General features: G+C 41.7%; 4 protein-coding genes and 2 pseudogenes across 8 annotated transcripts; 3 read left to right on the top strand and 3 right to left on the bottom strand.

Moving 5' to 3' along the window:
• Positions 1 to 29,125: 29,125 nt before the first annotated feature.
• Positions 29,126 to 35,759, bottom strand: SMIM43 (small integral membrane protein 43). 2 transcript variants are annotated; one of them, XM_051819821.2, is made up of 3 exons: positions 35,366 to 35,759; positions 34,204 to 34,327; positions 29,126 to 31,200 (listed from the first exon to the last, which is right to left on the bottom strand). In XM_051819821.2, the coding sequence occupies exon 1, from the start codon at positions 35,635 to 35,637 to the stop codon at positions 35,446 to 35,448; it is 192 nt and encodes a 63-aa protein (XP_051675781.1). In that variant the 5' UTR covers positions 35,638 to 35,759; the 3' UTR covers positions 29,126 to 31,200; positions 34,204 to 34,327; positions 35,366 to 35,445. The 2 variants fall into 2 exon arrangements, with proteins under 2 accessions (XP_051675781.1, XP_051675782.1); XM_051819822.2 differs by lacking the exon at positions 34,204 to 34,327.
• Positions 35,760 to 53,765: 18,006 nt separating this feature from the next.
• LOC127483349 (small nucleolar RNA SNORA40) lies at positions 53,766 to 53,855 on the top strand (annotated as a pseudogene).
• An 11,042-nt stretch (positions 53,856 to 64,897) lies between these two features.
• Positions 64,898 to 80,024, top strand: EXOSC9 (exosome component 9). Of its 2 annotated transcripts, XM_002717231.5 has the most exons (12): positions 64,898 to 65,078; positions 65,402 to 65,496; positions 66,121 to 66,240; positions 66,378 to 66,480; positions 67,976 to 68,113; positions 71,199 to 71,281; positions 73,317 to 73,449; positions 74,473 to 74,561; positions 75,164 to 75,310; positions 76,710 to 76,894; positions 79,303 to 79,381; positions 79,714 to 80,024. In XM_002717231.5, the coding sequence occupies exons 1-12, from the start codon at positions 65,013 to 65,015 to the stop codon at positions 79,796 to 79,798; spliced, it is 1,323 nt and encodes a 440-aa protein (XP_002717277.2). In that variant the 5' UTR covers positions 64,898 to 65,012; the 3' UTR covers positions 79,799 to 80,024. The 2 variants fall into 2 exon arrangements, with proteins under 2 accessions (XP_002717277.2, XP_069903765.1); XM_070047664.1 differs by lacking the exon at positions 65,402 to 65,496 and having other exon boundaries at positions 64,913 to 65,078.
• A 523-nt stretch (positions 80,025 to 80,547) lies between these two features.
• Positions 80,548 to 86,230, bottom strand: CCNA2 (cyclin A2). The gene is given in 8 exon segments (NM_001257364.1): positions 80,548 to 80,596; positions 80,927 to 81,060; positions 81,479 to 81,592; positions 81,998 to 82,205; positions 83,267 to 83,490; positions 83,671 to 83,783; positions 85,006 to 85,249; positions 86,042 to 86,230. Coding segments are annotated over 8 exon segments (1,275 nt in total).
• Positions 86,231 to 87,323: 1,093 nt separating this feature from the next.
• Positions 87,324 to 135,616, bottom strand: BBS7 (Bardet-Biedl syndrome 7). Of its 3 annotated transcripts, XM_008267915.4 has the most exons (20): positions 135,408 to 135,616; positions 133,547 to 133,612; positions 124,414 to 124,476; positions 121,479 to 121,654; positions 118,310 to 118,496; positions 117,282 to 117,354; positions 116,818 to 116,934; positions 113,783 to 113,913; positions 109,784 to 109,868; positions 107,679 to 107,781; positions 105,179 to 105,371; positions 103,553 to 103,627; positions 102,498 to 102,563; positions 97,557 to 97,696; positions 96,340 to 96,504; positions 90,643 to 90,752; positions 90,438 to 90,541; positions 90,201 to 90,324; positions 88,409 to 88,554; positions 87,324 to 87,997 (listed from the first exon to the last, which is right to left on the bottom strand). In XM_008267915.4, the coding sequence occupies exons 1-19, from the start codon at positions 135,441 to 135,443 to the stop codon at positions 88,421 to 88,423; spliced, it is 2,148 nt and encodes a 715-aa protein (XP_008266137.2). In that variant the 5' UTR covers positions 135,444 to 135,616; the 3' UTR covers positions 87,324 to 87,997; positions 88,409 to 88,420. The 3 variants fall into 3 exon arrangements, with proteins under 3 accessions (XP_008266137.2, XP_051675775.1, XP_008266138.2); XM_051819815.2 differs by having other exon boundaries at positions 87,324 to 88,554; XM_008267916.4 differs by lacking the exon at positions 102,498 to 102,563 and having other exon boundaries at positions 87,324 to 88,554.
• Positions 114,460 to 116,086, top strand: LOC100356386 (HIG1 domain family member 1A, mitochondrial pseudogene; annotated as a pseudogene).
• Positions 135,617 to 144,179: the final 8,563 nt, after the last annotated feature.

Genomic DNA, 144,179 nt, shown 5'->3' with positions numbered 1-144,179 from the left:
TCTGGCTGTTCCTGCTCCCTCCCTTTTTCTGGATCCTTTCCATTTGCCCTTTTTTTGTTTTGTTTTAAGATGTATTTATTAATTGAAAGGTAGAGACAGAGACAGGAGAGATTTGCTATCCACTTGCTTGGGACTCCTCAGATATTCGCAACAGATGTGGCTGGGCAAGGCCAAAGCCAGGAGCCTGGAATTCTATCCAGGTCTCCCACGTGGGTGGCAGAGACTCAAGTACTTGAACCATTGTCTGCTACCTTGTCAGGCTGTAATATGAGGAGGAAGCTGGATTGGAAATGCAGAGTGGCTGGGACTGACACCAGCCCTGCTCTATGGGATGCAGGTGTCCCAAGTGGCAGTTCAACCTGCTGTACCACAATGCACGACCCCAAACTCTTATTTTATTTTAAAGGCAGAAAGAGAGAGAGAGAAACAGAGATCTTCTGCCTGCTGATTCACTCCCCAAATGCCCACAACAGCAAGGGCTGAACCAGGCTGAAGCCAAGAGTTGGGAATTCAACCCGTGTCTCCCAAGCAGGTGACAGGGATCCAGGTAATTCAGCCATCATCTGCTGCCTCCCAGGATGTGCCCCAATAGGAAGCGAGATCAGAAGCACGGGACCTGGAACATGAACCAGATATTTCAATACGGAATGTAGGCATCCCAGCTGGTGACACCTGCTGCACCACAATGCCTGCCCCATTTCCTCCCTCTCTCTCTCTCTCTCTCTCTCTCTCTATCTCCCCCCCCTTTTTCCTTCCTACACTTATCCTTAGGTGATCTCACTCATACCACACTCACTTGCTAAGTGATCTCATTCATTCCCAGGGCTTCAGATGCCATCTACATATTAATGACTTCATAATGCATAATTCTGATCACAAGCTTAATCTGTGTACAATGGAGATCCTATTAACCCACTCCTCCCATTGTTTTCTGCATCTGAATGAATGGTAACTCCAACTTCCCAGCTTCTCAGGCCAAAACCTTGGAGCCATCCTGCCTGTCCTTGGCTGTATCTCTTCCTCTCACATCCTGTAACGGCAAATCTGGTTGCCTCTGACTCAAAATACAGACTCCAGAATTAAACTCTCCAAGCAAGCCTTGGCACATTATGCAATTCTCAGAGGTTCCACTAACATCAAGTATTTGTGAACGGTGCCTATGGAAGCTCTGGGTCTGTGACTCGCAACACCTCCACTGCCACCACCCTGGTCTACCCATTATCATCTCCTGCCCACATGTACAATAGCCTTGTAACTGGTATCTCTGCTTTCACCTTGTCCATTTGGTCTATCCTCAGCATGATGCTGCAAGGATTCTGTTAAAACACAAGGCATAGCCTTAGCACTTCTCAAAACCTTCCAGTGGTTTCTCAATTCGTGTAGAGTAAATGCAAAACCTGTACCACTTTGTCCAAAAGCATACATGATATTGTTGCTTATCACCACGCTGATCTCATCTCCAACTAATACTCTTGTCTTTTTCTTGCTCTGCTCTTGGCATTCTGAACACTTGCCTACTCACGGAGCACGCCAGGATCATCCCTATACAGGGCAACTGCACTTTCTGCTCCCCCAGCCTAGACCCATTTTCCTCCAGATTGCTCTCTTCCGTTTGATCTTTACTCAGACGTGGTCTTGCAAGTGAGGCCTGCCCTGACAACTCTATCTGAAACTTTCCCCCTCCCATCCGTACTTCCCATGCCCTTCACTGCTGTATGATATGTATGTACTCCCCATGCTCTTCACTGCTGTATGCTGTATGTAGCTAAAGTGATGTGAGGGTGGCTCAGCAGCCCACTGGGTCCAGGAAACTCCACAACCAATGACTTTACACAGTGGCTGTGTTCCCAACAGGTACAACGCCTGTGTTTGGGAATCAAGGAGTGAAACAGAAGGGTCCCTGTTTACTGTCACTCCAAATGAGCCAAATGGAGGATTTGTGGATGTGCCCTCAGCCCTGGGATCAAGAAACCGCTCAGGGGCCAGCGCTGTGGCGTAGAGGGCAAAGCCGCCACTTGCAGTGCCACATCCCATATGGGCGTTGGTTCCAGACCCAGCTGCTCCACTTCCCATCCAGCTCCCTGCTATGACCTGGGAAAGCAGCGGAAGATGGTCCAAGTCCTTGGGCCCCTGCACCCACATGGGAGACCGGAAGAAGCTCCTGGCTCCTGGCTTTGGATCGACGCAGCTCCGGCCATTGCAGCTAATTGGTGAGTGAATCAGTGGAGAATCTCTCTCTCTGCCTCTCCTTCACTCTCTGTGTAACTCTGACTTTCAAATAAAATAAATAAATCTTTAAAAAAAGAAAGAATCGCTCACACATTCTTTTACGAGAGGTTCAGCTTCACAAGTGCCCTGGGCAGAGGAGGATCCTGTGCTCACAGTCACTCTGGTAGGACCTCTGGAAAATTCTTTTCAATCCCAACACTCCCACCTGGTGGCCGCAGGAGCGCATATGATGAGCAGAGAGTTTAGATCAGGTTGCTAGCACATTGCCCACATTAAGGCTGCAGAGTCCTCTGGTCACAGCAGTTGATGTGCTGTGAATGTAAAGGTGTGAGAAGAAAGGGAGGTGTGGGGAGATGGCACAGGTCTGAGAGCACCCCTCCTGGGGCTGTGGTCAGGATCGAAGGGTGCTAAGGGCGCCTGCGCACAGGGCCTGCCACAGGTTAAATGCCCAGCACGAGCAGACACTTCTCACCACTGCTCATGGATGAAGCCACGTGGAAGGCAGAGCAGTAGAACAATCTAGACATCCAAACCTCCGCTTTTGAATGGAACTGTGATTTTTTGAGGGCAAATCCGAGAGGTGAGGGAAATATTAAAGGCGGACTCCCACTGCCGGCACGGTGCTTCAGTGGAGACTGGGAATTTGATGCCAGTGTGGAAGAGAAGCTCACATCTGCGGTCTGAGCTCACATCTTGTTAAACATCATACAGTCTCCATGGGAGCAAGGACCCAGTAACGATGGTACATGCAGAATGGTTTCTGTTACAATTCAGACTCTCAATGTGGAAGAGAATGGGTGACGATAATGAAGATGGAAAACCCTTCAAAACCAATCCGTTTCCCCTTAATTTTTTTTTTTTTTGACAGGCAGAGTGGACAGTGAGAGAGAGAGAGAGAGACAGAGAGAAAGGTCTTCCTTTTTCCGTTGGTTCACCCTCCAATGGCCGCCACGGCTGGCGCGCTGCGGCCGGCGCACCGCGCTGATCCGAAGGCAGGAGCCAGGTACTTATTCTGGTCTCCCATGGGGTGCAGGGCCCAAGGACTTGGGCCATCCTCCACTGCACTCCCTGGCCACAGCAGAGAGCTGGCCTGGAAGAGGGGCAACCGGGACAGAATCCGGCGCCCCGACTGGGACTAGAACCCGGTGTGCTGGAGCCGCAAGGCGGAGGATTAGCCTAGTGAGCCACGGCGCCGGCCCCCTTAATCTTCATCACAGAACGTACGCTGTCGAGGGAAGGTATGCAGTGACTCTGGGCAAGTGTTCACCTGAGCCCTGCTTTGCTGCACATCAGCAGCCTCGCTGGGCAGACACCTCACAAACACAATGGTGTGGCCCCTTCAGACCCCACTGAACATCAGACAGCCCGTGCCACAAATGTCTAGAGCTCAACCCTGCCTCTTCCTTCTCCCTGCCTACTCTGATTCTCATCATCAGTGTGTCCATTTATTTTTGGCTCTTGATTGTGTTTTAGATGGGTCCAAAAGGCTGCTGATACTAATAAAATCCCATTACTACTATTAAAGCTAATGGTCCACCTGAGCATGCAGAATGTGGTTGGGACACTCGAGAAAGTCTCTTGGTGCATTTTGGAGTTGGGCAGGAGGCTGAAGGAACCCACGGCACAGGTGTTTTCATCTTTCCTTCCAGGAGAAAACTGCAATTTTGGGAAATAAAGGAGAATATCAGAAGCAACCAGGTGGCTTTCTTCATGGGCGGGGATGAATTTGGGTTTCTGGAACACTGAACTCTTGCAGAGGAAAACTGTGTTTTGCATGTGCTAGAAAGAGTATGTTTGGCTTTAAAAAGCACAGCTGAAATTTGCAGGGAAGGAAAAATGCCCAGATACAACTATTCACACACCAAGAATACCAGGTATCACATAAGAACAATAGCATGGGAACAGACTAGCAAGTCTTGGCAGGCATCAAGGAAGTAGACCTGGAAAAATACCATGACTTCAGATGTCGATGTCAAAATTAACACATTTTGTAAATCAAGTGAATTTAAACTTTTATAAAAAAAAAGGTTTTTATTTAGTATTTATTTGATAGGCAGAGGGAGAGAGAGAGAGACAAAGGGAGATAGAGATAGATGATTGACTAATAAATAGATATAGATGGATGATAGATAGATAGAAAGATGAGCTTCCGTCTACCAATTCACTCCCCAATTGCCTACAACAGCCAGAGCTAGGCCAAGGCTGAAGTTGAGAGCCAGGAATTCAATCCAGCTCTTCCACATGCATGGCAGGGACCCAAGTACTTGAGTCATCACTGCTCACTGTTGCCTCCCTTCCTGCATTAGCAGGAGGCTGGAGTCAGGAGGTAGAGGCAGGTGCCCAACCCAGTCACACCAAAGTAAGATACAGGCATCTTAACCACAAGGCCAACACCTGCCCTGGAATTTTGATGTTTTTAAAAGGAGATGGATGTTATATTAGCTAAAAGAAGGTACTATCAGATGAGACAAAGAGTTAAGAATGTAGTGTTGGAAGAATCTACATTATCTTTTCGAAACACTAGCGAACAGCTAGTAGTATATGTCACATATGGTAGCATATACATTTTACAACCATTATTATTTACATTTTTCAGACAGGGAAAGTAAGGTGCAGAGAGGCAAGGGAAATAGGATTTAAATGCAACAGTCTGGCTCCAGTGTCAACATTTTAAAGCATTGTCTCGCTCTCAAAGTAGGCAATAAAGGGAAGAGAATTTCATAAGCTTAGCGAGTGGAATCATCCTGAGGTCATTTCAATTGGAAATAAAATGAGAACAGAAAAGTGAGATTCTTACAAGACAGGCATCTGGTACGGCAGCACAGTCTAATTCAGGGGAGTAGCTGATGCAGACAAAGCGTGGTAGTGACTGGCGATTCTAGTCATCAGCAAAGCTGTGAAGCAAGCAGCCTCCATTCCACCGCTTGGATCCTGAGAAGCCAAGGCTGGCAGAGGCAGTTCCTGGCCAAAGCTGCAAGTTATCTGGAAGAATCATGGAGAAGAGCCTGGAAACCACACAGTTAGGGGCAGGCCAAAAGCAGGCAGGGAGGACAGGAATGGGAAGAGTCTAAAAATGATAAAAGAATAAGTTTAAGGTCAATCCACGACAAAATGCAATGTATGAAAATGTTTGTGAGCATTGAGAAAGGAAGTCATCTGAAAATCAGTAAGTCCCATGTCCCATATTTTGCAGAAATAGAATCTTCTAGGTGTGAGTCCCTGGTTCTGCTTCCTTCAACTCCAGTCTCCCCCAGGCTGGGTTCTTTGCCCATCAGGTTAGAAAGCGCAGCAGCCATCTGAGCACGCCAGGTAGTGAAGGCAGTGGGAATCTGGGATCTGTCCTGGGGCCACAGACCAGACATCCAGGGAGCCTGGAGTAAAATTCTGGCTCACAGCTCATTTCCACAGAAAGGCTTGGACTGCATGACTGGGTTTCTGACTCTGTTTCTTTGCCTAGCTCTCCAGCCCCACTTTGTTCTGGAGGTTTACCCAGAGCTCTAGTTCCCTGACCCATTGTAAACAGACTGATTACTCGGGTGCACTATGTTGCCCATTATATGGACACCTCACATCACACCTCACTACATGTGCCTGCCTAACGTGTATGCTAGTCCAATCAACTCCCATCTTTTTGAACCCTGCGTATGGCAGAGCTGGACTACAGTCAAACTTGCGCTTCCTGTGCCCCATCCTCAGGGGGATGCAATTCTTCTTCCTCCCTCGTAGGCATCACTGTCTTCCTGCATCCTAAATCACGTCTCTTGAGTTATTCAAGGAAATGCCACGCCCCAGCATGCACACAGCAGAATATGTGTGCATCACGACTCGTTAACGATGAGACGGGGAGGTGTGATCTGCATGACAGGAGAGTTAGGCGACTTTGCAGCTGACTGAAAGCTTAACTCAAAGCATCTGCAATAATCTCAGGCTGACCGGAGGGAGGTCTTAGCATCCTGTGAGGTTATACTTGACCCTACCTTGAACAACAGTTCCACCAAGGCCCAGATAAAGACACAAAAGGCAAAAACTCTAGCCAAGTTTCAGATAATGTCAACCTAGGAGAGTTACATATTGAATCAAGAGGTTCTAACACCTCCTGACTTGTCCATTATGCTTCAATAAAACTTAAGAAATAAAGAATTTAAATCTCTTTACAAACTGGAAAACTCAGCTTCCTTGAAAAGCAAATAGTCAACGAACAAAAACGAAAATGCCTTGACTATGAGAAATCAAGGAAAAGTGAAAACTCAAGGTGTACTTCGAGCACCTTGTAAGGAAATAAGGAAACCCTGAAAATGCAGAAGAAGGGGCCTGTCTACCCCAAAGAACTCCACCTGCTCTGCATTACCCTGGCCCCACAGATAATACACATGGCCTGAGTTACTGCAGTGAATCCTAACCCATTCCCTGGATTCCACTCGTGTCTCCTTAAGTCTCCTCTCAACACAGCAGAGCATCTTTTTTAAAATAGAAGGCCGATCACAACCTTCCTCTGCTTGAAACCCTCCAGTGAATGTCTCCACATTTCTTTTTTTTTAAAGATTTATTTATTTTATTTGAAAGTCAGAGTTACACAGAGAGAGAAGGAGAAACAGACAGAGAGGTCTTCCATACACTGGTTCTCTCCCCAGTTGGCCTCAATGGCCAGAGCTGCGCCGATCCGAAGCCAGGAGATTCCTCTGGGTCTCCCACGTGGGTGCAGGAGCCCAAGGACTTGGGCCACCTTCCACTGCTTTCCCAGGCCACAATAGAGAGCTGGATCAGAAGTGGAGGGTCTTGAACCGGCGTCCATATGGGATGCTGGCGCTTCAGGCCATGGCATTAACCCGCTGCGCCACAGGGCCGGTCCCCTCTGCATTTCATACACAAGGAAAACCGTAACACCACAGTCCACCCAGCCTCTGCAATCTGCCCTCTCCTTAAGCCTCCCAGCCCAGTCCCCCTGGCTCACCCCGCTCACCTAATCACGGTGGCTGCAGCATCTGGCCTGCTCCTGTCTTACTCTCTGTTTTCTATTCCCTCTCCTAAACAGTGCCAACCCCCCTCACCTCCACTAAGTTTTTCCCCAAATCTCATCTTGTTGAGGCCCATGCTGACCATCACAAAGCTCTCTTCCCCTTTCTGCCTTAAAAAAGTTCCTACTCGGGGCTGGTGCTGTGGCGTAGAAGGTAAAGCCTCCACCTGCAGCGCCAGCATCCCATATGGGCACCAGGTTGCAGCTGCTCCACTGCCAGTATAGCTCCCTGCTAATGCTCTTTGGAAAGCAGAGGAAGATGGCCCAAGTCCTTGGACTCCTGCACCCACATGGGAGACCCAGATGAAGTTCCTGGCTCCTGGCTTTGGCCTGACCTAGCCCCTATCGTCTCAGGGAGTGAACCAGCAGATGGAAGATCTCTGTCTCTCTCTCTGTCTCTGTATCTCTGCTTTTCAAATAAATAAATAAATCTTTTTTAAAAATCTCTTACTCTTCTCTGCTTTCTCTTCTCTGTATAGCTCTGTTTCCTTCTAACATGCACAATAATTCAAAAAACTTTTCCTGTGTCCCTGCTCTAGACTGTAAGTGCCATGGTGGCAGGAATGTTTGTCTATTTTGCTCACCAATGTACACCGTAACCCAGAACAGTGATGGACACACTCCAGGGACTCAGTGAATATTTGCTAAATAAATTAATGGATTTAACCATTAATTAGCAATTAATTAATTTAAAGGAAGGCCTTTTAGGTAGTTTCCATTCCTTTGCCAGTGATGCAGTAAACATAGATACCCTTCTCCATGTCTCTGTATGTGCATGTGTGTGTGTGTGTGCGTGTGTGTCTGTGTTGTGTGTATGTTTCTTATGAGCAATAGGAAAGTGTGGAGGAATTGGTTCTGTGCAATTTAAGTGTAAAGAGACACTAGCAAATCGCCCTCCAATGAGTCTATTCAGAGTCACACTCCCTCCCCCAGCGGGAGGAGAGGACTTGTTTACCCACACCCACACCAACAACATCAGTTTCTAAGTGGACTGTTATCACACTGAAGGGCTTCCAGAGGAGAGTGAACAGCATGTGGAATCTGGCATCCCCTGAGAAAAATGTTCCTATGTTTAACCCAGGAAAGAGAACATTTGAAGAGCTCTCATGTGAAAGAATTCAAATTCTTCCTCGTTATCCCTAGTGCTGGCAAAGCCCTACAGGCCCATGCCTATCTCCAGGGAAAGCTTTGTTTGTTTTTAATTTGAAAAGCATAGATACAGAGAGAGAGGAGAGACAGAGAGATAGCCCATCTGCTGCTTCACTCCCCCAAATGGGCACATCGGCCAGGGTTAGACCAGACTGAAGCCAGGAGCCAGGAGCTTCTGCTGAGTCTCTCACGTGGGTGCAGGAGCCCAAGAACTTGGGCCATCTTCCACTGTTCTCCCAGGTGTATTAGCAGGGAGCAGGATCAGAAGTGGAGCAGCTGAGACTCAAACTTGTGCCCTTATGGAATGCCAGCACTGCAGAGGGGAACCTTAACCTGCTATGCCACAGTGCTGGGTACACTTCCCCAACCCCCTCAGAGCAAGTTGAATCACACTTGGTTCTGAATCCCTGGCTTTCCTTATTCCTAAAGTGGTTGATGACTTAAATTACTATGTGATGACCAAAGGGCCAAATTACAACTGAATAATCTTACCTTTTTATGTCATGTTTGCAAAAGAACTGACTCCATCTCCATAAGGTAATTGTGGCAATGTCACAATTTCTCAGTTGTCATTTTTTGCCTTTGTTATTGGACTATAATATTAAGATGGCATGTACTAGACAAAAATTGCCTAGTAGCTAATTAACTCATCAAAAGATGTTCAATTTCATCAATAATAAACTACAAAAATTGCTTTTAATCTAGCACATTGGAAAAGATTTATATTAAAAACTCACAAAAGCTTTTTATGAAACTGAAAGAAAGTTAATACTGTTATGCACTGTTGGGTAGCTAATTACTATCATCTTTCTGTAACTCAATCTATCAATGATTAGAAAATACAAAATGTTCATATGCTTTAAGTCATGGTTTCTAGTCTAGGAATTTATCCTAGGAAAAATAATTAGGGACAATCACTTAGCTAATGAAGATTTTCAGTCGTTCATTTATACTAATGAAAACCCATCTGTGAAGGTCAATCATAGGAGTCAGATTGATTGAATTAAGGTATACATAGAGGACTGGTGGAGCATTGTTTTGCGATGTGTCTGTGAGGTGTCTCCAGAGAGATTAGTGTGTGAGCCTGAGGGCACTAAGTGGAGAAGATCCACTCTCTACGTGGGTAGGTACCATCCAGAAGCCTGGATAGAACAAAGATGGAGAAAAGAAAATCAGCCTCCTCTCCTAGAACTGGGATACACTCTCCTCTTCCTATCTTTGGACATCAGAACTCCAGACTCTCCAACCCTGGGACTCTAGGATTTACAGGAGTGCTTCCCCAATCCCTGTTGGGCTTCTCAGACCCTCAGCTTCAGACTGAGAGTGACATCATTGGCTGCCCTGGGTGTGAGGCCTCAAGGCTTGTACTGAGCCACACTGTAGGCATCCCAGGGTCTCCAGTTTGTACACAGCCTGTTATAAGGAGTCAGATGGTTAATAGGTAGTCAGGGTAGTCCCAGTGGAAATTTGGGGTGTAGAGTGCTTATTTTATCCTAAAGCTTGTCTTTAACAAGGTCAAAAGTGCCTGCCTGCCCACTTCATGAAAACTTCCAAATTTACCATGAGAATATCAAAGGAATGGTGATTCCATCCTCCTGAGTTCACAATTTATTATAAAAACAAGGTACCTATCCCACCCTTTTGGATGGTTTTTGTTTTATCTTGGGCATATTGGGGTTTTTTTCCCTCTCTTGGAAGCCCCCCTCCATGCTGCTTTGGCTGGAGGTCTTTTATTCTAATAAATCTTGCTTTTAAATCTCTCTGCTTGTCTGCTTGGAAATTCTTCTTCCATGTGAGACAAAAAATAGTGGTAATAATATTCTCTCCACTATCATTTCCCCATAACACTGTCATGAGACATCTCAGTATCCACTAATCACAAGAGCCAAATTTACTAATAAATCCCCACTCATCTGTCCATTTGTCTATCCATCTGTCTAATCATGTTGATCTGTTTCTCTGGTCAACCCTGACTAGCACGTTATCCAGGCAAGGCTTGTCATGTACATTACATGACTCAGCATAATGGAATACAGGCAGCCGTTAATTCTTTTTTAAAAAATATTTATTTATTTATTTGAAAGTCAGAGTTACACAGAGAGGGGAGAGGCACAGAGAGAGAGGTCTTCCATCCACTGGTTCACTCCCCAATTGACCGCAACAGCTGGAGCTGCACGCATCCAAAGCCAAGAGCCAGGAGTTTCCTCCTGGGCATCCCACATGGGTGCAAGGACCCAAGGATTTGGGCCATGTTGTACTGCTGAGTGCTGGATTGGAAGTGGAACAGCCGGGACTTGAACTAGCGCCCGTACGGGATGCTGGCACTGCAGACGGCAGCTTTACCCATTACACCACAGTGCCGGCCCCAGCATTAAATTCTTGAAGTGAATCCATGAGCTGAGAATGTTCCACTTGACCTTCCAGATCTGCACTTCACTGTCCTCCACCCTGCCTTGAGGCACAGAGATGGCACTAATGGGCTCCCTTATTCTCCGGCTTCTGGCTGGGCTTGGCCACGGGTAGGCGTTGGGAGGGCATGAACAGGTGGAACGAAAGTGGGCTCTGAGTGCTTCTTCCTTCTTTCTCCTCCCTGCTGAGTCACCATGGGTTGGCTGTGGGCCTCTTCCACCTCTACTCTCCAGAGCCTGGGGATCTCCCCTCAGACCTAGTGGTGGTTAGAGTCCCCACTCGCCACTGTGGCTGTTCCTGAAGTACCTCGCCAGTCTTGGTCAGCTTCCTGGACACTGCCCTCAGCCCTGGGTCACAGGCTTCAAAAAATCTTTTTACTTGAAAGACAGAGAGAAAGGGAGAATCTTCCAGTCACTGTTTCACTCCCCAAAATGCTCACAACAGCCAGGGCAGGGTCAGGCAGAAGCCAGGAGCCTGGAATTCCATCCAGGTCTCCTGTGTGCATGGCAGGGACCCAAGTACTTAAGCCATCACCTTCTGCCTCCCAAGGTACACATTTGCACAAAGCTAGATCAGAAACAGAGGAGGCAAGACTCGGACCAGGCACTCTGACATGGGTGTCCCAAGGGGAATCTCAACTGCTGTGCCAATGCTCAACCCCGGGTTTAACTTCTGCCATTCTTTACCAGAAGTTCAAATACAAAAGACTGAAGAAACAAATGAGAGAATACAACAATTTTGGTTCTGCATTTTCATCATCACCACTCCAAAACTGCATATCAAAATACACATTGGGTAAGGACACAAGTAAGTCAGTTGCATGCAGAATTTAAAATGAACAAAAATTTGCACCTTTCTATATGAGTTATTATTATACTTTGTTTTGACAGTGTTATTTAAAAAGAAAGCATATCAAGCTGAGAGTTGAAGAACAAAGAGTAATCCCCCACAAAACACTCTTATAATTGAACAGGCACATGTCCTGATGTGTAGGGATAATGCCAAGAACAACCACAGATTTAAATTCAGCAGGAAGAATTTCACTGACAGAAGAATTGCCAGCTATCTGAGCAATCACATAACTATTTCCTCTGATATATGTTAAAAATATAAAAATAAAATATATAGGATGGTCAAGTATAATATTTTAAAGATTTTTATTTATATACTTGAAAGTCAGAGTTATATACAGAGAGAAGGAGAGGCAGAGAGAGAGAGTTCTTCTATCCACTGGCTCACTCCCCAGTTGGACATAATGGCCAGAGGTGTGCCAATGCAAAGGCAGGAGCCAGGAGCTTCCTCCAGGTTCCTCATGTGAGTACAGGGGCCCACGGACTTGGGCCATCTTCCACTGCTTTCCTAGGCCATAGTAGAGAGCTAGATTAGAAGTGGAACAGCCAAGACTTGAACCAGCGCCAAATGGGATGCCGGCACTGCAAGCAGTGGTTTTACCTGCTACACCACAGCACCGGCCCCATGTGTAATTTTAAAACTTGAGATATTTTAAAATAATGGGAACAGCATTTGTCTCAGATCATGACAAGATTTAGGGGCCTGTGCTGTGGCCTAGAAGACTAAGCCATATGAGTGGTTGTTCTTGTCCTGGCTGCTCCACTTCCAATTTACCTCCCCGCTAATGTGCCTGGGAAAAGCAGCAGAAGATGGCCCAAATACTTGGGTCCCTGCACCCATGTGGGATACTCAGAAGAAAGAAGCTCCTGGCTCCTGGATCCTGGCTCCTGGTGCCTGGCTCCTGGCTTTGGCCTGGCCCAGCCCTAGCTATTGAGGCCATTTGGGAAGTGAACCAGCAGATAGAAGATCTGTCTCTCTGTTCTCTTTCTATCTCTGAATTTCAAGTAAATAAATAAATCCTTTAAAAAATACATGTTGTGGTACATGTTATCTTAAATGTCAATAAAAATTTTCTAACTATGTAATATCATATTCGGATGAGCTTGTGCATATTAATTTAGATGCTATCTAGAACAATTTCTTTTTTTAAAAAGTTTTATTTATTTATCTGAAAGTCAAAATTACAAAGAGAGAGGAAGATAGAGAAAGAGAGAGAGCTCTTCCATCCGCTGGTTCATTCCCTAAATGACTGTAATGGCCAGAGCTGGGCCATGCCGAAGCCCAGAGCCTAGGAGCTTCAACTAGGTCTCCCACATGGGTGCAGGGGCCCAGCCATGTGGGTCATCTTCCACTGCTTTCCCAGGCCCAATAGCAGGGAGTTGGATCAGAAGTGGAGCAGCCAGGACTCAAACCAGCGCCCATGTGGGATGCCGGTGCTGCAGATGGAGGCTCAACTCATTAAGCCACAATGCTGGTCCCTAGAACAATCTCTAAGCAGCAATGGGTTTTGTTTTCACAGGTCGTGGGGATTTCCTCTAGCTCCAAGACTGAAGTTTTCTCCCAAATTTGTTTTATAAAAGGTAGATCAAGGCCCATGAATGGGTCCTGAAATCAATTTAGTGGATTATGTGGGAAGGAGCAAGCAGTATTTTTTTGTGGCACAAAATAGATTAGAATTGAATTATAGTAAAACAGAAAATATCAGAATATATTTCCCATAAGTGTACCATGTAAAGAAATCTGTATTTCCTTTCTTTTTGGATATACAAACACATCTGTGTACTGGATCACAAGGCAAAACGCATTTCTACTATGAGTCTTGGTGAAAACCTTTCAAAATTGTCTCTTCCAGTCAGTGTTAGCTTCTGGCAGCAACTTACTGACTTCAGTCAAGGTTATAGTAAGACAATAAAAGCAGCTGATAGAAGTAAAGGTGAAGATCAAGGCAGAATGAATTTACAACCAAGTGTGTTCCAGTAGAGAACATTTAATGTTATTGTTCTACAAGGAATCTTCAAGTTGATAAAAAGCCATGACATTAACTGCCATGGCTAAAATGACATTAGTTATAATTTCTGAATCAGAGTGAAATGGTAGAGGAACAGCCGTATTGGACAACTAGTATCTTAACCTTTCCTGCTATTTCTCCAAGAGAGGCCTTCATTAAGTTCTTTTCAAGAAAAGTTTGATGTGATCACAAACAAAATGACTCAAATTAAACAGGAATGTGGGGGCAGGCATTTGGCCTAACAGTTAAGATGCCTGTGTCTCATATCAGAGTACTTGGGTTCCCATATCAGAATGTCTGGGTTCAATACCTGGCTCTGGTTCCTCACTTCTGCTTCTGCTATTACAGACCCTGGGAGAGAGCAGTCAGGGCTCAAGTATTTGGATTCCTGCCACACACACTGGAGATGTGGATTGTGTTTCCTGCTTCTGGCTTCGTCTCAGCCCAGATCTGGCCATTGTGGACATTTAGAGTGAACTGATAAATAGAAGATCTCTGTCTGTCTCTTTGTGACTCTCAAATAATAATAAAAGTAATAGGAATAAAAACCATCAAAGATAGGAGAGAGAAAAAGCGGAGGGAAGGAGGGAAAAAGGAAGGGAATATCATTATGTTCTTAGAATTATAACTACAAACCATATTGAATCTGTTAAAAACAAATTTAAAATGTTTAAAAAAAATTAAAGACACACTGGGGCCGACTCTATAGTGTAGCGGGTAAGACTGCAGCCTGCAGTGCCGGCATTCTATATGGGTGCTAGTTCTAGTCCCAGCGGCTCCACTTTCAATCCAGCTCTCTGCTATGGCCTGGGAAAGCAGCAGTGGATGACCCAAGTCCTTGGGCCCCTGCACCCACGAGGAAGACCCAAAAGAAGCTCCTGACTCCAGCCTTCAGATCGGCGCAGCTCCGGCCGTTGTGGCCATCTGGGGAGTGAACCAGCGGATGGAAGACCTCTCTCTCTCTTTCTCTCTCTCTCTCTGTGCCTCTTCCTCTCTGAAATTCTGCCTTTCAAGTAAGTAAATAGATCTTTTTAAAAAATTAAAGACCCATTGCTATGTGAAAATGGAGCACATAGAGTAGGTTCTCTAAAAATAAATACATGTCTCTAAAAAATTACCTGTTAATATGCGTATGAGGAAATACAAGAATATATTAAGGAGTAAAGACAATGAATTTTTTAAATATTTATTTGACAGGCAGAGAGAGAGAGATGGATAGACAGACAGAGAGAAATAGATCTTTCATCTGATGGTTCACTCCCCAAATGGCTGTAATGGCTGCAACTGGCCAGGCCAAATCCAGGAGCCTGGGCTCCATCCGAGTTTCCCACATGGCGGTCCAGGCACTTGATCCATCTTTAGATGCTTCCCCAGGCATATCAACAGGGAGCTGGATCAGAAGTAGAACAGCTGGGACTTGAACTGGTGTCCATATGAGATGTCAGCATCACAGGTGACAGCTTAACCAGCTGTGCCACAATGCCAGCCCCACGATGAATATTTATATCAAGTATGCATCGCTTTTATTTTCAGAAAAGTGAACTATTTGAAATATCTTTCAGAAAAGGAAGTGCAAAGTCTTAGACTGGGCTCTATCTCAAGAGTCACTGAGACCCAGTCAGGCAGGTGGCCAGGCAAGTTCTTCCCTTGAGCATTGCACCTGCACCAAGCTGGTAAGGCCTCATCCCACGAAACATCACAGAGGCGGGGATATTAAGTACAAAGACAATGCACAATGTGACTTTCCTAAATCTTAATAAATTTACTTTTCAATTAAACTTGCAGTAAAACATTTTTATTTAATTTTTAAGGATTTATTTATTTGAATGGTAGAGTTACAGAGACAGAGAGCAAAACAGGCAGAGAGAGAGAGATCTTCCATATGGTAGTTCATTCCCTAAACGGCCACATCAGCCATGGCTAGGCCATACTGAAGCCAGGAATTAGGAGCCAAGAGCCTCTTCTGGGTCTTCCACTGCTTTCCCAGGCACATTAGCAGGGAGCTGGATATGAAGTGGAGCAGCCAGGACTGGAACCAACACCCATATGGGATACGGTGTTGTAGGTGGTGGCTTTACCCACTATACCACAACATGGGTCCCCAAAACATTTTTAAAAGTCTAGAAAATAGATGTGAGAGTCTCATTTCCCACTCTTATAACACAATCATTCTCATTTTATGTATTGTTTACAGGTGTGTGTGTGTGTTTTATGTGGCTAAAACCATGGTGAATATAAAATGCTATGGTCGGATTTTTTTTTTTTTTTGCAGAATATTGGTACATTGTTCTTGCTGATATACAAAACTCTTATGTACCACTTTTATTTTTAAAATTTTTTTTTGCTTACTTGAAAGAGTAACAGACAGAGGGAGAGACACAGAAAGAAAGATCTTCTGTCTGCTGGGTCACTCCCCAAATGGCTACAATGGACAGGAGCCAGGAACTCCATTTGGGTCTCCCATGTGGGTGGTAGGGGCCCAAGTACTTGGTCCATTACTTGTTGCTTTCCCAGATGCATTAGCAGGAAGCTGGATAGGAAGCAGAACAGCCAAGACTCCAACTAGCACTTAGATATGGAATGCCAACATCATAAGCAGCAGCACCGCACCACAACACCAACCTCTTTTGTCACATTTTTAAATGACTTTATATTATTACATTAAGTATACAACATAATTTACTTAATCATTCCTCAATTGCTGGAATGAACTTGTTAAATAGTTATTAAATATTTCTATAAGGCCTGCAATAAAGTGTAGAGAATATACAAAGACTTGATGAATTTCTCCTCTTATGATATTCCATAAATTTGTGGAAAAGAACACCTAAAGGTTGAGCAGGTACCACCTCCTGTGCATGAATGTGTACCTGCACCCTCACACACACCAAAATAAACACACACAACTACACACAAATACAACATTTACAAACACACACATATATAGACACATCAACACACACAAACATGCACACATGCATACACACAACTACAACACACACACACACACACATCATTATGCCTTTCTTTTACCTGCCTGGCCTTTGATGGTATCTGAGTTTGTGTCCCTTTTGTTAGAATTTCAACCAGAAAGGCCATGATAGAGCTGTTAAAAAACTAGGAAGCAGCCAACGAAAATCTATTGTTCACACAAAATTAGTAAGCTGAGGAGCTAATGTATTCTGCAGCAGAAGAGGGGTGATTGCAGGGATTATTCAATTAACTCACATATAATTAAATATACATATTTGGGGTATGTCAAATTCATATTTTCTTCATGTAGCTTTGAAAATTATGCCCTTCTGATATTACCTCAGATTTAAAAAAAACAGCAGGATAACAATATAGTTATGACATCAATAATGTAGATTTGTGAGGATAATTTTAACTTTTTTATGTTTTCACATCTGTGATGAGGCTCTAGAAAAGAAATGAGCAGTTCAAATAATGTATAAGGCTAGCAAAATGGAAATGATGATATAATCAAATAATATATTTTAAAGCTCATGGTGAAACATCAAAGGAAATACATTTTTAAAAGGAGATTTCATTCTATTGTCCTTTTGTATTCCCAGAAACCTTTTGCAGTTATTGGCTAATCCTAAAGGATTTCACCTCACTGATCATTTAATTCCTTATTCTTCTGGGATGATGTCAAAGTTTTTACCCTTGAGGAACTGATACATTTCCCAGAAACTTAAGGACATAAAGAGGTCCTTGAGTTGTCCAGATCCTAATTATGTTTACCATGCAGCATTTGGAATTCAGTAAATATAATGACTAAGAAAACCACTTAAGGATATTATGATATGTGAATTTAGACAATTCTTATCAAAACCCAAAGTTTAGTATGGTTTTATGGATAATTATGAGTGATTTATTTAAAAAGCCTACTTTCCCATTATGCTTTATATAAAAATGAGCACTATGGTAATATAATCTTAGCATAAATGGGTACCCAATCAGCATCCTTTTGATTAAAAGTTCATCTTTTCCAAATCTTGAATTAGTAAGCACTCAGAAATGCCTATATATAGTCATACATAGGAGAAACAAATATGTTCACTAATTTAAGCATTTGTTACCTGAGATATCAGAAGTGAAGAGACTTTGCCCACAAGTTAGACCCACAAGAGTGGACATGAGAAACACTTCTCACATCCAGCTTATGGGCACTCCATATACACAGGCCTTCTGACACTGGTCACAGTAACTAAAGTCCTGTTTTCTGTTTATTCTAAAACAGTCTTCTGTATGTCAGAAGAGCTGAGTCTACAAAGCAATTGGGCTCTTGTATCCGCTTGCTGGGACTGCCAAGACAGAGCACCATGGACTGGGTACTTACAGAATTAAAGTCTATTTCCTCACCATTCTGAGGGCTGGCAGTCTGAGAGCAAAGTGCCAGTAGTGTTGATTTCTACTGAGGACTGTCCTTGGCTTCCAGGTAGCTATTGTGATAGCCAATTTCATGTGCAACTTGACTGAGTTGCAGGTTGCCCAGGTAATATTATGTCTGTGTGTGACTATGAGGGTGCTTCTGGAAGAGATCAGCATTTGATTTGGCGAAATGAGTAGAACAACTGACTCTTCCCAAGGTGGGAGGGACTCATGGGGGCCTGAATAGAACAAAAAGTGGAAAAAGGAGGAAGTCATGCCTTTGTTTCTGACCCACTGATGGAGTTGAGGCGTCTTATCCCATCTCCTCAGTGCTCTCAGACTAGGACTTGTGCCCTGTGTCTCCTATACCTCAGACCTCTGGATTGGACGGAATTCCACCATCCACTACATTGGGTCTCTGGCCTGCAGTCACAGGACTTTTTGGCCTCTGGATTCATGTGAGTCATGTGGCAAATATGCATTTTTAGTTCTACTTTTCCATGAACTTTTGAAGTACTCTCTTATATGTGCACATACATGATTTTGTTTTCTCCAGCAAGCCCTGTTAAAAACATACCCTTTCTTTGTCTTCACAGTCTGTCCTCTGTGCATGTCTGTGTCCTAACCTCCTCCTCCTACAAGGCTACCATACATAACAGATTATTTCCCTCTTTAAACATCCTTTCTCCAAGTACAGTCACATTCTGAAGTACTGGGGGTTAGGAATTTAACATATGAATTTTAGGGTACACAGTTCAGCCAGCAAAGGATTCTTTTCCTATATTTCATAACAGTGAAGCAAATAACTGTTACCTTTGTAGAGTTGGGAAGGAAGGAAGGAATGAAGGAAAGAAGGAAGGAAGGGAAGGAGGGAGAGAGAAAACAAGCCATATTCTTCACAAACTCAATCAAAGGCAGCTGGGGCCACAGAGAGATGCTTTATATCCTGAAGAGGCACATCCTGGTACATTATAAGAAAAAAAGCACATGATCAAATGATTCTGCTCCTCTATTAATAATCCTATTGATCCCATTGATCTGTAAAGCCAAAATTATAGATACTAGGATGGTGGTCCTCAAACAACTAGGCCAAGACCACATCTCATCCAGGAAGCATTTTCAATAAGTTCTACTGTCCACTCTCATCCTCAAACATAACAGAATATACAGGTGAAGAGATGAAGCAGGGAGGACTAAACTCAACTATTTACAACATGGAAGTGAAATTCAGCCAAGGGGGTTCAGAGAAAAGTGGCCCAGAGCAGCTGGGGCTGCACCCAGGTATTCAGAGAGCAGTCTCACCTCTCTCTGGCTGCCCTTCTCAGCATGAGTCCACAGCACCAGAGTACCAAGGAGGCTGATGGAGCTGAAGCCATCACGGCCATGTCATTTCAGGCAGTAGAAAGGAAAAACAGAAAACCTCTTTGCCTTTTTTAAGAATATTTTTCACAATTTTCAGTTGACATAGTAATTGTATATATTTATGGGGTACAGACTGACAGTTTAACACATGTATACCTTGTATAATGAGCAGATCAGACAATTAGCATACCCATCATCCCAGACATTTATTATTTCTTTGCTTAGGCAACATTCAGAATCTTCTCTACTAGATATTTTGAAATATATAAAATAATTGTTATGAACCATGGTTATCCTACTGTGCTGTAAAGTATTAGCAGTTATTCCACCTATCCAACAGCACCCCTATAACCCATTAACCATTGTCTCTCCATCCCACCTCCATTATACCCTTTTTAGATCCTGCTAACCACTATCCTATTTTCTACTTCTATGAGATCAACTTTTTTTAAAAGATTTATTTATTTATTTGAAAGGTAGAGTTACAGAGAGGCAGAGGTAGAGAGAGAAGCTTCCATCCACTGGTTCACTCCCCAAATGGCCGCAACAGCTGGAGCTGGGCCAGTCGAAAGCCAGGAGCTTCTTCTGGGTCTCCCACGTGGGTACCAGGCCCAAGGACTTGGGCATCTTCTACTGCTTTCCCAGGTTATAGCAGAGAGCTGGATTGGAAGTGGAGCAGCCAGGTCTCAAAGCAGTGCCCATATGGGATGCCAGCACTGTAGGTGGCAGCTTTACCCACTGTGCCACAGCACTGGCCCCAAGATCAACTTTTTTAACTTCTAGATATAAGTGAGAGCATGCAGCATTTGTCTTTCTGTGCCTAACTTATTTCACTTAACACAGCATCTTCCAGTTCCAACCATCTTGCTGCAAATGACTGATTTTCACTATGGTTGAACACATTTTCTTTATCCATTCTTCCATTGATGGATTTCTAGATTGACTCCAAATCTTGGCTATCATGAATTGCATTGCAATGGACATTTGATTGCAGATGTCTCTTCTACATACTGATTTTACTTCCTTTTGATATATATATATATATATATATATATATATATATATAAAACCACTAATGAGAGTGCTGTATTATCAGTTTTTTTTTAAAGAAACTCCATACTGTTTTCCATGATGTCTGTGTTAATTACATTTTCACCAACAACGTAGGAGAGATCCTTTTTCTCCACATCTTTGTCAGCATTTGTTATTTTGTCTTTTAGATAATATACATTCTAAATGGGATGAAATGATACCTCACATAGCTTTCATTTGCATTTCCTTGAATGATAGCGTTTTTTCATATGCTTGTTAGTCATTTGTATTTCTTCTTTTGAGAAATGTCTCTTTGGATATGTTACATCTTGAACAGAATTTGGGTCCACAAACCCATGCAGAAATTTCATCCCCAAAGTCTTTTGTTGAAGATTAATGGATTGAGGGCTGGCGCTATGGCACAGCGGGTTTAAACCCTATCCTGAAGTGCCGGCATCCCGTATGGGCGCTGGTTCTAGTCCTGGCTGCTCCTCTTCCGATCCAGCCCTCTGCTATTGCCTGGGAAAGCAGTAGAAGATGGCCCAAGTTCTTGGGCCCCTGCACCCATGTAGGAGATGTGTAGAAAGCTCCTGGCTCCTGGCTTCGGATCAGTGTAGCTCTGGCTGTTGTGGTCATCTGGGGAGTGAACTGGCAGATGGAAGACTTCTCTCTGTGTTTCTACTTCTCTCTGTAACTCTGTCTTTCAAATAAATAAATCTTTAAAAAAAAAAGATTAATGGATTGGGGCTGGCGCTATGGCGCAGAGGGTTAATGCCCTGGCCTGAAGTGCCAACATCCCATATGGGTGCTGGTTTGAGACCCGGCTGCTCCACTTCCGATTCAGCTCTCTGCTATAACCTGGGAAAGCAGTAGAAGATGACCCAAGTCCTTGGGCCCCTGCACCTACGTGGGAGACGTGTAGGAAGCTCCTGGCTCCTGGCTTTGGATCAGCCCAGCTCCAGTCATTGCGGCCATTTGGGGAGTGAACCATCAGATGGAAGACCTTTCTTTCTCTCTCTTTCTCTCCCTCTCCTCTCTCTGTGTAACTCTTTCAAATAAATAAATAAAACTTTTCTAAAAAGATTAATGGATTAATGGTTGATGGAGTAGGAAGGAGGCTTGAATCAATTATAGTCTCTGAAGGCGGAGCCTTTGGGAAGTTAGTGGGTTGGATCAAGCTGCTATGGTAGAGCCTGTGATTGAATCACAGATGGCTATAAAGAGAGACCATACAGAAGGTAGATGAAGAGTGCACTCCCTGTGTCTCTCTGCTTCCTGACTTACCATGGGACTGTTCCTTTACATACAGTCTGCCACTGCCAGTCTCCATTAGATGCCAAATGGGGCCACCTAATCTTGGACTGTGAACCTCCATACCATGAGCCAGAATAAAACTTCCTCAGATGCTTCTCTCAAGTTTTAGTTAAAGTAATAAAAAGCTGATTAATGCAAGATCATTTCCCATTTTTAATTGGCTTGTTTTTGTTGTTGATTTGTTTGAACTCCTTATATATTCTAGCTATTAATTCCTTGCCAGATGAATAGTTTGCAAATATTTTCTCCCATTCTGTAGACTGTCTCTTTACTCTATTGATGTTTCATTTGCTTTATAGAAGCTTTTTAGTTTGATATAATCCAATTTGTCAACTTTTGCCTTTGTTGCTGAGCTTTTGGGATAATATCCAAAAAAAAATCTTTGCTCAGACCAATGTCATGAAATGATCTGTAAGATTTTTAGCTCTTTGGGCCAGCACTGTGGCACAGCAGGTTAATGTCCTGGCCTGAAGCACTGGCATCTCATATGGGCACCAGTTCAAGACCCAGCTGCTCCACTTTTGACCCAGCTCTCTGCTATGGCCTGGGAAAGCAGTACAAGATGGCCCCAGTTCTTGAGCCCCTGCACCCATGCTGGGGACCCGGAAGAAGCTCCTAGCTCCTGGCTTTGGATCAGCACAGCTCTGGCCATTGGCAGCCAACTGGGGAGTGAACCATCAGATGGAAAACCTCTGTCTGTCTGTCTCTCTCTCTCTCTCTCTCTCTCTGCCTATCCTCTCTCTGTGTAACTGACTTTCAAATAATAAATAAATCTTTAAAAAACGATTTTTAGCTCTCACATTTAACTCTTTGGCTCACTTCAAGTTGATTGTTTGTATATAGTGAGAGATAGGGGTCTAGTTTCATTCTTCTCTATATGGATATCCAGTTTCTCCACCAGCAATTATTGAAGAAACTGTCCTTTCTCTTTCGTATATATTCTTGCTGTCTTTGTTGAAAATCAGTTGGCTGTAAAAACATGGATTATTTCTGGTTTCCATCCATCTGTCTTTATGCCAGTACCGAGCTGCTTTGGTTGCTATAGATTTGTAGTATATTTTAGAGTCAGGTATTACATTGTCTCCAGTGTTGTTCTTCTTGTGCAAGTTTGCTTTGGCTAGACAAGGTCCTTCGTGGTTCCATACAAATTTTAGGAGTGCGTTTTCATTTTTCTGGGAGGAATGACACTATTTTGGTAGTAATTGCATTGAATTTATAGATAACTTAAAGTGGTATGGGCACATTTGCCTTTTAATTAGTCTTCCCAGAGGTCCTGTCTGGTAGCTTCAGTGTTCAGTTTATTGGCCAGGGCATATAGGAAAAGTAGTGTCTCAGATGTGCCATTCTGGATAACATTAAGTTTGTTGCATAAAGGCCGAGGGTATGTGTATGTTGTAAGAGCTTGTCAGGTAATCTTAACACATCCCAACCCTTGTAAATTATTGTTAAAGAAATGGTTTCTTGGAGAATTTTCTGAATCATTCAATGCAAAGAAATTAACTGATGAGAACATATCTCATTTGTCTCCCAGCAGCCACCCTGTCTTTTCTCAACAACAGCCCATATTTTCACTTGGACAGGTAGTCCAGATGGTCCAGAGGGAAGCCAATCCCCTGTCCTAGGGATGGAGCTCATGACCCAGACCTAAACCAATCAACACATTGCATCCTGCCAGCCAAGTGACTGGTTCAAGGGCAAACAAGTGACTGAACCAGCCCAATCATAGTGAATCTCAAAGACTTTTGTTGGGATGAATGAGCAATAAAGCTAACCTTACCTGTCTTATTCCCACTGTTTCCCCAGCAATTAACACAGTGCTAGGACAAAGTGGATGATTAACAACTATGATTGAATGTTAAATATCTAAAAATTTAGCTAAAAGATTTAAAAAATGGATTTTTGATGTTTCGATGATATTTTTTGAATCTCTATCTCTGTGTACCTCCCCTAAATCTATACCTGGGCCATTCAGTTAGTAAGTCAATAAATTCTTTTTGTTTGCTTATGCCATGTTTGAGTTTGAATTTCTCTTGTTTGCAATCAAAAATAATAGAGAAGTAAAAAGGACCAGTAGCCTAAGTCAGTAAGGGCTTTAAAATTTATTAGGCTCAGAATATGCCGATCATTTTTATTGAGCAAAGAAACTAAAAACAGACAAGACTATTTAATAAGCAGGACACTGAAGTATGAACAGATGACAACAGAGTTCACCCTGTTAAATAAAAATTACAAGAGGTCTTTGTTTAAACCACCAACAGATCACACTAAAAGTTATCAATGAGTCACTCATGCCAAATTTTAATGTCACCACACTGAAACTAAGGTGCTTGTATGAACTTCTGAAAACACAGGATGAACCAGCTAACAGCCAGATTCCCAAACAGACCAGTTTGAATTGGTCTGTCTTACTCCTTTCCAGAAAGGTAACCAGAAGAAAGCTGCTGTTAACCAGTTATTTTTCTATTGTTCCATCTCTCTGATTCCACATTACAATGAAAGTAACTTTGAAATGACCAATCCAATGTTTGTCTTTGTCTCCGTTCTTTCCATGCTTTCTCTGTCTACAAAACAAATCTCTTCCACTGGGCCCATTGGAAACTTATTCTATTTTATGAATTGAAATGTTATGCCATTCTAGAATTGAAAATAAAGCCAATTAACATCACTAAACTGAAGTGTAATTTGTCTTTCACAAGCTTCTGATGACATATTGTATTTTAGTATTAAAATTCAGGGAGTCTTTGCAACAAATGATATTGGAAAAACTGAATATCTACATGCAGAAAACAATGAACTTATAAATAAAATTTCACTTTCCACAAAAATTAATTCAAAATAAATAACAGACCTAAATGAGGAATTCAAAACTGTAAAAACCCCTAAAAGATACCTTATGAGAAAATTTATGTACCTTGGGTTATGTAATAATTTAGATACAACCCCAAAGTCAAGATCCACGAGAAGAAAAATATTGGTATAACTGAATTTCTTTAAAATTACATTGTTATGAAAGTAAAAAGACAACTCACAAACTCAGAATATCTACAAAACACCCATGATAAAGGACTAATATCCAAAATACACCATGAACTCTTAAAACTCATAATAAGAGGCCGGCGCCGTGGCTCAATAGGCTAATCCTCTGCCTTGCGGCACTGGCACACCAGGTTCTAGTCCCGGTCAGGGCGCCTGATTCTGTCCCGGTTGCCCCTCTTCCAGGCCAGCTCTCTGCTATGATCCGGGAGTGCAGTGGAGGATGGCCCAAGTCCTTGGGCCCTGCACCCACATGAGAGACCAGGAGAAGCACTGGCTCCTGGCTTCGGATCAGCGCGATGTGCCAGCCGCAGCGCGGCGGCCGCGGCGGCCATTGGAGAGTGAACCAACGGCAAAAGGAAGACCTTTCTCTCTCTCTCTCTCTCACTGTCTACTCTGCCTGTCAAAAATTTAAAAAAAAAAAAAAACTCATAATAAGAAAGCAAACAACTCAATTTTAAAATGGGCAAAAGGTCTAAAGAGACACCTCACCAACAAAGATACACACATGGCAAATAGGTATATGAAAGGATGCAACATCGTACGTCCTTAGAGAATTATGAATAAAAACAATGAGGTACAACCACACACCTACTAGAAATACTGAGAACACCAAATGCTGGTGAGAAAAGGCAGGGCAATAGGAACTCTCATTCATTACTGATGTGAATGCAGATTGTCCAGCCACTCTGGAAAACAGCTTAGCAGTTTCTTATAAAACAAAACATACAGGGGATATTTGGTGCAGTGGCCAAATCCCATTTTGAAAAGGCCAGATCCTATATTAGAATGCTTCATCTAAGTCCCAGTTCCTCTGCTTCCAATCCAGTTTCCTGCTACTATATACCTTGGGAGGTAGCAAATGAGGGGTCAGTTGCTTGGGTCTTGGCCATCCACATGGCAGACGCAGATTGAGTTCTGTGCTCCTGGTTTTGGCCTGGCCCAACCTTTTTGTTGTGGGAATTTTGAGAGTGAATCAATAGACAGAAGATCTCTCTCTCTCTCTCTCTCTCTCTCGGTGTGTGTGTGTGTGTCTGTGTGTCTGTGTGTGTCTGTGTTTCAAAAATAAAATTAAAGTTTTTTTTTTAAATTAATAATCACTTTAAGTGTGAGAAAGAATACATTGAAAAAAAACTAAACATCCTCTTACCATATGATTCAGCAATCATACTCTTGTTTTTTACCCAAATGAGTCAAACAATTCTATCTGTACAAAAACCTGCATGAGAAGGTTTACAGCAGCTTTCTTCATAATTTCCAAAACTTAGGTGCAGGGAAGAGGATGGTTATATACTGACAGATGGATAAATACTAACATAGTCATTTAGGAAAAAGATTGTTGGCATCTACCAGTTCTTGAGCTTTCTAAACCAGCAATAATACTTCTATGAATACAACTCGTAAAAAAAGACAATAAACTTAGTGCCCATCAAGAATATACACTTGTTAAATAAATGCCTGAGGGCACTTTACAATAGTTTAATAAAAATGATTCTTTTATCATTACTTTTAGGGACATATACTCCAGTTACTATTGTTATAACAAACAATCTCAAATTTAGTGACAAAACAAAAACCTGGATTCAGAGAGGCCAAAGTGAGACTAGCTTCATGGCTTCACTATGTCTGGACCTGGGTCTAGGACAACTCCTCAGCTGGAGGTGGGCTCTGCCAGCTCTGGCCTCCACTGGGGCTCCTAGCTGAGTACCTCCATGAGGCCTTTTCCTCTGCCTAGACTTCCTCAGAGGAATGAAAACAGCCTCAGGATCTTAACAGTCTTCCATGATGAGTATTCCACCCAACCGTGAAGAAACGCATTCCCTTTCCTGATGCAGCCTCATATGTCATACATTGTCACTGGTGCCTCATTCTATTGTGAGCCTGTCCAGATGCAAGGGGAGAAGATGGAGACCTCACTTCTAATTGTCAAAATGTCAAGGTCACACTGCAAGAGCATGTAATATGGGAGATATTGCTGTGGACATCTTTTGTAAAATAAAACAACGTATTAGAGAAGAAAGCTGTATAACAATTATAGCTCAGTGGCATCCATATTAAAAAGAAAAAAATAATTTGCATATGTACTTGCAAATTCAAATAAATGAGACTATGCAACTAGGCATGGTAAATGCACAGAACCTCCCATCAGAAGATATCTACCAAACTGCTGCAGCAGTTAACTCTGAGGACAAAATGAGGTTACAAGAGTGGGTGATGGAGGAGACCCCTAACTTTTCCACTATGGGACAAGACTTGAGTTCCAAGCTAAGATGTGTAAAGGATAAGAATCAGTATGTTTAGGAAGCTGCATGCAAGTAAAAATGAGGCTCAAGACATGATTTGGTGACAATCAAACCACTTTCAGATACACTTCTGAAAAACGTGATCCAGTATCCATCCACTCAAGTGAGATGAAGGGGAATAGTCAAAATGTCCAGTCTTGGAGCCAGGCAGTCCAATCTGTAGCTAGACTCACACTGGTAAAGAGTCTGAGATTAGTGGGCCTCATGCAGTTTTTGTTTTGTTTTGTATCACTTCAGCTTTCTAGTAACATGTCCCTTTTAAAAAGTAGAGATTTCCTCCAACTTTAGTAACAGAAAAGGACATTTCCTCCTTGTCATGGAGGAACATGAAATAGTCCCTCCTGACCAAATGCTATTATATCCCAAATCTGGACACAGACTATGGACAGAGCACTAATAAAAGAGATATCTTGTGAAATGAGATTTTCTTGTTGAATTTAATCATTTCCAGCTGAAATTACCAAAATTCTCAGTGAGTGTGGACTCAGTCTTTGAAGAGTTTACTATGGGGCTGGCGCCATGGCTCACTTGGCTAATCCTCCACCTGCGGTGCCGGCACGCTGGGTTCTAGTCCTGGTTGGGGTGCCAGGTACCAGTCCCGGTTGCCCTTCTTCCAGTCCAGCTCTCTGCTGTGGCCCAGGAAGGCAGTGGAGGACGGCCCAAGTCCTTGGGCCCTGAACCCGCATAGGAGACCAGGAGGAAGCGTCTGGCTCTTGGCTTTGGATTGGCGCAGCATGCTGGCCATAGCGGCCATTTGGGGGGGTGAACTAACGGAAGAAAGACCTTTCTCTCTGTTTCTCTCTCTCTCTCTAATTCTGCCTGTCAAAAAAATAGTTTATTATAAAAGTTTTGATTCATAGCATCTTATAAGACTTGATATAAAACTACACTCACCAGGACAGTGTGGGAATGGCATAAAGACGCCCTCTATCCCTCTGGAACAGAATAAAGAACTTAGAAATTGATCCACACTTGTAAAGTCATTTGACTTTGACAGAAATGCCAAAGTGATCCAACGGAAAGTCTTCTCAACAAATGGGGAAAAATTACATAAAACCTTCTATCTTTATTCCAGGTGGTACATAAAATTTAATTCAAGATGTATAACAGATCTAGTAAAAGTTAACCATAAAGCTGCTAGTTTAGAAGAAAGCACAGCAGAATATTTTTGATGACCTATGGGAAGTAAAAACCTCTTACTGAGGATACAGAAAACCATGAACACGAAATAAAGAAGTTGATAAATCAAGCTTCAAAGGTAAAGACATTGTTAAGAAAATGAATGAACTATCCACACACTGGGAGAAAATACTTGCAAAGTATATATCTGAGAAAGAAATGGTATCTAGGGGATAGCCAGAATTCCTACAACTCCATAATAAAAGACAAATAACTCAGAACAGGGAATTCAGGACTGAAGTCATGGCACAGTGGGTTAAGTCACAATCTGCCACACCAGCATTCCATATCAGAGCTCAAGTTCAAGTCCTAGCTGCTTGGTTTCCAACCCAGTTCCCTGCTAATGCATCTGGGAAGGCATCAGGAGATGGCCCAAATCTTGGGCCCCTGCTACCCACGGTCAAGACCCAAATGGAGTTCCAGGCTCCTGGCTTCAGCCTGACCCGGTCCTTGCCATTGTAGCCATTTGGGGATTGAATCAGTGAATGCAAGATCTTTTCTCTCTCTGTCTCCCTCTTTGTCACTGTCTCTCATGTAAATAAAATAAAACTTTAAAAGAAAAAAAGAGAATTTGTATAGAAACAAAGCTCACATGACGCTCAGAGTGGAAAACCCAGTTACCTGAGAGGAGAGCTAATCCAATACCACTAACACCCTCACACTTTACCCCAATTCTGAATCTAATGGAAGAATCATTTAATAGACTTTAAAAGATACTGCTAATTGGCACATAGATTTTCCCATTAAAAATGAAGTATGATATAAAAATAAATATTTCCTCCTATACATTAATCTTATCTTCACTAACTCTTACCAAAGTTTGAGTAATAATAGTTCACCAAAGCACACACACACACACCTGAGTTACATATAACTGCTTTTTATTTCATAGCCTTTCAAAAATATAAATCACTAAATATTTTGAAAAACATACTCACAGTTATTATTTAGCAGCCACAGTCTTACAAAAATACAATAATACAGGATGAACCAATCACACAACAGAATGAAAGCATCCATGCCAAATCACTCTGAATGGGAACACATAATGGACATAGGAAGGTGACATGAACCAGCACTCCACTTTTCCATTATCAACTACAGGCAGCTTTCAACTTATGATTCAATGTATGATTTTTTTCATTTCACGAGGGTGCAAAAGTGCTTCACATTCAGTAAAAACCATACTTTGAATTTCAAATTTTGATCTTACCCCTGGCTGGCAATGTGTTGATATGATGCTTTCTCATGACACCAGGTAGCCCTGTGCACAGTCAACCACACCATCAATAAGGTATACAACCCCGGTTGTATCATGTACTCCGGTTGTACTGTGTTGCTGTGCTATGATGTATAGTAGGTAAGTGCAGAAAATGTATTTGTAACTAATGATATTTTCAACTTACTGTGAGTTTATCCAGATATTACCCTTTATGACATACAGGAGCACGTGTATCACTAAAATCAATCACAAAACTTATACCCAGGAGACTATTCCATTTATTACAGTAATATGTGCAAAGTGTTATGTATATATGGATAGATATCAAGCTAACACCTTGGATATCAATGTTCCCGTTTGTCTAAGAGGTAAGTTCAATAATAAGGTAGACTAGCAAAGACCATAGGAAATTAAGCACGTGACTTGTCCATATCTCTCCTAATGGTTCTAAAACCCAAGAAGGAGAAGGACGCATACTGTAGTACTGTACTTTCTGATACAATAGCCACTTGCCTCATGTGGCTACTTAAACTCAAATGAGTTAAAATTAAATAAAACTCAAGTTTCACTTCCACACTAGCTACATTTCAAGGGTTCACTAGTCACATGTGACTAGTAGCTACTGTATTGCATACTGCAGATAAAGAAAATTTCTACCATCACAGAAATTTCTTTTGGATAGCTCTAGATGTGGGAAGTGTTTCTTCTGCCTTTGCTTAGCCAGGATGTAGGCTGCTTGTGGAAGCAGCTTTGAGAGGCAATTCTCCTCCCAGGATATTCCTGGGTTGGTGGTGGAGTCACAGAAGGCAGTAACATAGCCTTTCTTTGCATAGATTACCTTCCTCTATAGGAAAGGGCTGGTCTTTTACAAGAATCAAATATCCAAACCTAGATTCCACCAAAATTGAATTGTCAAGAAGGTTAAGGAGAAGACAAATGAAGCAACAAAGTGGAACAACGTTTACCCTACACCAAACCTCCATAAAGAGATGATGTCCAACAAGAAGGTATGCAGGTTCCCAGGGCCTCCTGTAGGAAATCTTGTTGTAGGGTGCATAGACTGATAGAGAGAGATGTCAGATCTGTCAAGTGTTTCACGAGAAAATCTGGTACGTGTTTCACTGAGCAGCACTGATTGGAGTTTTGCCAGTGGAGAAAGAGCTACAAAGCCGATCTGTTTCATGATACTATCACTGTATTTTCTAACCAGGACGCAAACTGCTGTTCATCCACCCAAAATCCACCACCATCTTCCTCCTTATCATGAGCACTTGGATTTTGGTCAAAGGCAGTTGTATGTCCTGCTACATAAACCACATTTCGCAGACAATCTTGCAGATGGCAGTAGTCAATGACAGTATTCTGGCCAATGAGATCTAAGCAAAGGCTGTTGGGCTGCTGAGAACACTCTTGGAAAGGAAGCATAATCACACTGGCATGTCTTGTTTTCCCTTTGGGCTTCTTCCTTCTGGTAGGGAGCTTCAAGGACCACCCTGGAATCTAGAGGAAAAAGCCAAGGGGAGCTTCCAGACACTCAGAGTCTGACATCTGTGAACAGCTAGGCCAACCCCAGCAGTTGTTATGTCCACCTCCCTGTTTGATGAGAAAAGAACAAAACCTCTAATTTGCTTAAGCCGCTGTTCAGTCCAGTAACTTCCTACTCTGTTATCAAGATAGCAATCCATTTTGATTCCCAACTGGAAAGTGAGATTTCCATCTGAAAGGAAAAAAAAAAAAAGATCTTGTCTGAAGAACCTGTACCTATTCAATAAATTCAACTGAATTCATACAGCCATAGAGGTAAAACAAAGATTGAGTATAAAGATTTTTAACTTGAATCCACCCATGCTTTCAGAATCCCTTTATACAGACCAGAAATGGCATAAATGATTGGGCTCATTATATAAAGTAGCTGCTATTAGGGAAAATAGAGGCTTTTTTTAGCTTAATTCATCAGGAAGTTTTTTCTGAGTGCTTATTATGTCCTGATTACTGTTCTAAACACAGGTTTGCCTTTCCTAATTACCCAACTCACTCCCTGTATTGTAAGATGCTCACAACTTAGATAATTAATTCAAACATTATTTAATCTATAACTCTAATTTGTGTAGCCAAAATAGGAAATGGAGAATTAATAAATTTATTTTTTGATTCAAACAAAAGTATCTACATCAAAGTGCTATAACTCTATTCTTAACTTTCCCTTTTATGGAGCAGGCACCTGACAGTGATATCTTAATGATACTAGAGTTTTAATTGTGGATTTAGCTTAAATAAGCATAAATATTTCACAGTGGCTATAAAACTTAAAAAGAAAGTACAGGAGTCTGAAGATACTTTTCTTGTACTTCGTTATTATTATTCTAAAAGGCTCTAGATTGGTAAGTGTGATTTAGGGGAAAAAAGAAACCTTTTCCCACTATCTTCGATGGTTTAACCAATAACCAGGTCTAAAATTTGGGCCATTTAAAATTTAACTCTATTGTACTTTGAGACTATAGGCAAAATTGGAAACATGGAATGTCAAACTAAAAATGGGGTATTATGTATATTTTACTCACCTAGATCCAAGTCTCCACCCCTGCAAGTGAACCAAAAACATCCTGGCACCCTGTCATTCCCAGAAAAGCCAGTGCATGGCACATTGTGGGTAAATTTTATCTCTTTTCTGTAGAATCACACCAGATGGCATCAGTCCTGCCTCTACAGCTGTGCCCTAAAATCGAAGTTCAGACACAGGAATCCACTTTATTAGACACTTTAAACTTTGCAGGTGTGCATGTGACACCATTCTCATCCAACTGAAGATGATTATCATGCCAACTAGAACTGTGTTGCACTGATAAGTTAGGCAATCAGTCAGTCAAGATTGTTCTAATAATATTTGAAGTCACTTATAACAGCTGAAATTTAGAAACAATAATAAAATAGGAACATTTGGAATAAAATATTCACATTACATTAGAGAATTATGGCTCATTTCCTTATAGCAAAGAAATTCAATTTGGCTTCAAACATTACTGAAGAATCACTGAAAGTGCTTTATTAAAAATAAAACACGGGAATCTTCTATAATTAACTTAAACTTATACAAAAAGCAGTTATTTTAAATGTTCCTGACTTTTCCAATGCTTTAACGTCTAATTCAACTTATTTATCTCATCTGTAAAAACAGACTTGATGTAGTGGTTGTCTATGATCAGTGGATGGAGTGACCAATATGTAGAAGCCTGGAAATTAGAGCATTGTGGGTGGATTAGATCTAAGCCAAGAATTTATATGGGTAGCCAAAAATGTGAATTCAAAAGAAGTTCTGATTTGGAAGGTCAATCTATGCTGGGTCTTGAAAAAAAATGATGACTACATAAATGAACAGAAAAAGAAAGCTCATGTACAGGTGTCAAAAGCAGAGTCTCTGACATGCAAAGGCAAGGTGGGAGACCACCAGCAGATTGTTCTGAGAACAAATGTGAGGAGTCTTGGTTCCCAGAGTGTAGAGCCAAGTTCCAAGCAGAGACTGAGTAATAAGAATAAATATTCTCTTATTTTTCTCTAGATAAATGGGAACCTAGCAATTAATGAGTTAGTTTACAAAGAGGTTACAAAATGTCCCTGGACACAAGATAGAAAGGGCAGGTAGGAACTCCTTTCTTAGGATCCTGAGTCTGTAGAACCAGAAAGACCAGCATAGTACTGAGATGGCAATAAACTGCTCACCATGAGTTGTCTATAGTTCTTATCTACAAAGGACTAAACTTCTGGATGTACCCCAGGGGCACTGCTAGGAAGGTTAAAAAATTGCAAATCAAGAAGCCAAGTAGGTGGTTAAAATAATGCACATTCTGATTGTTCACAAAATATGAAACAGCTGAAATGGCTATTTCTCATCCTTATAAATAGCTATAATACTTAATTACTCCCACATGTCCTTATTAGCCATACAATCCTACAGCAGAATGCCACTGCAAAGATACCAACCAATTAGAGGACTATTGTTCACAGCCATAAAAACCAAGGCAGTGGATTCTGGGAATTCAAATCCAGTCTTACTATAGCTCTTATAAGAAGTGAGAAAGAGGTGAGAATTTGTTCATGATAAAATAATTAAACTACTTACTCCAGTAAAAATAGGTCTGTTTTGATAAAATGAAATAGAAAATGTGGGAAATTATCTACCACAAGCCAAACACTTTCTCCATAATTATTCACCTGAGAATAATTTTTCCTTCCTTTGAATTATCAAAACAATTGTCTTCCACTTAACTTTTTACATTATCAACTAGGCAAAATGATGTATTTTCCTTTTTAGCCGCCGTGATTTTTGTTGTGTCTAAAATTAGTATTTCCTATACCACAGTTATGGCACAGGCAACTAATTCCACCCTAACAAGACTAAACTCTTATTGAAGACAATGATTTGGGTATCACTATTGATTGCATTTCAAGAACCCCTGGACTATCTTTCAAAAGAGCAGAATTATGACTAAAAGTGCAAACACTGTTTATATCTCACCTTCATTTCCAGAGTCTTCTGCCTGGACACTGATTCTTGAAATAAGTTAGGAATCAGTTTGGCTTTTTGGTTCCAGTAGAAGGACGCTGGTTCTAAGTGGGAGAGAGCCTCTGCTTCATTGTACTGGTTGCCCCCACCCTGACCCTTCACTTTCAGAAATTTAGCCATAATGAGAGCAACATGAAACTAGGAGTGACCTCAATTTACCCTTGGTCAGAAGCTCGCATCTCCCACTGTCGTGGCCTTCTTGCAGCATCCGCGGGCTGTGACTGCAGCCAGGGTCCTAGGCGCAGCAGCCAAGCGTAGCAGCTGGGCTCCAGACAGCAGAAGCCTAGGAGAAAGCATCTAGAGGATGCACTTGTTATCTCCCAAAGGAACACTGCTGGGAGGATGCTGAGAGCCCACGGGTGAGTGTACTCATGCCCATCAATCTTCCTGCAGAAGCTCTAATCATTCAATCTGAAAACACCTCCCCCTTTTTCCTACACTTTGCATCAACACTCCTTTCCTCCAGCCCTTCATGTCATCACCCAGAAGGTCACAGCTAGCCAGTCTATAAGCATTTTCCAAATGACTCACTCTAAAGATGTTAAACCCACCCACCACAGTACCCCCACAGGCACGATCAGGGATGGTGACCACAACTGGATCAAAGGGAAGAAGAGATTTCCCCCCAAAATGGGCCACTGGTCTCCCCCAGCACAGCTAGTTGGACTCTGTTTACGTCTCCCAAAGCCCAAAGACATCTAAAGCAAGCTGAAGGTACTTCAAAAAGTTCGTGGAAATGGAATTAAAAGATGTTTATTTGGGTACAAAAAAAAAAAAAAAAAAAAAAAAAACCTTGAAATCCTTGCATTAAAAGGGTCTTCAAAAAGTTCATGGAAATGTACAACATGAAAAAACTGTAGATTTTAATGTCACTCTCTGCGAACTTTTTAATACTTCAAGTGTGCCCTGTTTCTTCTGCTATGCATCCCGAAGCCCACACTCTGTCCAATCACTTATATATTTAGGCTGACATCAATGTTTTTGGAGGTGGCTGGATTGCATTATCCGAATACATCGGTTTTCCACCCAAAGTATGCAAGCTAACATGCAGCTGGACGCGAAGGAGAGCTTTGGGGCGTGGAAGCCCAAAGCCACTCTAGTTCCAAGGGCTGAGCTCTCTTTTCTGCATCCATGTCCCTCCCCGCCCCCAGAGAAACTCGGGGTCAACTGTGGGGCACACAGCCAGCCCAGAGCCGGTGTCCATGCGGTCCCTGACCACCCCTTCCCTCTCCCCCGCCCTCACCGAGCGTGCACAAGCCCCGAGCCTCTGGTAGGCGTGCAGACCCTGGTCCCTCCGCGGGTGCCTCTCATCCGAACCCACCTGCCAGCGCCGCCAAGCCCTGCACCTGGACGGCCGCACGGAGGGAGAATCAAGGCCGGGACTGGTGCTCGAGCGGCGGGTCACACCGCTTGCTCGTGAGAGAAGCCCCAAGGCTCGCGGTGTAGCGAGAGGCGCCCGGGCTGGAGCGCCCCGGCGGTGCTGGCCACGGAATTCTTCAGCTGCTTGATGACCACGAAGAGAAGGAGAAAAAGTAGGAAGAGCAGGAAGAAGAAGAGCGCCAGGTAGAGCAGCAAGTTGAGCTCCCACTCCATGCTGGAGGCGCCGGCCAAGGGCGCCGCCCGCGCGCCCCCTTCCCTCTCCCCCACGGCCCCGCGTGAGGGCGTCGCGCTTTGGGCGTCGACTCCGGGTCAGCGCTTTGCCTCCCCGGCTCGGAGGAAGCTGGTGCGGTGCTGGCTCCAACTCCCGGAGCAGACACGAGAGCCGCCGCTTCACCGAGATCCTCTCCTGCACTGGGCGGGCGCGAGAGGGTTTTTCTAGCAGGGAACTTCAGCGGGCGGGGACATCGGAGAAAGGTATCCGGACAGGCTCCCAGGGGGCTTCAAATGATCTTCAGGTTTCTACTCCCAACCTCCAGTAAGGTCCCTAACTCCCTCCCTTCCTGATTAGTTTCTTTTGTTATTTCTCCCTTGCCCCGGCTTTCTGAAAGAGCAGGTGACACAGTGACCTAGAGATCCGAAAGAATTAAAGATGACCCTGACTTCGGGGCCTGAAGGGCTGTGCCTGCGGTGACTGATTGGTGCCTGTACTCCAGTTCAAGCTGCAGAGGCGCTGGGGCCACAGGTCAGTAAGAAAAGCATTAAGACGAAAAGGCATTTCAAAAGTTATATTGTACAAAGTTTTCCAACGCTGGCTTGAAATTCAATTTCCTTGATGAAAAGAAAACAAAATCCACTCAACCTGTTCCTTGAAGCCCCTAACATTCTTTATTGTATTGACATCACCCATAGCCCATATGGCGCAGCTTGGAAAGACATGCAGTTATGGATTGCTGTGGAACAAATTTTCCCAAAACTCAGTGGCTGAACCCAGCATGAACATTATTTCTTGAAGTGTATGTGAGTCGAGAATTTGGGGGCACTTCGCTGGGTTCTTGTTGCGTGATATTTCTCAAGAGGGTAGGTCAGATGTCAGCCGGGACACAGTCTCTGCAGGTTTGTCTGGTACTGAAGAAGCCGCTTGTTTCTACTTTCTCTGTTTTTTTTTTTTTTTTTTTTTTTTTTTCTCTTCCCTGAAAGTTGGCAACGGAGTGACTTCTCATCTGGCAGTTCCCTCCCCAAATTCCAGGCTGAAGCCAGGAGCTAAGAACACAAACCAAGTCTCCCATGTGGGTGGCAGGAATCCGAGTACTTGAGACATCACTTTCTGCCTCCCAGAGGTGCACATTAGCAGGAAGCTGGAATTCAGAGTGGATCCAGGGACTCTGACCCAGGCATTCCAGCATGGCAGGCAGACATCACGCTCAGCACCTAACCGCTGGGGTGAACGCCAGCTCCTGGAGGGTCCGCCTCTAAGAAGGAATACTCACACTGGTTAGTAGTGCTGGTTGTCAGTGGGAGGCCTCGGTTCTTTTTGGTGGGAGCTTTCCACAGGGCCACTTGGGTGCTCACAACACAGCAGCTGGCTTCCCTTAGGAAGAGTTTCAAGAGCACCTGGCAGATACGGCAGTGCCCTTTCCAACTAACTTCAGAAGTCACATACCATCTCTCTCCCTCTCTTTTTGTTAAGATTTACTTTATTTATTTGAAAGACACAGTTATAGAGAGAGGTAGAGCCAGAGAGAGGTTGTTGTTGTCCGGGTTGTGAGCCTCTGGCTAGATGTCACTCTGTGTGTGAAGATACATGAGAGCGTCCTGGGCTGAATTTGGGGATGATGCCTGAAAAACACATCCCAGATAATGTAATGGGCTGCCTGCTCTAAGTGGTAGTGCCCGTGAGGCAGGGAGCCCAAAGAGACAGGAGGGCATGAGAAAAGTGGGGAGCTGCAAGGTGCGAGGACTCAGTTCTAGTCTCAGCTCCACCTGCCATAGTCACTTTTTCTCGGTGAGTGTCCCCTCACCTGTAACATGCCTCATTTATCCTTCCCCTGGATTTGTTGGAAGGACCAAACATGAGTCAGAATAAGAATGTGTTTTTGTACATAAATGTGAGATAATATTTTTTATTCTATCACTAAGGGTCCCTAATATTACAGCCACCACACATCTTCACTGTATAAGGAATACTTCTCAAGGGCTGGCACTGTGGTATAGAAAGTTAAGCCTCCACCTGCTGTGCCAGCATCCCATATGGGCACCAATTCAAGTCCCAGCTGCTCCATTTCCCATTTAGCTCCCTGCTAATGTGCCTGGGAGAGCAGAGGAAGATGAGCCACTGCACCCACGTGGGAGACCCAGAAGAAACTCCTGGCTCCTGGCTTCTGCTGGCACAGCCTTGGCCATTGAGCCATTTGAGAAGTGAACCAGCAGGTAGAAAAATCATGCTCTCACTTTCTCTCTATTTCTCTCTCTTTCCCCTTCTCTGTCTCTGTAACTCTGCCTTTCAAATAAATAAATAAATCTTTATAGAAAGGGAATACTTCTGTCTCTCTCTAACATATTGATCCACTGGCAGTGGTTTTGCTGGAATTGGCTCATCCTAACTCAAAGAGCTGATTGTCAAATTTTGCAAGGTGGTTGTTAAAGTACAGTTGTTATTTAAAATTAAATTCTACAAATGTACAATAAAATAATGTGAACAACAAAGGTAATACATACTCAACACCTATCATGTCCCAATTGTTTTCCTATATTTCTCTGTATCTTCACCCTTGAGTTCATATAGGCCTGCTGTCCTGGGTAGTGGCAATGTTATCTAATGGCATGTTGCTGCACAGCTCTTCCCTACTGGCTTCAGTGATGTACTGGTGTGAGCTGGAAATTGGCCAGGGACAAGTGTTTGCCAGAGCAAATGGACAACTGTTACAACTCAGGACCAGAGAGCTAATTGCTAAGCACTGACCAGTGCTCCACTGCTGCAGGAAAGGCTATTGAGGAAAATTTGAAGTCTTCAAGTTCAGCAGAGATTTGTGATTCTTTTCTTCTTCTTCTTCTTCATCGTCGTCGTCGTCGTCGTCGTCGTCGTTGTTGGACTGTCCAAAGTCCACACATCTCCATGCTGAGCATCACAATCTCCTACTGGTAGAACTCTCCATTTTAGGTAATTGTGGCAACAGGACAGATCCCAGTACCTGCATTCCATTGCCACCTCCTGTTATGGAAACCTAGGGGGTAAGATACATTTGTACCCACCCTGATACAATGTGGAGAGGAAAGCAGGAAGAACTATGCCAGAAAAGTCCTTGACTGCAAGACTCTGGGGCTTGGGAGCTGACAGAATAGAAGGGAATGTTTGCAGGGGTCAAGTGCATCCCAGTTGCAGGCAATGGTGAGGACCAGAATAGTTCCCTGGTGGGAGAAAGTGACCTGGGCCTAGCCCCTGCTGCCTGCTTCCACAGCATCCCCAACTCAGGCCCCTTTCCCAAGCTGGGCAAGCTCCAACCTCCTTTCCATTCTGGAAGCAGCTGCTGGTTTCCTAGAGAATGATATGGAGACCAGGCAGAGTGGTTGAGGCTGGTTTGCAGATAAGAATTTTGATTTAAAAAAAAATGCCCTGCTTCCACACTTTGCACGTTATGCACTCATAATCAACAACATGGTTGGTATAAAATATGCATGCCGTTTGGCACATTGCCATACAGATTCCCAAGCCACTAAAGGATGGAAACAAAGCACAGAGAGGTTAAGTGACCCGCTGAAGACCTCACCCCCGCTACCCACCCCCCACCGCTGGCAAGTGGCAGAACCGGAATACCAAAACAGGGAATCTGGCTGCAGAACCTTCACTCCCAACCCCAGCATCCCACCTCCTAAGGAAAAGTACACACTTCTTTGCATGGCCATCAAGTAAATGGCCATATTTTTTGTGTGTGTTTTGGGTGTTAAGTTAAAGAAAAATTTTAAGAGACGTGTACCTCCTGCTCACATTCATCTCAGTTTCTTCCTTTGAAATCTTGAAGGTCAAAATTTCAGATGAGCTGGTGTTTGCTGGCAGAATATTGAGGAAAAAGCCAAAGGATGTAGGTTTTATGTCTCTAAGCTTCAAGTTTGTTCCATCTTCCTAACCGTAACTATTTAGATTATCCATTTATCTGAACAGCTTAAATGGATTTATAGATATTAACTAATAAATCCTCATATTCACTCTCCATAGAATTTGTATTTAAAATAATATTGCTGCCATGAAAAGTAACATAGTACATTTATTAGAAGGTCCTGAAGCATTTTAGCCTCTGGTCGTATTTATACTCCTCACAAGTTTACAGTTTATAAATGACTCTTTGAAAATAAGGCACAATGGGTCTGTTCCTTAATACACATACTGATGACCATCCACAGAAAGAAAACCCAAGCATGTTAAAAGGCAGAAAGGACACCCACTAAAGACAAGAGTTTAGCTTGTCTAAGCAGCTAGAGAGGAGCCCTCATGATACAAAGATGAAGAACGGAGGATGCTGCCCATACCCTGCCCACAGAGCAGAGCCCACACATGCTGCCACTTCACACAGCAGGTCTCAGCACCTCTCATAGACTTCCTGTACGTGTCAGCCCCTCTATCTCTGCCCCCACAGGTCTCAAAACAACTGGATACTGCCCCAAGGCTGCCCAGGGTTCAGGCCCATGGACCTCTATGGCATGTGGCAAGACAGGGTTCCCCATCCCATTGCCTGCCTTGTTCTTCCCTACCTTTCATTTCTGATATTGAGGGAGACTTGCATCATAACAAGTATCATAGGTATACACAAGTGTGTGCATATATATACACATACACATACAAGTTTGAAAAAGTTCTATATTCTATCAAAGTCCATTTCTATTTTAACTGACACACAGTAATTGCACATATTTATGGGGTACAGTGTGACATATCAATATGTGTATGCAATGTGTGATGATCGATGATCAAGTTAACTGGCCTATTTTCTCAGACTGTTGTTGTTTCCTTGTGTTGGATACATTCAGGATCTCTACTAGGCCAAAAAAAAAAAAAAAAAAAAAAAACAACTCTGCCAGTTCTTTGAAATGTTTAATTGTTGCCGACCATAGTTATCCTACTGTGCTGTAGAATGTTAGCAGACATTCCTCATTCCCAACAGGGCCCCTGTACCCAATAACCATCCTCTCCCCAGCCTGTTTCCTCCACATCCTTCCCAGGTTCTGGTACACATCCCAGGCATTTATGATGTTATTAATAGTAGCAATGGAAGGGTTTATTAATTGTGTAAATTTGTTTCCTTAAAGAGTCAAAATGCCTAAAGAGATACATAGAAAGGGCTATAAAAATCTTCTGTCACAATCCCAGGATGAAACCTCCCTGGATTTACCCACTGGGGGCACCTGCAGGAGGGAAGCAGTTACAAGGATGGCAAGGTTAAGGGTAGAAAATGAGAGAAAGAGAGATTTCTAAACATCTTTGTAAGACTGACTCAAATTTGGCCCAAAATGAACTCAAAAGAAATGAAAGACATATTTTGTATCATGCTCTGCACTTCAACTGTGTCATGGATCCCAAGCAGTAAGACTGAGGTTTTAGGTAACTACACAGCTTCCCAGGCACTGTGGGTCATAAAAACTGAGTTACCCATAGGTGGCTTCACTTAAAAAGGATGTCCCGGAAAGCACCCCTTGTGTTCTGGCAATGAGGTCCATGCTCTATGGAAGTTTCCAGGCCCTAGGACACCCTCACCTATAGCTCCTCGGAGCCCAGATCAGCCCCAGTGATCCTAGTGACCCAACAATGGCCTAGCAGCAGTTTCCCAAACATACTATCCATGTCTCTCTGACACTCCACCTCCCTCCCTCCTGCCCCATAAGCAGATACACCGCTGGCTTCATTTTTAGGAGGTACAAACTGGGTTTCCTTGGAACGACTCCTTATTTATACTCTTAACACCCCCTGAAACCCTTTAGATCAGAATTAGAAAATCTGTTTAGGAGATCAAAAAAGCAAATTTTTCTACCTGAGGGAGTTGTGCAAAGTGAATCAGCAACAACAACAACAAAATCTCAACAACAGGATCTGCTGTCTACTTGGCTACTTTTCCCCTCACCCCATTCCAAAAAAATAAAAAGACTTCAGCAGTTATGCAATGCTTAGGAAACAAGATACTTCTCAGAAAATAAGTAAAATATATGTGATAAGCTACTTAAATCTCATGTAACCATTTCGGAATTCCAGCAAGAAGGTAGAGAGGGAGAAGGGGAGGGAGGGAGAGAGGAAAAGCTAAGGAAGAAATGTATTTGAGGGGTATGTGGGAGATCATCCTATGTGGGTAGCCTTTGAAATGCAGAACTCACACTAAGAATAGTTCTATGAGAAACACTTTAGATTCTGTCCTCGGTTTAGAATATCCTTAAACACAACAGAAGAGCACAAGTATATCCATTACAAAAAAAAAAAAAAGAATTAAGTGACAGATTGCGATCATGGCCAAACACTATTTCTTTAATTTAGACTCTTGCCAGTAAGTTAGCAGCAACATTAGAGAAAGTCAATGCAACTGTGGCTGACAATATCTGTGATCAATATTATGTCATGCAGCAAATTAAAAAACCTGAGTTTTACCGAGTAATGGAGCCTTCATTCAGCACAACTTTCCACAATGACAGTGGTGAGACAGCCACCCCTAATGGAAGATCTGCAAGCTTCTCTGTGAGCTGATACTGCTTAGGAGCTGTGGCTTCTACACACAAGTGCACACACAAAGCTGAAACTGGACTGCCCCAAGGGGAAAAGGAATGAGGAAAAAGTAGACTTTGTCTGTAACCCTTGGTTCCTCAGTGAAACACCAGCTGATGACTCAAGGTGCCCTTTAGATGTACGAGGTCGACACTGCAATACAGGCTGGTCACTAGCAGCCTTGGACCCTAGCCCCAGCCCCAGCCCCAACCACTGCACTTGGTACTGTGCCATATAATGCTGTGAGTTGCAGAAAGATATCTTGAGTCCTGTGGATGTGTACATGTGTCCTGACTACATCTCTTGCTAGCAGGATAATGTTGCATACATTTTGTTGCCCACCAAGTACCTTAGCCCTCTTTCTTCCTTGCTAATAGGCTCTGGAAGTGTGTAACTCATTCATGGAGTGTGTGTGTGTGTGTTTGTATGTGTGTGTTATTCTTGTTGTTTTGGAGGGGGTGGTCCAGGAGGGAGTATGTGGCCTAAACTGACTTAATCTAACAAAAGTCTATTAGTCAGTATCCAAAAATGAAAACAAAATTACTAACCATATCTAAAGCAAGGAAATTTTATACTGCTTAGACTGGCAAAATGTGTTACAAGGTGGTTGAATAGGTAGTAGTAAAAAGATTACCACAAGGTCATAGCTGCTCCCCCTTCCCTCTTGGCTAGAGGAGCAAAAGAGGTTTCACACAGAACCATGGCAGCTGTTCCCCAGAACACACAATCACTGCATCAGGAAGGCCACAGAAGCACCCAAAGGACCAAAGGACCCACTGGGGACACATTCTGCTCTCCTTCCTCCTTGGTCCCCACTCCACCAACCCAAGTGGCTCACCCCACTGCTTGCCAGTGCCTCCCATGGGTGGAACCTGATGGGAAGCTGGGTGGTAGGGAATACAGGCTCTCAGCAAGATGGTGGAGACAGCAGGAATGAAGCTGAAAGGCCAAAGACACTATCTGGCCAGAATGCACTCATGATCCACATCTAGAGCGAGGGTTCTCTCTCCTGCATGGCAAATATAAATAACTGAGAATGGGAACAGAATCCCAGTTTCTGATGGACACCATTTTATCTCCAGAGGGGAACTAGCCACCAAGTGAAGCTGACTTGGTAAATAGCAAAACAGAAAAGACTTCCATCTCAGGTAACATTATTGGGTCAGCAAATCAACCAATCCAGAAGCCCTGCCTACCTCCTGGACACCTATTTTGGGGAAAAATACATGTCATTATTGTAAAATTCATTTGAGTCTGATTGTTGTTGATTCTGGAAGCATGCTACCTATTCATTCTAAAGCCTTAGCTTTCTTAACTGGCAAATAAGGCTACTAGCATGATAATGGCATCCAGTACTTGAATAAGGATGTTGTAACTATGAGACATCTTCAAAAAAGTTCATAGAAATGATGTACTACCAAAAAATCTATGCATGGATTTCAAAAGTTTTTGAACCACAATAAACCTAGCTTTTAATTCCATTTTCTACAATGTTTTGAAGTCCTCTTATACTAAAGGCAACCATGCATGCAAAGCACTTGGCATGTAGTACACACACAACAGGTGACTTGTGTTGTTATTATTATCCTTTTTTTTAATGCAGGTAATGATATCTCTAACAGTATTGCCTTGAAAATATGAACAGCTTAATAAAAAATGCAGTCATCTGCTCAGGCCAGCCCTCCATCTCGAACACAAACAGATCTCCAGTCCCCTGAGATTCTTACTCCATCAACTACACATAGCTGCCACCTCCCATGGGCCCCCTCAAAGGAACCCCAGAACCACCACCATGACTTGGAGAGCTGATCCATCCAGTCTACCTTCCACTTCTTGCTCTGAAAGAACTAGCATGCTGGGGAGAGGAACCAGGCTGAGAAATTAGCAAAACAGAAAGACCAATGAGGTGGCCAATCTTCAGCTCATCAGGAAACCAGACCATGGAAAATGGCAGAGTAGTCTGAACACAATGACATGTGTTCACCCCCATCTGCTACCATTCACCCCAGTAAAATAGGTTGGTACAAGAAGGAAGGAAGGAAGAGAGGGAGAAAGGATTCCCAAATGATGCTGACATCATTGAAATGTGGGAATCACACTTCTAGTCCAGCTCTGTATTTTGGATAAAGACCGAAATTCAGTAACCATGAGTGACTTACCCAAAGTCAGACACAGAGGAAGTACAAAAGCAAAAACTGCAATTCAAGTTGACTAGTGGTTCAGTGTTCATCCCACCAAACCACACTGGGGATTTCCTCTCTTTACATAAAACAGTCTTACCACAGTTAGAACTGTTTTCATAGCAGTAATTTTGCCTCCAAGTTAGAACTAGCTAAAACCCACACTAAGCTAAAAGGAAAAAAAAAAAAACTATCATTAACTCAAAATATAATAGGTCACAATGTTTTATCTGAGAGACCTCAAATAAAAGGATTCTTCAAAAATGAAAGCAAAGCACAATTATGATTTGTCAATCAAAAATGTTAGCAATAAAAATTTTTAATGAAAATAATACATCCTACCACAGTACCTAGAAGTTCTGCAAAAAATCATCCACTTCAAAAATCTGAAATCTGGAGCTTGGTCTCTTAGGCCTGAGTGAGACATTCTGCTTTTGCCTTTTAGGGCCATGCTCCACCTTGCCCTGAGCCCCAGAGGCTCCAGTTGATGAGTCATCGCTTGCCCCTGCCTCCCTATAGGACATGGTGGAAGCAGAGAGGGGTTTCAGAATTTATCCTCGGCTCCTCTCTGCCAGGCTGCCTGTTGGCAATAGCTAAGTTCCTCCCCTAGAACTCCTCCCAATAGGTGCTGATCTCAACAGGTTCCAGCACCCACCTTCTCCTGTGGCCTCTTCAAGATCACACGTGGAAATAGTTTCCCACAGCTGCTATCTGCTTACCCATCCTCATGTCTGGAATCATCCCTTCAGTACCACCTGCTATAGAGTATCTACTATGGTTTGAGTGTGTGCCCTCTGTAATCCAGGTGTTGCCAATGAGAAAGGTGAGGTGAAGCCTTTAAGAGGTAAGCCATGAGGACTGCACCCTCAGGAATGGGATGAAGGGCCCCCCTTAAAAAGGCTTCCCTCAGTGTTTGGCCTGCTTGCATTCTTGCCCTTCCACCTCTACCGTGGAAAGTCTCCATGTCCCATTCCTTCTGAGGATACTACCCTCACCAGGCAGGAAGCCTGTCAGCACTGTGATCTCGGCCTTCTCTGAGGCTGTAAGAACTATATGCCTATCTGTCTAAATTACTCAGTCTCAGGTGTTCCGTCCTCACAGTACGCAAACTAAAGTGAAATCTGTGTCTTCCCAAAAAATTCATGTGTTAGATCCTAACCCACAATACACAGAAGATGGAGGTCTTTGGGAGGCGATTAGAGCATGCTGGTGGAACCCTCATGAATGGGACAAGTGCACTCTTAAAAGAAACCATGAACATATCCTCACTCCTTTTCCCATGTGAGGACACAGTGAGAGGACGGCTATGTATGAGACAGGAAGCAGACCCTCACCACACACCTAAAATAAGGGAGCTTTGATCTTGTACTGCCCAGCCTCCAGAACTCAGAGAATTAATGCAAAGCCACCCATGTAGGGTATTTCTCTTAAACTAGTCTAAAGAGATTAAGGCATCATCTCTTTTATCATGCCTTCTTTAAAAACAAAAAAGTTTTATTTTTTAATTATTATTTATTTGAAAGTCAGAGAGAGAGAGAAATCTTCATTCCCCAAGTGCCTGCCATAACTGATATTGAGCCAAGCCCAAGCAAGAAGCCCAAAATTCCATCTAGGTTTCCCACGTGGGTGGCAGAGACCCAGGTACTTGACCCATCACCTGCTGCCTCCCATGGGTGCACATTAGCAGGAAGATGGACGGGAAGTGGAGCCAAGACTTGACTGCAGGCACTCTGATATGGAATGCAGACATTCCAACCTGAGCTTAACTACTGCACCACAACACCCAACCCTGATCATGCCTTTTGATCATGCCTGTCTCCTACCACGCCTCTGATCGATACTCCACCCAGATAATTCTCTTCTGTTTCTTGTAGGCAGGCAGGCAGACAGACAGACAGCTTGCTCTTATTTGAGGGTTGAGAGTTCTAAGTCTATTCCACTGTCCATTAGCTATGTGTCTTCAGGAAAATTATTTAACTTCTCTGACACTGATTTCATAAACAGTAACAATAAAACAAATGAAAAAGGATTGTTTCAAGAATCAAATGACAGGGGCAGGTGTTTGGCACAGTGGTTAAAATCTACTTAAACACCCACATCCCATATGGGAAGATACTCCCAGCTCCACTTCCAATTGTATCTTCCAGCTAACGGGATGCAGCAGTGATGCATTAAGAACTTGGGTCCCTGCCACCCAGCTGGGAGACCCAGATTTAGTCCCAGTGTCCTGGTTTTAGCCTGGCCCAGTACTGGCTGTTGTGGGCACTTGGGGGCAGGCCAACAGATAGAAGAATTCTTGCTCTCACTCTCTCTGCCTTTAAAATAAAGAATCATATGACATATATAATAGCATTTTATGTTATGCTCTAACACATTAGAGGTAAAACCAATGATAAAGGTGTTCTTAATTTTCTTAATTTTTATATACAAAAATTTTGCATATGTCTGTGAGAGTGTTTCTGGATGAGGTGAACACTGGAATGAGTAGGCAGATTATAGTAGCTTGCCCTTCCTAATCTAATCCCTCCAGACCTCAGCTGCACAGGAAGACTGATGCACCTGCTGGTAAAAGGGAATTCTGCCTGCATGCCTTCATGCTGAGTGCTGGGGTACCTGGTTTTCCCAAGCCTTCAGACTCAGACCCAAACTTCAGCTCTTCCTGGTGGGTCTCCAGCCAGCTGACTTTTGGACCGGGACACACCATTGGCTCTCTTGGGCTTTCAGCTTGCTTAAATGCACATCCTGGGACCACCCAGCCTCCATCAGCATGTAAGCCAATTTCTTCTCTCTCTCTCTCTCTCTCTCTCTCTCTCTCTCTCTCTTTCTCTCTCTAGCTTCTTTCAAGAAGCCTAGTAAATATCCCATTGAATGTATACACCTCTCTTGTAGATATATTTTGAGTAAAATTGCAGTTTTCCCACATGATCTAAAACATGAAAATAACCTATTAGACTAAAGGTTATGGGAAAGCATAGACATGTCCCTTCTGAAGAATGCACTTCATACAGAAAGCCACAATGCTGTTTTGCTCACTTGAACAATATTACTACTTAGGGTATATAAGTCTCATCTTCCCTTACTATAACAAAATAAAGCTGAAGCTGGATAACTTTATGAAGAAAAGATGTTTATTTAGCTCCCAGATCCGGAGGTTCAAAGACATGACGTCGGCATCAGTTTGGCCCTGGCAAAGGTGTCAGAGTGGCTGGGATTGCAATGGTGGGAGCAAGTGCAGAAGGAGGGGATCACAGCACCAGTTGGGAAGCCAAAGCATAATTCAGGGACCAGGCTCGGGTTTAATAACAACTGGCTCTTGTGAGAACTAAGGGCTCTCACGAGGACTACCTTAGTCCCTTTGGAAGGCAGCACCTACCAATGGCCTCAAAGACCTCCCACCACTAGACCCCACCACCTCTCACAACCCCACACTGAGAACCAAGCCTTCAATACATGAGCCCTTGCTGATCACATCACATCCCAATTCTAGCACGGGGTTTTCTATATTTAGAGAGGCAAACCCCAACAATGGTTAAGCTGTAGCCTTGGTGTTACTGCCTCTGTATGTGTCACATCAGAAAGCCTGTTGTTATGAGTACCCCTGCTGCGACACCCTCAGGCCTCTAGTTGGAAATCTATCTGGATATTCATTTTGCTATCCCCACATAAACCAGCCAACAAACAACCGCTCACACCCGCCTCCCCTTGGCTTTTGCATCAGCCATCTGGAAGCCACTGTGAATCCATCCAAGGAAACTTCTACCCCTCCCTCACTAAAGTCATCACTCTAGACCAGAGGCTGCTGGCATGGGGGAGAGATGTAAGGGCTCTTTCATCATTTCACTCATATGTGCTTTATTTTAGCTTAGTGGATCTGAGTACCCACACACCGAGATGCCAGCACCATAGAGATCACAGACTTTAAAGCAATTATTCAAGAATTTAAAAAAAGGTTGGTTATAAAGTCCACAATAAAAAGGCAGTCTTATCAGTTTCTTTATAACCTGCAAAACATTGTAAAAAGATGTTCAGGGTGTCCACGAAACTAGTGTCCTGAGGTGTCTTTTGCTCCATCACAGATACAAGTGATGATATTATAGCAATCACTCAATAATGAAAACCAGGCCTGGTGGCAGCTGAAGAAAATTGCCAGCGGGCACACATCTGGCTCCTGTGTGCAGCCCCCCATGATCACGATCCCTTCCCTGAGTCAGTGGACCATGATTTTCACTACACATCACCAAGAATTATTTCTCTCCACCCACCCCAGCTGGAGTTGAACCATCTCTCACCTAGGCAGAGATGAACACACAAAGCTCATTCTACAAAACTCAGCACCTGCTACCAACACATTTTTCAGTTCTTCACATTTTCTTTTATCTTGCATATTTTGTCAGATGAAGAAGTCTTTTGCAAGAGGAAAACAGCTATGTATCAATTTAAACATTTTGCTGATGCCTTAGTTTTGTTTACCGGCATGCATTGTTTCCTCCGACTCCAAATTTCTTCAGATTTTCTGGTGTTGTGAAAAAAGCACTGGTTGGAAACCTAAGAGGCCTGGTTTCTCACCATCTCCAGCCACCACAGGCTTTTCTTTGACTTCTCTATGCTTCTGTTCTGTCAACTAGGGGATCAAACATAATTATCCTCATATCCTTTCTAGGTCCGAATTTCAAATAGCTTATCTTTTTAAAAATTAATTCATTTGAGGGCTGGCGCCGTGGCTCACTAGGCTAATCCTCCGCCTTGCGGCGCCGGCACACAGGGTTCTAGTCCCGGTTGGGGCACCGGATTCTGTCCCGGTTGCCCCTCTTCCAGGCCAGCTCTCTGCTGTGGCCAGGGAGTGCAGTGGAGGATGGCCCAAGTCCTTGGGCCCTGCACCCCATGGGAGACCAGAATAAGTACCTGGCTCCTGCCTTCGGATCAGTGCGGTGTGCCGGCCGCAGCGCGCTGGCCGCGGCGGCCACTGGAGGGTGAATCAACGGCAAAAGGAAGACCTTTCTCTCTGTCTCTCTCTCACTGTCCACTCTGCCTGTCAAAAAAAAAAAAAAATTTAATTCATTTGAAAGTCAGAGTTACATAGACAGAGGAAGAGACAGAGAGAGAGAGGCCTTCCATTCACTGGTTCACTCTCCAAATGGCCACAACAGACAGGCTGGGCCAGGCTGAAGCCAGGAGCCAGGAATTTCTTTTGGGTCTCCCACGTGAATGTCAGGGGCCCTAGCACTTGGGCCATTTTCCATTGCTTTTCCCAAGCCAGTAGCAGAGAGCTGGATCAGAAGTGGAGGAACCAGGACTCAAACTGGCACCCATTTGGGATGCTGTCATCATAGGTGGCGGCTTTACCTGCCACACCGCAACACCAGCCCCTGGCTTATATTTATTGCCAAACACAGGGGTGATGAAAAAGTGAATTGCTGCCAGCTTCCATGATAACACAGTAAGCTTGCAGCCCAAAGTGCCTTTTTCCAGGAGGGGAATTAACTCCAGGAGAGGTTTCTGATGGGGTTCCTTAACCACTACTCACACTTAGCCACTGACAGTACTGCTTCTACTTTCAGCAAGTGGAGTTGCTCACACGTAACCTACATATCGGCTGCTCCCCAGATCAGCCGCTTTCTCACTAAATCAAGAAGCAGGAATCAGCACAACACGGCATTTCCCTAAACAAGAAAATCACTCCACTGGCATGTCTGATCAATGTGAAAAGCTCCTGTGGCTGCTCTCCTTTTAACATGTCCTTCCCTGACAAAGTGGTTACTTCTCCTACTTTTGCTTTCTTTACTATGCAACCAACCTGGGCACTAACCTGAGAGAGTTTCTACCGGCAGGTTTATCAAATTATCTTTCAGATAAAATGGCCTCAGCCCACAAGGACTTCTCCCACAATCATCAAAGAAGGTATTTCTCCCTAAAATGTTACACAATGTCTCTGATCAAAGCCAAGTCATTTCCAAGTAGGAAAGCGAGTGAGAAAGATAGCTGTGCATCGGACCCCAGCAAGGTTGCTCTGGACAGTGCTTCATCTTATCACATGCAGTTTGTAGGCTCTTCCAGATTAGGCTCAATAAAAATGCTTTATGCAGGCTTAATTCTGAAGCTTTCTGCTTCTCCACCACTCTATGAGCTTATTTTTCAAACACTAAAGAATATTAGCAAAGTATTTTTTATTCTAAAGCAAATTGACAATCCATTATTTGATGCCTCCTTTAACATTACAGTAATCATTTCATTTCAGTATTATAAAGTTATAATCATTTCAGTATTAGAAAGTTAGCATATTTGATATGCTGTTTGGTTTATGCATTTCTAATGAGATTTGCAGATTTGCTCTGCCAAGAGAGAATAATGTCACAACATTTGCTCTCAGCTTCAATACAAGTGGAATATTAATGTAAAGGACAATTGCTTTGTTCATTCTTCTGTGATAAACTATTGATAATCATATTTGTAAAATAATTCATGCATAATGGCATTGTGTTTATAAAACTGCTCTGCACCCTGTGATTTTTTTTAACACCATGAAATTAAATTGTGAAATAAACCTTGAAAAGATGTCAAAATTATATTCTCCATTTAGTGAAATATATAAAGGATAAAATAATAATACTTTGTTTTTTCAGTGAACTGTTAAATGAAGATGGAATTTCTCTATAGTTGTCTGAAGATAATACACAAGTTGCTTAAAGTTGTCACTGCAGATGCAACTTTGTCAAATTTTAATATGTATTAATCTATGATTATCATTTTTGAAAAGCTCATGGCAGGGGATTTGTTTGGCTCAGCAGTTAAGACACCTGCATCCTGGATTCAAGTCCTTGCTCTCCTTTCAATCCATCTTCCTGCTAATGTGCACCCTGTGAGTCAGCAGTTAATGGCTCAAGTACCTGAGTCCCTACTCCAACTTGGGAGACTCAAATTGAGTTCCTGGCTCCTGGTTTCATCCTGGCCCAGCCCTGGAAGTTGAGAGCATTTTGGGGATTGAACCAACAGATGGAAGATATATCTCTCTCCACTTCTTCCCACTTCTTTCTGTCTCTCTTGCTCTGCCTTTTAAATAAATAAAAATAAATAAAATTTTGTAAAAGTCCATGGGTTAAACATTGCTTCACTGCACAGTATGGGCTGTGGAACCAGACTGCCTAAATGAAAGCTCTTGACCTAACTTCTAACTAGCAAGTGACCTCAACTCTGTGGGACTCAGTTGCCTTGGCTATAAAACGGAAGTATAACAATGCCCTCCTCAATGGGTTGTTGTAAAGATGAAATGTTTTAATATGTGTAAAGTTCTTAGGACATTGTCCAGAACATAGCAAATGCTCAATAAAGGTTAACTGCTATTCTTCTTATTTAACAAGTCAAGATATTAACACATTGTAGTATTAAATAATGCTTTAGACATTCATTTATTTATTTATTTATTTATTTTGAAAGTCAGAGTTCAGAGAGAGAGGAGAGAAACAGAGATCTTGCATCCCCTAGTTCACTCCCTAGATGGCCCTAATGACCAGTGCTAGGCAAGATCAAAGTCAGGATTTAAGAGCTTCAACCGTGTCTCCCACATGGGTGACAGAGGCACAAACACTTGAGCTGTCCTCTGCTGCTTTTCCCAAGCCATCAGCAGGGAGCTGGATCAGAAGTGGAGCAGCTGGGACACATATTGGTGCCCATATTACATGCCAGCATCTCAAACAGCTTAACCCGTTGCACCACAACACCAGCCCCTCAGCTTTAATAATATTTCAATATTAATCATACCTACCCACAATCCAAGGAGATTATTACTAAAAAATACAGATGTAGCACTGTGCTGAGAAGCCATCTGCAAATTTAAACAATACAAAATCAAAGGCTGTTACTCTCCTTAATAATAATCATGTGGCCACCTGTAAGTTCTGATCAGAGTGACTACTAAATACTGAGTGACTGGTTTATAGTACTGTAATAGGGCAGTATGGGCCTGCGCCGTGGCTCACTAGGCTAATCCTCCGCCTGCAGCGCCAGCACCCCGGGTTCTAGTCCCAGTTGGGGTGCCGGTTCTGTCCCAGTTGCTCCTCTTCCAGTCCAGCTCTCTGCTGTGGCCCGGGAAGGCAGTGGAGGATGGCCCAAGTGCTTGGGCCCTGCACCCACATGGGAGACCGGGAGGAAGCACCTGGCTCCTGGCTTCAGATCAGCGCAGCGCGCCAGCCATAGTGGCCATTTGGGGGGTGAACCAACAGAAAAAGGAAGACCTTTCTCTCTGTCTCTCTCTCTCACTGTCTAACTCTACCTGTCAAAAAAAAAAAAAGTCAATCTAATGTAATAGGGTAGTATCTACATCCCTCAGTTACAACTCCTAAATCACTTTGTAAAAAATTGCAGGTTACATTGGGATATATGACATTATAATGTGGCCCATTGGGAAGGAGAGACTGCATTAATATGAAAACCAAGCTCTCAACTCTTCGGCTCAGCAAGAGCTTCCACTGGCTCACTACCTAATGTCTGCAACTGCTGGGACCAGCCAGAAGCCAGGAACTCAGGCCAGACCTCCCACATGGATAGAAGGGTCTCAACTACTTGAGCCATCTCCACTCCCCTCCTGGGTGCCCATAAGCAGGGAGCTGAAGCCAGGTGCCAGAGCTGGGATTTGAACCCAGGCACTCTGATATGAGATGCTAGCATCTCAACCCCTAGGCCAAATGTCTATCCATCTTTGAAGTACAGAATGAGTCCTTTCCAGATACTATATTTGCTGGCACCTTGATCTTAATCTCCCCAGCCTCCAGCATTGTAAGCAACATATTTCACTTATTTATAAATTACCTAGTCCAAGGTATTTTGTTATAGCAGCCTGAACAGGTTAAGGCAGCTGGAAAAGCAGATCAGCATTGGTGTAAGAGAATGTGTGATGGTTAAGAGGATCTTCATGCAAATTACTTGATACTGAAATCGAAAAGCAGCAACTTTACATTTTTTTAAAAGATTTATTTATTTGAAAGGCAGAGTTACAGAAAGAAAGGGGAAGACAAAGAGAGATCTTCTATCCACTGGTTCACTCCCCCAATGGCCACAATGTGGACCCCAAATTTACATTTTATATGCATCAAAATATCTTCCTGAGGCTGGCACTGTGGCATAGTAGGTTAAGCATCTATCTGTTGTGCCAGCATCCAATATGAGCACCAGCTGCTCCACTTCTGATCCAGCTCCCTGCTAATGGCCTGGGAAAGCAGTGCAAGATGGCCCAAATGCTTGGGCCCCTGCTCCAGCATGGGAAACCTAGAAAAAGCTCCTTGCTCCTGGCTTTGGATTGACCCAGCTCTGGTTGATGAGGCCATTTGGACAGTGAACCAGTGGATGGAAGACCTCTCGCACGCACGCTCTGCCTCTGCCTCTCTATAACTCAGCCTTTCAAATAAATAAATTTTTTAAAAATGAAATTTGGCTTAATTTCCAGAATTAAAAAAAAGAATCCTCTTTTGCAACCCAGAACTCATTGATCAGTATGAGTTTTGATATATACAAGCAGGAATAGGATAAGAAAAAAAAATCTAATTTACATGTCATAAGGTACACTCCTTTTTTTTAAATTTTTTTTTAAAGAGTAACTCATGGAAGCTTGGTTTGGGCCCCCCGGGCCACAGCAGAGAGCTGGACTGGAAGAGGGGCAACCAGGACAGAATCCAGCACCCCGACAGGGACTAGAACCCGGTGTGCCGGCGCTGCAAGCAGAGGATTAGCCTATTGAGCCATGGCGCCGGCCAGGTACACTTCTTTAAAGCATATAGTTCAGTAGTTTTAGTATATTACAGACTTTTGCAACATCATAATAGCCTAATTTTTGAAGATTTTCACTCCCCCTAAAAGAAACCTTGTACCCATTATGAGTCACTCTCCACTCCCCTTCCTCCTCATCACCCCGTTTAGCCCTAGAACACCAATACACTTCCTGTCTTGACAGGCTTCTTCTCTGGACTTGTCATATCAATGGGATCATTCTTTTATGGTTACTTTCACTTAGTGTGGTTTTGAGGTCCAGCCATGTTGTGACATGTCACATGTATCAGTACTTCATTCCTTTGTATTGCTAAACAGCATTCTTTTGTATGACAATAGTATATTTTGTCTATTTATTCTCAGCCAATGGCCTTTTTGACTTAGAAATAATGTTTCTGGGAACATTCATGTACAAGTTTTTATGTGAACATGTTTTTATTTCTCTTGAGAGATGTGCAGAAGTGGCATTTCTATTAAGTAATTGGCCTCTTGTTATCCACGTGCGAGACTTGATTTGAGCTCCTGGCTTCCACCTTGTCTTAGTCCTGTCCAATTGCTGGTATTTGGGGAGTAAAACATCGACTCAAGCTTTCCCTTTCTCTCTCTCTCTCAGTAAATAGCAAATAAACAAAAGGGGATAAGACAGAGCTCTTTCCTTCTCTGCCACGTAAGGACACATTGAGAGAACAGTCATTTACAACCAGAGAGAGGCGCTCACTGAGAACCAAATGTGCCAGCATTTTGATTTCAAAGTTCCACTCTCAACACAGTGAGAAATAAATGTTTGGTAGAAGGCATGGGGTCCATGGTATTTTGTGGCAGCAGCTCAACCTGACTAATATGCATTCTCATCTTTAAGAAACTTTTATTTTCTGTTTAGAAGGAGGCCAAATTCAGATAAAATAAATGATAAAATTTACACAGCAAAATAGGGGAAAACATGGTAAGGTTTACTACTGTGTGAACCAAAGTGATACAAACAAGCAGAATGAGATGGAATTTGCAAGGAAAGACTGAAATAAACACTTAACTTGAAGAGTTTCTAGCTGGGCCCTGTCTGTTTCTTTTGGGTCCTTGCTTTTCTTCTGGCAGCCATGACAGGAAGACTATGGGTAGGTGGTGAGTAGAACAAAAAGGCAAAAGGATAAAACAATGCCCTCAGATATTGGGTCAAAGCAGTAAACATTAATGTGTTACTGCTCCAACCAGCTAACTGCTCACTTATATTTAGACTTTCTACTTGCAAAGGATTCTACCTGGCATTTTAGACTACTTCACCTGTTTTGGACAGCCTGGCGGATCCCTGGGGAGCACCAACTTGTTCCCCTGAAGCTTGGGATGTTGTTTCCTGGGCAAGAGGTCACACTGCACCTAGGGTTCCACTGAGTTGTTTCTTGTGCCAAGACTGTGCTGGGGAAGAGACGGAGGAGCCCGAAGTCCTCACTGAACCTCCTACGTGGGGTCTGAGCAAGTTCACAAAGCCCACTTTGGCTCCCTGGGAAGTTTATCACTGAGTGGCTTTATCCATGGCTCCTTGAGCAAGCCCTTGACCTGCCTGCATCTGCAGTTCACCTCACTCTATTGTGGCACCCCCCAGGACAGCTGGGAACATGCCACATGCCTGAGGGCATCTACTCCATTGCTGATTTTCTGCCCTTCCTTGGATTGGGCTTGCGTTGTTCCCTTTGCCTCTTTGTTCTACCCACCCACCCTCCCACAGTCACTCTCTTGGCAGCTCAAACAGTCCTGGCACTCCTGATGTAACTACCAACCGGTGCTCTTCGCCACGTGGATTCTGACACCACACTTTGCTGCTAACGTCTCTGCCTTGCCACAGCTGTTCCCCCTATTTCTTTCTGAGCAGGGTGACACCCACGGAGAGTCTGGGAGGGAGACTCAGTCCCAGGGAACAAACATCACTTTTCCTGGCCCTGGACGCCCTGGAGGCTCTTAAACACTCAATATGCATACCCCAGTATGTACATGTGACTGTGTGCTTTCAAAGAGTATAGATTAATCAAATGATCACAGTTTGATATGTGCCTTGGTACAGAATGAGGTCTTGTTAATTGGTGCCAAAACAAATCTCAAGTGAAAATAGACATCAAAGCCTGATGAGAGTGGCCACTGGGTGAATCTGCCTACTCAGAATCCTCAGGAATGCCCTCACTTAGTTCACCTTGGCATAACCAGGTGCTTGAGCCTGCCCCAGCACAAGTTGCAAAGCAGACCTCAAATTTCTTGTAATTTCTTTGTAATTTTTATTTATTTATTTATTTAAACTTGAAAGGCAGAGAGGCAGACAGATAGAGAGAAATTTCCCATCTGCTGGTTTACTTCCCAAATGCCTATAACAAGCAGGACTGGGTCAAAACAAAGCCAAGAGTTGGGAACTCCAGGTCTCCTATATTAGTGGCAGGGGCCCAAGTCCTTGGGCCATCAACTGCTGCCCCACCCCGGGGTGTGCATTAGCAGGAAGTTGGAAACAGAAGTGAACCCAAACCTAGCACTCTGATATGGGTTGAGACATCCCAAGCAGTGTCTTAACCACTGTGCCAAACATCCACTCCAATTTATATCTACAGCATGTACTCATACAACATCTGCACTAAATTAAGGGGGAAGGGAGAAGGTATCTCGCTACTCTAACATATTCACTAGTTTAAGTTAAATATAATTCTTTCCAGCAATTACTGCTATGAATTAATTGAATATTAATCAACCAGCATGTATTTCCTTCCAGATAAGGCTCAGAATGTTGCCATTTTAAATCACTCCATTGACAAATACACATTGATCACTTTCTCTGTGAAAAGTAGAGTTTAAATTGCCTTCCAAAAGCCTAATTACAAAAATCTTGATTAATGTCTTGAATAAAAATCAAGTGCACTGAGAAGCTTGTGAAATACATATTGAGTGACTAGACGTGTGGGGGTATTTTGGACTCCATAAAGTCCCCTAATTTGGAATCCACTTCTTCACGCCTCTGACATTGTTAGTTCAGCCCTGCAGGACCTGGGACTTTGCTTCCCCTTGACTGCTTCACCATCCTTCATGTACTGCAGATGATGGAAGCACCACCTCTCTCAAGGAGGCTTTGAAGCAGTTTTGAATAAAGGCAGGTGGTTTTATTGAAATGTTCCATAACTTACTATGTTGACTAAAATTTGGAAAATCTTGTTCAACATTTTTTGAATAATAAATATATATGGTTATTTCAAATAAAATGATATTTTCTAATTTAAAGATGTAATGTCAGGGTCGGCGCTGTGGCGTAGCTGGTAAAGCCGCCACCTACAGTGCGCATCCCATATGGGCACTGGTTTGAGTCTCTGCTGCTCCACTTCTGATCCAGCTCTCTGCCATGGCCTGGGAAAGCAGAAGATGGCCCAATCCCTTGGGCCCCTGCAACCTCGTGAGAGACCTGGAAGAAGTTCCTGGCTCCTGGCTTCAAATCAGTGCAGCTCCAGCCATTGTGGCCAATTGGGGGAGTGAACCAGCAGATGGAAGACCTCTCTCTCTCTCTCTCTCTCTCTCTTTCTCTGCCTCTCCTCTATCTTTGTGTAACTCTGACTTTCAAATAAATAAATAAATCTTTAAAAAAAAAAAAAAAAGATGCAATGTCTTTTTCTATGTATGTGTCCCAGGAAGACTAAAGCCTCAAGTTTGAAGTTTGTCATAATCATGTTAGCACTTTATGTAAAATCTGATGTGGAATCTTCTCTTTTTTTTTAAGATGTACTTTACTTATTTTAAAGGCAGAATTACAGAGAGAGGGAGAGGGAGAAGGAAAGAGAAAGAGTGATCTTCTATCCACTGGTTCACTCCCCAAATGGCTACCAGAGCCAGGACTGATTCAAGCCAAAGCCAGGAGTCAGGAGCTTAATCCAGGTCTCCCATGTGGGTGCAGGGGTCCAAGTACTTGGGCCATCCTCTGCTGCCCTCCCAGGCACATCAGCAGGGAGCTGGATCAGAAGTGGAGCAGTCGGGATTCAAACTGGTGACTCTACAGGAGGCTGGCATTTCAGGAAGTGGCTTAATATGCCACAACTACAGGCCCCACAGAATCCATCTTGTTAGAAAAGCACTTGTTAGAATCTATGTGTTAGTAAACTTTCCCAACTCCAAGGAAAAAAGGAAAAAGCACCAGATTAATAGATGTCTAACCTTTGGCAAGTTAACCTGATATATCTAACATGATATAGAATTTACTGTGAATGGCTCCCGGGACACAGAGGAATGCAAAGGTGGCAATGCCAGTGACCCCTCTGGGTAGCACAATGTATGCTGTGGCTCCAGGTGAGTATGTTCTCATCCTCATCCTTTCCCCACTCTTTCTCATTCATTCCATTTATCCACTCACTCATCTGATATCTTCTAAGTTCCTTCTATATTCCAACCCAGACATTGTGGATAGGAAAGTGAGTATAACAGATGCTCCTCATGGAGCTCACTGGGACACAGCCAGGCAAGCAGTTCCTTTGAGGCCCGTGCCATAAATATGAAGGTGGAGGAAGTGAGATATGCTTGAGGCACACAAAGAGGGGGTTGTAACCCAGCTGGGGGATAAGGAGGCAATTCAGGAAAGGTTTCTTGCTTTCTCTGAGCTGATCCAGAAGAATAGTCAAAAGTCAGCCAGGCAGGAAATCCGGTGGAAACTGTTTCAGGCAAGGAGTCCTAACACAAATGACTGGAGGTAAGAGAGAAGTTGGTGCCTTTGAGCAATTGAAAATAATTCAGTAAAGCTGAAGATTCAAAAGACAAAGAGGTAGTTACAGGCAGGGCTGGGGAAATAAACAGGGACAGGATCTTAAAAGGCACTGTAAACCATGGAATACACTTTGGAATTCAATTTAAAATCAATGGAAAGTCATGAAAGAGTTCTATGGAAAAGATCATGATTAGATTTATATTTTTAAAGCATCATACATAATGTAGAAAAGGAGGCACTAGAGCTGTGGCTTAGTAGGTTAAGCCTCTGCCTTTGGTGCTGACATCCCATATGGGCACCGATTTGAGTCCTGGCTGCTTCACTTCCAATCCAGCTCTTTGCTATGGCTTGGTAAAGCAGTAGGAGACGGTCTAAGTGCTTGAGCCCTCGTACCCATGTGGGAGACCCAGAAGAAGCACTTGGCTCCTGGCTTCAGATCAGCCCAGCTTTGGCTGTTGAGGCCATTTGAGGAGTGAACCAGCAGATGGAAGACATCTCTCTGTTTTTCCCTCTCTGTGTATGTAACTTTGCCTCTCAGGTAAATAAATAAATCTAGGAAGGAAGGAAGAGAGGGAGGGAGGCAGGGAGAGAAGGAAAGGGAGGGAGAAAGAAAGGAAGAAAGAAAAAGGAAGGAAGGAAGAAAACTGTGAGAGGGCAAGACTGGGGGTTGGGAGGCTATATCAGAGAATGATAAAATAATTAAATAATTTAAGTCAAAAATGATAGTGATTTGAATGATACAGTGGTGATAGGACTGGAGAAAACATATGGGTTAAGTATTCGGCAGGTGACCTAACTACACTTCATGATTTCTGAGAAGCAGTGGATGTAGTGAGTGAGGAATAAAGAACGATACCTTGATTCATCTACTGGTACTGGGAAGTTGCCATTCACTAGAGGGAATGCAAGGAAGAATGTGCTTGAGAATGAAAAAAATGAGTACAGTTGTGGACATAGAAAATTCGCAACGTCCCTGGGGCATCTGGAGGCATCCAGAGTCCCGAAGAGAGCTCTGGACTGGCACAATAAATTTGGGAATAATCAGCATTTTGGTGGTATTTGAAGCCATGGAAGCAGAAAACCTGGGAGACTGACACAGGGAGAAATTTTCTAGGACAGAAACCCATGAAACTCTGACACTTAAGAGGTGAACCAAGCAAGAATCCCAGAAATGGATTGACGTGAACGTCCAGAGAGGTTAAAAAAAAAAAATGCAGGAAAGTTACAAACCCCTGAAGTCAAAAGGAAAAAGTACTTCGAGGAGGTCACTAAAATCACAAACTATTTACAGAACACAAATGATATTAAATGACACTGAAAATCAAGTAAGAGATCCAGTTTTCATTAGTTGTGACAAGAAGGTATAAGTCAACTTGAATTCCATAAACATTCACACAGACACTTAAACCCATAGGAATATACTCATAAACTTTAAATTCTCCAGTAATGGGTAGTGTCCCTCTAAAATGCATCAAGGCCTGCTCTCCTGTTTCTCACCTCCCACCGCCCCCATCCTTTGTACTTGCTCTGTGACTCATCAACAGCCCTCAGCACTCCAAAGCAAAAGAGGAAAGAGAACAGAGGTGGGATGCAACTTGAAAAGCCCTGTGACCAAAGCTGAATGTGTTTCAGAGGTTTCCTAGCTGTTCAACTGAAACTGCCCAGTGGAACCTTTTAAAGGTCAACTGTAGAGATGAAATGCTAGCAAATCCAATCAAAATTATGAAGTTTAATTCTCTTCCATTAACAATTCAACTGACCCTTGGAAACTTAAGAAGGGAGACCATGGACTACACATTTTAACATCTAATTACTTTTCCTATGAGCTCTTGTATCAGACAATACTCTCTCTCTCTCTCTCTCTCTCTCTCTCACACACACACACACACACACATACCCACACAAAAATAACAACTTCCAGAATGTTTTCATTAGTAATTTTAAGGAAAAATCTTACAGGAATAGGAGTTTCATGAAACCTCTATTGACAAGAAGACATGAGCAGCCCTCCTTCACTAAAAGACTCTTATTTTGCATGTGTGTATCTATTGTTGATCTAGTTTTTCACATGACAAAAAGGTATCTGACAGGAATAAAAAACAGTAAATATATGCACAGCTCAATATCTTTTACTATATTTAAATGATCACAAGTTATTTATTTAGGAAACATGCAGTTGGAAAGGTTTGCTGCAAAGAAAATGACTGACATTTCCAAAGTCCAATTATAACTTTGAGAAATTCAAATGTATAAAAAATCTAATTGATCAAAGGGTAGATATACAAAATTTTTATATTTTCGTTTTCTTAGTTCTGTTAAAACATATGGTTTAGTTAAATAGGATATATTTACAGGGCAGAAGAATGTCACATCATATGACTCACATCCTACCTAAATTTTCCTGTTGGAACTCTGCCTCTCACAGATGAGTAATCTAATTTCATGTTGGATCAGCCCCATGATTTGATACAGAGTTATGGTTTGAAATAGAAGTCAGTTGCTAGTTGTATAATTCAAATGCTCCTCAAGGAGAATGTAGTCATTTCATTCCTTTCATAAAAAATTCAGACGATGTAGAAAATTTCTAATGGTCTTCATCACTAATAAAATATGCTAGTAGTGTGAGCCAGATTTTCCACTCAAAGAGAACCAGAACTTCTCCAAGTTCCAGAGTGCAAAGAAGGCAAATACTGTAAACCAAATGAAATGAAGAGCACTACTCTACAGGCAAATTCTGAAACTGATTCTCAGATGGTTTGTGAGCATTTAGAAATGTAAGAGGTAACCATTAGGAGTCAGCATGGGCTCAGTACAAATTTTGCCAGATAATCTAATGTTCTATCAAAATAGGGTTATTTTCCAAAAATGGATTTATAAAGCTATATAATACACACAAAAGAACGTAAAAAGATGAAAAATAATTGAATTATTTAGCCATAATAGAATATTTTATTATGCTATAGAGTATTTAACATTCTATTTTATGATATAATTTACTCTGACTTTTCTTAATAATTCAACAAATGTGTTTTGAGCTTTACTTTGTGTCTTGCATTGTTCTCTGTGCTTAAACATCATCTCTTTTGAAACTATCCTATCTACGGATATCTATCTAGCCCAGGGTTAAGATACCTATATCCCAGGGGCCAGCGCTGTGAGGTAAGACTCCACCTGTGGCGCTGGCATCCCATATGGGCAGCCTGTTCATGTCCCAGCTGCTCCTCTTCCAATACAGCTTTCTCTGCTTATGGCCTGGGAAAGCAGTGGAAGATGCCTTAAGTTCTTGGGCATCTGCACCCATGTGGGAGACCCAGAAGACACTCCTGGCTTCCAATCAGCCCAGCTCTGGCCCTTGGGGCTATTCGGAAACCAATGGATGGAAGACTTCTCTCTCTGTGTCTCTCCCTCGCTCTGTCTATAACTCTGCTTCTCAAATAAATATTAAATAAATCTTAAAAAAATACCCATATCCCTTGGCCGGCACAGTGGCTCACTAGGCTAATCCTCTGCCTTGCGGCGCCAGCACACCCGGTTCTAGTCCCGGTCGGGGTGCCGGATTCTGTCCCAGTTGCCCCTCTTCTAGGCCAGCTCTCTGCTGTGGCCAGGGAGTGCAGTGGAGGATGGCCCAAGTCCTTGGGCCCTGCACCCCATGGGAGACCAGGATAAGTACCTGGCTCCTGCCATCGGATCAGCGGGCCGGCCGCGGCAGCCATTGGAGGGTGAACCAACGGCAAAAAGGAGTACTTTTCTCTCTGTCTCTCTCTCTCTCTCACTGTCCACTCTGCCTGTCAAAAATAAATAAATAAATAAATAAACCAGGCAGCTTGGCTCCAAAGCCTGGGCTATTTCTCCATTAAACTCCTTCTCATGAAACCACATCCATGAATGGAAGGGGAGAGGGAGTGGGAGAGGGGAGTGGGAGAGGGGAGTGTTGTGGGTGGGAGGGAAGTTATGGGGGGGGGGAAGCTATTGTAATCCATAAGCTGTACTTTGGAAATTTATGTTCATTAAATAAAATAAAATATATAAAAAAAAAAAGAAAGAAACCACATCCAGATTCACTGAGTACTCACCGGACAATCTCAAAAGAAGGCCCTGACCTCCTCAAAACTCAGCTGCCTTATTTAATTCAAGCAATCTTCTTCACAGCCTACTCATTTTGAGTCCATTTATTTATATTTTTATAAATAAAGTCCATTTATTTATCCATTCTCCATTTTCAGGTTTCCACAAATGCTTCTTCAGCAGACAGTCCTCCGCCTCCGTCCTTATTGTGCTACCTGCACGGTAACCTCCTGGCGACTTTCACTCATCTCTGCCAGCTTTCCTTGTGTCACTCATCATGGCCAGGCAAGATTGTCACTTCATTTTTTGTCCACTTGTCCCTATAATGTAAGTTCTATGGGTCTTTCTCTTTTCAAAAAAAAATTTTTTTTGACACACAGTGTATAGTGAGAGAGAGAGAGAGAAAGGTCTTCCTTTTTGCCGTTGGTTCACCCTCCAATGGCCGCCACGGCTGGCGCACCGCGCTGATTTGAAGGCAGGAGCCAGGTGCTTCTCCTGGTCTCCCATGCGGGTGCAGGGCCCAGGCACTTGGGCCATCCTCCACTGCCTTTTCGGGCCACAGCAGAGAGCTGCCTGGAAGGGGGGCAATAGGGACTAGAACCCGGTGTGCCGGCCCCGCTAGGTGGAGGATTAGCCTAGTGAGCTAGCCAGCCAGCCAGATTCCCATTCTCAGCACTGATAGGGGTCTGAAATTGTTCTATTTAGTTAAGTTTTTGTCTCTTCTAAAGAAACAAATTTCTTGAAAGAAAGGATCTTGTCTACCCCCCCCCCTTTTTTTAAACCTAGCCCTGGAGTTATTCTTGGGACACAGTAAACCGTCTTTAAATATTGAGTACCTAGGTTAGACAGCAAGAGGTAGAAACTAAAATCTAATCTCACTAAAACAAAGTGTGAGAAGAGATAAAAGAGAGGAATCGATTTTATGTAGGAGTTGTGATGCTTACCACATGCAAAGCAAAGGGAAACAAAATACAAAGCAAATAGTGCTTAGCCAAGCACTGCTCTAAGCATTTTATGTGTCCTAATTAGGTTTTATTCCTCATAATAACTTATCATCCCTATTTTGCAACTGAGTACTGTGAATCATCTAGGCTAAATAACTTGTCCAGGATCACAGACCTAGTGGATGGCACAATGTGAATACGAATCTGGGCAGTTTCGAGTTCCTGTTTTTGTTTTTAAAACCTCTATTAGCTCTATTTATTTGAAAGGCAGAGCAACAGAGTGGGGGTGGGGGAGAGAAAGAAAGAAAACGAGATAATGAGAATCTTCGCTGGCTGGTTCACTCCCTTGTCCACAGAAGCTGGAGCTGGGTCAGGTGGAAGCCAGGATCCCGGAACTCCATCCGGGTCTTCCCTGTGAGTGGCAGCAGCCCCAGTACTGAGCTATCTTCCACCGCTTTCATAGGAGGAAGCTACTGCTATTTGACAATCTTTCTCTCCAAAAAAGCTGAGCGCTTGGCAGCACAGCCACAACAAGGCTTCTGTCTGCCCCTAACAATAAGCCTATGGACAGTGTAGTTTCAGCCCACGGCGATAACACAACGCAGGAACGACCTCGAATCTTGTCAGCTTCTTAGATCTGTTTCACCTCAGCCAGCAGGAACGTCCCAGCTCACCGCCGCGACTGTCTTCTCCCAATCCCGCTTGTCTCTTTTGCGCCCTGTGTCCAGTGTTTTTCCACGGTACCTGCTCCAAACCCTCCTCTGGAGCTTTCTAGTGGCCAAGCATCAACGCCTTCATCAGTGAAACAGCAGTAACACCCCTGCAGCCTCGCCCGCGCCGGGACTGAGGAACGGCAGAGTGTGAGAGTGGTCTACTCATGCTATTGTCTGTCAACCACGTGGCTATCGTGTGCGTCTTTTAAGCCCCTGGCACTTTACCTTAAAGGAACCTTCCGACTTTAAGGTCGGAAACACCCGTCTCTAAGCCGCCTCTGCAGCTCCAGTGCCCCTCGGAAGAACCCAGCCAGGCTTGGAGTTTGCGCACTAGCGACGGCTCAAGCCCCCAGCTTTCCCACCCGCAGCCGTCGCGCCCTGATGACGCAAATCTCCTTCGCCGCAGAGCGAGCGGAGCGCGGGTCTAGAGTCTTCGCGTTTCCTCACGGATTTTGGTGCCCGTGGGGCCCGTGAGCTTACACCATGAAGGAAACGCCACTCTCAAACTGCGAGCGCCGCTTCCTACTCCGTGCCATTGAAGAGAAGAAGGTAAACGGCCCCCCCGCGAAACTGCGCGCCGCGCGGGCGCTCAGCTCACACGGGGTGAACTCGCAGACTTTACCAGCGTGGGCCGCAGGAGGCCCTGGGGAACCAGCCGGAATGTTCCCCCAGCCTCTCAGGCGATATGTCACCCCAACGGGTTCTTTTCGAGGCGTGAGTCGTCCCAGCAACTTCCAGTGCTTGGGCATCTAGCTTCCGCTCTCCTAGCGGGATGGGGTGGTTAAGATCCCACTTTGCTCCAGGGCGGACGCATAGTAATTGCTCAAGAAATACTTGTTGAAGGAATAAGAGAATGAATGTTGTGCTTACAGCGGCTGGATGGCAGACAGACCTACGATTATAGGAACATAAGGATCTCGTTTGGGACAGATTATGGGTGCTGTATTGTGGAACTTGGGAAAACAAGGTAAGAGAGTTCAGATTAGACGACAGATTCAACAAGGAGTGGTTAGCACAGAAGTCGGGACAGTACTTTGTGGTCATGCCTTAAGTTTTTAATCCTGAACATCTTTTCTTCATGAGTATCTGATCTCTACAAATCATGTAGGTGACCAGCAGTGGTTACTTTGTATTTGTTTCCTGAACTCCTTTCACCGTAGAGAGTGAGGGATGTAGAGATTGCGAGCATTTTGGCACTAATAGGTCCCACATTCCTCTTTTTCCTGAGTGACGTGAAAACTAGGTTTTTAATATTCACTTGAAACTTTTGAGGCTATTTGGTCAGATAATGTTGCTAAACCATGCCATGTGAAAACCCTTAAGAATTCTAGTTTCCATGACATTTTGTATTGATAAATACTCGTTTCAGGAAGAAGTAAAGGTCATTGATTTCCTTCTAAGTCTGTGAAATAGTAAATTTTGTTATAAGAGTGTATCCTTTATCTCTGCATATATTCCATATGTAATTTCTGCTTCAGAATATATCGTTCTGAGTATAGCATTACGTAGAGTAAGACAATGTTGTCTAAGATTTTTTTTAATTGGAAAGGAAATATATTTAGCAAACTGCTTTGTGCCTTTATCTTTACAGAGTTCTTGGACAGGTTTCCTGTGAACTTGTTGCTCCAAAACTCAATAGAGCAACAGAAGGTATTCTTTTTTGTAACCTTGAGCTCTCTCAGATGGCTGCCCCGGCTTTTGAACCTGGCAGGTACTTAAATCTTTTTCTTAAGCTTTCACCATAGGAGAATCTAATAACAGTAAGCTATTGTTTTAGTGCCTTATGAATATAATGTATAATGTAATGGTATTATATTTCATGACATCAACCCATTCCTGTTTTCTTAGGCAGTCCGATCTTTTGGTGAAGTTGAATCGACTCTTGGAAAGATGTCTAAGAAATTCGAAGTGTATGGATACTGAGTCTCTCTGTGTTGTTGCTGGTGAAAAGGTGGGGAAATATACCTAAGATTCTTTTTCTGGTAAAGCTTTATTTACTTAAAAGTCAGAATGAGAGAGAGCTTCCATCTGCTCATTTGCTCCCCAAATGGCCACAATGGCCATATACCCAAAATTATTAATCTTAGGGTGAATATTGTTGATTTATTGGTCTCTATTACTATGATTTTCAGAACTTAGTTGATTAGATTTATACTGGTTCACTTTCTGAGTACTATTCTTGGAACTTTGTACCATCCCTGTTGTTTTTTTTAAAGGGTGAAGAATAGCAACTTGGATATATGTTGAACCATTTAATTTAAAGAACTTGTGACTCTTTCATATCATCTCTCTTTTATTTTCTCACGTTAAGTCTATTGATAATGTTTTCCTTTTCAATGGGACGAACAACTTATAAACAAACCCAAATCCTTCATGTGGGTAGGTTATTGATATACACAGTGTCAGTGGTATGGCTGACATTGGAAATCTTTGTCTCCATAAATTGTGCTGTATGAGGATAATACAACTGTGATTTTTTAAAAAAAATTATTTGAAGGGCAGAGTTTACAGGGCTGAGGGAGAGACAAGAGAAATCTTCCATCTACTGGTTCACTCTGCAAATAGCCGCAGTGGTCAGAGCTGAGCCAGGAGCCAGAAGCTTCTTCTAGATCTCCCACGTGGCTACAGGGGCCCAAGGACTTGGACCATCTTCTGCTGCTTTCCTAGGCACATTAGGAGGGAGCTGGATCAGAAGTAGAGCAGCCAAGATTTGAACCAGTGCCCTTATGGGATGCTGGTGGTGCAGGCAGCAGCTTTACCTACTATACCGCAGTGCTGGCCCCAGAATTTGAAGTTTTTAAGTTAGCAGGTAAAATAGAAATATACTCAGGTTTAGAGTTAGGAAAATATTAAATTTAGATGGTAGAGTGGTTTTGTTTAGGATATTCATATTGTTGCTAAGTGACTCAAATAGTAAAGTAAACTGTTGGTATTAAAGGTTTTTTTTTAAAGATTTATTTATTTATTTGAAAGTCAAAGTTACACAGAAAGAGGAGAGGCAGAGAGAGAGAGAGAGAGAAGTCTTCCATTTGCTGGTTCACTCCCCAATGGGCCACAATGGCCAGAGCTGCACCGATCTGAAGCCAGGAGCTAGGAGTTTCTTCTGGGTCTCCCACAAGGGTGCAGGGGCCCAAGGACTTTGCCATCCTTTACTGTTCTCCCAGGCCATAGAAGAGAGCTGGATTGGAAGTGGAGCAACTGGGACTCAAACCGGTTCCTATATGGGATGTGGGCACTGGAGGCAGTGGCTTTACTCGCTATGCCACAGCGCCAGCCCCAAAAATGTTTCTTTAACGTAAAATTTTTCTACGTATATTTTTATTGAAAATCTTGAAGTAACTGTGTTTTAAAAGCAAGAAATATATTTTTAACAGTGTTATTTTTCCTCTAAGTGGCCACCGGTTGTAATCAGTCTGGATTTATTTTTATCCTAAATTCACTTTCAGGTTTGGCAAATACGTGTTGACCTACATTTATTAAATCATGATGGAAATATTATTGATGCTGCGAGCATTGCTGCAATTGTGGCTTTATGTCACTTCCGAAGACCTGATGTGTCTGTCCAAGGAGATGAAGTAACTCTGGTAAGTTCCTATGAAGTGAGCCAGGATCCTTCCAGGAATGAATGAGTATCCTAGATGTACAGGCAACTTGTTACAAACAAAGTCACATTATAGATGGCCAGTAGGTAAGTTCTAAAATTTGTTGATAAGGCAAAGACTATGTCTAATCCAAATTGCCCTAGAAATCTGTTTCCTGTATTGAAATGTCATTAAGAACATACCCTAGCGACCAGCACTGTGGCATAGTGGGCAAAACCACTGCCTGTAGTGCCAGCATCCCTTTTGGGTGCCAGTTCAAGTCCCAGCTGCTCCACTTCCTATCCAGCTCTCTGCTATGGCCTGGGAAAGCAATGGAAGATGGCCCAAGTCCTTGGGGCCCTGCACCCACGTGGGGGACCTGGAAGAAGCTCTTGGCCGGCGCCGCGACTCAATAGGCTAATCCTCCGCCTGCGGCGCCGGCACACCGGGTTCTAGTCCCAGTCGGGGCGCCAGATTCTGTCCCGGTTGCCCCTCTTTCAGGCCAGCTCTCTGCTGTGGCCAGGGAGTGCAGTGGAGGATGGCCCAAGTGCTTGGGCCCTGCACCCGCATGGGAGACCAGGAGAAGCAGCTGGCTCCTGGCTTCAGATCAGTGCGGTGCATTGGCCTCAGCGGCCATTGGAGGATATACCAATGGAAAAAGGAATACCTTTCTCTCTGTCTCTCTCTCTCACTGTCCACTCTGCCTGTCAAAAAAAAAAAAAAAAAAAAGCAGCAGCAGCAGCTCTTAGCTCCTGGCTTCAGATTGGCACAGCTTCAGCCATTGCAGCCAGTTGGGGAGTGAACCAGTGGAGGGAGGACCTCTCTCTGGCTCTCCTCTCTGTGTAACTCTGACTTTCAAATGAATAAATAAATCTTAAAAAAAAAAAAAAAAAAAAAAAAAAAAAAAAGAAGAAAGAAAAGGAAAGAAAGTTGCACTCAGTAGTGTTTTTAAAAAAAAGAAAAAACATACCCTAGGGGTAGGCATTAGGTTCAGCAGTTAGAACACTGGACTGCCTGGATTTGAGTCCCAGCTCTACTTCCAATTCTGGTTTCTTCCTAATGTGTACCCTGGAGGCTATGTTGATGGCTCAGATTTGTGGGTCCCAGTCACCTACATGGGATACCCAGATTGAGGTCCAGGCTCGTGGCTTTGCCCTGGCCCAGCCAGGCTGTGGCAGGCATTTAGAGTGAGCCAGCATATGGGAAATGTCTGTCATGTGTCTTGTCTGTCTTTCTCTGCCTTTCACACAAAACACACCTTAGCTTGATTTTCTAAGGTAGAATGAGAGGGCTGCTTCTTTGGATCGAACATTAGATGAAGTAGTTGGCTTATGTTTAGGCATCACACGTGTAAAAAATACCTGACTCAGCACAGTGAATTGCCAGCAGATGCACATCTGTCTTCAGGACTTTTGTTCATTAAGCAAAATAAATGGCAGATGGACCTCAGAAATACCTGTAGAACTTGTTAAAACTTACTGCTAGGCTCCACTGCTGAGGTACAACAGTAGTAGAACCCAAGTGCTGCTTGTCCAGAGACCACATTCTGAAAACCATTTCACATTCTGAAAACCATTCACTAATCTATGTTGTCTTCCTCTTTCGTCTGCCAGTTTTGGTTTATATAAGTTATGTGCTGAAATAATGAAAGTACACTGTAGTTATAGTTTGAGTCTTGATGTTGCAAAAGGGAACACCAGATGCCCATATTTTCTAAGTAATCATAATGTATTTTCAGATATTAAACCAGAGCAGATTCTTTAAAGACTTAGGGGAAGTGACAAAGGTTTACTAACAGTAATCTTCCTTTAGAGGAGAGAGTTGTAACAAGGAAGTTTAAAAAAAAAAGTAAGAAGCAATTATTTGACTTGAAAGATCCAAAAATACTGTAAAGTTACTGTTTGTGGGAATGTAAAATGATACAGCTATGTTGGAGAAATTTGGGTGTTTATCTTAAAGTTAAGCATAACACTCTTTATATTTTTTAGTACACTTGTAGTATTAGAATTGGCAGTGCCTTAGAACTAGGAAAAAACATTTCCAGCAATTTCTTGGTTAGGAATCTGCAGGTGGAATGGGAGCATTTGTTTGCCCAGAGACTTACATGCACATGTTCATAGCAGCATTAATTGTAGTAGCCAAAAACTGAAAATAACCCAGATATTCATTACCTTGTAAGTTGATTACAAAATGTGATATATTTATATAACAGCATACTCTTTAGCACTGAACTGTTACTCTTTATTTTTTTACGATTTATTTTATTTATTTAAAAATCAGAGTTAGAGGGAGAAACAGAAATCTTCCATCTGCTGTCTCACTCCCCAAATGGCCACAAGAGTCAGGACTGGGTCAGACTGAAGTCTGGAACTTCTTGGGTACAGGGGCCCAGGCATGCGGGCAATCCTCCACTGCTTTTTTTTTTTTTTTTTTTTTTTTTTTTACAGGCAGAATGGACAGTGAGAGACAGACAGACAGACAGAAAGGTCTTCCTTTGCCGTTGGTTCACTCTCTAATGGCCACCACGGCCTGCGTGCTGTGGCCGGCGCATCGCACTGATCCGAAGCCGGGAGCCAGGTGCTTCTTCTCGTCTCCCATGGGGTGCAGGGCCCAAGCACTTGGGCCATCCTCCACTGCACTCCCGGGCCATAGCAGAGAGCTGGCCTGGAAGAGGGGCAACCAGGACAGAATCCGGCGCCCTGACCGGGACTAGAACCCGGTGTGCCCATGCCGCTAGGTGGAGGATTAGCCTAGTGAGCTGCGGCGCCGGCCTCCACTGCTTTCTTAGGTGCATTAGCAGGGAGTTGGATCAGAAGTAGAGCAGCCAGGACCCAAACAGGCACCTATTTGGGATGCCAGCATTTCAGGATGCGGCTTAACCTCCTAAGCAACAAAACTGCCCCTATGAAGTATTACTCTTTTAGAACTGAACTGTTGATACATGCTATAAAGCACTCAAACAGGTAATTGTAAAAGAGGTCATTTAGAACTAAGAATGAAAATTTCATTTTTTATTTTAGTATGACTTTTTTTAAAGTATGTTTTTAACTTCATGCCTGCAATGACTGAGCCTTTTCTTTTGAAACAGTATACACCAGAAGAACGTGATCCTGTGCCACTGAGCATCCACCACATGCCCATTTGTGTCAGTTTTGCCTTCTTCCAGCAAGGGTAAGTCTCACCTTGTAGTGGGCTGAAGTCTCAAATGGAGCTAGGAACTTCATTGCTCTACTCAAGTATTTAAGTGGATAATGAATAAACTCCTCCTTTGATATATATATTTAAAGATTTTTTATTTATTTGAAAGGTGGAGCTATAAAGAGGCAGAGGCAGAGAGAGATCTTCCATCTGCTGGATCACTCCCCAAATGGCCATAAGGGCTGGAGCTGGACTGATCTGAAGCCAGAAGCCAGGAGCTTCTTCTGGGTCTCCCATGCGGGTGCAGAGGCCCAAGAACTTGGGTCATCTTCTGCTGCTTTCCCAGGCCATAGCATAGATCTGGATTGGAAGTGGAGCAGCCGGGTCTCAAACTGGCCCCTATCTGGGATGCCAGCACTGCAGGTGGCAGCTTATCCGCTACACCACAGTGCCGCCCCCCCCCCTTATATTAAAACACCTTATAGCTATTTTCTTTCTTTGTAAGGGCATTAATTGGCAAAGAGCTGACCATACCAGTTATTAAGTTCTGCTATAATGAAGATACTTCCCAACGTTTTTCTTTTAATGGCGTACTTATAAGTTTACTGTGGCATGGTACTATCTTTTATAGAGTTGTACAAGTATTAAAGAGAGTTGTGTGGTACACGTTCATTTGAGGAAATAGGAATAGAAATTGTAAATTAATGGAAGACTAGTAACTTTGAGAAAAATCTAGTTTCCTTTAGTTGTCCAGTAGTTTCTTCACAACTCACTGCTAAATCCTACAGCAGTAAACCTGAAGTCTTTTAGGTCCAAGTATTGGTACTTTGAAATGAAAACTTAAGCCTTAAATCTCGAGAAACGAGGAGAGATATAAACATTTTAATACATTTTTGCATAAAAACTAGAGAAAAGCTTTCAATTTTTAGTTATCGCAGTGTAGAATTTCATTAAAATGAAATGGACCTGCTTTGTCCAATAGAAATAAAATGTAAACCATATCATAATCTTCAATTTTTAAATAGTCACATTAAAAGGGTATGAATAAACAGTAAAATTAATATGTATTTAGCCTAATATATGCAGAATATATAATCAGTATCTTAAAAATTAATTCATGAGATGTTCTTCGTACTTCTATTTCTACTAAGTCATTGAAATCTAATATTTTACCTACTGAGTTTGTAGTAGCCACATTCCTCAATAACTACATGTGACAGTTGGCTAAGGTATTGGATAGTACAGAAATAGACCATGTTTTTACTGAGCCATCAGAAGAACCTCAGAGAAGAGGACATGAAGGCAACTTTAAAATTAGCCAAATTAATGTTATCTTACGTTTTCTTAATGAGCCAGAAGTCATTTAATCAAAGAGATAACATTCGGTTTAGATTATATATTATTTAAATGAAACCAGTCTGAAGTTAATGGGATTTTACTATGATTGCTAGAAATATTCATCTAGCATGCATTGGTGTTCATAAAAACACAAACTTTTTTTTTTTAACTTTTATTTAATGAATATAAATTTCCAAAGTACAGCTTATGGATTACAATGGCTTTTTCCCCCCCATAACTTCCCTCCCACCCGCAACCCTCCCCTAAAAACACAAACTTTTCAAATCTGTACAGGCATAGGCTGTCACTGTGTTTTTATTGATGCCATCTTTTTAAAAAATCCATTGCCTTTGGGAATGGGTATTTGGTTAAGATGTCCACTTCATATTGACATGCCTGGGTTCAAGTCCTTATTTTAACTCCTGACTCAAACTTCCTACTAATGCAGCCCTGGGAAGGAGCCATGCTAGCTGAAGTAATTGGATTCCTTCCACCCACGTGGGAGACCTGGATTGTGTTCTTGGCTACCAGCTTTAGCCTCAGACTGTTCCTGCTGTTGTGGGCATTTGGGGAGTGAACTAGTAGATGGGAGCATGCTCATGTGCACTCTCACTCTTAAGTGCTTGCACTCTGTGGGCTTCTCAAAAGCAAAATACAAAGCATCCATCACACTACACCTGACAGAGATTCAGCCTTAGATTTGTTCAGGTTCATGTAACATTTATTTCAGAATGTATTTATTGGTGGATCCCACTGAACGAGAAGAACGAGTAATGGATGGCTTGCTGGTGATTGCCATGAACAAGCATCGAGAGATTTGTACCATCCAGTCCAGTGGTGGGATAATGCTACTAAAAGATCAAGTTAGTACTTTGATTAATATCTGATTAAGAATGGTTCTCTTTAAAAACTTTTTCTTTTAACTAAATCTAATGAAGGTGGTTTTCAGTGATTGAGTCTAGGATATGTTAGAATCTGGTTTCAGAACTGTCACTCTCCTTTTGACTGGGGGCTCTAAGGAATCTTTCTTTCCATGCTGTACCCATTCTGGCCCTCTAGATTCTGAACTTTCCATAAAGAGATTCATATCTTTAAAAAATAAAAGGCATTAAAAGGTAGAAATTAGGTGAAAAGTTAGTTTTACTTTTAAAATTTGGATGTAACAGGCAGTAGTTCTCAAATCCAGCTATATACTGGATTCACGTGAGGGCTTTCAGAAAATGGACTGCTATATGCCATATAGTATATGTGGTTAAGAGCTTTGCGAGCTATTGTAGTTCAGTATTAGTTCTAACCCTGTCTTGTACTAATTGGCCTTAGGTGAAAGATTTCATCCCTTTGGACCTCTTTCCTTATCTGTAATAGGGAGTGATGTTACTATGATACTTAGTTGTTTAGAAGAGTGGAAGGACAGATGAACTGAAGGAGATATAGTGTGGTGTCCAGGATATAGCAAATGTGCAGTGAATGTTTTTATGATCGTTGTCATTATTGACAGTATGTAAATACTACCCAGATCCCATCTGTGGATTACTTACAGAGAAGATAGTGCATCCTTGTGTATGTATGTGTGCAGGTACATTATAAAGTTCATGGAAGACCCTTTGAATGTCTGAGGTTTCTTCCATGGTTGCTTTTATGGTTGAGTAGGCAGTTTTTGAGTCTGTTCCCTTAATGTGATGGTTCTTCAGACATTTTAAAACAGCTCTCGCCTTGCTTAAATGGTGTTTACATTGTATTATCATATTGCGGGGGGGTGATCATATTGGGGGTGGTGGTCAGGTTTAACTTGTAAAGGTAGGAAAATTAGCATCATGGTTTTAGTTTTATTAGTGAAAGCCTTTGGTTTGTTGCCTTTCAATAACAGAATTCACTTTTATAAATAGGTTTTGAGATGCAGTAAAATAGCTGGTGTGAAAGTAGCAGAAATTACAGAGCTAATACAGAAAGCCTTGGAGAATGACCAGAGAGTTAGGTAAGTTTTTTCAGAACTATATGGTCTTTTTATACAACTTTCTCTATTAAGGTTGTTGGCTTGCACAAGGACAACCATAAGATTTCACGCTTAATCACTTTTTCTTAAGTCAGTTGGATATACTAAATAGGTATTTTGAAAGTTAACTCTTTATTATACTTTATTCCAATTTAAACAACCTGTGTCATAAAGCCTCAGGAGATTTTTCTTTAAATATTAACATTTTCTTAAATAAAAAACAGTAGAGTAACTCAGCTTAATGGAAAGAACACAAACGAGATTGATTACCATCTCTGTTTCTGTTTGATCATAAAGATATATAACTCAGCACTTCAGTGTACTGTAATTTGGGAGGTTAATGCTTACCTGGTACAACTAATTTAAGGACTAGAGAGCTTAAGGTACTTCAGGCACATGTGCCTGGCACATGGCAGGCATGGGGTTTAATAAATGATAGTTATTAAAATTTTTGTTATTTTCCTTTGATAGTTTTAATGAATTGTATTGATTAGGTTAATTGGACTATTTAAGTGTTTATTATCCACCAAATAAAATAGTATCTCCCATCTATCTACCCCCTACTCCCAAAACACCTTATACAGGAAAGAAGGTGGAAAATTTGGCTTTGCAGAGTCTATACCAAATCAGAGGATCACAGCATTTAAAATGGAAAAGGCCCCTGTTGATACCTCGGATGTGGAGGAGAAAGCAGAAGAAATCATTGCTGAAGCTGAACCTCCTTCAGAAGTGTATCTTTATTGGGTAGTTTTTGCAGTAACAAGTTGATTTGTAGCACTTCTGGTGTTATTAAGGCTGTTTGGAAGGTGTACATACAGAAATTTGTTTTTGGAAACTACTTTTTTAGAGAGAGCACTTAAGACACAAGATAGTGATTTGTTTAAGTTGATGGTATAACATCTAAGGTTCTTGAACTTAATCTGCAAATACCAAAGTTCTTGGTGTGCCATTGATGCAGTGCTTAAGTCACTGCTTGGAACATACATGCATATCCCATACTGGAGTGCTTTGAATCTCAGCTCTTCCACTTCTGACCGTTTCCTGCTGATACACATGCTGAGAGTCAGCAGATGGCTCAAGTACTTGGGTTCCTGCTACCTATGTGAGGAACTCAGATTGAATTCCAAGATCCTGGCTTTGGGCTGATCCACCCCTTAACTGTTGGGTGTTTGTGTTAGATTGATCTGTCTCTCTGCCTTTCAAATAAAATGGAAAAAAAAAAAATTCTAAAACAATTTTGAAGGCCCACCTGTATATTGTTATATACTGCTCTTGAAGTTTATTCAGTCGTGCCCTCATTACTACATCTAAAGTGTTGAGAGCCTCTCTTCTTGATATTTCTTTGTATTTGCTTATTTGAGATACAGTGAGAGAAGGCAAACCCATCCACTTCCCAAATGTCTGCAGTGGCCAAGTCTGGGCTGGAGCTCCAGGTCTCCCAAATGGAATGCAGAAACCCAGTTAATTGAGCCATCACTGCTGCTTCCTAGGATGTGCACCGGCAGGAAGCTAGAGTCAGTAGCCAGACCCAGGAATCAAGCCCAGGCACTCCGATGTGGGGATGCAGGCAATTTAACTGTTAGGCTTAACCGCCTACTCCCTCTTGATGTTTCTAACCAGTGTGTCAATACAGTCTTGCCTGAGTTAGGTAGGGATTTCATTTTTCTTTCAAGTATAGCTATATTAAATTCTTTTCCTAACCATTTGAGGAACATTTGAATCAATCTTAAAATAAGAAAACTTTCTCTCTCTTTTTTTTTTTTTGAGAGGCAGAGTAGACAGAAAAACAGAGAAAGGTCTTCCTTTTGCCGTTGGTTCACCCTCCAATGGCTGCCGCGCTGCGGCCGGCGCATCGCGCTGATCCGAAGCCAGGAGCCAGGTGCTTCTCCTGGTCTCCCATGCGGGTGCAGGGCCCAAGGACTTGGGCCATCCTCCACTGCACTCCCTGGCCACAGCAGAGAGCATCCGGCACCCCGACTGGGACTAGAACCTGGAGTGCCGGCACCGCAGGCGGAGGATTAGCCTATTGAGCTGCGGCGCCAGCCAAAATAAGAAAACTTTCATTTTCATCTGTTTCAACAGCTGTCAAATAGCAATATTTATAGTATTCAGTTTTCTTAACTTATTAAGTGTTTCTAAACCTGTGCTATGGACTCCTGGAACTGCCCAAATTGGAGAGGGAATAGAAAACTCTTGGGGTGATCTTGAAGACTCTGAGAAGGAAGATGAGGACGAAGGTGGCAGTGATGAAGCTGTCATTCTTGATAGTATGAAAATGGACGCTGGAATAGAAGTTTCTGATACTGGAAGCCAAGGTAAGTGAAACCGTATAGCTTTTCTTTGTAGATATGTGTCTATTATATGGAGATAATATACTGTATTTGTACATATATATAAAAGATATATGCACAGATAATGATATCTGTATAGAGAATATATGTAGATATAAATGTATATTCCTTTTTTGGAGGGGCTATTTGTGATTTAAATTTCAACTAATTAATGAGGCTAATGCCAATTTTTTTTTTTCCTTTCTAAGGTTGGTTTATTTGAAAGGCAGAGAGACAGGGAGAGAGAACTTCCACCACTGTTTATTCCCCAAATGGCTGCAACAGCTGAACAAGGCTGAAGCCAGGAGCCGAGGACTCCATCTGGGTCTCCCATGTGGGTGGCAGGTGCTCAAGTACTTGGGCCATTTTCCTGCAGTCCCAGACCTGTTAGCAGGAAGCTAAATCAGCTGGGACTCGAATCAGTATTCTGATGGTATGCTAGCATCACAAGTGGTGGCTTAGCCTGTTCCACCACAACACTAGCCCCCAGTTTTTTTCTAAAACAGTATGTTTATCTTTGTGAAGTGATGGTACATTTTGGCATGTAAATGATGGCTTTGTTATTATTTATTTGAAAGACAGTAAACATGAGCTCCCATCTTTGGCTTATAGTCAAGAGCCTGCAACAGCTAAGCCTAAAACCAGGAGCCAGGAAATGAATCTAGGTCTCCCACATGGGTGGTAGGAACCCAATTACTTGGGCTGTCACTGCCCCCTCCCAAGGTCTGCATTAGCAGGAAGCTGGAGTCAGGAGCAGGGCCTGAAGTCAAACCCATGCACTCCAATATATGGGATGTCAATTTCTAAGATTTACTTGAAAGACGGAGTTACAAAGAGAAAGAGAGGTCTTCCATCCACTGGTTCATTCCCCAGATGGCCACAATGACAGAGCTGCACCGATCCGGAGCCAGGAGTTTCTTCTGGGTCTCCCACAAGGGTGCAGGGGCCCAAGCACTTGGGCCATCTTCTACTGCTTTCCCAGGCCATAGCAGAGAGCTGGATAGGAAGAGGAGCAGCTGGGACTAGAACTGGCACCCATATGGGATGCCGGTGCTTTAGGCCAAGGCTTTAACCTGCTGTACCACAGCACCAGCCATCTGGGGAGTGAAGCAGCGGATGGAAGACCTTTCTCTCTGTCTCTGCCTCTCTCTGTAACTCTCTTTCAAATAATATTTTTCAAAATAAATCTTTCAATAGCATTGAAATGTAATAGTAAGTTTCCATTTTTCACTGTTAAAATATTACAGCATCATATTGAATGAGGTGAGTGAAGAGCTACCACATTACCTGGGAGAGTAGAACAAGTAAAGCCTTTCTAAAACATGAATGAAAGTAGAAACTACAAATAAATTGATGTGCAAGCAAACAAGAAAAGGATTAATTCACATTAATTGCTGCTGCTCAGGAGAAAAGTAGGCAAAAGATAGGAGCTGTTCTCATAGTTAACCATGGTAAATGACAGGATTTTTTTACTATAGCATTGAGCATTATTAAAAATACCAGCATTGAAAAGGGTATATGAAAATGGTTGTTTACTTCTTTCAGCATGAACATTTCTGAAAGCATTTGGCAAAAATATTTTTTAGAATGAATGTGCCTTTTAACCAAGCAATTATGCTTCCTGGAATTTCCCTTCCGGTGTTAATAGAGAAAAAATAAATACCAAGTTGGTTCTTCCAAACTTTCTTATTATTACAGTATATTAAGAATGAAAGAGTTTACCTAAACAGAAGCATTTTTACAGAAGAGCTGTTTAGAGCCCTAAGGAGCTACAGGCTAGAAAACAAAGTTTATCAGTAAGATGTCGCTCCCCCTCTTCGTGGAGGAACGACACAGGACCCTGCGCTGTTCTTTTGTCTGCTCTGCCCTCCCCGGGTTTGCTGCTGGTTCTTCCCGGGTTGGCTACCGTCCTTCCACCTCCGTGGAAGGGCGGTTTCCCCCTGCCACTTTCCCCACTTCCGCAGGGGAGCGGCACACCGCCGGCCGGCTCTCTCGGGGGCTGCACAGGTGTTCCTTCAGATAGATGTTCCCCGTGCATGTTGTCTCTCTCCTTTATAGTCCTCTTCCACCAGTCCCAACTCTGCTACCCACACGCCGAGTACGCTGCTCTCCTCCAATCAGAGTCAGCTCCTGCTGCTTATTGGTTGAACTGGAGGCAGCTGTATAGAAGCTGTTTCCTCCTCTCCCAGCACCATATTGTGGGAGAGCAGATGCATAGAATAAGTCTTAATTCCAGTAACTTAGTCTAGTCCGAGTTGCTCCCAGTTGCTCCCCACAGTAAGAGTAGCTGAAACTATTAATGTAGAAATGAACATTTTAGAACCTCTGATACAAGTCCATGTGGAGTTTCCCAGATTACTTACCAACATTGTTTTCTTATCATTTTCTTAAAGATGCCCCTATAGTACTCTCAGACAGTGAAGAAGAAGAAATGGTCATTTTAGAACCAGACAAGAAAACAAAGAAAATAAGGTAACAAGTTTTTGGTTTATTTCAAACATGTACATGTAACTTAAGAGTTTGAGGCTTGCTCTCTGGTTTGACTCTCATCTTACAGAACTGTTATACACAGACATCCCTTTTTCATCAGCTGTTATGTGTTTTTTTTCACCCTGTAATTAATAAAAATTAGCACCTAACTCTCTATTAAACTATTTTTGGATACCTTTCAGGGTTACTGTATTTACTTTTCCTGCTGTCACATTTTGTACCCTAGTGCAAAAAAATAAAAGACCTCCTATTTCAGTGATCCAAAACTTAAGCATAATTAAGTGAACTGTTAATTTATTTTACTTTATCCGCAGAACACAGACCACCATTGGGAAACAAGAAAAAGCACCAAGTAAAAAGCCAATGAAAAAGAGAAAAAAGAAGAGAGCTGCTAATTAAAGCTAACATAGTTGTATATTTGTATATATAACTATTAGATGTATTTATTCAGTGCTAACAACCTGGGTATCATTTATTCACAAATCCCTAAGTTTTATTTTTTTAACATTAAAGTGAATGTTCTAGAGCTTTTTCTCTGAAAATTTTGTCATCTCAAAGCCTTATTCACCAACCTGTGTATGTGTAAAGTGTAAAAATTGATGAGGAATAAAATAATCTGATAGGCTGCTGTGTGTGTACAAAGAAGAATGATTTTCATCGTACTGGTAAATAAGCACAGATTTATTGTGCAGAAATCGGCAGACTGATCCAGTTGCTTAGGAAAATGGATATTAGAACATTGAGGGTCTGTTTTCCTAAAGTCAACTTTTTAGAGAGTGGCTTTCCACTCCCCACTGTACTGTATAAGCCAGGTAACTTTTCTAAGAAATCTTGAAGTCAGGTTTTTATCTCAAATTAAATTTGACTTATAAAATTTTCCAAATCAATTTATTAATTCTTAATATCCTGACAGCTGGCATCATTAATACTTTTAACAAAACCACTTAAAATTAGCCAAATATCTGATAGATACATGTACAAAAGATATACAAATTAAAACCATTTAAAAAGTAATAGATACCATAATTTGTTCTTGTCCATAACTTCTGTATTCAGAAATGATTGTAACATTCAAAACCCAAGATAAAAACTGTACACAATATACTTTGAGTGATTTACATCTTAGAAACAAATGCAGTCTTTCACTGTTAGACATTTAGTGTCTCTGGTGGGTTGAGGAGGGAAACACCATGATACCTGTAAATAGAAAAAGATCCAGTTTTAGTAAACGTTCACTGGGTGAAGGAAATCATGGAATGCATGTACTGGGAACTAAAGACTGCTATTTCTCTTGGATTGAATGGTGATTTTAGAATCCTGTCTGATCCCCAAAATGTAAATGCATGTCCCCTTCCTCCACTCCCTCCTCCCCTCCCCAGATGTACAGCAGGCAACATTAACTACAACTGCCTCCAAGCATACAACCAGTTATGAGACCAGCTTCTTACAGGGGCTGTGACAGAATGGTAGATTCTTTAATAAAATTAAAATGTGAAAGATTTCTTTAATATGCAAATTAACTCTTACTTTGAATTTTTGTACTTTTCTCTTATTGATTGTTGTGCATGCTGTGGTGCTTTGAGGTAGGTCTGGTGAAGGTCCATGAGACAAGGCTTAAGAGTCTCCAGAGTGTATCCAGTCTTTCGTACTAATGATTCAGGCTATGGGGAAGACAATAGAGAACCACTGAGTTTCATTTTCAACAGTGGGCAGTAAACCCAATAGTTGGCATTAAACTTCAGTTATGTTAAATTTCAGTACTAATCTTTTAACACCAATTAACAAATCTATTAGTTTCTTGGGCCCTGCTGACTTTAAGCCATTTTTACTATTTTGCCTGCCAATAGCAGGTTATATGGTCTGAATTCTTAAAGCCTGCATTTCAAATCCAAGTTACAACAGAGTTTTCAACCTCACAAATAGATGCTATTCAACAGATAAGATGCTTTAAAGAGAATATAAATTAAGTTTTTTCCAAGACAGACCATTTAGATTACCATCAGTTCTACAGGATCATTATTTAATTGACATAAGCATTTCTGTCATAAGGTAGATGTGTGAAGGCCACATCATACATACCCAGCTTTGTCCCGTGACTGTGTAGAGTGCTAAATGAAATGCTGCTCCAGCAATAACTGATGGCAGATACTTTAGGTATGGGTCAGCATCTATCAAACTTAATTCTCCCAAAAACTGAAATGAAAAATACCTTGTGACCACAAAAGCTTTACAAGTCAAACTTCAAATTCTCATTTTCTGACCTAATTTTTCCTGTGTCTGATACTTTGCTCTGTAGCAACCCTAGAAACATGCCACAACCTCATCTCACATACTGTCTTTAAATGTTCTGCTCCATTCTTGACCTGTATTTTCCCTAACAACTTCTTAGAGACAACTCTTCTGACTGCGATGCCCCAAGAATCAGCATACCACTACCCCAGTGCTTTCCCAATATATTCTTTGGCAGGTTTTCTTCCATTCTGCAATATTAATCTGTCCCTAAAATACTAAACTCTTGACCAAAGCGGTACAATTAAATTAGGACCTGCCTCTGATTGTTACCTAAAACTCCATCCAACAAAAATGAAAACCACTTACCATTGCTAAACTTTCGACTTTGCAGTTTGCAGGCTGCTGATGTAGAAAGTATTGGGTAAGAAACTGATTTACCGTTGGTGCAGCTAAGTCAAAAGCAAGGACTTTCAAAACTAGATGCTCCATTCTCAGAACTTGTTTCTTTGTATAGGTATCATCTGTAATGTATACAAACTCTGCTACTTCTGGTGGGTATATTTCTTCAAATTTTCTACAATGAAAGAAGTTTTAAGTGATCACTCTTTGGAAAAGTGAAGCATGCATCCTTATCCTAATTCTGAAGTCATTAGCAGAACATCCAGAATAAATCCAAACCTACACTCCACCAACTGTATTTCCATCAATTCTTGAGCATTATTTCTAGCAGTGTGTAGATGATTACCAATTTAAAGGTCCAAATCAGGGGCTGGCACTGTGACATAGCGGGTTATGCCTTGGCCTGTGGTGCCAGCATCCCACATGAGTGTCAGTTCAAGTCCCAGCTGCTCTACTTCTGATCCAGCCCCCTACTAATGCACCTGGGAAAGCAGTAGAAGTTGGCTCACACCTACAAGGGACACTTGGAAGAAGTTTCAGGCTCGTTGCTCCTAGCTTCGGCCTGGCATAGTCCTGGCCATTGCAGACATTTGGGGAGTGAACCAGTGGATGAAAGAGCTCTGTGTCACGCCCCCCCCCCCCCACCGCCTCTCTCTCTCTTGCTGTAACTCTGCCTTTCTAATACTAATCTTTTTAAAAAATAAGTTTCAAATTGAAAGCACTCGTAAGGCATTTCTCCCACTACTAATAAGTGAGATATTCCCCAAAAAGAGAACTGATTGAATTCTCCAAGTAGCTGAAAATTTAGGAAATACAAGTCTTAGGAAAACAAACTTTGTGCTTTTCAATTTATTTTCATGCCAATAAAAAGAAAAACACTGCTTGTATGCAAGAAAGTACTTTATTATTGAAGGAGCCACGATTTCAAAACTTTGTAATCTGGTCTTAGGTGTATAAAAACATAGCCAGCCTGTTTATTCAAGATACCCTGAAACCTAAATCTGGGAAGATTAATGTTCTAGATTAGAAAATGGAGACGTGAAAGAAACTCGTGGCTTCTAGCTTCAGCCTGGCTGTTGTAGCCATTTGGAGTGAACCAATGGATGGAGGCTCACTCGCTTGCTCTCTCTTTGTAATTTTTCAAATAAATATATAAATCTTTTTTTAAAATGTAATTTCTTCCCTACACGAAAAGGTAGTGATCACTTTTAATTAAGCAAACCAAGTTGGACTTACGAGGCTAGCAGCATAGCAGCAGTGCCCACAAGCTGAAGCTTTCCTCTCAACACAGACATTGAAGAAAGAAACCTATCGATGTAGTTCACCGCCAAATGCAGAGTCTCATTCTGTAGTTTATATTCCTCTCCTACTTCAACTAACCAGTCCACGAGGATAGCCCTCATACTGTTAGTGATGTCAGGCTGTTTCTTCATGTAACCCACTTTAGGTTTACATTTAACCTGTTGAGAAAAGTTATTTAGTCATGTTAAAGTTGCAATTGGATTATTTTACTATTCACAAAGATTCCCCATGCTATAAACTCGAGTAAAGCATTTAGGATAAAGCACTAGGTTTAAAAGATGAAACATTATCCTCTCAATTTCACTTAGTCACATTTACAAAATGGACTCGGTCTTTACCTCCATTTCCCTAAGATATGTGTGAATATCCTCATGGTAGTCTGGGACTTCATTAACACTCACTGGCTTTTCATCTTCTAATACAATTGACATGTCCATAGTATGTGGTGACTCTGAGACAATTCAAAAGATGATCAAGTTAATTGTTAAAATTTTCTGTTTAACAGCTAGAAATTACTGCTCTTATAAGGAATCTCACTATCAAAGCATTAACTTATGACGAAGTACGCAGAATATCTTAACTGTTTGGAATGATTTCAATTAATGAAGAAAAAAGAAACTGATAGGCCAGTAACAGGAAAATGAGGACTGAGTATTATCTTAAAGCATCATTCATTTCCTATGAGACAGAGGAAGATGGCACAGTGGTTCTGTTGGGACAGAGCAATTAAAATCCAAGTTTTGACATTTTTAAGATTTGCCCTGCAGACCCAATAGTCTGATATATTCAAGGAACAGTTAGGTAGTAGCTATAATCAGAGTTAAATGGTTTCCACCAAGTGTTAAGAATGAACATAAGTTTATTCTGGACAAGTTCAAACAGATGAATACTGTAATAAGATTCTTTTTATAATTTTATCTTCAAATAATACCTATTATTATTTCACTTCAAAGATCACCTTAAGGTTAAAAATTCGTTGCAAAACTGAAATAAAACCAAATTATTTCCAAAGACCTTTTTCCCTTTTATTCTGTCAACTCCTGATCAATAGAACTAAAACTAAAATCAGATTGGATCTAGTGCGCTATCAGTGATTCAATAGCCTGCGGTAAATACAGCGTACAACCCACAGGCATGGCTGTCTACAGTAGCTGCTCTCTTTGTGGGTAAGGACAAACAGCTGTGATGGAATGGCTCACTCGCGGGAGGACATTCTCACTTTGTTATCAGATGACCACTCAAACTGATTTTATAGAACCAAAATTTTCCAGCTGAGGAGATGTTAGACATCACAGGATTCTAAGAACACATCCTCAAACAGCCTTCTGTACTAGTAACTGTTTACATACAACTGAAATTTACTCTTCTCAACCAAGCAAACATTCATGGGGTCACATTAAAATAAGCATTCAAGAGCTAAATAAATTGATGTGATAGGCACATGAACACCCAAAAGAGTACCGGATTAGGACACAGGTCCTTTTGTAGGTCACTAGGTCAGGTGTTAGCTGTGCAATGTAGGTCACCTCCTATTTAAGCCTATTCCATGAAACTTAAATCACTGTGTCATAATCGTCAGGTAAGACAATGACAAGACACAAAATCTCACTAATCCAATCCAATCCAATAGTTATAATGCCCTTAGTATAACACATATTTTCTTTAAAACTTACCGAAACTACCATCCATTGGATAATCAAGAGGTACCAGTGGTTTTCTTTGTCCAGGTAAAGTGATGGCTGAATTAAAAGCCAGGACATCTTCAGGCTTGTCTTTTTTAGATTCCGTGGGCCTCTTGGGAGGCTCTTCTTCTGCTTCATCCACATGAATGGTGAATGCAGGCTGTTTACTGTTTGCTTTCCAAGGAGGAACAGAGACCTGCTCATCATTTATAGGAAGATCCTTAAGAGGTGCAACCTAAAAGGAAATTAATCACTGGCTTTGAGCCTATTAAATGAGTTTTGCCTTCTTCCCCTTATGAGATCCAATACTCGCAACAGGAAAATTAAACTTTCGAAAGTAACTTCTAGGCAAGGAATAGTTGAGCACTCAAAGGCAGAAGGAATGTTTCAGTTTGTCACGGACATTCCTGTGAAAGTTACACAAAAAGTCAGAACTGAGCAGATTTATACAAAACTAATCAAAGCCACATTAAGGCTAGGGTGGCAGAACTGACAAGTTGAGGAGAGATGGCACCAAAAAAAGGAATAGGTTCACCACTTTCGCCCCAGGGTGGAGCAACAGAGCAAATTCGGCCAAAATGGCGGAATTTGCCAAAAGCTACAGGTATTTTTTCACATCCTTTTCTAAAAATAGAGGGAGTCTTAACCAGATCGTGAGGGGTAAGGGGGCCAGGGCCCTAGAGCCGTGCCTGGGGTTTAAAAGTGGAAGAAAGGTGCGGAGCTGGGCAAAGACTGCACTCACGTTGTTGGACTCGCTTTGACCCCATTATCTACAGGAAGACGCCCCCAAGGGCAGACAGGCCGCACACGCAGAGTTGAGAAGGATGTAATGCTAATTAGGAAAGGGAGCAGCTACGACAGTGGCACCCCACACACACATCAGAAAACCAGGGCCCCAGTGGAATCCCGACCCCGGCTCCCCCTACAAAGCCCAGAAAACGCTTCCTTCTCACTCTCCTCCGCCCGCTAAGCCCATGCTTGACTCCCGCTCGGCCCAACCTCCTCCCGACATCCCCTATCCCTTTACCCGTCGCGTCTTGGGCCTCTGTTGTGGAACTGGACCCCGGGAGTTCCCAGCCTTCAGTACCGCCAGAGCAGCCTGGGCCCGCGGCTGCTGGGCGTGCACCGCCTTCTCGGGGTTGATGTTCTCCTGGTCCTCTAGGAGCGCCGAGCCCGCCTCGCGGGCCGCGGGCTTCGGCACGTTGTGGCCCAACATCGTTGCTCCAGGGGGCGGGCGGCGGGATCAGTCTGCCGAGCCAAGCAGCGTGCACACTCCGCCCAGTCGACCAGCGGCGCCGATCCCGCCGAGGAACGCTCCAGCCGTAGCCCCCCGCCGCAGCCCGGGCCAGTCTGCCAGCCCTCCCGCTCGCTCCCCTGTCTCCGGACCGCGCAGGATCGAGGAGGTTGCGAGAGGCGCAGGCAAACGCTGCCGGGCGCGGAGGGCAAAAAACACCCCAGCGATGTAGCGAGCAGCCCGCCGGTGCGGCGGCTGTTCATGCAGTTCAAGTATCCCGCGACTATTGAAATGGGCCAATGAAAACAGCCGGAGCCCGTTACGTCACTCGAGGCGACAAGGTCGCAGGAGAGTGAGAGCGGAGGCAGAGGGAACCCAGCAAGGGCGGGGCGGAGCAACGTCGAACTGCGGCGGGAGGAAAAACGCCTGCGCGGGGCGGAGGCTTAGGGGACGCCGGGCCCGCCCCGGGGCTTTAAGCGCCACTAGTGGGGCAGGGCTGGGTGTGCCTCTTAGGACAGACGGGATTAAAATTTTAGCAACTGTTAGTGGGCCGCTGAGCCTTCAGCTTTGGAACCGCTTATTAGCTCGAGTGACTTATTTACCAGAGCCTGAAATCTGGGCCACTTAACTGGTCGTGGCCTCAGTAGCTCCAGTTCTTTGTCGATTAATTGGAAGTAGTAACTACACGACATAGCGTTGTAAGGATGAACTAAAGGGCATCTGCCATTAAACACGCAGTTTACATGAAAATACTTAAAAGACTACAATGTCATTTTACCATTTAGGAAGGAGGGCGGAATTCTTACACTTTTTAATTTTCTTAATTAAGATGCAAGTAACTTAGGATGCCACTTTGAACTATTGTTGATAATAGGTGAACAGAAATGTATTACAAAAATTGAAATGGACATCAGTCATTAATCTTTATCTATTTTTTCCAAGCCTTGGCAGCCAACAAAAAGGACACAGTGAAATTCTAGTGACCTAGATAAAATTATATGTTCCATTTAAAAGGAAGGTTGTTTAAATATAGTAAAAACAATATGACCTTATTAAAACAAAACTATTAACGATATTGCCTTTAACACATTTTTACATTTAATAGAAAAGGTTTGCACATAAATAATATAATGGCATATAAATAAACATCGTTTTCTGAAAAATTCATGAGCCTGCCCTTCCTGAAAACATGAAGACCAGCTTATTTTCCATGATCTTTATGCCATTTAAAAAGTTTTAAACAAATAGTCATCTGACATGAATAAATACGAATCAGGATTAATGAACAAAACATTTTCCTTCAATTAAAATAAAAAAGGAAATCATGGACACTAGTACAGGAAAATCTAAGAAGGCATTACTTTTTCTACACTCTTTTCCTGTTGTACTCTTTACAGCTCAACTGCTTACAGAACATCAAGTTAAGATCACCCCACTCTCTGAGCTCTGCTTATTTCCCTGGCAATAATGTACAGCACTGAACCAAGTTAAGCATTTCACACACTGCAGCAGTGATAAAACAAAACCAAGTAAGAGAAAAATCAGTGGCAGACCAATCCCAACTCCTAGGAAAAACCGTTGGTAGGTTATTTCCACTGGTTGATGATATATATATAGTAATCAAGACACAAGCCAGGTATCAAAACATAGGTTCTGGATCCAGCTTTATAAAATTTCAGCATATCCTCCTAGTGTGCAGTTTTACTGAGAATCAATTTTCTTATATGATTTCACAAATGTACAGAGCAGCTGTGAAGATTAAATAAAGTAATATATAAAAGTATGCACTGAAACCTATAAAGCAGTTTTCACTTAGGTGTGTATGTATGTACTTTGCAGAAAATCGGAATACATTTTCATTTTCCATATATTATTTCTCAATTTAAAAATTAAAATATCCACACTTTGTAAAACTTACTTTTTAAAAAATCCCTTGTAATCATTCCCCTTGAGTTTTAAAATAAAAATCTGTTTTTAAAAAGCTTCATGTGTCAAAAGAAATATTACTAAAAAAGTCACTATGTCTCAAATTTTTAGATATTAAATACATTGATAAATTAGGTGATAGCAAGAAGCATTTGAAACAAAAAGCATGTACAGTTAGCCTCTAACTGTGTTTGAACATTTTTGTTTCAATAGACCACTTCTTGGGAACTTTACCTTGCTGATATGTCATGCTGCGTCAAAGAAAGCAATCAATGCATTTTGGTCATAACTATCCAGAATCTCCAGTAGCAGAGGTACCTTGGTTTTTACATTGGTGCCTTTGAACTTAAACTTATCGATGAAAAGATCAGTGATCATGCCTACAAAGAAAAATGAAAATTTCCTGTCATTGATTAGTTGTATTTAACGACACACTATTAAGGAAACTGAGTAAGTAACTGCTTGGTAATCAATTTTTAATAGTATTTTTAAAGAATGAATTTATTTATTTATTTATTTATTTATTTATTTTTATTTGAAAGAGTTCCAGGGAGAGACTGAGAGATCTTCAATTTGCTAGTTTGCTCCCCAGATGGCCACAACAGCCAGGGCTACCAGGCCAAAGCCAGGAGCCAGGGGCTTCATCCAGGTCTCCCGCACGGGTGCCAGGGTCCCAAGGACTTGGGCCATCTTCTGCTATTTTCCCAGGAGCATCAGCAGGGAGCTGGATCAGAAGTGGAGCAGCTGAGACACGAACCAGCACTTCTTTATGAGATGCTGGCATTACAAGTGGTGGCTTAACTCACTACACTATAACTCCCTGGCACCCTGATAATCTTCTTCTAAGCACGGTAATCCCATCACATAAACCTAAAAGTGCTGATATTTTAAAAACATTTTTAAGGGCCCACATTGTTGCATAACAACCACTTACAAGGCTGGCATCCCATATCAGAATGCCAGTTTAAGTCCCAGCTACTCTGCTTGTGACCCAGTTCCCTCCTTATGCACATGGGAAGCAGTGGAACACAGCACAAGTACTTGAATTCCTGCTACCCACATGGGAAACACAGATGGAGTTCCAGAGCCCTGGCTTCTGTTTGGCTCAACAGTGGCAGTTGCAGCCAAATTGTTTAGTCTCAGATTTTAGGTAAAGAACATAAAAAATGAAAATAACACCATCAACCTTGTAAGGATATTCCATCTGATTATGAAGATGGTTTAAATAGTGTTAAGCACAACAGGTCTTACATAAATACTACTAACAAAATTGTTTCTTTTTTTTTTTTTTTTTTTTTTATTTTTTGACAGGCAGAGTGGACAGTGAGAGAGAGAGACAGAGAGAGAAAGGTCTTCCTTTGCCGTTGGTTCACCCTCCAATGGCCGCCGCTGCAGCCGGCGTACCGCGCTGATCCGATGGCAGGAGCCAGGAGCCAGGTGCTTTTCCTGGTCTCCCATGGGGTGCAGGGCCCAAGCACCTGGGCCATCCTCCACTGCACTCCCTGGCCATAGCAGAGAGCTGGCCTGGAAGAGGGGTAACCGGGACAGAATCCGGCGCCCCGACCGGGACTAGAACCCGGTGTGCCGGCGCCGCAAGGTGGAGGATTAGCCTATTGAGCCACGGCGCCGGCCACAAAATTGTTTCTTAAGCTATTCCTGCCTCCCTGCCTGCCTTCCTTTCTCATTTCCCTTATCTCCTTTATTCTTTCTCTTTATCAGCACAACTTGTGAAACACCCAACTTTTCACTACCAAAATGAGTTTTGAAGTGTAAATTGACATAGCATATATATATATATATGTATATATATATCCTTCATTAAATTTTGTCTAAAAATATTTAAATGCAGCATTTTTGTATTTCACAATAGCAATAACACCTGAACAATATTTGTGTGAAATAGAGTCTAAACTCTAATGCATTGTAAATTACTTGTCTCATTTTTCCCAGTTTTTCACACACGATCCTTGGCAAAGGGCCAGTTGAAAAGAAATATAGCAAGACTACTCCAGAATGGTCTACTAACCATAAAGTCGTTCAAGATGTGCAGGTTGCTTTTTATATTCTTCCTGTAGGTGATCAGCCTCTTCAAGAATACAGCGATATTCTGGTATCAGAAAGTTTGTATTTCCTTCATGAACCTGCAATTCCTTATTTTAAATTAAAAAAAGAAGTTCAAAATTAAGTCCAGTGTAGCATTATTGATTTATAGAAATATCAATACTCATAGTAATGATCATGAATTTATGACACTTATACTTACTTTTAAAGCATCAATTAATTGTACTTTCTTGGCCAAAAGCAACTGGTACTCCAACTTTGGATGGATTAGCTTTAAAGTGTGTTTGACTGACACTTCATTTATCTCTAGAAGGAGTTGGGCCAAGTATAATTAGGTAAGTCATACTGATCAGAAACATCATTATTATAACAACAAAAAATCAGAAAGAATTATTAATTTTTTTTACCGTATGATATGTTGAGGTTAATTTTCCTTTTTGTAGCTTCTTTAGAGAGCACATCTTTCAGGATGGATATAGTAGAAATGTTGTCAGATTTAAAAACTCCTTCTCCTTTTCTATAAAAATTAATTTGTTTTTTAAAAAAAGAGCTATAGAAGTGGCCCAATAAATACATATTTTATGATTAGTCCTCAGTATTTATGTTTCACTTGATTTTTTTTATTTCTTTGTGTGTTTATCTCATTAATATAAAGCATACTTAAAAATATAATCCTGGGGCCAGGGCTGTGGCATAGACTGTTGAGCCTCTGCCTATAGTGTTGGCATCCCATATGGGCGCTGGTTGGAGTCCCAGCTGTTCCACTTCTGATCCAGCTCCCTGCTACTGGCCTGGGAAAGCAGTACAAAATTGCCCAAGTCCTTGGACCCATGCACCCACATGGGAGACCTGGAAGAAGCTCCTGGCTCCTGGCTTTGGCCTGGCCCTTCCCTGGCCATTGTGGCCATTTTGGGAGTGAACCAGAGGATTAAAGATCTGCCTGTCTCTCCTTTTCGCTATATCTCTACCTTTCAAATAAATAAATAAATAAGTCTTTAAAAAAAAAAACCCTTTACTACATATTCATGAAATTGAAGATGTTAGACGTATGCCTCCTAAAGACATGACAATTTATATAATTGATTTAAGATAACTTTTTCATCTTCACTCATATTTCCAATAGCTAACCTCTTATATATAAAACACATTTAGGCCAGCGCCGCGGCTCACTAGGCTAATCTTCCGCCTAGCAGCGCCGGCACACCGGGTTCTAGTCCCGGTTGGGGCGCCGGATTCTGTCCCGGTTGCCCCTCTTCCAGGCCAGCTCTCTGCTGTGGCCAGGGAGTGCAGTGGAGGATGGCCCAGGTGCTTGGGCCCTGCACCCCATGGGAGACCAGGAAAAGCACCTGGCTCCTGGCTCCTGCCATCGGATCAGCGCGGTGCGCTGGCCGCAGCACGCCGGCCGCGGCGGCCATTGGAGGGTGAACCAATGGCAAAAGGAAGAACTTTCTCTCTGTCTCTCTCTCTCACTGTCACTCTGCCTGTCAAAAAAAAAAAAAAAAAACATTTAGAACTGCTTACTGGTATATAAGAATATATACTGGTCTTTCTTTGGTGCAATTACTCAAATTACATTATGACTATAAGCTCCATCTTGAAAAGAAATCTTCTATCAAACCTAAAAGAATGATATCTGTTTTATCTGTTTTTCCATGCCTAGCATCTGTTGCTACTGTTTGCAATCACAGTATTCTATTTTTCTTCAACAAGCCATGCCTTCTTTTTCTCCCCTGACCCTTCTCAGGTCATATAGTTTCACTGCACTGGTCTCAATTCATTTCTGCAATGTCAGGAGGAAGCATTTAGCAATACTTTCCATAGCCCTGACCAGAGTGGTTCATGGCTTAACAAAGACACTGAATCTTGGCCAGTGCCGTGGCTCACTTGCCTAATCCTCCGCCTGCGGCGCCAGCACCCTGGGTTCTAGTCCTGGTTGGGGCACTGGTTCTGTCCCAGTTGCCCCTCTTCCAGTCCAGCTCTCTGCTGTGGCCCTGGAGTGCAGTGGAGGATGGCCCAAGTGCTTGGGCCCTGAACCCACATGGGAGACCAGGAGGAAGCACCTGGCTCCTGGTTTTGGATCGGCGCAGCACATCGGCCGTAGTGGCCATTTGGGGGGTGAACCAATGGAAGGAAGACCTTTCTCTCTGTCTGTCTCTCTCACTGTGTAACTCCTCTGCCTTGTCAAAAAAAAAAAAAAAAAAAAAAAAAGACTCTCAATCCTGGGACTTTTACAGGAAATAATAAGAAAAAGCTGCTATGGAAGCTGAGAAGATTTAAGGTTGGATTCCAGAGCTGCTGGTGGCCACCAAGCCACTCTATTGGTAAAACAAACAAAAAAGACAAAAACAGAACCAAGCAATGGAAAGGAATAAAAGTCTTTTTTAAAAAATATTTATTTATTAAGTTCATTTATTTATCCATTCATTCAAAAGGTAGAGTGAGAGAGTGAGAAAGACCACACAAATGACTGCAACAGTCAAGGCTTGGCCAGGATGAAGTCAGGAGCCAGGAACTCCACTGGGGTCTCTCACAAGGGTGAGAGGGCCCCATGTACTTGGGTCACCTTCCCATGCCTCCTCAGGAGCATCAGCAGGAAGCTGAATCAGAAGGACTTCAAACCAGCACTCCAGCACTGGATGCAGCATTATAAGCAGCAGCTTAACCCAATGTACCACAACATTAGCCCCAGAATAAGTCTTGATGAAATCTCAGTTAAGCCAGTGATCCAGTTGTGCCTAAGCCAAATCACTGTTTATACTTTTTAAGTGATGTGAGCTGATAAATTCCTTTTATTTGGTTAAGGCTGCTAATATTTGATTTCTTTTTATGATGAACAAAAGTTTCCTAATTAATATTTACCACAAATCATTTATATCAACTAGCTGCAGGCAAATGCTCTTTGTTACAGAAAGATGAATAATAAACCCTTACTATTTTGATCCCAATTACATTTTAGAAATTGTGAAAATTTCACCACTATTTAATCTTAACAGATGCTATTTAATGAACACAGGCTGCCAGGCACTGTGGAATGACTCACATGGTTTATCTTTTTTTGATCATCACAATAATCCATTATTTCCATTCCTCAGAAAAGAAACTTGCAAATAAGAGCATTAAGTAACTAGCTAAGGTCACATAGATGGTAAGTCACAGAGCCAAGATTCAAACTTAAGTATGTTTGCCTCCAAGGCATACTACACTTTCCTATACATGTATTTTTAGTCAGGTACCTGAAAAGTATTTATTGAGTACATGTTGTATGCAAAATCATGTATAAAGTACTTGAGGATACATAAAAAGATAATTAAAAATAGACTCTCTCCATTAGGATATGATCTTAGAGAGAGAAACACACAAAAAATTATTATTATATACTTCAAATAATACCAAAGACAGGTAGGAATAAAATGTTATGTGTACAGAAAAAAGAATCAAAGAAGTTTTCAAAAATATAGCTATTAAGTTAGGCCTTGAAGAATAAGTGAGTTCTGAGTGTTAAGAAAAGGGCATTTAGGGAGAGGTGCTGTGGCACAGAGGATTAAGCAGCTGCTTGGGGCACCCACATCCCTTATCAGAATGCCAGTTTGAGGCCGGCGCCACGGCTCACTAGGCTAATCCTCCGCCTTGTGGCGCCGGCACACCGGGTTCTAGTCCCGGTTGGGGCGCCGGATTCTGTCCCGGTTGCCCCTCTTTCAGGCCAGCTCTCTGCTGTGGCCAGGGAGTGCAGTGGAGGATGACCCAAGTGCTTGGGCCCTGCACCTCATGGGAGACCAGGAGAAGCACCTGGCTCCTGCCTTCGGATCAGCGCGGTGCGCCGGCCGTGGCGGCCATTGGAGGGTGAACCAACGGCAAAGGAAGACCTTTCTCTCTGTCTCTCTCTCTCACTGTCCACTCTGCCTGTCAAAAAAAAAAAAAAAAAAAAAAAAAAGAATGCCAGTTTGAGTCCTGGCCATATCACATATGATCCAGCTCCCTGCTAATAAATCTGGGAAGCAACAGATGATGGCTCAAGTACTTGAGTCCTTGCCACCCAAGTGAGAGATGTGCATGGAATTCCTAAATCCTGGCTTCAGCTTGACCGAGTCCTACTTATTAAGGCCATGTTATTCTACCTTTCAAATAAATAAATAACAAATAAATCTTTAAAATCAAAGACTATTTAAAAGAAGTTAAAGGAACAGAATGGGAAGTAGGTATTTAGCAATCCCACACTGGAGTGCCTAGGTTCAATTCCTAGCTCCAGATCCTAACTATAGTTTCTGTCTCCAGCTTCCTGCCAGTGTGCCCCCTGGGAGACAGCATGTAATTGGGTTCCTGCTACCCACATGGGAGACCTGAATCACATTCCAGCTCGTGCCTTCAGTCCTGGCCATTGCAGGCACTGGGGGAATAGATCTGCAGATGTGAGCTCTTTCTCTGACTTTCAAATAAAGAAATAAAAATTAACAACAGTTTAAAAAGATACAGAATGGTAAAGAGCAAAGACATGCTATTATAAAAATATGTTAGATGCTAGGACCACGTTAAATTGTTTGCTATGACACTGTGGCAGATTCACTGTGGCACTTCACAACATGAGTAATTATTTAGGTTTGGACACTCCTAAGATGGCACAATGAAACAAGCCCGTATTACTGATACTAAATTCAGTTAGATTTATTAAGAGTTCTTTGTCCCAAAAGACTGAATTCTATGGTAAAATTACATATTCACTGCTGTTTCTAGAACTCAGCATGGTAAAGTCTCAACTAGGAAGCAGAAATCCTCAACAATTTACTTAAAGAAATAATCTTTAAGAGGCAGAGGCAGAAAAAGGATAAGCTTGCCTCCTCCCCCTCAAAAAAACAAAGCAAAATAGACTGAAAAAAAAAAAAACCCATAGATATAAGAAAAAAAGAATGGAAATACCTTGAAGAACAACAGGGTCCAATCTCAAAGAGCAGGTGTACAAAGAACTAGCCTATTTTACATTCAGCAATAGGTAAAAAGGAGAGGAAATAGTTTAGCCTCTACTATTAAGAAACTGAGAGAAAAGATTACAGTTTTCATGTAAGTTCTGTGTGTGTGTGTGTATATATATAAATATAAATATATATATATATAAAATTAAGAATATTCCTACAGGTTTTCTGTGAGATTTTTGTTACTATTGTTGCTACTCCAGAAAACTTTTTTTAAACAATTTATTTTCTCACTAATTGTTAACAATTAAGGAAAGGTACTGATCTTTGCATATTCATCTTTACTCAATCTTTTTTTTTTTTTTTAAATGTATTTATTGACTTGAAAGTCAAGGTTACACAGAGAGAGAAGGAGAGGCAGAGAGAGAGAGAGAAGTCTATCTACCAGTTCAACTCCCCAATTGGCTGCAACGGCTGGAGCTGCACCAATCTGAAGCCAGGAGCCGGGAGCTTCTTCAGGGTCTCCCATGTGGGTGCAGGGGTCCAAGGACTTGGGCTATCTTCCACTGCCTTCCCAGGCCATAGCAGAGAGCTGGATCAGAAGTGGAACAGCTGGGACTTGAACCAGCACCTAGATGGGATGCCAGCACTGCAGGCAGTGGCCTTACGCACTATGCCACAGTGCCAGCCCCTACTCAATCATTTTTCTTTCTTTCTTAATATTTATTTATTGAGAAAGAGACAAAGAGAGAGAAAGAGAGAGATCTTCCATCTACTGGTTCACTACCCAAATGGCTGCAATGGCTGGGGCTGAGCTGGTCTGAAGCCAGGAGCTTCTTCCAGGTCTCCTGCATGGGTGTAAGGGCCCAGGGACTTGGGCCATCTTCTGTTGCTTTCCCAGGCCATAAGTGGGGAGCCGGATAGGAAGTGCAGCAGCCAGGACTGGAACCAGCAACTATTGGAATGCTGGCATCACAGGCAGAGGCTTTACCCTTTATAACACAATGCTGGCCTCTCAATTACTTTTCTAATTAATTAATTATATTAAATTCTAATTAATTCTATTTGTTTTTCAATAGACTGTCTTGAATAGTATAGGTTTTCAATCCTGTTATTTTCAAATTATTCCTGTTAAATGAAAACCTAGAAGCTCCATTTAAATAAAATAACACTTGTAGACCAGTAAAAAGTTCGATTTACCTGTAAACACTTTCAAGTTGTGTATCCAGGAAGGTGTTTTGAAAGTAAAATGTCACACATTCTCCCGCTGGAGGTTTTTCGGGAACTTCGGGCAGACAAAAAACCACCCAGGAGTGAACTTCAGCAAAACTGAACTGGCCTGTTAGAGTCAATGTATTCATGGGTCTGGAATTTGATAGTAGAGGTACACATTTGTGTGAGGAAATACATAGAACTAGTACATGTACATATTAAGAAGCAGAATTCTGCAATAGTAGCTAAACAAATAGAACCAATTTTTCTCAGTTTAATCTTACATATCAAATAAATGAACACTTCATTTTCATAAGAAAACATTTGCTTGTCAAAGCTGCATTTGTGACATGTTTTAGTATTCAGTTAAGTCATATAACTAGCTTTTTAAAATTGAAACATGCTTTATAAATAAAATGTGGTTTACTCAATGATATTTCTTTTTAAAAAGTTCATCTAGCATTTCTACTACATAAACTTCAAAACATGCACAAGACTCTCCTTTTGGAAAGAATGAGCAGAATGTGAAGGCACAGAATCAGGCTTTTAAGTAAAATAGGCATGGATTTGAAACCATGTTCCATTGTGTACTAGCTGTGTGCCACTGGGCAAATTAGAGAATAATACCCTCCATCAAATCAGAGAATAATACTATCTATATGGGATAATACTTTCTATCTTGCAAAATGGTAAAATAAAGAGGTTTAAACTAAAAATGGATAATTATAAAGAGTAGAAAACAGTTTATAGAATGAAAATTCAGAAGGAAATTTAAAGTCACAGAATTAAGGAATCTAAAAAACAAGAAGGATCTTTTGAGATCATCCTTGCTAGTATTCGCATTTGCAAATGACAAAAAACAAAATTCAGAAAAATTATTTCCCCTAAGCTATATAGGAACAGACTATAATCCCAGTGCCTTGATTTCTAGTTTGCTGCTTTTTCTAGCCCACCATGCTGCTTCCATTTATGCCAATCTTGACTTTTAAGTAGGAAGACACCCTGAGAAGAATCTTTTCTTTTTTAATGTTTTCCAGAAATCTTTCATAAGAATATTCTCCTGGGGCTGGTGCTGTGGCACAGCACACATTTATTTAATTTTTAAATGTAAAATAACTACCATAATTTATAATATAAAAATAAAAGGCAAGAATATCTGAATGGTACAGTGTCCTAAAATTAAACTGCTCTTCCCTTTGTCCTACCTGCCATGATCAATAAAGTGCGTTCTTTGATGGAGTGAAAGAGGTTTTATCTGGTACTGGCGGACCTGACAGCTTTTGGGTTGAATTCTTGGAGTCACATATGCTTGAAGTGTGCCATACTGGCCTTCAATTGAACGAATCTTATTCAACACAAAAGAGAAAAGAAAATAAGAAAAATCAGCAATATAGCTTTAAAATTTTTACCACAAATTATCAGGTTTTTATACCTTGATTTCTTCTAAATTATTCTGAAAGATATAATAACATTTTATTCAAAAACTACCTTTTGTCACTAGAGTTAAAGGAAACTAGAGATTTGGGAGCTGGCACTGTGGCGTAGTGGATAAAGCTACCACCTCCAGTGCTGGCATCCCATTTGGGCGTGGTTCAAGTCCCACCTGCTCCACTTCCAATCCAACTCTCTGCTATGGCCTGGGAAAGCAGTGGAAGATGACCCAAATCCTTGGGTCCCTGCACCTGTATGGGAGACCCAGAAGAAGCTCCTGGCTCCTGGCTTTGGATCAGTGCAGCTCTGGCCTTTGTAGCCAATTAGGGAGTGAACCAGCGGATGGACGATCTCTCTCTCTATCTCTGGCTGCTCCATTTCCAATCAAGCTGTCTGCTGATGGCCTGGGAAGAACAGTGGAGGATGGCTCAAATGTTTGGGTCTTTTCACCCATGTGGGAGACCAGAAGAAGCTCCTGGCTTCGGCCTGGCCCAGAGCTGGCTGTTTTGGCCATCTGGGGCATGAACCAGCAGATGGGAAGATTCTCTCTCTCTCTCTCTCTCTCTCTCTCTCTCTCTCTCTCTCTCTCTCTCCTGCCTCTCTGTCTTTCTCTGTGTAACACTGACTTTCAAATAAATAAATAAATCTTTAGAAAAGAGAGAGAGAGAGAGAGAGAGAGATTTGGAATTAGTAGCAAAACCAGTGTATATGTTATACTTACCACATATTTTCATTTGCCATTCTAAGACATTCATTCTCATATTCTACCTTAGCTAAAAACACAAGTTTATTATATATTTTATTAGAGTCATATGAAAAATGATTAGAATCAAGATATTTTTGTTGAAAAGATAAGTGAACTGTCAAAATAACTAAGCCATTTTTCAGAAATGAGGGTACTGTATAACACATTACCATTGTTTAAAGAGTCTGATAGAACAATATATGTTTCCAAGAAATTAACTGACTTTCAACGAAAACAGAGAAGCATGTCCATCATCTCATTATGGCATATACATACTGGAGAATTCTTTTGACTATTGCTGGTTGGATAACCTGAGAATTCACAACAATTAACAGAAAACAATAATTCACTAAATTGTAAAAAGTTAGTTTAAAAGGAATGGGAAAGCTGTCCAGCTTCTCCCTCCTGCCCAACTTTTAGCTCCTCTCCATCGCAATGCATGGAGTGGTAGTTTCCGTAAAGGTAACTTCTGTAATCTGATGTTTTAACTCACACCTTTCATGGCATAGGGGAGGAAAATAAATCAATGTTTTACCTAAATGAGAAAGGTCAATAAAATTTTAATGTAAGATTAAAGTGTTGCAAATACTGCTCTGACTAGAAAGAAAGCAAATATAAAAAAATTAACAGGGGCTAGCACTGTGGCATAGGAGGTTAAACTGCTATCTGCAGTGCCAGCATCCATATGGGCAACAATTCAGGTCCTGGCTGCTCCACTTCCACTCCTGCTCCTGCCCAATGAACCTGAAAAAGCAGCAGAAGACAGGCCATGTGCTTGGGCCCCTGCACTCACTTGGGAGACCTGCAAGAAGCTCCTGGTTCCTGGCTTCAGACCAGCCTAACTCCGGCCATTTCGGGGAATGAAACAGCTGATGGAAGATCTCTCTCTCTCTCTCTCTCTGTCTCTCCCTCTTTCTCTCTGTAACTCTGCCTTTCAAATAAATAAACAAACCTTAAAAAAATAAAAAAGATAATGAGGGGCCAGCAATGTGGTGTAGCGGGTAAAGCCGCCGCCCACAGTGCTGGCATCCCACACGGGCACTGGTTTGAGTCCGGCTGCTTCTCTTCCTATCCAGCTTTCTGCTGATGGCCTGGGAAAACAGTGGAAGATGAACCAAGTCCTTGGGCCCCAGCACCCATGTGGGAGATCCAGAAGAAGCTTCTGGCTTCTGGCTTTGGCCTGGTCTAGCTTTGTCCATTGCAGCCATTGGGGGAGTGACCAGTAGATGGAAGACTTCACTGTCACTCTCTCTCTCTCTCTGCTTGTACTCTGCCTCTCAAATAAATAAATAAATAACTTAAAAAGAGAGAATGAATAAAAACACAGAAAGAAAAAAAATACATCTGATAAACCTACATTGTAGGGTTTATTTTAAAAGTATAAACTTACACTCGCAGCAGAATTTTTCTCACAACAAAAAACTGTAATAATGAATGTAACAATTTTATATGAAAAATTTTTTCTTAGGAATTAATATAACAATTCATACTCATTGTTTTAAAATTCAAATAATAAATATTAGGACAAACACACAAACCACAGGAGCCATCTGTGCCACAGAACCACAGTTGTGGCACAGCAGGTTAAGCCACCATCTATGATGCTGGCATCCCATATGGGTGCAGGTTCAAGTCCAACTGTTCCACTTATAATCCAACTTCCTACTAATGTGCCTGGGAAAGCAGCAAAGATGGCCCAAGTGGGAGAACTGGATGAAGTTCCAAGATCCTGGCCTCAGCATGGCCCAGCCCCAAGCCATTGAAGCCATTTGGGAAGTGAATCAGTGAATGGAAAAATCTCTTTCTCTATTTTTCTCTGTCTCCCCCTATCTCTCTGTATCTCTACCTTTCAAATAAATAGGTAAATCTTAAAAACAACAACAACAAAAAACATACAAATCACCTAAAACCCTACCACCTAGAGATGATCATTATTATTATTATGGTATTTATCCTTTCACATGTCTGTGCATTTGTATAAAAACCAAATACTACATAATTTCACATAAATAAGTTCTATATATATCACAGACATCTTTCATTTCTAATATTCATATGTTCTCCCATATCTTTGCCTCTTCTATTACCATTATCTCTTATTCCCATCTGATTTATGCCTTCCCTATATTATATAACCTATTACATCATATGGGTACAGCAGACTGTTTTACACCTTTCTTGATATTTGTATCATTACAGATACAAAACATATCTAAACACATAGAGATTCTATTTGCACTTTTGTTTCTTGGAATTCCTTCCATGGTAATGGGTAAAGATCAACTCATTCTTTATACTAGTAGTATACTATTTCATTATACAGATAAATAGATATTTATTTAACCATATAATCATTAGTATTTAGTTTGATTCTACTTTTCTGCCTGTACAAGAAATGCTGTAACTAACTATATACAACATCTGCGTATATATTACTGTAATTTTATTGCTGTTAAATAGTTTCCCTTAAATGGCTATAAATAATGTTTTCATCAGCTATGACACAGAGTACTTTGCCTCATCTCTACCACATAGTAATGTTGTTCTTTATTAAAAAAACAAATTATTTATTTATTTGAGAGGCAGAAATAGAGAGAGAGAGAGACAGAATCTTGCATCCATTGGTTCACTCCCCAGATGGCTCAAATGTCCAGAGCTGGGCCGATCTGAAGCCAGGAGCCAGAAGCTTCTTCCAGACGTCCCATGTGGATGCAGGGGCCCAAGTACTTCAGCCATCTTCTCTTCTTTTTTTAAAGATTTACTTTATTTATTTGAAAGACAGAATTTTTTTTTTTTTATTTTTTTGACAGGCAGAGTTAGACAGTGAGAGAGAGAGACAGAGAGAGAAAGGTCTTCCTTCTGTTGGTTCATCCCCCAAATGGCCGCTATGGCCGTCGCGCTGCACTGCGCTGATCCGAAGCCAGGAGCCAAGTACTTCCTCCTGGTCTCCCATGGGGTGCAGGGCCCAAGCACTTGGGCCATCCTCCACTGCCTTCCCAGGTCACAGCAGAGAGCTGGACTGGAAGAGGGGCAACCGGGACAGAATCCGGCACCCCAACCAGGACTAGAACCTGGGGTACCGGTGCCACAGGTGGAGAATTAGCCTAGTGAGCCATGGCGCCGGCCTAAAAGACAGAATTATAGAGAGAGAGAAAGAGCCAGGGAGAGAAGTCTTCCATTCTGCACTCCCCAAATGACTGCAATGGCCAGAGCTGAGCTGATCTGAAACCTGGAGCCAGGAGCTTCTTCCGGGTCTCCCAGGCCAGTGCAGGGGCCCAAGAACTTGGTCCATCTTCTACTGCTTTACCAGGCCATATCAGAGAGCTGGATCGGAAGAGGAGTAGCCAGGACTCCACTTGGTGCCCATATGGGATGCCAGCGCTGCAGGCTGGGGCTTTAACCCGCTGCGCCACAGCGCTGGCCCCTGGGTCATCTTCTGCTGCCTTCTCAGGAAGCTGGATTAGAAGTAAAGCAGCTAGTAAAGCAGCTAGCTGGGGCCAGCGCCGTGGTGCAGTGGGTTAATCCTCTGCCTGTGGCGCTGGTATCCCATATGGACGCCGGTTCTAGTCCCGGCTGCTCCTCTTCCAATCCAGCTCTCTGCTGTGGCCTGGGAAGGCAATGGAAGATGGCCCAATTCCTTGGACCCCTGTACCCACATGGGAGACCAGGAGATTGGCTCCTGGCTTCGGATTGGCCATTGCAGCCATTTGGGAAGTGAACCAATGGAAGGAAGACCTTTCTCTCTGTTTCTCCTTCACACTGTCTGTAACTCTCTCTCTCAAATAATGCACAGCAGAGATAGTGATTTCTACTAAATTAACACCTAACTGACCACTGTAAAGTCATGCTCCAAAATTATTCATTTCAAGGAGAAATCCACTGCAGATAAATTATATGATATTGTAGGATATATCAAGGGAAAAAATAATGTTCAAACATTCAAGTGAGGGTAATTTCAAACATTATTTACCTTGAGTTCCAGTCTTGTGGTATTTGCCTGGCACCGATAAGTGGCAAGAACAAAGTTGTCATTTGACTAGGAAGAATTCAAAGTTGAAACAAAGATGAACTCATGTTTATATCCACAAAAAATCACCAATAATGATTATCATTTACTTGATTAACATATCATCTGTGTTAAGTGCTCTTAAAATATATTCCCATTTACTCCTACACTATGCACTATATTTTTACTAAGTTTCAATAGATGAAGAAACTGAGGCTCTGAGGGGTTAGGGAATGTTCCCTCATATGCATTTCCACAAACTTCTTAAAGATCCCTCATAGGCACGGTTTGCGTAATTTTTGTCCCCACCCCAGAAACAATTATCTTCCAATTCCATATTTGCAGGAACTTTGTATTTAATGAATAACTGACAAAATAACAAAGATGCTAATCTCAAGAAGAAAACTCAAACATTTTAATTTCAAATCATTTTTAAATCCAGCTCTCGGGGCCAGCACTGTGGCGCTGCAGGTTAATGCCCTGGCCTGAAGCGCTAGCATCCCATAGGGGCGCCAATTTGAGGCCCGGCAGCTCTACTTCCAATCCAGCTCTCTGTTATGGCCTGGTAAAGCAGTAGAAGATAGCCCAAGTCCTTGGGCCCTTGCACTAGCCTGGGAGACCCGGAAGAAGCTCCTGGCTCCAGGCTTCAGATTGGCACAACTCCAGCCATTGCAGCCAACTAGGGAGTGAACCAGCAGATGGAAGACCTCTCTCTCTGCCTCTCCTCTCTCTGTGTAACTCTTTCAAATAAATAAATAAAATAAATCTTAAAAAAAAAAAAATCCAGCTCTCTGCTATGGCCTGAGAAAGCAGAAGATGGCTGGAGACCCAGAAGAAGCTCCTGGCTGCTGACTTAGGATAGGCCCAGCTCCAGCCATTGTGACCATTTGGGGAGAGAACCAGCAGATGGAAGACCTTTCTATCTCTCCCTCTCACTGTCTCTCAAATAAATAAAATCTTTTAAAAAAATGGTATAATAGAAATAAAAGCATGAGAAGGACTCTATATTTTTTACTCACCTCAGAATCACAGCTGCTAAAGCTCACAACAGCAGAATTTTTATCCACATCAAGTAAATCTATTGGAACATCACTCTATAGTCAATATTAAAAAAAAAAAAGTTCACATAGGAAACCTAAAAGTGTTCATAAAATGTTTTTTCTCTAAGGGTTCTCCTTAGTTCTACCTTTATGTTCATCTTTAAATTTGAGAGTATGAATTCTCTTAAATTTAATAGTATATACTTCCAGCAAATAAATTTAACAAAGAATAAATATTACTTTATAATCATCTATTTTTTGTAAATGGGATTATCAAGTCATAGAATATCATCTCTTACCACCCCCTTAAAAGCATAATCTTCCTATTTTTGTCAGTAATTAAAAATTTACCATTGACTATAGATAATCATATGGCTATGATATCAATTCCTTTTTATCAATTTTAATTTCACCAGTAACACAGAATGAAAATAATCTTTGGTGCCCTTTTAGGAGGTAGTTTCTAGGAGAAAGTTAATGCATAGTGTTCTGTGTGAAAGGTGCTCCTAGAGTTGTTCAATGCAGCAGTCCATGAGCTAACATTACATGAGAAAGTTTTGTGCCTTTAAGTTTTAATTAACAATCTGATCTCTCGACCACATTGTTTTTAAATCTGTCTTCTTCCTCCAAGTTATTATTTCCTCATTTTCTGATGGGTTTTCCATCTTATACTTGTTTTCTATTCATCCTACTACCATCCTTTTCTACTTCTCAATATATGCCAATTTAGGGCCGGCGCCGCGGCTCACTAGGCTAATCTTCCGCCTAGCGACGCCGGCACACCGGGTTCTAGTCCCGGTCGGGGCACCGGATTCTGTCCCGGTTGCCCCCCTTCCAGGCCAACTCTCTGCTGTGGCCCGGGAGTGCAGTGGAGGATGGCCCAAGTGCTTGGGCCCTGCACCCCATGGGAGACCAGGAAAAGCACCTGGCTCCTTTCTGCCATCGGATCAGCGCGGTGCGCCAGCCGCAGCGCGCCGGCCGCAGCGGCCATTGGAGAGTGAACCAACGGCAAAGGAAGACCTTTCTCTCTGTCTCTCTCTCTCACTGTCCACTCTGCCTGTCAAAAAAAAAAAAAAAAAAAAAAAAGTAAAAAAAAAAATATATGCCAATTTATATTCATATATAAATTGATGAATGGAGTTATACATGATTATCTTAAATTTCACCCTTTGGGATTATATACTTTGCCTACTAGCCTACTTAGAAATTATTGAGTTAATGAGCAAGCTGTACTGTCAGCTATCATTTTAGTATTAGGAGAATTCTTTAAAGTTCCAATAAAGATATTAAATATTGGAGTTTTCTAAGCTACATATCTGTAAGATTCTCCCAGAGGGTAGCCAAAGAAGAAATTCTCTATCCTCCTACGGATCTCTTCCCAAAAGTTAATTCCATCCATCTTTTGTTTGTTTGTTAAATATAGGATAAGTTTTTTTAAGTAACGGTAAAATTCAAATAATCTGTGTGCAAACCGATTACCCAATGGAAGATTAAGAAGCCATAAAATTACGGTCTAAAACTTAAAATACTCAATAGTAATTAGTGCATTACTGGTTTACAAAACAGCTCTAATCATAAAACCAAGAAATCAGATATTGTGTTTACCTGTATTAAGACATTATCAATCGCAGTCTGTACCTCTAAAACAAGGCTGTAGCTGGCATCATCCTTATTTAATGTAAATTTGTCATTTATACTAAATGAAGGTACTGCTGATTTTGCTTTGCTTGATTGAGAAGACTTTTGATAGTTCTCTCTTTCCTGCAATACCTTACATTGTAGATGTTCCAACTCACTCCTGGAAGAAAGCAAATGCAACACTGTCACCTATAAATACAAAAATATGATGTCCTTATAATGTTTACAAAAATTTGAGATACTTATGTTTGGCAAAATATGTTTTTACTGGCTAGGCTAATACTATCACACCAATAGGAAAAAGATTTTTGTTTCTATCACTGACCAAATGATTACACATTATTTATTTCTAATCCAAAAATCAAAGCATCTACTCATTCCCATGCCGACAAAACAAATAGAGCTGTAAGTATCAAGGTAGGATGCTAATAATTAATTCTAACACACAAATCTGGCTATAAAAGCGAAACTGCACTAATTAGAAGAGAAACTAATATGGCAGAAGACCGTATGAGAAGAAACAAAACGTGAAGCCAGTCAACATGAAGGACAGTAAGAGGGAAAGGCAGAATGAAGAAGCTGCAGAATATTAACAATTTGGGGACCATAACAAGGATCATGAGTCAGTGAATGGCATAGCTCAAGTTCTACAAAGTGTTGAGACTGAACTGCACACACATTGCTTAGTGTAGTTCCAGTTAAAGGGGAAATCCACATGCAAATGAAGTAAACAGTAACTGAGATAGAATAACATGAGACTTAGCTAAGCTGGCCCCAACCCAGGGGGAAAATAATGGGAAGAAGCTTAGGAGGGATTTGTGCAATAAGCAAAGAAGATTAAGTTACTGAAGAAATACTTACTGCCAAATATTACATATTTATTCATATGTATCTAGCACTGTTCCAGGTGCTGAGCAAATAGAACAGAAATAAGTTTCTCATAGAGTTTACATTCCAGTGGAATCATGAGGGGGTAATTTGGTTATAAATAAAAGGAATTACATTGAGGATGTGAGACAGTAATCATTAATTTGACCTAATATCCTTGTTGCATGAACTTGGATATCCTGAAAGAATCTGGTGCACTTATTTGCATGAACATTTAGAGTTTTCTTTCCCAGTGGCTTTGGTGAAATGACTTGGGCTACTAGTACTTGTGATTTTTACTGCCTTAAAAAATTTTTGTAACCTTCAATTATCACACACACATATAAAAAATCAGCCCTCACTCACCTAAGAGGTTCAGCAAGGAGTGAAGTTGGAAGAGCAGCCATTAAAAGTTTCAGCAACTGGGGCTGACACTGTGGCATAGCAGGTAAAGATGCCACCTGCAGTGCCAGCATCCCATGTGGGTGCCAGTTCAAATCACAGCTGCTCCACTTCCAATCCAGCTCTCTGCTATGGCCTGGGAAAGCAGCAGAAGATGGCCAAACGCCTTGGGCCCCTGCACCCACGTGGGAGACCCGGAAGAAGCTCCTGGCTCCTGGCTTCAGATCGGCACAGCTCTGGCCATTGCAGCCACCTGGGGAGTGAACCAGTGGATGGAAGACCTCTTTCTCTCTCTGCTTCTCCTTCTCTCTCTGTTTAACTCTAACTTTCAAATAAATACTTAAAAAAAAAGTTTCAGCAACTGTCACATCATTGTATGAAGCAACTTTACATGAGTCTTGGGTCCTTTTTTGTAGGACATGTCAGGTTGAGCAGGCCATGAAAGCAATCCCTGCATCTAAGGAGCCAACATTACTCACTTCCAGTAAGACAACAAATAAGCCACAGTTACAGATTCAAAAGGGTCCACAGGAACACTGAACAAGAGTTCATAAAAAATAGTCATCTGTCTTGCTTCCTTTCTAATGTTTGTGAAAAACAACAAAACCATATACAGATAAACAATTAAAAATACAATTCTTGATCTAAGAAAGTCAATACAGAAAATGCACTTCTAGAAAAAGTATTCAAAACATTACACAATTCTTATTTTTTTCAAATCCATAAACATTCACTTTAATTTAATTATTTATGTATTTATTTGAAAGGCAAAGTAGAGTAAGAGAGGGACAGACAAAGACAGAGATATCTCCCATCTGCTGGTTTACTCCCCAAATGGCCACAATGGCCAGGGCTGGGCCAGGCCAAAGTCAAGAACCTGGAATTCTGAGTTTCCCACTTGGGTACAAGGGCCCAAGGACTTAGGCCACCTTCCACTGCTTTCCCACACGTGTTAGCAGGAAGCTGGATCAGAAGTGGAGCAACCGGGACTCAAACTCACACCTATATTCAATGCCAGTGTCCCAGGTGGTAGCTTAACCCACTGAACCACAAAGCCAGCCCCAAACATTCACTTTAGAAGGTGATTATTGTATCATTTCTTCTAATAAAATATGGTACATCTATAAATAATAAAAAGCAATAACTACACATTCCATGAGATGAAATTTTAAAAAGTAAACAAAAAATTCAAAGTTACCGTAAAGAAGAAATTTTATTCTGCATCTCCTGATTAATTTTTACTTCTTCTCCTGGTCCACTTTCCTTATGAATGGGCTCTGTTGTCAGACCTGTAACCCAGCCTGTAGAGATGAATCACAATCCTGCATCATTTAGTGTTTCTAGTGTTAAAAAAGTTATATTACACATTATATAGCAGAAACGCCAATATATATGCCCCTTTGTCCACCACCAACAAACTAATTTAGCCCTAGGACTTCTTCAGAAAACAAAATCAAAGCTGAAAAACATCCAAACCATAAAGAAATTACTTGGGTTTTTTTGTTCTACTATTCCTTCTTTGCCTGAAATATTGTAATACTATGATTAAAGGAATCTTTTAGTTTTTGACAATTTCAAATTGTTTTTCAAGGTTGGCAAAAGTCAACATCGTCGGGATTAAACATGACAATAGGTCTGATCTGATTTCATCATCATTTAAAAAATCATCTATTATTTTTCACTTTAAGCTTCTGTGTGGGAGCAAACTGTTGAAATCTTTACTTAATGTATACTAAACTGATCTTCTGTATATAAAGAGAATCGAAAATGAATCTTGATGTGAATGGAAGGGGAGAGGGAGAAGGAAAGGGGAGGGTTGCGGGTGAGAGGGACATTATTGGGGGGAAGCCATTGTAATCCATAAGCCATACTTTGGAAATTTATATTCATTAAATAAAAGTTAAAAAAAAAAAGTCAAAGACTTGAAATAGGAGAATAATAAACTATATTATTGGCTTTTTGTAATTGTAATAAAGATCCAAAACCTTTGAAATGTAAAAAAAAAAAAAAAAAGTCAACATAGTCCAGCAAATTCAAAAATAGCTAATAAGGCCGGTGCCGCGGCTCACTAGGCTAATCCTCTGCCTTGCGGCGCTGGCACACCAGGTTCTAGTCCCGGTCAGGGCGCCGGATTCTGTCCCGGTTGCCCCTCTTCCAGGCCAGCTCTCTGCTGTGGCCAGGGAACGCAGTGGAGGATGGCCCAAGTACTTGGGCCCTGCACCCCATGGGAGACCAGGATAAGTACCTGGCTCCTGCCATAGGATCAGTGCGGTGCGCCGGCCGCGGCAGCCATTGGAGGGTGAACCAACGGCAAAGGAAGACCTTTCTCTCTGTCTCTCTCTCTCTCACTGTCCACTCTGCCTGTCAAAAAATAAAAATAAATAAATAAATAAATAAAATCGTTAATAAATAAGAATTGCTAGGAGTAGGTGTCTAGCATATTGGTTAAGATGACCACATTCTATAACAGAGCGCCTAGATTCGATTTCTGGCTTTGGCTCCTAACTCCACCTTTCAGCCAAAGCAAGCCCTGGGAGGCAGCAGGGTGATGATTCAAGCAATTGAGTCCCTGCCAATCTCATAAGAGATCTGGATTATGATGCCTGCTCCTGAGTCCAATCTCAGCACAATACGGATGCTGTTGGCATTTGGGGAAGCTGCGGGACTCTGTCTCTCACAAAAAAGAAAAAAAAAAAGTCTTTTGAAAATTACTTTCATGGAAATATAAGCTCTCACAAACCTACTGTGAACTGCAAAAATTAGCTACTCATAAATAATCAAGTTTTAATTATTATTAATTTCAGTAAATTCTTCTTTTTAAACCCTCCTTCTCCCAAAAATCACTTAATTTTCAAAGGTACTGAAACAGGATACATACTCTTATTCAGGAGCTGATACTGTGGCATGGAAGGTTAAGCCTACACCTGCAGTGCCGGCATTCCATATGGGAGTCAGTTTAAGCCCCGAACTGCTCCACTCTGATCCAGCTCCCTGCTAAAGCGCCCAGGAAAGTAGAGTAAGTTGGCTCAGCTTTTGGGCCCCTGAACCTATGTGGGAGACCCAGAAGAAGCTCCTGGCTCCTGGCTTCAGACTGGCCCAGCTCCGGCCATTGCAGACATTCAGGGAGTGAACTAGTACAAGAACTTTCTGTCTCTCTCCGTCTCTCTGTCTCTCTCTCTCCCCCTCTAACTCTGCCTTTCAAATAAATAGATTTTTAAAAAGTAATCATCAAAAGCAATTTATCAAATTAGTTATTTTTTGTTATTGATTCTTTCTTGAACTATCTATTATCACTTACTTTACCTGAATATGTAGCCACCACGATTTCATCATAGCCATCTTTCCCTACACAACCTCCTTGGATAGATGTGACACTTTCAGACAACACCTGAAATAAATCCAAGCCCAACAACGTCATTAATACCTAAATGTTTCACTTTAAAGCCACAAAAATTATTTACGTGCCTCCTGACATTCAACATATACTTAATATTAATTATATGTAGATACTGAGATTAAAAAGACAAATATCTTAAACAAATGCCAGAAATTTCCAGTGTTTTTAAATCTGAGAAAGAATATTCAAAATGACTAGTATATTTGTGTGTACTATCCAGTTTAATCACCTAAGGGGCTGGAGTTGTGACACAGCAGGTAAAGCCACCACCTATGATACCAGCATCCCATAAGGGTCCTAGCTGCTCCACTTCCTATCCAGCTCCCTGCTAATGTGCCTGGGAAAGCATCAGAAGATGAAGCGCTTGGGTGGAAGTGCTTGGGCCCCTGCACCCATGTGGGAGACGCAGAAGAAGTTCCTGGCTCCTGGATTGGGCCTGGTCCAGCCCTGGTCGTTTTGGCCATTTGGGGAGTGAACCAGAGCATGGAAAATCTCTGTCTCTCCCTCTCTGTGTGTAACTCTGCCTTACAAAGGAATAAAATAAATCTCTTTTAAAGCATCATCTAATTAGTGGGGCTGGCGCCGTGGCTCACTTGGTTAATCCTCCGCCTGCTGCGCCAGCATCCCATATGGGCACTGGGTTCCAGTCCCAGTTGCATCTTTTCCAGTCCAGCTCTCTGCTGTGGCCAGGGAGGGCAGTGGAGGATGGCCCAAGTGCTTGGGCTCTGCACTCGAATGGGAAGAAGAGGCACCTGGCTCTTGGCTTTGGATCAGTGCAGCGTGCTGGCCGCTGCGGCCATTTCGGGGGTGAACCAACAGAAGGAAGACCTTTCTCTCTGTCTCTCTCTCTCTCTCTCTCACTGTCTAATTCTGCCTGTCAAAAAAAAAATAAATAAATAAAAATTAAAAATTAAAAAAATCATCTAATAAGCAAAAACAGTTTTATTTCTATAAAGAAGTTTTTATAAAAAAAATTATAAGCAACACTGCCAGTAAGTTTGGTCTACCATCTGAATTCCATAATCTGATGCATTTTCTCTGAATCTTTCAGGTGAATAATAAAGACAGCCTAAAAGAAGCCTATATGAATCTGCTACTTTGAGAAAAATCAAGTTTTCAGATGGTTCAAGGTTTATAGTATCATCTTCCAAGCAATAGTTCCCTCCCAAGCATGTCTTAGATGAGTCAACCAGTATGTCTTTTTTTTTTTTTTTTTGAGATTCATTTATTTTTTTGAAAGGCAGACCTACAGAGAGAGAGGGGGAGAGACAGAGAGAACTCTTTCATCCACTGGTTCACTCCCCAAAAGGTCACAATGACCATAGCTGGGCCAATCCAAAGCCAGGGGCCAGGAACTTTCCCCAAGTCTCCCACGTGGACACAGGGGCCCAAGTTCTTGGGCCATCTTCTGCTGCCCTCTCAGGCACATTAGCAGGAGCCAGATTGGAAGTGGAGGAGCCAGGACTCAAACTCATGCCCATATGGAATGCTGGCACCTCAGAACACCACAGCACTGGCTCCATAATATGTCTTTTTAACAAGCATTCTAGGCCACCAACTTTCAACTTTTTTGGGAAGCAAGCAATAAAATTTATATTGCAAGCTGGTATGTATTCACACATGAACACACACAACAATAAACTTACAAGGCAGTGTTATATTCTGATATATTCTAATAGAATTCTAATCTATTCTATTAAAATTTTTAAAACTACATTAGCAACCTACTAACAGGCTTTGACTAGTAGTCTGGAAAAACTCTGAGAGGTAATTCCTGTCAGGCATGGCTGAGAACCAATATTTTAAAGCAGGTGGTAGAAGGAACATAAACTTGTATTAAACTAAACAAAAAGCTGGCTCTCTTTACCTACTGTCTACCTACTCTATCTAGCTCTCTTTACCTACTCTGTTCTGCAAAGCTATCTTGGTTATTCTTGAGGCTACTTACCTGAGACTCAAGTAACAAAAGTTTTATTATAATTTACAAAAAGTTTCATTTTTTTAGAGTGGGATACCTAATTTACTTTACAATAAAAAAGGCGCATTTTTGACAAGTGTCCTGGTTTACTTAACATATACTGGAAGTCTTCAAAAATTTTTTTGTTCATGTTCCCACTAAAGTAATTATGAACAAAACTATGTACTGTCCTACATATTTTAAACATCTGTATTCTTCATCACAACTTTAAACAATTACAAGAAATGAAGTTCCTGTAAGTTGTAAGCAATATTTTAAAATAAAACTGTAACATCTTTTAATCATATTCAGTGAATCTAATTAGCAGTACAAATTTACATATACAGTCATTGACTTAAAAACTGGAGAAATATATCCTTCTTTAAAACCTGAAATTTTACATTGCTATTTTTTTCTCCTTGAACTTTTATTTTCACTGCACTTTTCCCATGTGCTCTTATGTTTATACAATGTACTAATATAAAATTCTTTTATATTTCTTCATATTTCTCTATAACCAAAAAAAATAAATTTAAATTATCTTCTGTGATCATAAAGCTGTATGCATAAGCAATTTCTATAATTATAATTAGCATTACATAAATAATTAAGACAAATATACAAGCTTAAGTAAACAATTATTAATCATAATAACAGCCCTGATTATTGCAATGAGATGCTGACACACAGAGAGAATCTTCCACCTGCTGTTTCACTCCCCAAAATCCCACATAAGCCAGGGCTGGGCCAGGCTGAAGCCAGGAGCCCAGAACTCAATTTGGGTCTTCCACATGATGGCAGGAACCAATTATCTTGAGACATCACTACTACCTCCCAGGTGCAAATCAGCAGAGAGCTGGAACCAGAAATGGAGCCACAACTCAAACTCAGACACAGACACTACATTATGGGAGCAGGCATCCCAAGCAGCATCTTGACTGTTAAATCCATTACCTGTCCCTGACTTTTTTCTTTCTCTCTTTTTTTTTTTCCTTTTTCCTAAAAACAAGTCTCAAAGGATCCTGCATGAAGCAAGATGTGGAAGCCCTGGGTTGGAGAACACCTGTTTATGAAAATGAAAGATTAAATTTACACTAGCATGCTTCTCTATATAAATAAAAATTCAGCATAAATAAACGGAATCACATTAAAGTCTGCAAACTTATCTCTAGTATTTTTTCTCATACAGCTAGCCTTTGAGTACCTGTAAGTAAACTGCTACTTTTCACACTTTAAGGATACTTCTGACACTATCCTAATGATAGGAAGTTCATTCCTAAACTTTGTTTTAAAACAACAGTCTCAGGGCCAGTGCTGTGGCTTAGCAGGTAAAGCTGCCACCTGCAGTGCTGGCATCCCATATGGGCGCCGGTTCAAGACCCAGCTGTTCCACTTCCAATCCAGCTCTCTGCTACAGTCTGGGAAAGCACAGAAGATGGCCCAAGTGCTTGGGCCCCTGCACCCGATTGGGAGACCCGGAAGAAGTTCCTAGCTCCTGGCTTCAGTCAGGCCCATCTCCAACCATTGTAGCCATTTGGGGAGTGAACAAGCAGATGGAAGACCTCTCTCTCTCTCTGCCTCTGTAACTTGCCTTCAAAATAAATAAATAAATCTTAAAAAAAAAGCCTCACTTATGTTACCAAAAAATACAAATGTTATTCCCATAATGTATTGTTATATATTATAGAAACTAAAACATTTAATGCTTTTAAAATTTATAATAATTTCTAAAGTATAATGAAAGAATAATTTATTTTTCAGCTCAAAGACAATAGTCTATTACTCACACACTTGAGTAGTTTTAAAGATTTTGATAAAATCAAAATAATGATATTTTAAACCAAGCACAAGATTTTAATATATTTTCACTTCAAATTCAAGCTATTAATCATCTCTATAATAATTTGTTGAATAATAAGCATATATAGTATTCTTCTAACGAACTCACCTGATCATATCGTAGAACAGGCTCATTTGCATTATCAAAACTATACACTTCCACTATTCCATCATCTCTCCCAACAAGTAAATCTTTAACACCATCACCCACAATATCAAAGCTGTCAATACACAAAACACCTTTAAAAAAGATACACAATAGTTATTAAAAAAAAAACTAATGGTTGTAGTCAAGAATATACCAACTCAGAATGGGTATAAAAAATGACTCTGAGCATAATTCAGTGCCCTTCTCTTTCCATCCTCTTTCCAGGGCATTATATGTGGCACTGACATCAAGTTTACAGCTCCCTCCAGCTCTGGCTCCGCCCCAGAGCTCTATTCTCATATATCCAATTGGCATCTTTGCACACACACCTGTATCTCAAACATTCCATGCCCCAAACAAAATTTGTGATTTCTCTCTTCACCACATGCCTTTAGGATTACTTCTTTCTCAGTCTCTCTCCAGCTCAGTAAATTACATCACTCAGTTGTACACGCCAAAAATTGAGGCTACATCTTGTTTCCTTTCTTTTTCTCAACTCCCCATATCAGATCCACTAGCAAATTATATACTCTCCCTCTGTGATATTTACTGAAATTATCTCCTTCTTTCTTCTTCCAGCTACCATTAGCCTAGACTAGGCTAACTTCTGCTCAAGTTTTTTCCATTGATTTTTTTCCTTTTCTTGGAACATTCTTTTCCTCAAATCCTCAAATTTCTAACACATTTTCTTATCAATCACAGCTCAAATTTCCACCTCTTCTAGGAGGCATTCTTTAACCACTCAATCTAAAAGTGCCTTCCTCTTCCCACAATCATTCACTAATGCACTATCCCTTGTATCTTCTGGAGGTAACTAGGTGAAGCTACCTATGTATTCACTCTGCCTCCCCTAACAAGCATTTGTTGAAACAATAAATGAATATATCAATAAAAAACTTAGCACCTACAAATTCGGGAATAAATTCTCCCAGATAAATTCCCTAGGAAAACCGGTTGGAGGGTTTTTGGGGTTGTTGCAGTCAGAAGAGTCTTCAAACAACCAATATGTCAACCAATACAGATGTTTCTCTTTCTTCATATGATGAAGATCAGGGATCCAAACTTATCCAAAAAGCTAAAGAGGCACCATTTGTCCCCATTGGAATGGCGGGGTTTGCAGCGATTGTTGCATATGGACTGTACAAACTGAAGAGCAGGGGAAATACGAAAATGTCCCTTCACCTCATTCACATGCGTGTGGCGGCTCAAGGCTTTGTTGTAGGAGCAATGACTCTTGGTATGGGCTATTCCATGTATCGGGAATTCTGGGTGAAACCTAAACCTTAGAAGAGATGCTGGCTTGGCCTTGTTGGAGATGTTTCCTTTAGTTAGACATCTCATATTGAGGTTATGTGTTATATCGAAAATAAATAATTTGAGTGGGTTTAGACAATAATACATGGTATTTTGAATATGGACCTCCTCGTGACCAAATTATTAGTGACTAGTTCACTAATAGGTCCCTCGGGGAGTCAGGTTAACACAATGTCACATTTTACACCTGGTGTTAAAATGTTCTCCCTCCACCCCAACCCTTGTGATGAAATTAGTCCTAAAGATCACAGCAGGCCAATGCTGAAGTTACTCCCAGTTTGCTGCAGAGTGTCACATGCTTCGTGTGTTGGAAAGGAGTCCTGTTTACCCAGTTAATTCACTTTTTTCTGCCTGCCTCATAGACTGGATGAATATTTCAGTTTTTGGGATTGGTTATCTCTTAAAGAACTCTTTTTCAAAAAGTTCATGGAATATAATTTGTAAAGCCTCCCACACCTGAATGTGTGTGTGTGTACTTGTGTGTGTACACAAACAAAAGGTAGCAAGCTTTTAAGACAGCTGCATAGTAGTATTTATTTCAGAATCATACTTGTAGATGTGAGACTAATTTAATTATGGATTCCAGGTTAGCTCTTTTGTAAAAACTGCAGAATTATATTTTTGCTGCTGTTATACTAGCATAATTTCTAAATGTCACCTTGAAATAGAAACATGTATTTTAACTGCTAATACAAAGGTAAATTAACACTTTTAAAATGTGTGCAGTGTTTTTTAATTTTCTGTGTAAGACTCATAAATGTTAAATTACCTATAGTGGAAGTGATCAATAGTTTATGAGCAAGCTGGTTGGTCAGACATTATACACAAACTTTGATATACTACAGGATACATTATTGCAGTTGTGAAATCTCTTGTCTAACCTGAACTTACATTCCATGGTGATAGCATGATCTACATATTGTTATTAAAGTAAGTAAACACAAAAAAAAATTCCCTAGGAAATATGAATATTCCCTGACCCACAGACTGTATTTTTTCTTTGCCTCATTATAAGTACTCCTAGATTCCAACTAATTCTCTATTTCAGACCATGAAAAATGGATTTTAGCAAAGAATGATGCACATTAGCCTTTAAAATCCTGTCTATCCCAAATTACTATCAACATTTCTCACTTAGTATTCCAATAGTATGACAGATGTGATAACAAACAAATAGCAGATAAATTCAGAATTGGCTCTATGAGTTGCTAAATCTGCTATATAATGTGAATAAATAAAAGTTATATAATCTTTTTTTTTTTTTTTTTTGACAGGCAGAGTGGACAGTGAGAGAGAGACAGAGAGAAAGGTCTTCCTTTGCCGTTGGTTCACCCTCCAATGGCCGCCGCGGCTGGTGCGCTGCGGCCGGTGCACCGCGCTGATCCGATGGCAGGAGCCAGGAGCCAGGTGCTTTTCCTGGTCTCCCATGGGGTGCAGGGCCCAAGCACCTGGGCCATCCTCCACTGCACTCCCGGGCCACAGCAGAGGGCTGGCCTGGAAGAGGGGCAACCGGGACAGAATCCGGAGCCCCGACCGGGACTAGAACCCGGTGTGCCGGCGCCGCAAGGCGGAGGATTAGCCTAGTGAGCCGCGGCGCCGGCCAATAAAAGTTATATAATCTATAATCTATTTTGTTTCATAATCATTGAAATTTCAGAATATGAACTACAACAAAAGCATACCTCCCCTCTTCTTCTCATTTCGAATTTCCCACTTGTGTATTGGTTTAGATGCAGTGATCTGAATAAGCCCAAGTTTTCCATCTGATGTTCCAAACAAAATGTCCTCTCCAGAGTTACCTGTTTACAATTGAAATCAAACATACTACATTTATCCCATAATTCATAATCTCTCTTTAAACTTGAAAGTGTTTTCACATAAAAAATCTAATTTTTTAAATATTATAAGAAAACTTTGGAAGAACACTTACATATTTTTAACTCTACAAGTTAAAACCCTTTGCCATCATCTAATTTTAGATGAAGAAACTGAAAATCAAAATTCAGTAACCCATTATTGTTCATTACCGACAAGTTATTATAAAAAAAAGTGTTGCAGTTCTAGTTCATGTTCAATACACAATTTCCTGTTTCACTTAATGTTTTAATAATATATAGATGATTGAGTAAAATGAGATTTTGATTACCGCCATTTCCATTGTATAGTTCTAAGACGGTTGGTGGGCCAGGAATTTCAATTTCATACATTACATCAGATCCCTAAAAGGAGAATAAGTATTTAAAAATCCAAACGGTTTACAAATTTAAAATAATATAAATAACATCAATATTCAAATACAGTACTCTTATTAACACCTAGAATAAAACTGCTGAAAAAATTAGGTCATAAATATCAACTTGTATTTGTTAGTAATTTTATATATATTAACATTTTTGAAAATAATATATGTATAAAATGTAAAAATCAAGGAGAAAATACTAAAACATTCTCCTTTTTTTTTTTTTTCAACAGGCAGAGTGGACAGTGAGAGAGAGACAGAGAAAAATGTCTTCCTTTTTCCGTTGGTTCACCCTCCAATGGCCGCTGCAGCCGGAGCACTACTCTGATCCGAAGCCAGGAGCCACGCGCTTCTCCTGGTCTCCCATGCGGGTGCAGGGCCCAAGGACTTGGGCCATCCTCCACTGCACTCCTGGGCCACAGTAGAGAGCTGGCCTGGAAGAGGGGCAACCGGGACAGAATCCGGCGCCCCAACCGGGACTAGAACCCGGAGTGCTGGCACCGCTAGGTGGAGGATTAGCCTATTGAGCCACGGCACCGGCTCCCCAATCCAATTTTTTCCTGTAATTTGATTTTTTGGAGGGAAGTGAGGGTGAAATAAGAAGCTAACGAATTGTAAAGCCAAAAAGCTCAGGAGGGTTCTCTGTATTAGGAATATCCAATTCTGATTGTACTAATTCAGAAATTGTGTTTGGAGATGGGAAAAGCAACGTTTTTCTTCCACATATTGCTCCTAAAAACTTGTAAAAAATCTCAACACACTTGCCTCAAGTAAAAATAAATCAATTTACCAATTATTAAAATGTTTTTCCAGAAAAATTTTATATAGAACACTTAAATAGTAATCACTGAAACAGTTTATCTCAAGTGCACAACATTCATCAATATTCACTTATGTAAATTACACAAAGTTAAAAAAATACTAATAATGGTAACCTGTAAAACTCTGAGCACTCGGTCCTGGCAGGCCAATACTGGTGTAATACGTGGTACTCTTTCCACTGGAAGGCAGATGACATCATTGATTTTGTCCCCAGAAAGGTAGTAATGTTGGTCTTTGCAGTCACAATAATGGTTATAGATGTAATTTGCACTGAGAAAGAGGTCTGAGCCAGATATGTGCCTGAGAACATTAAAATAACAATTTAACACAGCCACATTTAAAAAATAAGCATAGGTCACTCCTGACTTTTTTTCAGAGGAAAATAAAACTAGGTGCCAGTGTTGTGACGCAGCAGCAGCAGGTTAAGCCACCACTTGTTAACACCAGCATCTCAAATGAGCACCAGTTATGATACAGCTCCATGCTAATGCACCTGGGAAAGCAGCAAATATGGGAGATCTGGATGGATTTCTTGGCTCGTAACATCAGCTTTGCTCAGCCTTGGCTGCTGCAGCCATTTTTGGAGTGAACCAGAAGATGGAAAAATCAATCTCTCTCCCTATCCCACCTTCCCCTCTAACTCTACCTTTCAAATAAATAAATAAGTCTTCAAAAAAAAGAAGAAAGAATGAAAACAAAAAAATAAACAGTTCACTACAATTTTACCATATTGAACATGATTTTCTTTCATTTCCCCCACTCAATTTTCTGGCTTTTGGGCATAAGACTGAAAACTGAAAATGAGGATCTTAAATCCTTGGGCCATTCAATAGACTGAGCTCAGAAAATCCAAAAATAAAAATAATGAAAATGTGATTATCTGAAGATAATTACTATATCAAAAAACAATTTTTCTTTTTTTAGATTTTATTTATTTATATGACAAAATTACAGACAGTGAGAGAGAGAGAGATAGAGAGAAAGGTGTTCCTTCTGTTGGATCACTCGCCAAATGGCCACAAGGGTCAGAGCTGTGCCAATACGAAGCCAGGAGCCAGGAGCCAGGAGCTTCTTTCCAGTCTCCCACGTGGGTACAGGGGCCCAAGCACTTGGGCCATCCTCCACTGCCTTCCTAGGCCATAGCAGAGAGCTGGATTGAAAGGAGCAGCCAGGACTAGAACTGGTGCCCATATGGGATGCCAGTGCTTCAGGTGGAAGATTAACCTACTACGCCACAGTTGGGCTACTTTTAAAATTTTTATTTATTTTCATTTTATTTGAAAGGCAGAGAAACAGAGAGAAATCTCCCATCTGCTGATCCACTCCCAAAATGCTACAACAAAAAGACTGGGTGAGACCAAAGACAGGAACACAGAGCAGCTCAATCCAGGTCTCCCGTGTGGTTGGCAGAAGCCATCATCTGCTGCCTTCCAGGTTGAACATGACCAGAAAGCTGAATTAGAAACAAAGGAACTGGGGCTCAAACCAGACACTCCAATACAGTACACAGGTATCTCAACCAGTGTCTTAACTTCTGTGCCAAATGCCTGCTCCTCACCTCACTGCACACACCCTATATACACACACATTTAATATCATTCTTATCAACTTTATAAAATTCTATATCTTTTTCAAGCTCTGCAAGTCCATTTTGAAGTCAATATGCATTATAATAGCCAAAGCACTATTTAGCAATCACTGTTGTTGACAAGAGTGAGGAATAGATGAAAGCATTGAGCAGGGAAGGATGTATGAGATAAACATTTTTTAAGTGATCAGTTTCCTTACCAAATATTTTGAAGTTTTAACTTTTATTTTCCTATGAAACATTATAAATGTTCAGATTAAGATAATACATTTTGGGGGCCAGCGTTGTGGCATGGCAGGTAAAGCTGCCACCTGCAGCGCCAGCATCCCATATGGGCACTAGTTCAAGTCCCAGCTGTTCCTCTTCTGATCCAGCTCCCTGTTAATGACCTGGAAAAGCAGTGGAAGATGGCCCAAGTGCTTGGCCCCTGTGCCCACAAGGGAGACCTTGAGGAAACTCCTGGCTCCTGGCTTAGGAAGTGCTCGGTGATGCCCGCTGCAGCAATTTGGGGTATGAACCTCTCTCTCTCCCTCCCCCTCTCTCTCTCTCTCTGCTTTTACCTCTCTGTAACTCTGCCTTTCAAATAAATAAATAAATCTTTTAAAGAAAAAGATAATAAATAATAAATTTTCAAAACCTAAATAAAATACCTTAAAATTCCACCTCTGCCATTCCAGCAAAAATATTTAAGAAAGTAAAGAAAATATGAGTATTAATGGGAAACTCCTTATTTTCCTCTTACCTGTATATATAACCTCTCTGAACATAGGGATATTCTAGTTAATAAATTACTTTGATTTCACTGTTTCACCATTATTTTTGGCCATGTCTGTGTACAAGAGTGTATCAAAAGTGTTACATTGTTAAAACACTTGAAATTACTTCCATCTGTCGTTAAATTTTGATCTAATCTTTTCAAGACACAGTTTTGTAGCCCAAATATCAGGAGATATGCTGTGCATTATATGGAATTATACAAATTTCAGTTTCCAAATCTAGGAGTCTGGTTGTTTGTACAAATTAGTTGTATCAGATTCAAATAACGCACTGTTTTCTAAAAAAAAAAAAAAAAACCAATCTTGATTATTCTGATTCAGCAAGTATGAGATAGGAAAAGTAATCCCAAGCTTCCCAAGGGATTCTCCTAAGTAGCATGTGTAAGAAACTGCAAATCAGATTAACTAAATTTAAAGCCCTTTCTAACTGCCCTGTCCCCCATCAAATGATTCAAAAGCTAAAATTTTTCAAAAAAAAAAAAATTTCACATATCAGGAGACCACTAAAGGAGTTATTTTTCTGTGAGTCTTACAAGATTTACCTGAAATTATACCCTTCTGGTAGTCACAAACTTTGAAGGTCAGCCTTTTAATATAATGTTGCTCCCTAAAACCCAGAGCTACCAAAGACAATTAAAGAATATGAACCTAAATATCCTGAGGATGTTTTCTCTATTGCCTGATCAAGAATCACAACTGAAGCAAGTTATAAATACTATAAAGTTTTAAAAGAAAACAACACTTTAGCAGCCAATCAATTCTGTGTTGAGTCTAGGTTAAACTTAGTTTCTGACTAATAAAATACTTTAGTCGATTTTATTTTCCAGAAAACTTAAGATATGTTAGTTAATAAGTTGCTCTACATCTAAAATATTATCAATACATAGGTAAAAATAAAAAAGAGAATAATAAACATACATGGCTTTAATGCTTTCAGTGAGGTTTGTTTCAAAAGAGAGGAACTGCTTTCCTCTCTTTGTGAAGCCTCTAATCTCAGATCCAGCAGCAACAAAAATCTTCTCCTGAGGTGTGTTCAGAACCCCTCCTAGTTCCAGCCTCTCGATCTTCAGGCCTGGTAAAGTCTTGAACACAGTCTGCAAACATCATTCATGGAACAAATGGTAAGACACAAGTTTCTTTATTGTAAGCATTTTCCTTTACCATAAAATACACTATGATTTTAAATTTATAAAATATTAGAGTTCTAATACATAGAAACAACCACAGATAAGAACCTATTCAGGGGGCCAATGCTGTGGTGCATGTTAATCCTCTGCCTGCAGTGCCAGCATCCCATATGGGTGCTGGTTTGAGTCCCAGCTGCACCACTTCCGATCTAGCTCTTTGCTTTGGCCTGGGAAAGCAGTAGAAGATGGCCCAAGTGCTTGGGCCCTGCCCCCATGTGGAGATCCAGAAGAAGCTCCTGGCTCCTGGCTTTGGATCAGCTCCGCTCTGAATGTTGCGGACATTTTGGGGGGTGAACCAGCAGATGGAAAACCTTTCTGTCTCTCCCTCTCACTGTCTGTAACTCTACCCCTCAAATAAATAAATAAAATCTTTTAAAAAAAGAAAAAAGTAAAAATCTATTCAGGTCTTCAGGGGGTTGTTTTGGAAAATATTTCTACATACATAATAATGACCTAATTGAAGTCTATACTCTTATATTTCTAAGTAGGGTTCACTAATCATCACTGTTAACAGCACTAAATTTTTTAAGATTTATTTTATTCTTTGAAAGACAGAGTTACAGAGAGGGGTAGAGCCAGAGAGAGGGAGAAAGTCCTCCATTACCCGTTCACTCCCCAAATAACTGCAACAGCCAGAGCTTAGCTGATCTGAAGCCAGGAGCCAGGAGTTTCTTCTGGGTCTCCCATGTGGGTGCAGGGGCCCAAGGACTTGGGCCATCTTCTATTGCTTTCCCAGGCCACAGCAGAGTGGTGGATTGGAGGTAAAACAGCTGGGATTTGAACCCATGTCCACATGGGATGCTGGCGCTGCAGTCCAGGGCTTCAACCTGCTGCACCACAGCACCAGCCCCAACATCACTAAATTTATGAAAATACAGAATCTCAGGTCCAACACCAGATCTACCAAATGGGAATCAGCATTTTAACAAGATTTCCCAGCTTGGTCCTATACACATTAAAGTTTGAGAAGCACTGTTTTAAGCAATATTCTTATCCACAGGAAAGCCTAAGTATCAAAATCTTTAATTAGGTCCACCAGATACCATTTTCACATTTTAATCATTTTTTTTTTTTTCATTTTTGACAGACAGGGTGAACAGTGAGAGAGAGACAGAGAGAAAGATCTTCCTTTTTGCCATTGGTTCACCCTCCAATGGCCGCTGCGGCCGGCGCACCACGCTGATCTGAAGGCAGGAGCCAGGTGCTTCCCCTGGTCTCCCATGGGATGCAGGGCCCAAGCACCTGGGCCATCCTCCACTGCACTCCCGGGCCACAGCAGAGAGCTGGCCTGGAAGAGGGGCAACCGGGACAGAATCCGGTGCCCCGACTGGGACTAGAACCCGATGTGCCGGTGCCGCAAGGCAGAGGATTAGACTATTGAGCCACAGCACCGGCCTAATCATCTTTATTTAAAAAAAGATTTTTCCTTATTTGAAAGGCACAGTCACAGGGAAAGAGAGGGGAAAGACACAGAGAGAAATCTTTCATCCACTGGTTCACTCCCCAGATGGCCACAACAGCCAGGGCTGGACCAGACAGATGGCAGGAACCAGGAGCTTCTTCTGGGTCTCCCATATGGGTGGGCCATCTTCTGCTGCTTTCCCAGGCACATTAGCAGGGAGCTGGATAGCAGAAGTAGAGCAGCTGGGACTCAAACAGGCACCATTATGAGATGCCAACATCACAGGGGGCAGCTTTACCTGCTACACCACAAGGCTGGTCCCTAATCATCTCTTTGAAATTAATCTCTTGGGGCAGGTGCTGTGGTGAAACAGGTAAAACTGCCCCTGCAGTGCCAGCATCCCACATGGGTACCGGTTTGAGTCCCAGCTGCTCCACTTCCAATCCTGCTCTGTGCTATGGCCTGAGAAAGCAGTAGAAGATGGCCTAAGTCCTTGGGCCCTTGCACCCATGTGGGCCTTCACAACCCCTTCTCCCTTGTCTGTATTTTAGAAAAATTTTTAACCTAGGAGTATTCAACAAGTAGTACATTTCATTTAGAAAAGTTTGTTGGGGGCTAGTCTTATGGCGTAGCAGGTTAAGTTGCCTCCTGGAACACCAATGTTTCCTGAGGGCACCAGTTTGAGTGCCAGTCCCTCTACTTCTGACCCAGCACCCTGATTATGCACCTGGGAAAGCAGCAGAAGACAGCCCAAGTCCCTGGGTCCCTGAACCCATGTAGGAAAACCAGATGAAGCCTCTGGCTCCTGGCTTCAGGCTGGCCCATCCAGAGCCATTGCAGCCACTTGGCGAGTAAATCAACAGATGGAAGATATCTCTCCCTCTCTCTATAACTGCCTTTCAATAAGTAAATATTTTTAAAGATTTATTTATTTATTTGAAAGGCAGAGTTACAGAGAGGTAGAGAGAGGACTTTCACACGCTGGTCCACTCCCCAGATGGTTGCAACGGCCAGAGCTGCGCCAATCTGAAGCCAGGAGCCAGGAGCTTCTTCCAGGCCACCAATGTGGATCCAGGGGCCCAAGTCTTCTACTGCTTTCCCAGGCCATAGCAGAGAGCTGGATCAAATATAGAGCAGTTGGGACTTGAACCAGTGCCCATAACGGATGCTTTACCCGCTATGCCACAGCACTGGCCCCCAGTAAAATAAATGTAAAAAGAAGAGAAAGAAAAGCTTTTCTCACTTGCATTGAAGCTATACTTACCACTGTTTCTCCTTTCTTCATGCCAAAGCACATAACTACCCCATCATTGTCTCCAATAACCACCTGTAATAGATTGAAGAGAATCCAAAATTATTATAACTATGTCCTTTATGAGAAAAGCAAGATTCTCAATAAATAAATTATGACTTTAAAAATAGATCAGAAGCTGGTGCTCTGTTATAGTGGGTAAAGCCGCTACCTGCAATGCCAGCATCCCATATGGGCACTATCAGTTTGAGTCTCGGCTGCTTGACTTCCTTTTTTTATTTTTTTTTATAGATTTATTTATCTATTTGAAAGTCAGAGTTAAACAGAGAGAGAAGGAGAGGCAGAGAGAGAGAGAGAGAGAGAGAGAGAGAGAGAGAGAGAGGTCTTCCATCCACTGGTTCACTCCCCATTTGGCTGCAATGGCCGGAGCTGCACCAATCCAAAACCAGGAGCCAGGAGCTTCTTCCGGGTCTCCCACATGGGTGCAGGGGCCCAAGGATTTGGGCCATCTTCTACTGCTTTCCCAGGCCATAGCAGAGAGCTGTATCGGATGTAGAGTAGCCAGGACTTGAACTGGCACCCATATGGGATGCTGGCACTGTAAACAGCAACCTTACCCACTACACCACAGCACCAGTCCCTTGGCTACTCTACTTTCCATCTAGCTCTCTGCCATGGCCTGGAAAAGTGGTGGAAGAGGGTCCGAGTCCTTGGGCCCTAGCGGATGGAAGACCTGTCTCTCTGCCTCTGCCTCTCTGTAACTTTGCCTTTCAAATAAATAAATAAATCTTAAAAAAAAAAAAAAAGTAGAGAGGTAAGAATATCTATGAAAACAACTCCCACAAAAACTAATCCTCCGTGGAGCCAGAGCTGTGGCATAGTAGGTTAAGCCTCTGTCTGCAGCACCAGCATCCCATATGGGCACTGCTTCATGTCCCAGATGCTCTTCTTTATGATCCAGCTCTCTGCTTGTGTCCTGGCAAAGCAGTGGAAGACGGCTCAAGTGCTTGGGCCCTGCACCCACATGGAAGATCCAGAATGAAGTTCCTGGCTCCTGGCTTCAGATCAGCTCAACTACAGCCATCGCAGCCATGTGGGGAGTGAACCAGCAGGTGAAAGACCTCTCTGTCTCTCCCTCTCTGTCTGTAACTCTACCTCTCAAATAAAAATAATTTAAAAAAAATCTTTATTCCTCTGAAGAGTAAGAAAGGGCTAAAAGAGAAACTATGAAGAATCAATATGAAAGTTATTGGCAACTTCAAATTCACGGAAAATAGAATTAGAAAATAACGTTTATTTCAGTGCAAATTTTTTTTGAAATTTATGCATATGAGAGGTATCCAAAAAGTTCATGAAAAATGTATATTATGAGAAAATTATGCATGGATTTCAAAACTTCTGCACCAAAATTAACTTTTCTTAAATGTATTTATTTATTATTTGACAGGTAGAGTTATAGACAGTGAGAGAGAGAGATAGAAAGGTCTTCCTTCCATTGGTTTACCCCCCAAATGGCCACTATGGCCGGCGCTACGCCGATCCAAAGCCAGGAGCTAGGTGCTTCCTCCTGGTCTCCCATGTGGGTGCAGGGCCCAAGGACCTGGGCCATTCCTCCACTGCCTTCCCGGGCCACGGCAGAGAGCTGGACTGCAAGAGGAGCAACTGGGACTAGAACCTGGTGCCCATATTGGATGCCGGCGCCACAGGAGGAGGATTAGCCAAGTGAGCCACGGCGCCGGCCTCCAAAATTAACTTTTAATTTCCATTTTTCCATGAACTTACCCTCCTATTTTGTTCTTAGAAGGTTAATTTAAGAACATATGGCCCAAAATGGCAAAAATAATTTTTTCTTAACTAAAGCAAAAGTTAAATTAACTTTCATAGCAGACTATCAAATAAGGTTGTGATCAAACTGCTTAATAATCTCTAAAACCTTTTTAATGGGAAATGTTGAGCAAATGAATAAGTACACAAAACATCATTCAACAATTACTAACACATGGCCAGTGGATTATTTTGAAATAAACATAGAGCGAAATTTTAGCACTTTTTTCTCAGAGACAGATAATCAAGCAGACAAAAGATATTACAGAAACAATTACCTTTTACCTAATATACATGTGTCTGTTTCTATGTGTGCATGTACAGTTGAGGAACCCTCAAAAAGTTCATGGAAAATGCATGTTACAAAAACATTATGCATGGATTTCACATTTTGCTTCAAAATAAACCTTTTATAAATTGTCTGAACAGGATCCAGTTAGAAAGGATCCTCTTCAGCACAGTGCCGGCCACGGAGGCCATTTAGGGAGTGAATTTGGGGAGTGAACCAACGGAAGGAAGACCTTTCTCTCTGTCTCTCTCTCACTGTCTAACTCTGTCAAATTAAAAAAAAAAAAAAAGGATCCTCTATCACAGAAAAATGAATTCTGCTAAACTAAAGCAAAAACATCAAATTTATGATGACGCTCATGTGGAAGAATGGTGAAATCGTTGTTGTTTTACAAAAATGTATGGGAACAATGCCACAAAGAAATCAACAATCTGCAAATGGATAATTTAAGAAGGGACCAGATAACACTGAATATGAAGCACCTAGCAGACCATTCAATATGGGACAAAAAATTAATCTTGTTGGTGCCCAAATTGAAGATTAACAATTAACATCAGAAATTATAGCCAACATAATAGATCCTCAACTGGTTCAGCTTATTGAGTCCTGGCTAAAAATTAAACTGCAGCAAACATTCTGGTGAACAAGTGGCCAAACTGTTATATCTAGATCAGCTGCAGTCAAGAGCAGAACTTTTAAAATAAAAGATTTATTCAAAGAACTAGACCAAGAATTGAAACATTGTTTTACCAGTACAATCCTGAAGACAAAGCAAAATCAAAGCAATGGCTACCATGATGAGGTGAAAGTAGTCCAATAACAACAAAAGTGGACTGGTGATGAGCAAAATCATGGGAACAATTTGTTGGGAAGCTCAAGGAATTTTGTTTGTTGGCTTCTTGGAAGACCAAAAAATGAATACTTATTAACAGAGTGTTCTGATAAAGCTAACCAAAGGTTAGCATAAACTTTTTTTTGTTTAGCTCAGAAAAGCTTCACCAGAGAAATCTACCAGAACAATGCTCCTACTTATTCCTTTCATCAAACAATTTTTCTGAGTTGTTAATGGGAAATAATTAGGAATCAACCTCACATTCTTGACTTGGATCCTTTTGACTTCTTTTTATTTCCTAATCTAAATATATATACATATACAAATATATATATATATATAGAGAGAGAGAGAGAGAGAGAGAGGGAGAGAAAGAGAGAGAGAGAGAGATACTGGCACTATGGTGTAGCCAGTAAAGTTGCTACCTGCAGGACCAGCATCCCATATGGGTGCCAGTTCAGGTCCCAGCTGCTCCACTTCTGATCCAGCTCCCTGCTAATGTATCTGGGAAAGCAGAAGATGGCCCAAATCCTTAGGCTCCTGCACACACACAGAAGACCTGGATGAAGCTCCTGGCTTCTGGCTTCAGCCTGATCCAGCCCCAGCCACTGTGGCCATTTGGAGAGTAAACCAGTGGATGGAAGCTCTCTCTCCCTTTCTCTTTTTTTTCTCTCTCTGCCTCTGCCTCCGCCTCACATTCTATGTAACTCTTTCAAATAAGTAAATAAATCTTTAAAATATATCTTTAAAATAAATCTTTAAAGGGTACCCATTTCCTTCAGTTAATAATAGTAATAAAAAAGACTGCTTTGACATGATTAAATTTCCAGGACCCTCCATTCTTTCAGGTTGAACTAAATGGCTGTAATATTGCTTACAAAAGTAGCTTGAACTTGATGGAGCTTATGTTGAGAACTACAGGTTATATTTTTACCTTTTAATTCTGTTTTCTGTTAACTGTTTTTTTTTTTTTAAGATTTATTTATTTAATTTGAAAGTCCGAGTTACACACAGAGAGAAGGAGAGGCAGAGAGAGAGAGAGGTCTTCCATCTGCTGGTTCACTCCCCAATTGGCCACAATGACCGGAGCTGTACCATTTCGAAGCCAGGAGCCAGGAACTTCTTCCGGGTCTCCCATGCTGGTGCAGGGGCCCAAGCACTTGGGCCATCTTCCACTGCTTTCCCAGGCCACAAGCAGAGACCTGGATCAGAAGTGGAGCAGCAGGAATTTGAACTGGCACCCATATGGGATGCCATATAAGGCATGGCAGGCGGCAGCTTTACCTGCTACACCACAGCGCCAGCCCCTGTTAACTGTTTTTTAAGATTTTTTTAATTTATTTGAAAGGCAGAGTTAGAGAGATGAAGAGGCAGACAGAGATATCTTCCATTCACTGGTTCACTCCCCAAATGGCTGCAACAGGGGAGCTGGGTGCCATAGGCTGCAGCCTTACTCACTATGCCACAGCACCAGCCCCTCCTTTAACTTTTTGAAGTCTCCTCATGTATTTAATGGGAACTGTGTTCCTATATAAATAAATCACTCATTTCAAGAATCAGAATATTCATATTCTTTTCAATCATACAAAATATTAGAAAATTGATATATGTTAGGGTATAAAATCAATTTCAAAAATCAAAAGGCTGGCAATACACAGAACATGTTCTTGGGCCACTAATTCTTAACTTTCTTGGGGAACAAAAACCCCTTGGTGTGATACCAGCTGTGTACTATCTCCCAAGAACAAGGAACATTCATAAAAAAATTAGACACACATTTTCAGGGGATTTACAGATATTTGTTATTGTCAGAGATTTATTTTCAGACAAAAATAAGTAAGACTAGTTAAGATTTGAATTTTTTGACAATATACTATCCCAAGAACTTATAAAATTGTAGCTGATTAATAGGAATCCTCAAAGTGTGATCCCTGGAATTCTGGGGGTAAATGAGAATGTTTTAGGAGAGCTAACAAGTCAAAATTATTTTTTTTAAAGATTTATTTTATTTATTTGAAAGACAGAGTTACAGAGAGAGGTAGAGCCAGAGAGAGAGAGAGGTCTTCCATCTGCTGGTTCACTCCCCAAATGACTGCAATGGCCAGAGCTGAGCTGATCCGAAGCCAGGACCATGAGCTTCTTACAGGTCTCCCATGTGGGTGCAGGGGCCCAAGGTCTTGGACCATCTTCCACTGCTTTCCCAGGCCAAAGTAGAGAGCTGGATGGGAAGTGAAGCAGTCAGGACTCGAACCGATGCCCGTAGGGGATGCTGGCGCTGCAGGCCGTGGCTTTAATCTACGGTGTCACAGGTTAAAACTATTTTAAAAAAACTATTTTAAAAAATAATAATAAATCTTCATTTTCCTTTTCCTTTTGGTTGATATTTGTGATGAAGGTGCAAAAACAATGGGTAAAAATGGCAGTGTCTGACAAGAATCAGCAATAACATCAGAGTATAAAGTGGTCACTAATAATCATCATTATTATTTGATAGCAGAAAAAAAATACAGCTTCTCATAAGAATGTCCTTAATGAAACAATAAAAATTATTAATTTTATTAAATCTTAACCCTTGATTATATATCCTTTTTTTTTTTTTTTTTTTTTTTTTTGGACAGGCAGAGTGGATAGTGAGAGAGAGACAGAGAGAAAGGTCTTCCTTTTTGCCATTGGTTCACACTCCAATGGCTGCCGTGGCCGGCGCATCGCACTGATCCAAAGCCAGGAGGAGCCAAGGACCTGGGCCATCCTCCACTGCACTCCCGGGCCATAGCAGAGAGCTGGCCTGGAAGAGGGGCAACCGGGACTAGAACCGGGTGTGCTGGCGCTGCAAGGCGGAGGATTAGCCTACTGAGCCGCGGTGCCAGCCTGATTATATATCCTTTTAATACTCAGTGTAACAAAATAGGAAATATGCATAAAGCACTTCTTTTTTTTATTGTTTTATTTTATTTTATTTTATTTTGACAGGCAGAGTGGACAGTGAGAGAGAGAGAGAGACAGAGAGAAAGGTCTTCCTTTTGCCGTTGGTTATATAAAGCACTTCTAAATACTGAAGCAGTTTTAAGGAAAAGCAATTGTGTAATTATGTTTTTTTTTAATTGTTTCAGTAATGAGATAAACTATCTGCATTTTTCAAGAAACAAATTTTTGAGAAATAAAGAATGACTAAAAACTATTGTTATTAACATCTGGTATTTGGTAGACATTTTTTTAAAACCCAAAGTAAGTCTGTCATTTCAAAGGAAAACAGCTGACATTATTTGTCATCAACGATAAAATTTGAACTTTATGGGACCAGCATTGTGGCACAGCCATTTAAGCTGTCACCTGCAATGCTGGCATTCCCACATGGGTGCAAGTTTGAATCCCAGTTGTTCCACTTCTGATCCAGCTATCTGCTAATGTGCCTGGGAAAGCAGCGGAAGATGTCCCAAGTGCTTGGGCCTTTGCACTCAAGTGGGAGAACTGGATGAAGTTCCTGGCTTACGGCTTTAGCCTGGCCCAGCACCGGCCGTTGCAGCCATCTGGGGAGTGAACCAGCCAATAGAGGATTTCTGTCTCTCCCTTTCTAGTTCTGCTTTTCAAATAAAACAAAGAAATCTTAACAACAACAAAAAATGAGCTTTAAAATGAAGACTTGTATTGCTACTATGAATTTGACAGCTTCAAAATTCTTAACTTTTCTGACGATATCAGTAGGGATATTAACAAATTTGATATTCTATAATTGTATCCTAAAATATATCAACATTAGAAGATACATGTAACAATGAACCAACAATCTTAAGTATTACTAGATGCTATAAAATTATGCATGAAAAAAATCAATGATTTTAATGTATCAAAGTATGAAAAGTTCACCAATATGGTTTAGAGTCCATGGTGCAACTACTATATATCAAGTTTACATGTAATATCAAATAGGAAGAGTCATAATTAACTAGAAAAGCTATTTAAATATGCCTATTTTCAACTATGTATCTGTTGAGGTTGGATTTTCTTCATATACTATAACCAAAACAACATATCCTGACAGATTGAATGCAGAAATCAGATATGACCATCTACCTTTCTTTGTATATGCCACACATTAAAAAATTCTCAAAAATAAAACATCAAAATCTTCGCTTTAAAAAATAGCTGTTTTTCATAAAAATGCAACATGAAATAGGATTATTATCTTCAAAATAAAATCTTTTTTTTTAAAGATTGATTTATTTATTTGACAGAGTTACACAGAGAGAGGAGAGGCAGAGAGAGAGAGAGGTCTTCCATCCAATGGTTCACTCCCCAGTTGGCTGCAATGGCTGGAGCTGTGCCAATCCGAAGCCAGGAGCCAGGAGCTTCTTCCGGGTCTCCCACACAGGTGCAGGGGTTCAAGGTCTTGGGCCATCCTCTACTGCTTTCCCAGGCCACAGCAGAGCTGGATCGGAAGTGGAGCAGCCAGGACTCAAACCGGCGCCCATGTGGCATGCTGGCACTGCAGGCCAGGGCGTTAACCCCTGAGCCACAGTGCTAGCCTCAATCTTTTTTTTTTTTTAAGATTTATTTATTTATTTGAAAGGCAGAGTTACAGATAGAGAGGGAGAGACAGAGAGATCTTCCATCCACTGGTTCACCCCCGAAATGGTCGCAACAGCCAGAGCTAGGACAGTCTGAAGGCAGCAGCCAGAAGCTTCTTCTGGGTGTCTCATATAAGTGCAAGGGTCCAAGTACTTGGGCCATCCTTCACTGCTTTTGCAAACACATTAGCAGGGAGTTGGAGTGGAAGTGGAGCAGCCAGGATTCCACAAGAGCCCACATAGGATGCCGGCATTGCAGGTGGCAGCTTTACCCATTCCACCACAACACAGCCCCAAAAGAAAATCTTACACATTTAAGAGTTGTAATTTTAAAACAGCAAATGTTGATGTAACCTCTACAAACAAAAATTCTTTGGTGTCCTCAATAATTTAAGTGTATAAAGGGGTCTTAAGACCAAACAGTTTGAAAAGTATTGCTTGAGTAGACTGTGATGATCAGAAATCTGTAATTTATCATGATAAAATATTAATATATCAGGATAATGTATTTATCTTACAGTTATTAAAATATCCAACTAATCTACCAAGAAATTATAATTGTTTTATGGAAATCATGGGACCAATAGTTCAATAAAAATAATCAATACTGTTAAATACAAAGTTTGGTATCAAAATAATTAATGACTCTTAAAAAGTATTACAAAGTTTAAAGTAAGCATTTTCTCTATTCCTATTTTATATTTCTTTCTCCAAATACACAATCTGGTACACACAAAAGAATAAAAATGATGTAAGGATTTTATTTTTCAGTTTTTATTTATTTATTTGGGAGGTAGAGAGAAAGAGACAGACGGAGTTCCTATTTATTATTCACTCCCAAGATGCAACAATGGCTGAGCTGAACCACAGCCAGGAGCAAGGAACACAATACACGTTTCAGGAACACAATACATGTTTTCCACCTGGGTGGCAGGAACCCAATTACTTAAACCATCAACTTTGCCTCGCTGGATCTTCATCAGCAAGAAGCTGTAATCAGGAATCAGAGCTGGAAATCATACCCAGACAGTCCAATGTGGGGTGTCTTAAATACTAGTCTAATGTTCCTTCTCTGGTAAATATTTTTTAACAAGGTCACTTACATTATTTACTAATCATACATAATAATTTTTAATATCCAAGAAAAGGACAGTCTATAAAAGTCCCTTGGTAGTTGGTCTTCTGTTCAAATTACTCTTTTAATTATTTTTTTTTTAATTTTATTTGACAGAGTTATAGACGGTGATAGAAAGACAGACAAAGGTCTTCCTTCCATTGGTTCACTCCCCAAATGGCCGCTACAACCGGCGCACTGTGCTGATCAGAAGCCACGAGCCAGGTGTTTCTTCCTGGTCTCCCATGTGGGTGCAGGACCCAAGCACTTGGGCCATCCTCCACTGCCCTCCCGGGCCACAGCAGAGAGCTGGACTGGAAGAGGAACAACCAGGACAGAATCCGGCACCCTAACCAGGACTAGAACTCAGGGTGCCAGTGCCGCAGGCAGAGGATTAGCCAAGTAAGCCGTGGCGCCAGCCAACACTAACATTTTTAAAAGAATAATTTACCAGTAAAGAATAGGAGCCCCTCTTTTATGGGAGATAGGGAGAAGTGAAGAAAGCAGTATCTACACTGTACCTTTTGTGTTGCTCTATGTCTTGAGGCAGGAAGTAGTTTCATAGTCTTCTGAGAGGTCACTCCCACCTAAAGAAACACACCAGTCAGCTAGTGAAAGTCTTCTGATAAACTATAATTTGAAACTACCATAGAAGAGAATGGGTGAACCCTAGATTCAGATAATAGGGAGCCTTTTTTTTTATTGAAGTGACTTTTTAATAAAATATGTCACAAGACAGAACATATGGAACCACCCAAAATAGTAAAGTTTATACCATAATGTTTCAAGCCAAAAATAATTTATGACACATTGGTAAAGTGCTTCATGAAAAAAATATTTTTAGAAGCCTTCTTTTCCAACTTCACACAGTTGTTGACGATTTTTTTGTAAAGTGATTAAAATCTTTAGAAACAAATTATACTTACTGAAAATGTAACAAAGAAACTTGGGCCAAAGTATCAAGCATGCTCTTGGCAATGACATCTAATCTAACTGACAATGAACATTTTTACAAAAGAATCACAGGATGGAAACAGCATGCTTTGTTCAGCACAAAAAAGTCACTTAGTGGTCTACAGTTAGAGGAGGAGGATGAGACTAAAGGGAGAGAAGATGGAGAAAACAACACAGTGTGAAAAAATGTGAATATGATTTTACTCTGTACTTCAGCCAGTATTAAAGTTTAATCTGCTTAGACTTGTATTTTAAAATATCAATTTATCAAATGACATGAAAGATGGAGGTGAAGCTGGAAGCCTTGAACTCAATTGGGAAGCTATATCAATTATCCAAGTAAGAGAAGACCAGAGACCAAACTGAGGGTAACAGAGATGGGGAAAAATAGGAAAGACTGAAGAGACCTTAGAGAGATGAAAGCAACACAGTGTAGTGACTGGTTGGATATAGGAGATATTAAGGTGAGAAGTACCTAGCATAACTCCCAGGGAGACTGGGTAAACTTTTCCACCATTAGCTAAAATAGGATGGCTGAAAATGGAGGAGATAGGGAATTGGGATAGACAGTTCTAAGGCCGAAAGAAATCGTAAAAGGCACTGTGGATAACAGAAAAGCCACCAGTTCTGCACTCCAAGCCTTTGATTCAAACAGCAACTCCATAAATGTTAAGAATTATTTCCCTTCTCTGAGCCCCTGGGTAGGCATTTACAATATTACCTATGTGCTGCCACAGGCCCTAGCATCAAGATCTAGGACTTAGCAGACAAGATCATCGTACATGAACTGAAACAGTAAGTTAGTACCAGCAGCAAGGCAGAGCCACCCCAGTGTACCTCTTTGGCCTGGTCTGCTGATGGCCAGACCCTGTTTGCTGGCTACACAGACAACCTGGTGCGAGTGTGGCAGGTGACCATCGGCACCCGCTAAGCATTTTTGGCATGACTTTAACAATAAATTGACGTTGACTTTATATAAATATATATATAATATTACATATGTTGGCATGTACTATGATGATTAAATATTTATATATGCTAAGCTATTGATCAGATGCTCAATAAAATGGTTGTGGTTTTTATTACGATCTGGCTGATGCGGTCAGCTCACAGTAAGAAACAAGTCTCTGGAGCCTGGGAAAGGAGACTGCGTAGAGATGGGAGACAGCAGACTCGGGGACCGCGGGCAGCGGCAGCCGGGGAGCAGAAGAGCCACGGGAAGAAAACTGGGATGCGATCGCGTCAGGGCCAGGCAGGCGACAGCCCCGCGGGGAGGTATGCCGCCCCTTCCCACGCCCCGGCAGACCCTCCCAGACCACTCCGAGCTGCCTGTGAATATGAACGGCGGTGGGCAGCACCCGCTCCCGGCAACCCCTCCACGACGTCAGTGAAAGGAACAAAATCCTGTGGGAGCGGGCTCGTCTATACCTGTACGTAATCCGCACGATTTAAAACCAGATCCATGACGGTGACACGGACTCATGGGACAGCGCCACACAGAAACAGGAGGGACACCGGCTGCCAGCAACCAGGCACCCGCCCTTGTCCCGCCCAAAGGACAACAACAGCTACTACGGCCTCTGTAGACAAAGCTCCGGCCGGGAGGCTGGGCAGCGGCGCCTGGCATGACGTAAGCACGCTCACGCGATTGGCCCCGAGACAAAATGAAGTCCCGCCCCTCACCCGAAGGGCCGCCCACTTACAGCCCGCTCCAATCAGAGGCGGAAAGGAATGGAGACCAAGATGCAGTGGATGGGGAAGGGCGGTTTCCAGAGAGACCGGAGATGCAGTCTTGGCTCCGCCCTCACCGCTGCGCCGAGCTAAGCCGTCTGAGGAGAAGCATTAATGTGGAACCCGGGCAGATGCTGACCTAGTTCGCTTTAGCGACCTAGTTCACTTTGACGCTGCAAGGCGTCCCGCAGGAGTTAGATTGTACCGTATGAAGCGTTAGCTGACATCTGCAGTTCTACAAATGCTTAAAAAAAATCTTTTCAGGAGTCCAGCGCTGTGGGGTAGCGAGTAAAGCCCCCGCCTGCAGTGCCAGCATCCCTTACACGCGGCGGTTCGAAACCGGCTGCTCCATTTCTGATCCAGCTCTCTGGCCTGGGAAAGCGGAACAAGATGGCTCAAGTCCTAGGACCACTGCACTTTCATGGGAAGACCTGGAGGAAACTCCTGACTCCTGGCTTCGGATCAGCGCAGCTCCAGCTGTTGAGGCCGTTTGGGGAGTGAACCAGGAGGGAAGACCTCTCTCTACCTCTGCCTATCTGTAACTCTGACTTTCAAATACATAAGTAAATCTTTTTTTTATTTTTTTTATTTTTTTTTATTTTTTGACAGGCAGAGTGGACAGTGAGAGAGAGAGAGACAGAGAGAAAGGTCTTTCTTTGCCGTTGGTTCACCCTCCAATGGCCGCCGCGGCCGGCGCACCGCGCTGATCTGATGGCAGGAGCCAGGAGCCAGGTGCTTTTCCTGGTCTCCCATGGGGTGCAGGGCCCAAGCACCTGGGCCATCCTCCACTGCACTCCCTGGCCACAGCAGAGACCTGGCCTGGAAGAGGGGCAACCGGGACAGAATCCGGCGCCCCAACCGGGACTAGAACCCCGTGTGCCGGCGCCGCTAGGCAGAGGATTAGACTAGTGAGCCGCGGCGCCGACCCCATAAGTAAATCTTTAAAAAAAAATCTATTGAGGACCTCAGAGACCTTTTGGTTATGTGAATAATCTATCGCTATTCACTGGTTTAGACATTAGAACTGAAAACATTTTATAAAAAAGCCATTACATAAGTGTTTTCATAACTATATTTTCCAAATAAAAAAAATAAACGAGTAATGTAGAATTAGTTGCTTTTCCTATATGAGAAGCTAAAAAAATAAATAAATAAACGCACCAGTTTTGGGTGCAAATCCTTGCAACTTGGTAGTAGACAGCAGGAGTCTCAGATCTGCTTCCATATTCAATCTATTCAGATGTGTTGTTTTCGATTAAGTGCATGAATAAAATTTCTTCTGAACTCAACAAGTGGTACTTTTTGAATAGTTAATTGCAAATCAGAATGTAACTTCCCTGTATAACATAAACACAGACACACACACACACACACACACACAATCCCATTTGTTAATAGATCTCTTCAGAAAAATCTTAGTTGTGGAAAGTTGTCAAATTCTCCCTGCATCCTCACATGGTCTTCTGCCTGTATCTGTGTCTCATCTCCTCCTCTTTTTATGTGGACATCAGTCATATTGGATTGGGGCCCAATCTAATGACTTCATTTTAAATCCTTTACCTCTTTAGAGACTGTCTCCAGCTACATCTGAGATACTCCAGGTTAGAACTTCAGCATCTGTGCTGGGTCACACAGTTCAGCCCACAGCAGAAAGGAACCATCTGATCTCAAAAGGTCAGAAGAAATTAAAGAGGAAAGAAGAGACATAAAAAGGAAGATTACACATTCTGATGTGTCACAAAGATATCTAAAGATAAGCCAAAAGGGGAAAAATATGTGCAAAGAATTAACCTTTGAAAATTTTATAGAAATTAATGATTAAAAGAAATACAGTAATTCCAACAACAAATACAAAACATACATAATTCATAAAGAAAATAGATATTGAATAATCATTGAAATCTATTACCTTGTAATCAGTAATATTAAAGCGTAATACTTTTCATTTTGCCTTTCAAATTAGAAAAAATGTAAATGATGACACAATATTGTGTAAAGGAAACTTGTGCTCAGCTGTGATATTTTAAACCATAAGATGCTTTTCAAAAGCAGCTTAGCCATATGTATCCATACCTATGAATGTGTGGCTATATTTTCACCCTGTAGTCCCGATGGGAATACTCAGTCTATGGAAACAAGATAAAGTAGGTAAGAGGTCATTTGAAGCATTATTTAAAATAGGGACCTAACTGTCCAAAAATAGGAAATGGTGGATCCATCCACTTTGTGGACTATTACATAGCCATTGAAAGGGAATATAATGAAGGCTATATAACAATTTAGAAAGCATTCAGAAAATAGCAAAAGAGGACACAAAGCAGGGGATTACATGATTACAATTATGTGAAAGGGGTATTAAGAAATGCATCAAAAATTGTTTGGGGCCGGTGTTGTGGCTCAGTGGGTTAATGCCCTGGCCTGAAGCACCAGCATCCCATATGGGTGCTGGTTCGAGACCCGGCTGTTCCACTTCCAATCCAGCTCTCTGCTATGGCCTGGGAAAGCAGTAGAAGATGGCTGAATCCTTGGGTCCCTGCCCTTTCGTGGGAGACCTGGAAGAGGCTCCTGGCTCCTGGCTCCTGGCTTCGGATTGCAAGGTACTGATAAAGGCTGGGCTAAGTCAGCGGGCACCAGCTCCTCCCATGGATGATTTTTCTGTGTCCCTTCTCAGGCCCTGACAATGCATGCTAACAACTTAGGGAAAGTGCTATGGATATCATTTTTACTACTTTTTTATTTTCATTTTAACAAACAATCAAAATAATAAAAGCTGGATTAAGTGGAAATTATTTTTTAGAAAACAACCTTTTGAGGGGAATATGAAGCGTATTCTACGGCTGGATCAGATTTTTAGGAACCGTCAATGTTTTCCCACTTGGATTCACAAACCCCTTTCATGGCACTTTATTTTTTCTTTTTTAAGATTTACTTATTTATTTGTAAGTCACAAAGAGAGAGGGAGAGACAGAGAGAGGGATCTTCCATCCACTGGTTCACTCCCCAGATAGCTGCCATGGCCAGGGCTGGGCCAGGAACTTCATCCAGGTCTTTCACATAGGTGCTGTGGCTCAAGCACGTGGGCCATCTTCGGCATTTTCCCGGGTGCATTCACAGGGAGCTGGATCAAAAGTGGAGAGCCAGAACACAAACTGGTGCCCATATGTGACTCCAGAGTCAAAGGTGACAGCCTTACCCACTATGCCACAACAACAGCCCTTCATGCCACTGTATAATATTTCCAAGTACTATATAATCTTTAGAAGTCCTTAGGGATTTTAATAATTGTCTCATTTTTCATTTTATATGATTGAAAGGTAATTTTTAAAGAAAAGCTGTTTTACTTTAAATTGCTATAGTATTTAAGATAGTATTATAAAATTCATCTTTATGTGATCTTTACAATGTTTGTAATAAAGACAAATATTGGCAATTCTTAGTTTCTATTTAACAAGTGATGCCCACTGTTTAAATTAATTGTGCAAAAGAATTTATTTTGAAATCACATTATTTTGAAACACTAAAATAAGGCCATGACATTGCCTCAAAAATAGATGAAAAGAGTTTGCAAAATGATATTTGAAATTTTGTCATTTTTCATATAAAAAAGCAAGTACTTTATTCTGTATGTTCTGTTTTGGTTCTAAAAGATCAGCAAAGGTTTCAAACTACTAATGTTAAGCATGTCTCAAAAAATCAGCAGGTGGGAAGTTTTCATTCATAATACAGGAATGCCAAGTTATACAAAATGGCCACTGTATTTTTTCTTAGTAAACATACTTTAAGGTCCTAGAGACAACTTGGTGTTTTACCTGAAAACCAACAGATGATTTCTTCTTGGCCATGATAAAGATCACCTTGAGATAAAGTTGCAGAATTTGGTATGCACCTCATTAATCTATAGCCTTGTGTTGTGGTATTAAAGCCATGAATATGAGTAAAAAATTAAAATGATTAAAAATACAAGCAATTTAAGGGGCTAGCACTGTGGTACAACGGGTTAAACCCTTGCAGTGCCAGCATCCCATATGGGCGCCGATTTGAGTCCCACCTGTTCCACTTCCCTACTAATGGCCTTGGAAAGCAGTGGAGGACAGCCTAAGCGCTTTGTCCTCTGCACCCACGTAGGAGACAGAGGAAACTCCTGGCTCCTGGCTTTGACCTGACTCAGTGCCAGTCACTGAAGCCATTTGGGAAATGAACCAATGGATGGAAGACCTCTCTCTCTCTCTCTCTCTCTCTCTCTCTCTCTCTCTTTCTCTACCTCTCTCTGTAACTCTGCCTTTCAAATAAATAAAAACAAAATATCTCTTAAAAAAAAAGCAATTTAAATTGTATTTAAGTCAAAACTATCAACACAGTTAGTGGTGATCTGCTGAGTGTTCTGAGTCATAAGCATACACACTAGTTTTCATTAACACATAGAACAAATTTGGAAACTCTGAAACTCTTGTTTTAAAGGAAATAATTTATAGAAGCCCATATAAGGTGAATCTTTTTTTTTTTTTTTTTTTTTTTTTTTGATAGGCAGAGTGCACAGTGAGAGAGAGAGACAGAGAGAAAGGTCTTCCTTTTTTCCGCTGGTTCACCCACCCCCCAATGGCCACTGTGGCCACTGCACCACACTGATCCGAAGCCAGGAACCAGGTGCTTCTCCTGGTCTACCATGTGGGTGCAGGCCCCAAGGACTTGGGGCATCCTCCACTGCACTCCCGGGCCACAGCAGAGAGCTGGACTGGAAGAGGAGCAACCGGTGCCCAGACCGGAACTAGAACCCAGGGTGCTGGTGCCGCAGGCGGAGGATTAGCCTATTGAGCCGTGGCGCCAGCTGGTTGATCTGTTTTGTTTTTGTTTTTGTTTTTTTTAAATAGACAGTAATGCCGATCATTACCATCTTGGATGATGGTATCAACTCCCTGAACCACCTCTATGACCTCCCACCCCTGACCCAGAAACCAGGAACTCTGCATGTAGGGTTCCCAACGTGTTGGACTTAACTAGTTAGGAAGACAGGAGAAGTGAAGAGAATTGTCCCAGGCCACAATTCATTACTATAGCTTCAGTTCTCTGTAGCAATTGTCCATCAGGCAATTTACCTTCCTGTTTATAAAAACTGCTTTTATTTGACTGACACATTTGGAATATAAAAATATTGGCGATGGTTGGACAATTCAGTTATCCTAAATTGGACTAGTTTTCTTGTAATAACCACAACATACTTAGGCCATTTCTAAGTTCTTAGAGTGCACAGAACTCTTTGAAGACACTGGATACCACTTTTCACAGTACCCACTTTTACTTCGAGTCTATGAATCCAAGCTTTTCAACAAACCATGAATTACATAAAAGCAAGAGTACTCAGTAAGTGTAATGCAGCAGGCACTTTATAAAGTGCCAAACTTGTTCCTTTACCTTATCTGTAACAGAGAAAAGAAGTGAGAATAGCAAACAGCCAAAAAGTACATCTCTGTACAAGAAAAATCACAGGGCTTTGACAATCTTCTAATTAACTGGAAGCACCTTGACATCCTTTTCTAGGTAAGGTGCTTTGGTCCTGTTAAAATGCTCCCTTCTCCATGCTGTCCCACCTTCTCTGAGCTCTGCTTTCCTGACAGACCTGTTACAATGAGTAAAGCAAGGACTTGCTGACCCTGAGCTATCTTTAATCTTAAAAGTATTAAGCCTCACCTTGCCCTATGGTGCCACATTAATGCCTTACCACTTAACAACAACTAAGGAGATTTGAATGCAGTGATTCATTGAAGGAATGCCCTCAGGAAAAAGAGGAGAGCAGGAAAAGGTGGGGAATGAAGCAACAGAGATACCATTTCAGCTTGAATCTGGCTTCAGCCTAATGCTTTCATGGGCTCTAAAGCAGGAATTACATGGAAAGGTTGGCTCAACCTTGAGTCAAGGGAACCAGCTTTGGGCTGGGATTGCAGCACGGAGTGTTAAGCCACCACCAGTGATGTCAGCATTCCATAGGAGTGCAGGTTCGAGCCCCACCTGCTATACTTCCTATCCAGTTCCCTGCTAATGTATCTGGGAAAGCAGTGGAGGATGGCCCAAGTGTGTGGGCCCTGGCAACCACGTGGGAGATCTGGAAGAAGCTCCTGGCTTCAGCTTGGCCCAGCCCTCACCATTGTTGCCACATGGGGCTGGACCAGCAGCTGGAAAGTCTCTCTCTTCCTCCCTCTCTCTAACTCTGTCTTTCAAATAAATAATCTTAAAAAAGAAGGGGGAGGATGGCAGTTTTTTATGCCCTACCCCAGTCTGACTGGTTCTGGGGAGCAGGAGGTGTAGAACCCAAGACAAGTTTGCTTCTTTTCCTTTCAGTTGAGGGCAACTCCCTGGGGAAGTGATTAGCTGGGAACTGTTGAGGAGTAGCTGGGAGACAACAGGTGCATTGGCCCAGTAGAAGGGAGCTGGGCAGACCATCAGTATCATCAACGGCACCTACTACACTTTGTTATATCTTTCTTCCTATTATCTGGAAACCATGGAGAAGAAGAAAGGTGAAATATCTCAAATATATCAGCTGCATATAGTTTAGTAAATAAAACCCCTGTGTTAACAGTGCTACAGTTGTGGGAGGCATGGACCAAAAAAAAAAAAAAAAAAAAAAAAAGCCACCTATGTACACCCATGGTGTGGATGCCATAAATTTCATCTTCATACCTCTCTGATCTCCAAATTCCAAGGATCTCTGGCTAATTGTCCCCACTCAAATCTGCCACTTTTTCACTGAGCATTTTTTCCAACCTCAAATATGAAAATTACTTATTCTGTTCCCTAGCTACAAGCAAAAACTCCCACACATGGAATCCTAAACTATACTACAAAACTCAAAGTATCATCTATTACAGAAACTTCATATCTTCACCATTTTAATAGAAAGTATAGTAACATAACAATGGAAAAATTCAATATTTTATTCAGTTCAGAGGCATAACATGAAATACATAAAATTTGAAAAGTGTTTCAAATAGTATTAGCATAGCACAAAAGCTAATGAAATATTTTATAATGGTAGAACAAGATGTATAAAGTTTTAAATTTGTTTTGACTCTCAAAAAATTAGAGATTCAGAAGTAATTTTTAAAGAATTTTATGTAGTTCCATTTAACATTCAATTTTACCTTTGAAATATCTGGAAAGCCTTCCTGGTGTGAACCTAACTATTTTGAAGTATCATGGTTTTTAAGACTGCTAAAGCTCTTTACAGTGTTAAAGTCCTTTCTTATTAACATCATGAGGTGTTGTAGATTACCAGTATTCAGTTCAGTCATGTAGTCAGTCAAATTCAGACACAGTACAGACCACTCTGTGCAGAAAGTAGAATTGGAACCCTTTTATTAGAAAAAAGATGTCAGTAATTATCTTTGATGATGGCGAGAGAGGCCTCAAAAGGAAGCAGAACAGACCTGGTGTTGCCTGGCCATGTCTTTCTAGACAGTCACTGCTCTTTTCTACTTCTTCCCATGAGCAAATCCTCAAAACTCTTGCCCAAAACTAATGGGCAAGATATGAAGTCAATCTTTTCTCTTATTTTGTTTATTGAAATATCAGAGGCAGATGTTAGGAGGTTATTACAGAACACAACTTTGCATAACACCCAACTTAAAAAAAAACCTCACCGGGCCGGCGCCGCGGCTCACTAGGCTAATCCTCCACCTTGCGGCGCTGGCACACCGGGTTCTAGTCCTGGTCGGGGCGCCGGATTCTGTCCTGGTTGCCCTTCTTCCAGGCCACCTCTCTGCTGTGGCCAGGGAGTGCAGTGGAGGATGGCCCAAGTACTTGGGCCCAGCACCCCATGGGAGACTAGGAGAAGTACCTGGCTCCTGCCATCGGATCGGCGCGGTGCGCTGGTTGCAGCGCGCTGGCCGCGGTGGCCATTGGAGGGTGAACCAACGGCAAAGGAAGACCTTTCTCTCTGTCTCTCTCTCTTACTGTCCACTCCTGCCTGTCAAAACAAAAACAAAAACAAAAAACAAAACCTCACCACCCACTGACAAAATTTACATTACTCAAAAACAACAAATGGAAGTCTAACACAGAAAGCAAACAGTATATATTTTAGAAAAAATTTTAATGTGTTGTTTTGAATAATTCTATGAAACTTAAATATGTCATTATATTTTCTAATTCATTTCTTGTTAAATTCTTCACTTGGCTCATTGGTTCTAGGATTATCATTGATGCTAAAATTCCAAGAAAATCTCACCTAGTTGTGGCTGGTTGTAAAATTTCTTCAGTTTCTATATTAAAAAAAAATCTTTCAGCACTTGGACAAGGGAAGATAGGCTACATAGTGATGACTCTTTATTTTTATTTATATTTTATTGGCAGTTCAGTTGGTTTCAACAACATTTATTGAGCACCTACTATGTACCAGGCACTGTCCTAGATGCTGGAGACACAAAGATGAATAAGACATGGTCCCTGTCCCAAGGACTTTATAGTCTCTTGGAG

The sequence above is a fragment of the Oryctolagus cuniculus genome, chromosome 8 (assembly GCF_964237555.1).
Source record: "Oryctolagus cuniculus chromosome 8, mOryCun1.1, whole genome shotgun sequence".
NCBI lineage: Eukaryota > Metazoa > Chordata > Mammalia > Lagomorpha > Leporidae > Oryctolagus > Oryctolagus cuniculus.
The sequence above is the reverse complement of the archived record's forward strand: the minus strand, read 5'-3'. Positions and strand labels throughout refer to the sequence as shown.

What these genes read in the sequence shown, in the direction of transcription:
- BBS7 (XM_051819815.2), bottom strand. Translation starts at nt 135,443, where the DNA reads ATGGATCTGGTTTTAAATCGTGCGGATTACGTACAG. An exon ending in ACTGAAAGCATTAAAGCCAT is followed by an intron (nt 118,497 to 121,478) that starts GTATGTTTATTA and finishes TAATGTTCTCAG; the next exon opens with GCACATATCTGGCTCAGACC. An exon ending in AATAAAATTTCTTCTTTACG is followed by an intron (nt 105,372 to 107,678) that starts GTAACTTTGAAT and finishes GCTTTCTTCCAG; the next exon opens with GAGTGAGTTGGAACATCTAC.
- EXOSC9 (XM_002717231.5), top strand. Translation starts at nt 65,013, where the DNA reads ATGAAGGAAACGCCACTCTCAAACTGCGAGCGCCGCTTCCTACTCCGT. An exon ending in GTGTTGTTGCTGGTGAAAAG is followed by an intron (nt 66,481 to 67,975) that starts GTGGGGAAATAT and finishes ATTCACTTTCAG; the next exon opens with GTTTGGCAAATACGTGTTGA. An exon ending in TAATGCTACTAAAAGATCAA is followed by an intron (nt 73,450 to 74,472) that starts GTTAGTACTTTG and finishes TTTTATAAATAG; the next exon opens with GTTTTGAGATGCAGTAAAAT.
- SMIM43 (XM_051819821.2), bottom strand. Translation starts at nt 35,637, where the DNA reads ATGGAGTGGGAGCTCAACTTGCTGCTCTACCTGGCGCTCTTCTTCTTC.